Consider the following 109542-nt stretch of genomic DNA (forward strand, 5'->3'; position numbering starts at 1 on the left):
TTCTTATAAATGTAGGTTATATTTACCAAATATTGCTATTTCCAGTATTAATACACTGGTTCAGTTTTCCCTTCTATTTAACAAATAAAACTTTGTTTTTTGGAATTGTTTGAATCGTACCTTATTCATGTGTCATTGCTCTTCTCATGCTTGTGGGCCTGTAAACCACGACAGTCGTAACGGAGTCTGTCCCAGTTGCCTGGGGTGGGAGGCAGGAGGCACTCTGGACAGGTCATCCCAGGGCAGCTTCAGACAGACTACCACTCACTCACACACTCGTCTGGACAATTTTAAGCCATCAATGGACCACTGTTGGACTATGGGAGGAAACCTGAGTGTCTCAATGAAACCCAAACACCAAAAAATATATAACAATAAGCACATCTTCATTCTATGGACCAGGAACTGATTCCAGGTGAGGCGAGACTGCATGCAATTCAGGGACCATGTCAAGCGCTTGAACCCCTCAACAAGAGGAGCGCAGGGGAGAGGAGGCCTCAGTGTTATTTTATTTTTGGTTTGACTTAGTCTGAATAAACTCAGATGGAGACGCGCTGCAAGTGTGTCCCTGATTCTGTGTTTACATGGTGTTTTATTCTCTACAGCAAGGCACGTTGTTTTACTTGACATGAATAACTTGTGCGCTGGGAGAAGCCACAATGACTCGACGCTTGTGTAAAAGTGCTGAGTCATCCTGCAGCGCCAGGTCAACATAATTGAATCAGTTCTAAGAAGGTAGCGGAGAGGATGAAGCCATGGGGTCATTAGACACGGCGCTCGTTTCGGCCACCCTGGCGCTATCTATACCAGCTAAGACCCAGAGCTGATATAATCCCACGTTACACAAGAATAGATCTAATCTGGAGGAGTCATGACGGCGGACGCCGAAGCTGCTGCGAGTCGAGCGGCTGTCGAACGTTCAACCACGACTTTCTCGATGGGCGCCACCCACCCTTCCCCCACTTCCTCTTGTTCCGCTCGGTGTGACCCTGAGGTTTGGGTCGCCATGACAACAGAGGACACACGCTCGCCTCTTCGCGCTGTGCAAAGTTTCTGCTGTTGCAACGACGTTGCACACGAGCTGCAGGGATGGGGAAGCGCCTTGCACCACCCTCCCCCCACCCGCACCTACACACTTGACTTCAGCCACTTCTCAGAAACATCACGACCGACATGTCACTTCCTGTCATGAAACCTCAAAGACAGTCTGCTAATAACACGAGAGGAAAGCTTGTCGCTAGATTTTTACAATGAGGTTATGATTATACCTAAGTTCAATAGACTGGCTGCAGAACAAAACCTTTTCTTTAATTCAATAAATCTGCTGTTCTCTTTGGAAAATGGACTGGTTATGTATGTCACTATATACTGCAAAGCAAAGTACTTCAATGCATTCATTGACAGAAAAAAAAAATATCTATATACTCATGACATTAATAAAGCCCATAAAATATCCAAACCATAATACATTTGTAAATTTATATATTTATTTTGTATGAGAACAAGATTTTTGTTATGCTATTGTCTTCTTTATTATATGAATAGATTTTTTTTTATTTTAATTGTTATTTTTTGGCTTGGATTAATAAACCTGTGTCAGTAAGCTTGTGTGTATAACTGACAGAACTTTCTTCTATTTCTAATTTTTATTTTTTCTTACTATTTTTGTTTTATTTAGTCTACCGTGGGAACTTTTTTAGTTTTTGACAAACTTAATATTTTTCCTTTTCTCCATTTTTTACACAATAATTATGTATATTTGACGTTTTTATGTGAATTTTAATATTGGATTCATTTTTAATTTAATTTCATTTTGATTTATTTGCATTAATGTTACCTGATTGAAGACATTGGAAATTATTCATGCAAGAACAATCGTTTAAGGCATTTCAAAATGTGAAAAACTAGTAAGACTAGATAATAATGTGTTCAAAATTCGGAAGTACATTTTATTTTAATAAAATACGAAATATATATATTTTTTAACATTTATATTAGTTTTTTTTAAGTCAATTAATAATGTTATTCAAAAATAATAATAATAAAGAGGGTTGTTTTTCAAATGACAATTACGTTTATATAGTAATGGCCAATAAATAAATAAATACAAATAGAAAATAGAAGAGAAAAAGGAAAAAAATCATATAAAATATGCAAACTGGATGCTAGCATATCAGTGGTTTAGATTCATTCATCTCATACCATTCAGGGATTACATATGATTTTACTGGAGCACAATGTTCTTTTCCAGTAGGTTGTGTTCAGAAATGACTACACTGCTGCTATGAATTTTCTGTGCGTGTGTGTGTGTGTGTTTCCTGTGTGAACCACGTGGTCCTGGCAGGGTTAATAAAAAGATGACAGGCACTTCTCGGTTTCTTTCTTCTGCTGACTCCAAACGCTGGTAAGAACCAAATATGCCTTCACTCTTTTCAGATCCATTCTGTCTAATACTCTCTATGTTTCCACGACTGCTGCGACCAAGAGAAGGCCATTGCTCGTGTTTTTTTCGCAGAATGACTCTTCAACAGCAGACCCACCGCAGAGAGGCGACTGATGTACAGTGTTGTCACCCATAAAGTAGAAAGCACTACTAAACTTGACTACACTGTGTAGTGTTTCCTACTTTATGGATGAGTGTACTGTTGGCTGCAGAGACGTCACTGAAGAACCCACCAACGCGACAGCAATGTGTGCTTGACTTTATTCGTAAAAAAAATACTGCTGAGTAGGCAAGTACTTGTAGATAAGAAAGCTTGTACAATAAAACTATTGCTTTTCTCCTTTGCTTTGTCTTTTACTCTGTTAGAAACGGAGCTAGTGTATAAAATGTCATAAGGCAGTGCATTAAAGTCAAGGATCTAAGTGTGTATTGACTAGGTGATAAGTGAGGTGTTACTATTACGGTTACTGATATAAAAAAGAATGTATAAAATCAGTTCTAAACTTGGCATGCGTGAAGGTTTTGGTTCTAGTCCCACGGTAGCGGCTGCAGGAAGTTGGACGGAACCAAACCTCGCCGTCCTTTCAGATCCCCCTGAAATGAAACTGAGTGAACAGAATGTTCGTTTATTGTGAAAGTTTCAAAAGACACTCACATTGTAGAACCCGTCCTGGTCCATTTCACCCAGAACATAGATGATGTCCCCGGCACGGAAGCCCATCTCCGCCTGAAAGAGTTCAGTTATTACTGTGGTCTGATCAAAGATTGTGTATGTGAGAGGAGCTCTCACTTCACTGTCCACGTTGGGGGAGCTCTCCCAGGGATCGTAGTCGAATAAGGCCACCATTCTTCTGACCACCGTGTCCTCGGGAACGCTGGTGACATCGCTCACCTCTGGTGTCAGAGACATTCCTGCGCCAGATCATTGAACCTTTAACTATTGTCTCACCAGGAACTGTTCGCAGAAATTCACTAAATACTATACCATTGTTTTCATTATATTATCATTATTTCAATATGTATAATTATGCTGTAAATACCTGAAATACATGAAGTCTCTATTGAATATGCATTTCATATTTTTAGGTATTACTATTTTAGTTGTAATTATGACACAATATCCTTAATATTTCTAACATATCTTTCCTTACATCATACTCCAGTCAGTCGTCCAGATTTTGATGAGCATGTTTTCAGTGGAACTCAAGAGTTTATAATCATATACATAATAATTTAAACTTATAATAATTTAAGATTTTTAATAAAATAGTTGGCTCACAATGACATAACAGATCCTTAGATTTTTACTGACTTAGAAACAGCGCCCCTACCGTTGTAAGTCTGTATTGCGACACACAAGTCACAGATTCAAGACTCTCCACATATTTTTTTTTACATTTTAACGTATTTATGGAAAATTTATCTTTACGCCCAAATATTGTTTGATCTAAATTAATTAAAATATAGATATTTTCCCAGTGTGTCGCTCAAATTTTATTTCTTCTGTTAGTGAAGTCAAAAGTTGATGTTGCAACACTGACATTGTCAGCAGAGATAAACATCTAAGCGCCACCTGGTCTGAACTTGTTTAATTTCCTGATTAATGCTATTCTCTTCAGCTGCCTCTGGTTTCTCTACTGTTCCACTGCCTTCCACCCAATAACCCTCATCACAGCATCCCCAGCCCATCACCCCCTCCTGCCACTCCTCTCCCGACATGTTCGTATCGGTCCAAACACGCTTCGAATTCAGCAGCCAAACTGGTTTTATGCGACAGATTCTCACAACAGATCGAAAACCTTTGATCAAGAAATGTGTTTAATACCCAACAAATGACTACTTTGAAACATTTGAAGCAAAATATCATCTTGCATTATGCTGCATGAACTCATCTCATGACTGAGGATGCACAGCTACAGTGCAAAAGCCAAGGCCCAGGGGCCGAGTCAAGCCCACCATGGCATTTAATGTGGCCCACCAGAGCTCAAAAAGCAGACAACTGCCCTGAATATACTCATATTATACATACATGTTTTCCCAAAAACTCCAAATCTATTTGAACAATAAAGAACATGAAAGCACTTCTGTCAGCCAGCGACGCCCCGACAATGACTACCACGACGGGTAGTGTCAGGGGTCATACCTGTGCGGTCGACGGGGATGAAGCCCTGCTGCATGAGGATATGCTTCAGATAGTCGTCGTCCACTGGGACCTCAGCCACCATGTTGCTGGGCACATAACCGGTGAGGCCACCAGACTCTCCGTGGTAAAAACCGTCCGCATCTTTGTCTGCAAACACCTGCCAGGAATGTACAGCGGACAAACAAGTTGGCTTCTGCAGTGGAGACAGTGACTAGTGGGTGTAACATGCAATTTATTGTAATGCACATGTTCGGTCACACCAAATCCACCTTGGGGATACAAATCCTAACTGTCGGTTTCTGGCATAAAAAAAACAGCTTCTCTCTGCCGCTAATGTCGCCATATGTGACAGGTCAGTCTGCAGGGGGCGGGTGTACTGAATGTCAACACGGCACAATTGTGACCCTTAATCCTCTGTGGAACTGCATTAAACATAAAAAAAGGATGTGTATCGCTCAGGGAAGCTACCGGATTCTGAATGTAGCACTAATGTTGTCGAAGGCAGGACATCCAGGACGTCTGAAGCGACATGTAGCATGAGTTTGAGATGGGATAATGTGGACACTTCCCGTTGGCACTTCCAGTGAGACATTGGTGTCACTCACACAAATCTTTAAACACACTGCAGGATACAAATGGATGCAACGTAAATCTGCTTTGTGTTGGAGGCTAATTTAATCTCCAGCAACACTGACTGCCTCATAACACAAGGGACACCCATTTTTGTTGAATTCTATTCCATCTGAGCACACTTTTTGTTTGTTTCGTCACATAACTGGCATGGGTCGCAGTCAAATTGTTATTGAATTTACTTTTGAAGGTAATTAACACTCGACTGGGCCGCATAAATGCCTTGACTGGCCCGAAATGGGCCCCCGGCCTTGAGTTGGACACTTACTGTGGGTGTTTGGAAACACTGTGATGGAGCCTGTGCTTTGGTTTTGACGCTTGTCGAGCAAGTTTTTTCCACTGACGGTTCATCTACAGGTTCTAACATGCAATCTCGACCTACTCCACAAACCAGGCACCCATGAAGATCTGTTAATGCCAACTCAGCATTTTAAGTTTCCATTGGGTTCACGGCCATGTGAAGCTGAGAAAAGAGCCGACAATGTTAATCCAAACCGGAGATCTGAGGCCATGGTTCTGGGGAAGTTTGGGGTATTGAGGTTGTTCTTTTCCTGACGTTTGTTTTATCAGAGCAAATGTCACACACAAGTTTGTTGCCATAGTAAGGCATAGACTTTCATTTCAAGTGGGGCCAACAGAGCAGCTGGTGCCTTCTTACCTTGATAATCTGCCCTGGTACAAACGGCAGCTCCTCAGCAGCCGTGTCTCTGTTGGGCGACATGGCAGCAGGGTTGTACGGGTACAACGCCACGAAGAGTCTGACGGTGGGTATGGAGACCTGACTGGCCGTCTCCAGCTCCCATTCTCTGAGATCCTCCGGCGTGGCCAGCCGGACTTCGTCTGGGTAGATCAGCACGTCCAGCTCCAGCGCCTCAGCCTCCATTTACAGCAGCGTCCGGCTTCTCCACCGTCCACCTGGCAGACAGATGGAGACTGCAGACTTACCTCCTACCTAAGTTAAGGGAACTAAGCTAAGCAGCAGGCACACTAATCCTCTTTGGGACACTTCTGCAGCACACTGCACTGAATGACACTTTTCACACACGGTCAGTCGTGTTTTGGTTTTCACAAACACACACACTCACACAGGTTTGTCACACCATCTTTCTGGGGTCCACTCATGGCCATAACCCTTTCCCCAGCCTCTCTCCATAAACCTAAGTATCCAAAACACATGGCTAATCTTAAACAGGACGCTGAACCCAACTGAAACCCATTGACAATGACCCAGTTATTTTGAAGTCTTCATGCACAAACTGAGGCTTAACCTTGTGGGGTCCAGCAAAAGGGCCCCATGAACGCTTAAGGGCTCCACAAGGAGGTGTTTTCCCAGACCTTAACCAGGACTCTGAATCAAACCCAAAGTTATTTTTGACAATTTCTCCATCAAAACTCTATGTGGACCAACCAAAAAGTCCACACAAAGCAAAAGATCAGTGTCCAGTCAAAGATTGATCCATGCACAAATATTAATACATGTACACACTCTGCAAGAGAAGAGTGATTTCAGAACTCTAATTCTCATGTCAGAGTCAATGCTACATGTCACATGTCTGTTATTCACAGACCAACACGTCACCCTGTTCCCGGTCGATCAAGGCAGTGTCTATGTGGCGAAAAGTAGAAGGGAAGAGACTCTTCTTGAAGTGGGAGGACCAAAGCCACAGCACCTGTTGAAGCCTGAACAGGACAAAAATATGTGTCAGAGTGAGCTACACCCATTACATGACACTCAGGTAATTCATTAGAGCAGAGGCTTGTTTGGAACAAATCATTTCTTTTGTCTGTGGAGTGCATAAGAAACACAGTGGTCGCGGTGACTCCTCCTCCATCACGACTTGACCCAGATTACGTGTGGCTGCAAAGAGACACCTGCTCTTTAACCTATGTCAGGTCAGCGGGCGATTATCTCCCGTGGATGAGTCACCTGGGAGTACACGACACATACATTCACAAAATTACAATTATTATCCATATATTCACAACTTATTTTTTCTTTAGTGTTTCCTTCATGATGTTTCATCTTGATGTGGATTTTTCTTTTGTATATTTCAAACACTGCGGCCAGAAGACAGCGCTGCAGAGAGTGGATTTTGCTTATTTACATGTCTATTGTGGTTGGTGATTCTTCAGCGTGACAATGTTTACACCTCAGCTTGCTCACAGTCCCAGGCAGAGACATCAAGGAACGACTAGGGGAAGCATATGGAAGCGCATCAGACTTCTACAATGCCATGATGTGTGTGCTCTAAGTGCTTTAAGAGATTAAAAAAACTGTTGAGAAAACAAAAATAAAATATGTTTAGACGTCAATGAGCTTGTGATAGTTCTCCTGACTTCAGTACAGCTCTGCAGACACACTCACAACCATATTTAAATCCAGTCCCCCACTGGTCTGGTCTTCAATGCTGCTCCACAGGCTGCTCCAGGCACCACCCTGGAGTTTGACACCATTCAGGAGTTCTCCTCATCGACCTGACGCAGCAATTCCCGAAGCAATATTGGTTTCATCCCTGCTCCATTGTGAGTTAAGACATCAGTACAAGAGAAAAAAATGCCCTCCACTCGCTGTAAAACGTCTGACGTTAACGCTGAAGATTGGTCTAATAGCGCCCTCTGGTGTCGCATTCCTGAGCATTTTCTGCAACACTGGCCAGCAGTGTGTTTCTTCCAGAAATCCCTCTAGATCAGGGTGGTGGGTCCCATTAAGGTCCTGACCTCTCCCACCTAGTCAGTTGCTCTCACTGCACCAAAGCCTCTCAAGCAAGGCGTCACCTCCACCAAGAAGGCAGCATAAATGACCAACTTCTGCTGCTTCTGTAGGTTTTGCCCAGGCACTCTGGTTTCCTCCCACAGTCCGACAGCACTCAAAGGTTAATTGAGGAATCCACAGTGTCCCATACTTGACTGTGAATGGCCTGCCTTTATATGTGATAGAGACCTGCCATGGAGTCCAGGTCAGGAGGTCGCCACCCTGCGGCACAACAATATTCACAAATAATGAACAGATTATAATGGAATACATCTGCCTCTACAGCAGGGTGTTGAGAGGTACACAAACACTCATCTTTCACAGAATTCCCTTCTTGCAGCATCCGTTTTTGAGCCACAATATTAAGTTAGATCTAGTTTTTGTTCACGTTGAATGGAAAATGATTTTAGGGAAAACATGTTTATTAGTATATGAGGGTATGTGGGAGTTGATATTCAGGGAAGTCAATGAAAGATAAAGAACGTCTTTTTGATTTTACGATGGAGCATCAAACACCACGATGTGTAAATGCGGTTTTTTTGTGTTTGTTTTTTTAAATCAACTTATTAATCATCTATGGTTTTCATTATGGATCCACTGGATTTGTACGGGGTCAGATCCAGGCCGAAATGACTGGATCGGGTATAAGATTTTTTTCAAGAACGCGTCCAATCCGTGACACCTGATTGTGTTTTTGATTTTACAGTGGTGCGTCAAAGAAGGTGTATAAATATAATGATATAATTATTCTTGCCATGTTATACTTTTAATTCTGCCATTAAAGATGGGATAAAAAAAAACGTCCCAATAACTCGGGGGGCAACATTAAGCATTAAAACCTTTTGAGTGACAAGTCGAAGGTATCGGATCAAATCAGAACCGACCGATCCTCCTGGTTACGGTGTCGGATGTGAACATGTTGGATTCATGCAGACTACATTTCCCAGCGGACTGTGCGACACGCGGCTCCGCCGGCCGCCGTATAAGGGTGTTACATCATCGGCTGCGCCACCCACCTCTCGGAGCGGATGACGCAGCCGAGGGAGAGTGGGTGAGGAGTGGGTGAGGAGGAGGAGGAAGAGGAGGAGGGAGCGCGAGCGGAGAGGAGAGGGTGTCCCGTCTGCGCGGAGCACAGACAGACAGCAGGGAACAGCTGCAGCGTTCACTTCGGATTTCCACTGCATTGCGATTGTACCGAGATCGATCGTTTCCTCCGAATCTCCCAAGTCGAGGCGCTCCAACAGCGACCACTCATCACCTTCAGACATGGTTGATCGCGAGCAGCTGGTGCAGAAAGCCAGGCTGGCTGAGCAGGCAGAGCGATACGATGACATGGCTGCTGCTATGAAATCGGTGAGTCCATTCACAAATGTGTCCGTGATGGAGCTGGGAACGGAGCGACGCGCGTTTTTGAGGCGCGTCTCGGTGTCGGACGGGGCGAACGGTGGCGTAATACCGCCGAAGACCGACCGAACATGACAAATAATGACGCGTAGGCGTTCTGATTTCGTCGTTAATTCATCCGTGTGATCCGGTCTAACGAGTCCTTTCTAACTGCCTCCTCCTTGGGCGGTGCCTTTCTGCCGGAGGAGCCACTCAATAAAGGGCCATTCCACCCTCACACAGGCCTTTCACTACAGCAGGATCGTCTTTTCCATCCTCATTATTCCTACTTAGGACCAACAATTCCTATCTGAAGACTCACTTCAGGTACTCCTTCCTCCGTCTTCCGTCACCTCCGCTTAAAAAAAAAAAAATCCCATATCAGATCTAAATTGATGAAATCCTGTGGAATATATCGGGTAAAGATGATTTTTCCGAGTCATGTTTCTGTTTTAATCGAGTCTGACAAAGTGTAATTTACTCCCAACAAACATAGGAGGCAGTAGAATCTCTCTAGAATATTCTTTGTCATATTGCAGTGATCAGATTTGAGTCTACAGACAGTCTATTCTTCTTTTCCTTCTACAACCCTCCTATTGTCTAATGGATAAAATAGAGCTTCGGGGTCTATGGCCACTAACTGGTCACCTTGACTATTAAAAAAAAATATGCTGTGTCACACCTTGGCACTGATTTTATCAAGGTTCATGTTATAAACCGGTTCCTGCAAGGAGAAGGACAGAGCCCCTCTGGATCATTTGTCACCGGGGGTTTCTGGTTGCAGGAGGTGGGGATGATGTGCAGGGAGGGATTTCGTTCCCTTTAAACAATCTGCCGTGTCAGTGCAGTCCATACCGGGCCCCTCTTCTTTTTTTTTTTTTTTTTTTTTTTTTTGCAGGGGTGTGTACTCTCACTCCCTCATCGACAGGGAATCCCTGTCCCATTGTGGACAGGGAGGACAAAAGATGACCCGCCGCCTCTTTGGGCCTCCAAATCGATCATTGTGGTAGACTTTCCATTAAAATACCTTGAAATGATTTCAGTCTTCACATCTGTTCGGTGTTTAGCATTTGAATTGAGAGTGGATCAAAGCACGGCGTCTGGGTAGGTCGCTCCGCTCGCCGGCGTTCATGACGTCAGCCGTCAGCGCCATCTTTGTGCTCGGAGAAATTGCTCCTGAGGAACCTAAACTGGAGTCAACCTCCTCAGAAATGTGTGGAAAATGATAGTGTTGCTTCATGCGGTATTTCGACCTTTCCTCGCCGCCCCCGTGTCACCGGGACCTGTCAAAATCTAAATTTAACAACTGGAGTGATGTCACAGCACGGCGTTGCAGTCAGGTAAAAAGGTCATGTCGAGCCAGGGAGAAGGTCACTGGGACACCCCTCCCTCCTTGCAGTGATGGTTTTACTTACAGTGCAGCTGCCCCACAGAGCTGCTGAGAGCATGTCAGCCATCCACGGTCCTCTCCCCCCCCACCACCTCGCGTCCCCACCCCCACTGCTGCTTCTGAATATCGCTCCTCTCTAACTAGCATTAGCTGTGCACGTGGTGGTGGGAGATAATGGAAGCCAGGGTGAACAGATCGCCATGGAAACTGGGAATTGTACCGATGAAATGTAAAAGCCAAACACTTTTTTGGAGATGAGATTATATGGATAAGCGATGAAATGGTCTTCCGTTGAGCAAACAGCTTCAAATGAAGCTGGGGGGAGGAGAGACAGAGACGTCTCTGAATTTTCCCCATCTGGCCTTTGGTCGACAGGCAGTGGGAGCCGCTTGGAAAACCTCCCAAGGAGGGAAACCAGGTGGTTTTTACATAACTGGGCTCCTCACCCCGTCCTGGAGGGACACACCCACTCCCTCCTTTTGGGATGTCCCTGATTCTAGTGGAATAGTTCTATTCGTCTAGCTGTCCTTGTGAGACCTCAACGCCGACCGGCCGAGTTGATGGATGGATTGGTGACTCCACCTCCAGACTGCGCTGTGCAGAGTGGGAAGCCGTTGTAGGCAGTGGTTCAGGCGCTTGCCAAAGACGACAGAGACAGCTGCTCTTCTCTCCAGAGACTTGGCTTGAGTCCCACCTGCAGCCCCTGCACATAGTTTCCTGTCCGTTAGCGACTTTGTTGGCTATGCTGAACCAGTGGGAGACTTGTTTATGGGGTCACCAGAAGGGTATGGCCGAGTCATTGTAACTCCTGTGGCGCGTGTACCCAATGGGATGTCACCGAATAACACTTCATACTTCATAGTCCTGCTTGTTGGCCTGCGCCCGGTTTATTTTTTGAGCATCACCGTCCACTGTTCCCTCCCTGGCGGTGACGTCCGTCTCATGGGCTTTGACTGCTGTGTCTCCTCAGGTAACAGAGCTGAACGAGGCCCTGTCCAACGAGGAACGGAACCTCTTGTCCGTGGCTTACAAAAATGTGGTGGGCGCCCGCCGCTCGTCCTGGAGGGTCATCTCCAGTATCGAGCAGAAGACCTCCGCCGACGGCAATGAGAAGAAGATCGAGATGGTGCGAGCCTACAGGGAGAAGGTTGAGAAGGAGCTGGAGGCCGTGTGCCAGGATGTGCTCAACCTTCTGGATAACTTCTTGATCAAGAACTGCAGCGAGACACAACACGAGAGCAAAGTCTTCTACCTGAAGATGAAGGGCGACTACTATCGCTACCTGGCCGAGGTGGCCACCGGGGAGAAGAGGGCCACGGTGGTGGAGTCGTCGGAGAAGGCCTACAACGAGGCCCACGAGATCAGCAAGGAGCACATGCAGCCCACCCACCCCATCCGCCTGGGCTTAGCTCTCAACTACTCTGTCTTTTACTACGAGATCCAGAACGCCCCGGAGCAGGCCTGTCATCTGGCCAAGACCGCCTTCGACGACGCCATCGCCGAGCTCGACACCCTCAACGAGGACTCCTACAAAGACTCCACTCTCATCATGCAGCTGCTGCGAGACAACTTGACACTGTGGACAAGTGACCAGCAGGATGACGAGGGCGGTGAGGGCAACAATTAAACGGAAGCCACTCTTCGATTTAAAAAAAAAATTATGAAGGCGCTGGTGGACTTTGGCAGCCGCTTTTGCCGATGATACTACCGCAGCAGCAGTTCTTTATTTTTCCATGTGTTAAAAGAAAAGAATCAAAAGAGAGGTGAGAGTGGAGGTTAAATCTTAGTTTAAATATATATAGAAATATATATACAGTTGAAAGGGGCCTCCTTCTTCTTGATTTTCTCTTTGACATTTGCCAAAACCACTGATATGTCAGTCAATCAGCCTGCAGTGGTTGTTCTTGGATTGAAATGGCGGCCTCACACTGGCATCGGGACTGGTCTTGTTCTGTCAAGATAAGCTGCTTTGTTAGGTTTTTGCGAGATAGAGCTGCATTTGAGTCACTTGAGAGAGAAAATGCTTGAATGGGAATGCCTCACTAACAAGTCTGCATTGGTTCCAGTCGACACTGGCGGGACGGGCCTTTAAAGCCCCCGCCCTCCAATTCGTACCCAGATTCTAAAGCTCAGATCAGTCTGAATTGGCTTCTACCGAAACATAAATGTGTCACTGGAACCAATGATTCTTTTGGCAACTGAAAGCAGAGACTTAACAGTCATTTAAAAAAAAAAAGACAAAAAAAAGAATAAAAGCAGCTTCGGAGTTTGTGGTTTATTTCTGTGTTTGTTTTATTAAATGCACTTGCCTACTATACTGTTTCTTCAGTGTAAGATGATGACAACAATAATATTCAATATTGTGCATGCTGGTGATGTATTTATATACAGTAGCTTGACTTTATTAACTTATACTGTGGGTGTTAAGTATTCATATGATTGAGAAAAACAGGCTTTGTCTAATGTTGATTTCTTATTTATTTTGATATCTTTTTGATTTGCTTCTACCAAAATGGTGATCGTAAAAATTGACCTGTACTGGGCGTTGCTATAGTGACATGCAATATGTGTATTCAATTTGTTACTGAAAGAAAAAAAAAGAAGATTAAAACCTCACCAGTGATCACTTAATCTTACCTGCTGGTGTTCGTCACATATGTTTTTTCAATACTTTCTACTGTCATGCTTATCCAGTTGAACGATGGTGATGTTTTCAGGCTGTTATGATTCACCACATGGACCATGTTTCTTTCTGACAGTATTTTATTTTTTGTTTGTCTCTTTTTTTTCCTCTTTTTTTTTTTTTTTTTTACCTTTTAGCTGTTCCTGAGTGACAAAATATCTTGAATGTGAGTCATTATGTAGCAGTTGCACAAGAACCGAAATAATAGCTATGATAATAAAAAAGAATATGACTAAATTATTAACGCGCCATTTCGGTGGTGGTCCAGTGTATTGTTGTATCGTCGCCCACTCTGGTGCTTTCTTTTTCTTGTTAGCCGTTTTGGATTGTCGGATTCTTTTTATTTTTGGGTTCGCTACGGTTTGTGCCTGTATCATGATGAAGCATGTGTGCAAGATGTAATATCCAACCTGAAACGGTTTCTCACGTTGTGTTGCTTTGTGCAGCATGTCAACATGCATCTTAGACGACTAGCATATTCGCGCAGGGGATGGCTGGAGAGGGGCTGCACCATATCAATAAAAGGAATGCCTTGACCACCCCGGATTTAAAGACACACAACGTTCGTTTATTTAGCTTGGACGCGCCGCTTCATTCGCCTCCAAATATTCTCCCCACCCGGAAGGACAATGGTCCAGAGTTCGCCCTTTGGTCTCCTTCCAGCTACGTGCTTTGGAAAACTTCCAAAGGGCTGAAACAAGGTGACATCAGCTACATGGCACCTGCTTCCTACAGTAGGATCAGCAGCTCCACTCCAGTGATCGCTAATGCTCTTTCACAAACAGAGCTTCAGCTGAGAACCATGGCTTCAGACTTGGAGGTGCTGATCCGCTTCATATCAGACCAAACATATCGACACATTTCAGTCAAACAGCTGGACACCAAAACATCTGCTCTCATTGTGCCCCCCTCGCTGCTGAGTCACTCTGCCTTGCTGCTAACTCTATAGCTCTCAGCATAAAATGGTTGTCATCTCGCAGGAGACGGCTCACGGAAGAAACCAAAAGCCTTAAAAGTCAGTTACACGGGCTGATGACATCACCGTCCCGAGCCGGCCGCCATGAGCTCACGCTCCATGTCACAGCTGCTTTGGTTTATTTTTAACCTGCTATAAAGTTTGTGGTTTTCCGACGCTCGCCCGGCGAACGGCATGAAATCATGACGGCATTCTGCACAAATGTTCACATTGCTTCCCCTTGAATGCTACACTTTGAGTTCTTTGAGTTTTTTTTTTTTCGACTGGATTTTCTTTTTTTGGTTTAATTTTGTCTTCTGTTGATCTATTTATTTGAGAAGTGTTGCCAAGAATACATGCATTGTCTCCACAATGGATTCCTTTTTTGCTCTTTTTTTCTGTGTTTGTGTCGTTCGCACCTCAGTTTGTGAGTCAGAAGTCAGGATTCTGAAGATATTTAGGTCACTTCTGTTCCCCTGAATTTAGCTGGGAAGGTGAGGGCCTCTGCTTCAGAAGTCAACCTTTCAGTGGGGATCAGATAAGTTATGGGGACATCTCTGGACATTCTTGTCTGGTGCATCCTGAGACTTGAAGACCAAAGATAAAAAAGATTTAAGCTCCACTCTGACCTCAACGCATCATGGGGTCCCAGCCTGAGCTGAGGTGTCCAGGGTAAGGAAAGTCTGTGAAGACAGTCACACAGTCCTGCTACAAATCGCCATAAGACTACACCAATTTAACCGGCGTAAATCTCGTTTTTTTTAGTGTGATTTAAAGAATTATTCTCATATATTCTGCCGGCGCAGTTTAGATTCCAAACAGCGTGATGACAAACAGGCATCGGCAAGCCATCTGCTGCCTATTAAAACAATGGTTTATTCGGGTTAATCTATATTTCCCCTTCTCCCTGCAACAAGATCATTTAGCGTCACGGCTCATTTACTTCCATTCTGTTTGACTTATCGCTGAAGGAGTGGCGTTATTATTAGCAGATCTAAACTAATGTTTGGAGTTTGCAGAGCCACACCCATTAGAAGGTACTTATATTGAATCTTCACACGTAGCAAGGATTACTCAAAGAGGTAGCGCTGTGTATTTACTAGTGACAACAGGTATCTGTAGCTGCAAAGGCTCCATCACTTCATGAGAAAATTTGAAAGATAAACTTAATTTATTTCTGTTTTTTGAGTGTCAGATGAATAAAATAAATAAATACATGAGGACTAACATTCATTTTTAATGCTAAAAATGTAGCTGCGCTGTGTTAGCAATAATAAAAATATAAACAGCATATTACAGCCAAAAGGGCAGTTCATGACATAGACATGAATCCAGTCTAAGTCAACTTTTAAGTTTAAGTTGAATAATCTTGAGTAGAATCCTGATCAATAGAGCCTAGTTAACCCTTCTGTTTGGGATTTAAAATGCAGAACACTATAAAATAATCCAGTGAAGCAGCTACTGAGATAATTTCTCATGGCCTTTATAGTGATGAAAGATTCAATTTAATGGAGACTAATAATAGAAGTCCACCAAAATCATTTGGAGAAATGACTATAAAGCTGGAGTTGTGATGACAGCATAAGGACACTGCGTCAGGACGACCTCATTTAACCCTTTGTGAGGTGCAGCCCTGCTTCAGAGGAATTGGATTCTTGTTGTGAGAGTGAATGACGGTGTGTGTGAAGCTGCATTGCAACACAGGAAATAGGGTGATATGAAAATCCCCATGCGTCTCTCATAAAATAATCAATATTGCACGGAGGGGAAATATGGTGGAAGTGGCGGAACAGCGATGGCTCAAACCAACCGCTGCTCGCAGTGTATCTGACTAACTCCTCAGCAAGTGTGAGCGGGGCCCCCTCACTGACGGATGCTGAGCTGAAGTAGCAAACTGCTGGATCGCCCACCCTCCCACTGCAGCCTCCTGCTGCAGCTTGCTGCACTCAACCTTTCATGAGATGAAATTCTCTGCCTTGAACGCTCATCCTCGCCAGCCAATGGCGTCTGAGCTGCCGCTCTGCAGCCGCCAATCCCTGCCTTGTTGCTAGGGCTATAATAAGTCTCCCACCCTCAGCTCCTTGCTGCACTGCACTGACACCTATTGCATTGTGGAAAAAAAAAAGAAAGCACACATTAGGATTCAGTCCTGCTTTAATGCACCGCCACACTTTCAGGGACACAAGAGTCATCTTCATCAATAGGTGTTGGCAACATCTCAGGACACGCCGGGGCCCGGTGATGGCCCCCCGTAATTGAATCTACAGCCACGGCAAATCGAATTGCAGAAGAAAAACACACATTTAGCGCGGAATATTGGGTGGCACGCGTCCACATTCGAGCAGTCAGACCGATTCATTATTGCTGCATCCTCAGGACATCTGAAAATGGCTCACTCGCACGGTAACTGCTCCGTCTGAAGATTCTATCACGTCATATTCCCCGGGCGGCGCCTGTATTCTAGATAAGATCTGAGCCATCAGCAACAAAACTGTGTCACCCTCCGGCAAGCGTCTTGGTTGGATGGTGACACAATTAACCGCCGTCTTCTCGGCGGAAAAGGTCGGGAATCTCTCAAATAATTGATGCGTTTATGGACTGTCCTCAAGGTGAGTGTATCCTGTCCTCGAGTCACATGACAGTGTTTTCAATCAGGTGTGTGGAGAGGGACTCAAGGTGACCCGATCTGGTGACTCTGCATCAAAGACGGGTGATGTTTGTCGTGAAACCTACTGTCTTAAGTCAGCACTTACCGTCTTCCTTTTCGATCTGGAGATCACAGCTTCACCTGCTGCTCCGATCAGGTTCCATTGATCTGTTCACGAGCGACACCTTCAACACACTGGAGCGCCTCCAACAGACCGAAGGCCTCCTGCTTTTCACAGTGTGGAACCAACCAACCTTTACAGGAATTCATCAAATGTTATGCTGCATTTCTCAAGTTATTTTGCCACGAAAAACACCGGCCCTCGGCTGCTAGCAAATCTGAATGAACGCACTGTCAGAATACTCCCAGCGTTTGAGTCAATTTTGACTCAATGATTACGTTTAATTATTATAATGGCCTTGAAAATGTCACATAAATGTCAGCATACACAAATCCCACCTGCTGCCAGGCAGCTTGAATAATGTTAGCATGCTAGCACTTGCTATTATCAATGGTTCGATTCAATCACATTCCAGAGGGCACATTCCAATTGTGTTCGGAACTCGGAAATTCCCAGTTATGACTTTCAAGGCGGAGAAAGTTGGAGAATACCCACCACCACAAGTTCCACCACAATTCAAGATGGCTTCCCTCAATGTAAACAGGAAGTAGAAGGATTGAATCAATTAAATACAGCTAAGGAAACACATTCAAATTTTCATGTGGCGGGGTTTCTAGATATTCTAGATATTTATCAAGAAGTTGCTCATATCCGAACAAGGCAATAGCTTCCGTCGCTATCTTGTTTACTAACTTGAATAACACACTGAACTAGGTTGTGCACTTTCAAGCGTAGCAATAACCCCTGATAACGAATGCTAAGCATTAGCATGCTAGTGTCAGCAAGTATAGACCTTTTCAGAGTCCGTGAACAGTTTTGGGAAGTAGCACAGTTTGTCAAGCTACGTGAGAGAGCTACAGATATCGAAGACCAGACATTTTAACTGCAAAACGAACAGAGTGTTCTGCCAATCCTGACAGGTGCTCACGCAACGACCAAACATGTTCACAGTTGATTTATTTGATGATGTCAACATATCCAGACACTACGGCAGGCAGTTTTACGTGCACTAGACCCGATGTTTGTGGCTAGAAAGTCAGCCATGAGGCCCATATGCCATTAAGTAAGTGCGGTAAGATATGACGTCAGCGCTGGATGCTGTCATGTACTTCATGTACCAGCTGCTGCTGTGTGACCAACGGATGCTATTACGTAAACCCTGGATGCTGCTGAGCGAACGTCCCATTCTATCACGTCAAGTGATGCCGATATTTGTATGGTGAAATTTGGACGTTACCGTGATTCAAGATGCTAACATATGCTCACAAAAAACCCAACTGACAATGTCTATACTGATGATGTCACAAAGGAATTCAACATAATGCAAGATGCCGTAAAAATAAAAGAGAGATTATAGCTGCTCCCGAAATATCCAGCTGTTATGCTGAGGGCAGGAGGAAGAGAAGAGACGGAGCGAAGGAGGGGACCGATGAAGAAGCAAAGAACAGAGAGACGACTATAAATAGTCGTCCCTGCAGCCTGTGAGTAGACAGTGAGTGGACCAAAGACATCAATGTGACAGCGTCTCCAGCGTGGAGACTCAGGGTTCATATTCAAGAGAAAGTGTGAATCATCATTTTTACCCCAACGCGGCGTACACATGCAATTGCAGAGCTGCAACCGTTGAAACCGTCTCAGCGCAGCGCGGCGACGGGACCCACAGTCACAAAGACAGACACGACCACTGCAAAAATCAATTATTCAAAACTAACATTCTGACTGTGTATTATTTATCGAGAAGTGCTGTGCTCCAGGTTTTAAGAGACTATTTTGGGCGGCGGCCTGCTCCAAATCGTTCCAGTCGCTCGTCACATGATCTGACGTCCTGGATCATCTATTTGTTGATCAAAGAGTGAAAAGACTGCGTGCAGAAGTTTGCAAGAGGTGAGTCTCAAAATAAATTCCTCCCCGTCATTCTGCGTCAGATCGCTGGCCGTCTCTGCACTTACAGGGAGGAACTGCTCGGAAGTGGAAGAGAGACTACAACACTGTAATGAATGAGGACTGCACAATTACATTATGACCAATACATTAATTTCCTCAGCTTTTCCCAGGTCGCGGGGGCAGCAGTCTGAATTAGCCTGCCTGAGCCAGGCTTCCGCAGAAACCTCCTTCTCCACGGAGAGAGAATTTGTCCCAGGTCCACCCCATGTCACCCCCCTCGTTGACATGCACCTTCACTCCCTCTATTTTTGCAGAAGCTGTCCTGCTGTGAGGCTCTTCTTCTACACGGGAGAGTCCTACAACACTGTGGCAGAGACTCATTTTGCCAACATCAAATTGAAAGTGTTTCAACTCTCCAGGAAAGATGACTGAAGATAGTGCACCGATTTGTCAATATCACATGACATACTTCTCTCACTTGTGACCCAAAAATGTTTGGGAAAAGAGACATATTTTGGTTGAAAATCCCCACAAATAATTTCCCATCACAGCAAGTCAGGCTGCTCACTACACTCTTCATAGTAACAGTGACAATAGACCTTAAAGCTTCTCGACCTCTTCTTCATCCCTAATATTCTTGGTCCAACATTGTCTCTCCTCAGTCCAAACCTTCTCCCAAACGTGAGCTCTCCCTCTGATAGACTCATTTCTACTCTTATCCTCTCTAGTTCCTTCCGACAAGAACCTCAGTATCTTCATCTCTGACACCTCGCACTGTGCTTCTGGTAAATGAGAACCATGACTCAGGATTTTTTTTTCTGGTCACTCCCATTGACGCAGCTCTTCATCACTAGATAGACAGCCTATAAATGTGACTGATTTCTGCTCTTTTTAACATCATATTGGAGCTAAAAATACAAAACAAATCGCGTTGTATTGAATGACACACAAGAGCTTGACACACAAAGTCTGTGTGATTAAAGGGAAACAAAGATGAGGAAGTGTTCTGTGTCACAAACCTTCCTTCGCTTCATAAAACATGATGTTTTACAGCACATCCACTCTGCGGTTTTGTAGCAAAAACACTCCGTCTGTGTTTGGAAAAACACTGCGGTGGATTTAAAAATGTCTAAATCCTTATGGTCGGCGTTGTCACGGCGACGGCAGCAACAAGCAAGGAAATACTGAAGCTTGAAAACGAAGTGAGCAGGAAAAAATAAATTGCATTTAATTTCAGTGGAAAAAAGGAATCACACAATTGGAGAGGTTGAGTCACTTCAAGGTGCCTGTCGGATCAAGTGGAGGGAGAGGAGACGGGCAGCGTTTGTGTCAGGTGATGATGGGGGGAGAAACGCACAACACCCCGGGGGGAGGCGAAGATTCAGAGTGCCGGAGTGAGGTGTTATCATTCACGCAGTCTGGCGTCGATCCCAGCCAGGCAGGAAGTGGAGGCCATCATGGAGAGGGCAGAAGTAGACAACCACAACTCACAACTACAGACAGTTTAGACTTGTAACCTTAGCATGGGTTTAAACTAGGGATGCTCCCATCAGGGTTTCTGCTGCCGATCACATGGATCGACAATGAATTTGTAATCAAAATGATGCGACCTTGTGTGTACAAGATGTGAAAACATGAAATATGAAATCATTTTAATTCAGACACATTTCAATGTACCTCTTTAAGAAAAAAAAATAGGAAAAAACCTTGCAGAATGCAGCAACTATTATGTCAAAAGAACACCTGAAAAACATTTAATTTGATGTGAGGCGTCTCTGGAGACTTTGCTATGTCCGTGAAGTATTTACTGACAGTAGTTCCACGCCGGACATTTTCAAAAGTTTCAGATTCAGGTGGCTGAACGCTGAAATTAATGATTATTTCTCGGGCAATTAGCATAACATTCCGAAGGTCACGCTCAGACTGGCGAGTGTTGCTTTGTGTTAGCTGCGCTAACAGCCTGCTGCTAAAAAAACAGCGGTCTCACTTTCATGAGCCTGGAAAACTGTCCATGCTCCATCTAGTGCTGTCGATTTAAATGGCATATTTAATTTTAACGTGCTTCGCTGCACAGTATTGTCCTGTGCATGTGCTGCAGGATGCACACTTATTGAAAGAACCTTCACAGCAGACATGCTGCTGCTGAGTCAGCAGCAAGTAGGGAGGAGCGGACGCATCACAACCTTGGGCTTCATCAGAGTGTCGGCTGTGACACGTTAGAGATTGGCATTCACGTATCACCCTAGTTTAAACAGTTGGAGGAAACCGGAGTTTCTGGAGGCAACGCTGGGAAAATACATGTATTTCACCTGGCCACCCAAAGAAGGCATCAAATGTGTTCAATATAAAATACACCCAAAAATGAATCAGTGATAATACAAGAAAATAGCTATGTACTAAGTACTATATGTCATGTGATGTCATTGTTGTAAAAGCTCAGAAAGAAGGTAAAAGTCTGGCCACTGTTGGATCCACCCAATCTGTGAAAGAGCTATTGAGCTGATTCTCTGCTGTTTTCAGGCATGAAGTTCAGGAGACTTCAGATCAAACTGGGCAATGCCACGTGCTAATAGACAACAGCTTTGGACAGACAAAAACAAAGGTTTATCCACAGGTTGAGCTAAACAGCACAGCCAGTTCTTGGACCTGGAAGATTTACAAGTTGGATTTGATATCTAACATGTAATGATGAGGTCATTACATGTCGGCCCTGTGGAGGGCGCAGTGCTGTCGAATGGAAGAGTCAGCTCCACTGTGATGTACTTGGACAGGATTCATGAAACTAAAGCCACTTCAGGTTCACTATTCCCGGAGCCTGAGGCAACATAGACGTCCCTAAACTTGAATTTCTCATTCTGCTCACACTTAGGAACAGAGTTTATCTGAATTAAATGAATAATTCAGGACCATTCTGGAGCAAGCTAATGGTTATTAGCTTGTTGTGAACATCATACTGGAATGTTGCTCTCATTCGTCCTCCAGAAGCTCTTTGAATTAAAACGCCTTGCTCGGGTGAAGGACAGTGAGCATTTGTGGTATTTTGAGCCTTTCAGAAACATATAATGTTAAGACTCTAGATGAGACGTTCACGTGACACGCGCCCGCTGATGTTAGTCGGCCATAATGGTGAGTCACCTCACATGTGCTGGGTGGGGGATTCCCAAAAGTGCAGGAAACACACACCAGAAAAATGATGTTCTTCCAGCTGAGGGCAGGATGTACAGTTGAGTTGACAGCAGATGAGGTGAAGTCACACAACCGAGCAGACAAAGGGGTGGGAGGGGTGTCGGAGTGGGGAGCGAGGGGGTTGCATGGCAACAGTTTCCACAGAAATCTTTGCTCAGAAACACTCGTCATGTTACTACAGCAGCAGAAAGAAGCGAGTGCATACAAAGAATCTGATCTGTTGTGGTTTGTTATGTGCAGCAGGTTTTGAACGACTACATGACGTCCCTTCCTCACGCCGCCCTAAAGCGTCAGCTCAGATTACACACTGGAGCGTTTGGGAGGAGGCCATGGTCAGACGCAGACCTCAGAGATTCCGTCTCTCAGAGGACCTGTGTGTCTAGGTTTTCCTCCAGAAGAGTAGGAGGAGGAGGAGCCCTCTCTGTTTTGAGTGCTGCCCCCATGACCTCATTTTCTTATATATTTACATTTTTAAAGGTGTAAAATATAAAGAGCATGAAGAATAGGTGTGTGGAAGTGAAGCAGATCGGAGGAGAGTGTTTGTGAGGTTCAGTGATGGTTGGCAAACATCAAATCCAGCACCGATTAAATATTAATAACGATAAATAATTACAATTGATCGCAGGCTTTCCACTCTCCTCCATGGCAGGACAAACCCACGGCAGTGTTCCGTGCCGCCCACTCACACTCCTGCAGAGGAACCTGCAGAGCCTCCTCTCCTCAGAGCGAGTGTCTGATGCCTGTTTGTGCTGATGAGCCGGACACAGACGGTGACTGGCAGTCGATCGCTCTCCCAGGGATTGTGTTTTTCTGCAACATCACTGCTCCTCCTCGGATCTGCAACTCACAGATCTATTTTTGCTGCACAATCAAAGCGTGCGGAGATAAAAACCACGGCCCTGATAGCATCTGCTGGCTGTGAGCAAAACACTGCTTTCACACACCCAAACGTCAGCCTCTTAAATCTGGCCACTTTAGCTTTTGGAAGTCAATGTGAACATAACAATGCCTTATGGTGGACACCGAAGAGGTGCAAAAGAGCTTTCACTGAGATGATAAACCATCCTAGAAGAACCACTTCAAAAATAATAACAACAATAATAAACGACCTGAGAACCTTAAAATACTTTTGAAATCACAGTATAGCAAACCTATTATTCAAAGACTTAAATTCTATCAAATAGAACATTTTCTCTTGAGGACATGATGAAATCTATTTCCTGGCGTTTGAGAAAGCAAGCTCCTGTAATTCTCTCACAATGCTGCCATCTACAGGTGAGTCGGTAGAATTGCGTCTCACCGACGACCTGAAATCGATTTTCAGAATATGTAATTTTACTTATCATGTTTTTAGCGTCATTTATAACTAGTGAGAAACAACATAATAAACCATCTAAGATTAAAAACATTGTGAAATCGGGTTGTCGTTATGCGAGCGGTTCCTTGCGTGATCTGCGCATGCGCGATAGACGCTGACGGCGCCATTGCAGATTCTTTATTCTGTCTTTATAACGCAGCTTTTTAATAGTCAACTTAGCTCTTTCAGTGTTTTGTTTGCATGATACATGGATAGGTTACTGTCGAGAAAGCGTCATTAAGAAGTAATAAATTGCGGTGAGCAATTATAAAAATACATTTTAATTAAATTATATCCATTTCTGCATAATAAATGATACTTTCAATAGTAGTGTTTTTAAAGTGACTCAAACACGCATTTGATTTATTCCCTTTTACTGTAGAAAAATTATGTTTACCGTATATTTACATTTGAAACGACATTACAGCTAATGAAAGTTCTTCACTAGTGATCCACTATCTGCATGCAAAGCAAAGGGAGAGTCAAGAGTTCAGTCTGCGGACTCGGTGAAGGCGTCGTCTTCGTACAGATCCTCCAGCTCTCCTTCTCTGCTCCCCTCCCCACTGGCGCACCTGCCAGAACACGCGTTGTGACGCACAACCAGGACAGAAAGTGTTGATCATACTCACCTCAGGGACGGATGTATCGAGGACAAAGACCCCAATAAGCCACTGAAAGAAGCAGGATTGTGACAAAGCAAAGGTGAGCTCTCAAACATAAATACACCTTTTCTTTTAAAGAGTGATGCTGTCAAAAAAAAGTATCCTCTTAAGGGTTCATTGTTTTAAAAACTTTAAAAAACTATGAAATAGTTATTAGAACCAGAATATCTGTTTTTCAACGGAGCACCCAAATCAAATTTTATGGAAATGTTAAGTAATATCCATTTTAACTAAAAAAAACTATGTTTTTTAATTCATTTGAAATTTATTTCAAATTAATTTAAGTTGTAACCACAAAAAAATGCAGAGGATTTACCTTTAAATATACATTAACCTTCAAAATGAACAAAATAAATATGCATGTGATTCTACTCCTTATTTGATATACATTTATTTAAATAATTTAAATGTATCTAAAATTCCTTGTTATAATCCTGCTTAAAATTCATAGTTATTGTAGCTACAAAGTCAATTTTCTCAACAGTTTTACGGTGTCACACTTGAACACAAATGAAATCATCAAGCTTCATCAACAGTCCAAGCTAATATTGAAATTGGACACCCAGAATCAGGACACTGACGGAGCAGATTTCATCCTCTCCTGCTCAATATGAAAAACTTCCTGGGCGTATTTTTAACCGCTCCATTCTATTTTGGTCGAAGCATCTGCTGGTTGTTGAAGTTTGTTTGAGGGATGATCACAGAGCCGTGGTTTGGCAGGGTGTGCAGCGTGGTCCACTTACGTAAGAAGACCTCCGGGGGCTGACATGGAGCGCTCGGCTCGTCTGGCCTGACACTCAAAGGGATTACTGAAGGATCGCTTCCTCAGCATGGACTTGACCAGAATCTGCAGACGGTCACAGAACAAGAGATCTGCCCTGAGAAGCGTTCAACGGACAGTCGTTCATTTCATTCTGTGGCTTCACCGCGCCACTTTTCCTCACCAATAAAATAGCACTTCTTTTTCACTCTACCACCTGCCTCACATGAAACAGGTCTTTCTGTTCTGCAGGGGTTCAAGGAAGAACCACTTTTGGTCAAGGTAACTCACCTCACACAAGCTCTTGCTTGAGAAGCTGAGGTGAGACACAAAACTATTGTGGCTCGATGACTAAGGATATTAAATGCTGACCTTAATAATGATAAACAATTATAGTAATGGATAGAGATGAAGGGAGGTGAAGGAGAGAGTGCAGCCAGGGTGGAACGGGTGGAGACAGATGATTGTGACAAGATCAGAAATGAGTATATCAGAGGAAGAAGTTTAAGAGACAAATTTCAGGAGATGGTTTGGATACGTGGGGTGGAGGAACAGTGGTGGAAAACCAAAGTGAGCACAGAAGAAGGTGAATCTATCACAGAGGTGGAGCTTCAGACTCAGTGTTTATCGACCTCTTCACATCGACTCACCACGGCAGACAGACTGGGGATGAGTTTGATGCTGTTCTGCACCTCCTCCTCGGTCACCTCCACCGCCCAGCAGTGCTCCTCCTCCAGCGGGAGAGGATCCCTGCCGCTCTCTGTCACCCACGGATGCAGCTGAGGTGGGAAGAAAATCAGCACGGAAACGCATCTGAAATATAAAAGTATCGACTCTGAATTACCTTCATTTCTGGGACCGTGATTCTTGTTTCTGGGTTTTTATCCAGCATTGTCAGAATCAGCTTGTGGAGCTCCGCGCTTATGACCGGCCTGTGGAGTTAAAGTGGGAGCACATACAAAAATGAGGCACAGCCACTAGTTTGGGGGAAATTGTTCACCCCATAAATCAGCAAACACCAGACATGTTATAGAGCAAATATTTTAGTGTAAAATTCACCACTAAAATGACCATACTCCACCAATTATTGTGTATTTATGATTCACTTTTGAGGCCTATTTTTACTGTAAGTGGGTCTTTCCACAGGCTTATATAACACGGTCACAGCTATTGGAGGAGGCTTCCGTGTGACATTAAATGAGAGAGTTAAATGAAGCATCAGCGATGGAATATTTCCAACATCTGTTGGACTGAAAACATCCATGATGGAGACAATATTTTGTGTCATCATGAAACAATGAAAACATTGAGTCAATCTTAATGCAGAAAATGTAGTTTGTTGACAAGAATTCAGAGTTTTCACTGACAGAAATGTCAATTTAACCTTGTGTTTCTTACGTTTCAGGGAACTCCACAGGTTTGTTCTTGATCTTGTTGTGCAGAGAAACAATGTACTCATCATAAAAAGGACACTAAGAAAAAAGAAAACATCATTCAGTTGGTTTGTCTTCCAATCCAGCTGTGAATGTTTAAACACCTTCCCGAAGACAAAGCAGTACAGAGTGACTCCCATGGCCCACACGTCTAGCGCCTGCGAACAAGAAACACAGTTGGAGTATAGTGATGCAGTTCAAGGCGTCGGTGTTTGCCTCACCTTCCCACTGAAGCTCTCGTGTTCCGTCATGGTCTCTGGAGCCATGAAGGCCGGCGTCCCGGCCGTGCTGGACAGAAGAGCGTCCGTCCCCTCGAACTCGTTGCTGACGCCGAAGTCGGCGATCTTGACGTGTCCGTCGTCTCCCAGCAGCAGGTTGGAAGGTTTGATGTCTCGGTGGATGATCTTGTGGTAGTGCACTGGAGGGACAGCCATTAAAGCTTCACTTGTTTGAAAAGCCAAAGCTGAAACACAGAAACTGCAGTGCAGTAGTGTTTACATGTTCAAACCCAGGTGTGGAGGGCTGTTTCATGATCTAGAAAATATACATATGGTAGCAGCAAATAGAAGTAAATGAAAATAATATCAAAACAATGACATAGAGGAAGAGGGAAAATCAATTCGATTTCAGTGAACTTCAGTATTTACAACATGAAAACATGACTCCACTCACGGTATTCTATTCCCAGCAGCACGTCCCTGAAGTAAAAGCGAGCCTGCTCCTCGGTGAAAGGGCTGTCGGTGGGAACTTCCATCACTGGTCTGCTCCAAAAACAAGGGAAATAAAAGGCAGTGATATGAATGTATGAACAACAAACCAGAGGTCACACAGAGGTATGAAAACGCACCCTTTAGGCATCAGTTCGAAAGCTTGAGGGTAACAATGATGTTAAAAATGGCTCATATCTTGAACTAAATGTTTATAAAAGCAGATTGAGCTGTTACCCATGTGGAGTCCGTCTTCATCCGGATCATCAAGTACCTACAAAATCATCAACTTCACATCTTCTGTCTTTGATACAAGTCAGTTAAACTGGCTGCTGGTTCTTTAACTTGGAGCTCACCTCCACCAGCTTGACAACATTATGGTGACACAGCTTCTTCAGGATGGCAATCTCCTTGTAGACCTTCTCCAGAGGCATCATGGCTTTTGGGAACTGATCACCTCCTGAACTTGGCAAACGCCCTGAAGAAGCAGAAGATAAAAATGATCACAACATTCTGACTTTCTTTTGGCTGAGGTTGTTCTTCACCACTCACTCAGGAAGCCCCACTGCTTCAGCAGCCTCTTCTTTGACACCACTTTCATGGCCTGAAACAACATGGATATTCGTGAGTAACCTTAATTTCACGACAATAACATTAATAAAATGAGAAAATAAACATTCTATATTATTTTAATACTCATGTAAGTAATGTAAATATAGTTCAAATGACTCATGCAAAGCACATTTTTACTATCGCAGTTTAACCGTTGCAAATTCCAATTTCAAAATAAAGCTCATCTCTCACAGCTCAAAACTAAGAGGAAAACAATTCAGAATTTTACGAGGAATAATGTTTAAATATGAGAAAAGAATAATATGAAGCATACTTAAAAGAAGTATTTAAAACATAAGTCGTCAGAAATAGATTAATTGTAGCTAATGAATATTCATGGACATGACTCCAAGCACGGACGCTGTCATACTCACATAATACTGTTCAGAGTCCTCATCATAGGCTAACCTCACCACTCCGTATGAACCCTGGAGGGAGAAACATCAGCAGCATTGACAGAAGGAGTATTTGTGTTTCCATGGTAACCAACCCAAAAGAGGCCTTACCTTCCCAATCTCGTTCTTCAGTTTATACTGGTTGAGTTGGACGCAGTCCTGTGGAGAGGAGACAGGAAGTGGGTGGGTGTCAGCAGGTGGCAGGTGAATCTAAAGGGCTCCTCACCTGGGCGTCTGTGATGGACACACGCTTGGTCTCGATGGTGGGCTGCCGGGACATGCGGCTGCTCCGCTCCTGCAGGGACATTTTCCTGTCGGACAGCCTGGCTCTGCTGGCGCCGTTGGACCTCTGGGGTCCTGACCTGTAGCCATTGGGAGGGGTGAGGCGACTGGTGGCGACACTCATGGCGGCCACCATGTCGGCCAGCTCGGCGTGATGGTCGGAGTCTGCCTCAGCCCTGCAGCAGGCCGTGTCAGCGCTCATGGCGGAGGGTTCAGAGGTCAGCGACCAGCGGGAGCATCCTGGCGCTGCAGAGGAACACAACCAAGATCACTTCAGCGGAGCCCCACAGCGTAGTGAAGGACAGCGGCGGTGGCTCAGTCCGTCCTGGAGATCAGAACCGTGGAGCAAGAAAGCTGCTTATGTAACAAGGAGCAGAGCCAGTTCACAGCACTTGCTTCTTTGTAAACACATGAACGTCTGCCATTACTCGAACAGGACCCACCTCTGCTGCAACTGAAACCACAGTGCACAGTTCACTACACCATACACTTACACCCCATTCATTCAGCAGTTCAACTGAAGATGAGCGCCCCCCGTTAACTTGAGATTCTGGTTCACTCAACCGCACAACAAGAGCTGAGGTGAAATGCTGAACTTACAATTTAGTGCCGTGTCGCAGTTAATCCTGGTGTTTGTCTGCCGTCAGGTGGGAAACTGCTTTGTGTCTCGAAGCAAGACTTTCACTGGCTGAGGGGCGGATCCCCGACGATGCTCCAACGCAGGGATTAACCCAGGACACATATAGATGAGCATTAGAAGGAGGGAGCGAGGACACACACACTCTCACACACACACACGTATCAGCAAAACAACAACAGTAACAACACTCTGGAAATAGTGGGAAACACAAGGGGATTATTTCCTACCAAAAATTAAAAGTTAAAATCAAATTGGTATTCATTGATCTAAACATATGGACCAGAATATACTGCCTATTCAGTGTTACTCAATTCCAAAGTCACAATAAAAGGAGAATAAAAGCTACATTTGAATCAAAGTATAACGTCATTCCATTATTTTCTCATCATCTGACGGAGAGACTCATTTCAAATAAAACAGAAATATTTATATATTTCTGTTTGTGTTAAATATATATTTATATTATTTAATATTATTTATATTTTGGTTTATGTCCATATTCCGATTGAAATTCAACGTTATCATTCTCAGACTTTAGGATTAGATCTATTCGATTTAGACGAGAGACGTCAAAGGACTTGCAATATCCAGACACACCAGCAGATGTCAGCCATGTCAGTAAACAAAAAATATTCTGTTAAATAAAGAAGGTCGTTAGATGGACGCCCTACTTGAGTGACTCGCGAATAACAGTGACTTTAGCCAACGTTTATTCAAGTGAATGAGGAGGAAAACACAAGGGTGTGGGTGAAATGTGGAGGTTGAGGTTTTATGAAAACGACGCAAACTTTTCACCAGGTTACAATTGATTTTACTCATAGTTAATTAAAAAAAGTAAATAAAGTAATTACATTTAAATTGGTTTTTCTGACTATTTCACTAATTTGGTCCAATCTCAACGCTCTAAAATCCCTGGTTATATAATTGCAACTTCATTGAAAACATTCCGTAACGTCTTGAAATCAAATGTTGCAATGTTATCTCAGATTTATTGTGTAGCGAAGGTGTGTTTTGTGGGTCACAGGTGTCACATTTCTAGGCACAAACAAACGCACACTCCTCGGTTTCATCCCATTCATTTATTCTGAAAACATTCCATAATGAACCTGAAGTTAACCATTCACAGCATGAAGAACCGGGCATTTCTTGGAGAAACCATAAATGCACGGTGTGGAGAGTAGACAGTGGAAAACAGCAACGTAAGTGGTGGAGGTGGATGTCAAGTACAAGCAGTCTTAAATTAGATACTTTCCTATTTCTTTACATTCTACAGAGCGAGCAGTTTACTCCCGTCAAACCCCCCCCCAAAAAAGAAATAAAACATAAAAAAATTATTATGTATAATTACTATTGCATTTGTCAAATTTGTGATTTTATTTTTCTTTATGCACAACTCCCAGTTTTATCTATTAGTAACATTATTCTATTGTTCAAAAATAGTGTCAAAGGTAAACATAATACCTATTAATAATAACAATAATAACAGTAACCACAACACCATCATCAAACAAAGAACCTGAAAAGCTTCATTCTTAAGGTCGGCTTTTGTGACCTGGCAGCCAAAAATGTCTCCTTTACAATGGCAAAAGTTTGAAATTGTTTGCTGACATATCTGTTTCAAAGGAATGTGGAAGTGACTCATAACAAAAGGGGAAACGGTGCGACTGATCCATCCATTAATGGCCGCCTAGCTGTGCGCTTGTAGCTTGTGCATGAGTGACATTTGAGGAGGCGTGGACTTTCCTGAGAACACCATCGAGAACTTCCTGTCTGATGTTCCATCCGAAATCATTAAAACAACATTTAAACCTGAAGAATCATAGCTGAACTCAACATAAACGTGTGGCTGAAAGACCCCCCCCACCCGCCTCAGTCCAGTTCTGAGACCGTCCCTGATAAGAGTTCCAGACTGGAGGGTTGGTCCCTGCAGTCTGCGGCTGCAGCAGGTCCAGGTCACAGTTGCACCGCACTAAAGTGGAGACTCCAACGACCTTTTGACCTTGATCATTGCTCTTTTAATTTGCTCGAAGCTGACAAACATGACAATGTTCCAGGAGCCCAGACGCAGGAACGACGGAATGAATCTAGGGGGGAAAAAAAGCAAAATGAGAGCTTGACGTTCCAGGTGCGTCCCAGCAGAACTGTGCCGGTACTAACCCTTTGTAGAAAGCCATGGGTCCTTCTTTCACCAGCATGGTGAAGGCACAGTTGCTGGCGCTGGTGTACTGGCCCGGACTGGAGTTCATGTAGCGGGTTTTCACCACGTCCACCGGAGACGCCACGATGGTGGTGCAGAAGCCGGCGGCGAAGGCGGCGGTGAAGTGGCACGGCATGTTGTCTGCGCCGAGAAGTAGTGTTAAACCAGGGCTGAGACTTAGATGCTGCTTATGAGGACCGATTCAACATGTTTTCACCCTGTTCTCAGCTCAATAAAGGCGCTTTATGAAGCTGTTGCGACCACCAGATGTCGCTGGATGCTAATGTAATTTGAAAGATTGATCATGTGACACGAAAATCTAAGCCAGCTGCAGGAAATGTTCACTGCACTTTCACATCCTCTGGGTGAAACCAGCTCAACAATGAGGCGAGATCACACACATAGAAGAAAAAAACATTCGTGTGAGTCAGCAGTAACATTATGACCACCATGCTCTGAAGTATTTGAGGAAGACCAAACAAAATGTGATGATGTGACGAAATGCTCATGGCAAGGGTGTCTAACATCACATGCTTCCTGGTCATAATGTTAAGGCTGATCGCTGTCGCACAGACACTAGATGTCACTGTGTTCAGAAGTGTCTGGGGCTGAGGAAAAGAAGCAGCTTCCAACTCATACCAGTCATCAGGTCGTACTTCAGGATCAGCTCCTTGATGATGTCATAGGTCACCAGCTCAGCACAGTTCACGATGGCGTTACGGGTGATGTTTGGGAGGCAACCTGAGGACAAAGAAGGAGCTCAGTTGTAAAGGCTGACTGACTTAAAAAACAAAGGTCTGTTTCACCAGAGAAAAACTGTGGATGTAACTGCAGTTCTACGAGTCAGCGTGGAGCTCACAGACAGGCTTAGCAATTGGTTATTCCCTCCGCGGCTCCCAGGCACTAATCCAGTTAGCTCCGCTTGATAGGGAGCAACACAGCCTGTTAGAAGGCTGAGCACGAGTGACATGGAAGAGAGTTTGTTGTGAAGCAATGACCTGATTTTGATCCAGTAAATCTGGTGCCACAGTCAACACCCTCCAAATGTGATGCAAAGAAAAAGTTTACATCGGCATAACTACATTCACAGACACACACATACTGTGTTTTTATGTTTTGTGGGGACATTTCATTGACCTCATGGGGACCTGCACAAGTCCCCACAAGTATTGCTATACCAGTTCACTTCTTGTGAGGACCTCTCATTGCCATAACTCTTTCCCCAGCCTCTCCCCCAAAAGCTAACCATCCAAAACACTTGGTCAACCTTAGCCAGGGCTCTGGACCCAACAAACCCAAACAAATTGGTCCCCACAAGGTAGGATAAACAAGACCACACACACAGCCCAGGGAAAATGGAAGTCAGACAGCATGAGAACTAGAGTCTCATCACGTCCACAGCAGAAACACCAAAGTGGTTAGCAGCAACAAAGTCAGGAACTGGTCAGAAGATAAAGTCTAGAACGGCCCGCAGGCCACTTATGGCCGTCGAGCTTCTGATTCCGGGTCGCTGTCTTGACTTCTATAGCTCACTCTGACTCACGGCATGAATTCTGAGCTTATACATTTTAGGACAAGATATCAGCGACTCCATAATCCTTTGCTTCAGCTGTTGACTCAGAATATTCCACGCAGAATCATTGATCCTTCACTTTTCCCTGCGATATCCATGGTTCCTCTCTAGATGGCGCACTTTGGTTTTCATCAACAATAAGGTCATCATCCATCTCACCTTTCCACAGTCCTCTCACACCTTCGTCCCTGGCGATGGTCTTGTAGGCGTCCATGGTGCTGTTGTACCGCTTCACCGACTCGCTCTCGGGCAACCGGACCTGAGCCTGGAACCGGACCTTCACCACATCGGTGGGCTGGGCGAAGGAAACGGCCATGGCGCCGGTGGTGCAGCCGGCCAGCAGTCGGGCCCCGATCCCTGCATCTGGGGGGGGGAGAAGCGTTTTTAGAGCAAACCAGAGAGACCAAGACAAACCAAGAGACTCGCGGTTAATTTGACCATTTATGGTACTGTGGTGAGTTGAACTATTTTTTTTTTTATTCTTTTATTTTCAAACTGAGATAGAACAATTGGTGGTGGTGGGAAAATACTATAAAATAAACAGATATTGTTGTCATAATATAATATAATATAATATAAGTAACGTAACGTAACGTAACGTAACGTAACGTAACGTAACATAATATCATATCGCATGATATATCCAAAAACATATAAATGTAGGAAACCGCATGCAACTTTAAAAGGAATAAAATGTTTCTATTACAAATTAATTTTAAAATATGCTGTAAAATAATCAGTTTTAAACTCATAAAAAAACACAAAAATATATCACTGTATTAATTTTGAAAATAGACACAACAGAAAAAAAATTCCTTAGAAATGCTTAAAATACACTTCACTGCTATTTCATAAGGTTCTTTATAATAAAAATCAAAATAATAAAGCAATATTCTGTTACATAAGTGAGTCGACTCATTTCGGCAGAACTGAGTCAGTCTTTCCTTAAACAGTAAGGGGGCGCTGTAAAACAGTAGAAACCTCCCGATAAAAAGTGTGACATCTTGAGGGAGGAGACGCAGGAGAATGTGCAGCTATTTTAAGCTCATAATAAAGATATTAAATGCTCATCTTCCTCCGAGAGAGGGAACCCGTTTAACCAGTTATGAGCCGGGCAGGAGCAGAGAGGAGTGTTTGTCCCGCAGCAGGTCATTCATCAGTCAGGACCAGCCACGTGGACGTAGAACCTCCTCAGCGTTGACGTCGGAGCATGAGATGGATGGTTTGTTTATGGTATTAATGGGGGACTAACGTAAAAAAGGAGGCACCAATATAAAAATAAAAGACAGAAGGAAAGTGGAAGAGATCAAAGTTATGACATTATATCATTCAAAGAGAATAAAAACAGTAAAGAGAAGGAGCTCAAGCTGAAATACTGTCAGATCCTCGGGTGTAGAACTGCTTCATGGTGTCGTACAGGCCGATCCGGACCGAGGCGAAGCTCATCTGTCTCTGCAGACCCGCCACCAGCCCACTGTACAAGCTCCTCGGCCCCTCCGTCTTCCACATGGTGAAGATGGTCCCGAAAACTCCTCTGTACTTCATCCTGTGGCCGTCGCCCGTGGGCCGGGACTCCCCCTGGATCTGGGCAGGATTTGAACACATCTCATGAGTGAGCACAGTAAGGAGCTGGACTTCCTCTTCATGATCTCAGATGAGAGTCCAGCACTTCCTCCATCTGGCTCTCTGGGTCGCTTCATGGCCAGAGGTAGTGAGAGCTCCTGACTCAGCAGTCGACCCACTTCTCCTGCTCCGATTTGCTAATCGATCTCATGCCTCATCCTTCACTCACTGATGGAGGAATCTTGTGGTTTCAAGAGAATAAATATTCGTTCACGGCACGATGTTCCTTCAACAGTTTGTCCCTCTGACTCAGGGAAGCGCTTATAAAGAGTGAAAACAGATTATCAGGTCACAGTTTTCCTTTTTTCGGTCTCCTTTGTCCTCACATATCAGTCATCAATCTACCACTTAAACACTTAAAGCATCAGTCTGAGGGTCACTTGACATTTTATTTATGAATTATCAGACAAGAGTTGCCATCTATTTGTGTAGAATCAATGATTTTTACAAACACAGGATTATAATGATGTTTATAAAGGAGATATCTGCTGTCTAGAGGAGTCGGTCGCTAACAGATATTAGCGTAGCATTAGCATTATTAGCAGAGTTGTTAGCAATACCTTTAAAAAAATTAAGCATATAGAAAAAGCTAATAAAAGTAATATAAATTAGGTAATATAAATAAATCAATAAATTAAAGTTTATGGTTAATTCAACAGTTAAAGAAAACAACTGTAATGCTGAAATATAAAATCAATTAAATGCAACAAAAGTCAGCAAAATTTGCAGAAGTAGGAAAAACAACTTTTGGCACCATTAAAAAAGAAGTTAAAGAAATCAACAAAACTTTTAAGCCACTGAACAAATTGATATTAAAAACAACAACAAAGAAAATAATAACAAAAAGGAAAATAAAGAAAACAAACCATTAAAGAAGAAATAAACCAAAAAAAGAAAGAAATAATAAGAAGAAGAAATAATGAAATAAATTTTTTTCGTTCAAAACTTCATACTAAATAAATGCAGAGTAAAAAAAATTATTCAAGAGAATCGTTGGAAAAATATCGCAATAACAACGAATAATTTAACGACTATATATCTATGGAGCAGTAAATTGATCAGAAGGGAAGATAAGTGCAACAGAGTCAGTAAACTAATCAACCGTGAGCAGATAGAACCTCCAGGGTGGCGGTGGCCCACAGCCCCCCCTCCCCCTGAAGCGCCCCTGTTGGTGATCGAGTTCGGGAATCACAAGTTATTTTAGAGCAAAATAGAGCAAAACTGTGACTTCCAGAGTGACTTTAGGACAGTTGTGAGCCTTGAGTCGGATGAATGAGACCCACCTGCAGGCGGACTTTGGCGGTGTCCAGGGGGAAGGTGACCAGGTCCGCCACACATCCAGCGGTTCCAGCGGACACGATCTTGATCCCCACAGACGGGTTGAGATCGGATGCTCTCGGGTTAACCATGGTGACCGAAAACCAGTCCGCAAACCGGGTCAGGGCAGTTCACGCTGGCTGGCAAGAGACAAAGCGGCGTCTGGACTCCTAACACGGGATCATACATGCACCGGGACCAGAACCATTTGCTCTTCTCGGAGTCCGGAGCAGCGCCTGAAGACAAAGTTCAGGGCATCAAAAGTGTTGACAGTCCTGCGTTCGTGTTGCTCCATCAGCGATAAGTAAAGTCCAGAAAAGAAACTTCCGACTACTGCAAAATATGAACTCGAAGTTCCTTTTAGTGGTTGTTTACGTCGCAGACAGAGAGCGGATGAGCTCCTCCTCGCGGTCCACCCTCAAGTGACACAGAACCGCCCCGCGAGAAGGAAACCTCGAGGTCCACATGCGCGCGGCAGACAGGAGGAAGAATCTGCAAAATACACAGTTAAAACATTTGTTTGTGTCTCACACTTCAGTCAAGAGAAGCAAAGGACATTAATTTGCTCCATAGAAATGTTTATTTTTTTACAATACTTTTTGCCTCAAAAGAAGAGTCATAGTTAGCGTCTTTTAAATTTTCGAATACATAAATATTTTCAAGGTCTTTCAATGTCAATAAAAATGCATTAAGATTATTTATAATGAAATTATTTAAAAATGTAAAATACTTTATTTTAAAATAAAACATATCACGTTCAAGATTTAATATAATTCAAGAATTATAATTTCTAATTTAAAAAATGCTTGAATAAAAAAAAGAAATAAAATATACAAAAGTAAATACATATTTTAATGGGCAACATTATTATTATCATGCATAATTAATGGAACTGTAATTTTGGCTGTCATATCTGCCAAATAAAAATGGAATTTCTCCAAATATTACACTTTTTTTTCCCAAATAACTTTAACTAAACATCATTCTCCACAAAGCCAAAGAGTTCCCTGATGCTTAATTAAAAACAAGTCTTTATTAAAAATACCACATGACTTATTCACATCATTAATTCTGCTGCCACATCAAAAGATGAAAAATGTCTCTGATCAACATGAACATGGCAACAGAAAAAAATCATAATTGACAAATAAAAATAACCAAATACATTACAAAAACAAACAAATAAAACAGTCAAACGACAACACTTTTTACAATTATAAGACAATTTAAACTCATTGCTGCTGTGCATCTACGAGTGGTGCGGATCGAAATGAGCTTGGAAAATCTTGGCGATTCTCTCCAGCTCCTTCTTCCTGGACGTGGGTGACATGTCGGGACGCTGGCGCGGAGCCCTGCTCCGAGTGTTGGCACTTGAATGACGTTCCTAGGACATAAAACCCAGGCATTACACACACACACATGCTCTCAAGTAAAAAGCGCAACAAATTAAATGCAGATGCTTCTGGAATGTTGCTGTGAGTTTCGGCTTGTTGTTGAAGTCAGAGCTCTTGTTTAGTGACAGTTGCTTGGCACCACAACAACCGACTCCACGGATGAAAAAAAAAATGATGTGAAGATTGCACTTCTCACTCATGAACACTTCAATTATAGCCAATAAAGGGACTCAGGTGGAACTGGAAGAACCAGCTGTAAGGTGATCGAAGATAGGAGGTGATTCAGTACCCAATATGAAGAGGACAAGCTGTGACTCGGGAGGATGATCAGGTGCAGCAGGACTGGGTGAAGTCCACGTTAAAGGTAGTTGAGTCAGAGTTCCGGGGAAAGTTTTAATGCTCTGTGGAGCTTCTCACCCTCCCTGTCAAACACATCGTCCTATGTGAACTGCATGTACGGCACGAGTCCCTGGCCTGCCTGTCTTCACATGTGTGTCTGCACACGACCCAGTGTGTGTTGCCTCACACTCACAAGCTCAGATGTGACACTGAGAGCAATGTATAAAATGAAATTCCGACAGTCCCAGAACAGAAGGTCTACCTCAGTACCAAGACCTTAAGGTGCACAAGGACCGGCCGACGAAAACTAGACGGAAATAAACTGGTGGCAGAGCAACTTTTGTGACGCAGATTCCAGTTTAAGTGTTGACACCTCAACGGTCACAGATTCAAGTGCCAGACTGTAGTGTTTCCTGAATGGCCACCATCTCTGCTTTGGTTGAGGACGTGGCTCACCTGGATCACGCTCAGCTACAAACGTTCAGTATTCCCCACCAAAAAAAAACGTCTCTGACCTCTCACCTCTAACTGCAGGGCTTGTGTGCATGTTAGTTCTCTTCACCTCCCGTGAAACCGGATCCTCCAGCAGAGGTCCGACACGAAAAGATCTTCAGCTGCAGGAGACGTGTCGTGCTCCAGGCTGCACATTAAAATACCTCTACAGGCGTTTAACGTATATATTTTTGATAAACTTAATGATAGGGTCACTTTATTTAGAACAGACTTGGAAAGAGAATCTGAACTTCCACTCAACAGGCAACGTAACGCAGTAGACTGTAATTATTCTGGAATTTGCTGGAATGCAAATCAAAACTAGAACCGGTTTCCAGTTCTCACACATGTACCATCTGAAAGAAACATGTCTGCCTCATCCTACCAACAGATGAGAACGTCAACAGCTCCGATGACACCTCAGGCACCAAGTCAGCTTTTTTTTTTAACTGAGCACACTGAACCTAGAGGCGGATCAAAGCATCTACAGTTCAACGTCAACACCAGCAGGACGCATCTGAACCAACCAACCAGCTTGCTGCTGAAGATGGAGCCTCAACTTTTCTACTTCCTGAGCTCAGAGCCAAGGGCTGGATCCACCCGGCACATGTCTCCAAGAAATCACTCTCACACGGGAGAAGCACCAGGAGAACCAACACAGTCTACACAGTCAAATCCCTGAGTTGCCTCAAGCGGGATTTGAACCTGCGACTCTATCAGTGAGGCAGCAGCCGTAGCAACCACTGAAACTAGCATTAAAAATGCTTTTATCAAGATGAAATAGCAGGAAACATGAAACCAATAAAGGACATCTATGTATCCAAGGCTAGTTTTTCACAGCTTTCCGGCGACTTAACATTTACCACTTATTCGGATTATGCTGTGGACGCTTTGGATAAAAGCTCAGCCACATGTGATCTAATATCAAGGCTAATTCATCTGTGATGACTAGAAAAAGGGCGTCCAGGGAGCGTCTCGCCCTCGTGTCACTGGTGTTTCAGAAAGGCGTCTGCAGGAGGACAACATGGGCGTGTCGCTAAATAAAACTAGCTCCTCAGGTGACAGATGGAGAGCAAACATGTCCTTTGAGCAGCTCAGACTACAGAGGAGTTTCTGAGAGGCTGCAGGCACGAGAGGGAAGGTAAACTCCGTCTGAGGAGGAAGAAAGAACAGCTCGCTGTTTACAGGTTATTTGTCCTCGGCCAAAACAAAAGACTTCGCCTGGTGCCGTTCTGTGAAGAGGGACAGCTCACCCGAAATAGGTCTGAGTCAGATGACATAAGAGTAGGCGGAGCCAGTGCCAGTGAAATTACACAGACTTGTTGGCGGCGCTTTATTAGTCTTGCGTTCAGTCACAACACCAGCCACTCTGCTTCCAACATATTGCTGGTCTTACAATACCTCAATATATTGCAATATACTCCTGTATTGGGATATGTATCGTATCCCGCTACCAACAACAATGAAAGGGCCCACATTTTACAAGGAAGGTCAAGTGAATCTAGGCCTTTTGGAACCATTATTGCTGCATTTAAACAGGTCAGAGTTGAAGGTGCAGCTCCTGCAGGAAGCACAACATCAACTCCGCTCACCTCCAGGAAGGCTTCATCTTGGCTTGCTTTCTGGTCGTACTGGATCACGCAAGGGGCCAGCTTCTCAAACAAGTTGTGGGGCCAGCAAAATGATTTATTTAGCAGCCAGTAAACAGCATCCTCAGCTTGCTCTCAGAGTCCATGTTAGTTATTGGAAGCCAACTGTAACACAAGGCTCTGTTGAGAGCAAAACGCATCAATTCTCCACCTCCAAAACCAACTCAATCCACAGCAGAGTCTGGTTTTCTTCTTACAGTACAGACAGTCATACACTTTCCCATCTTTGAGCAATTTCCAGCATTTACCTGCATCCAATCTTGGGTTTTTTCCAGATAAATTCATTCATAATCTCCAGTGTCTTGAACACTAATCTTCATATGTCATGATATTCCTATTTATGCCCATAAACTCTTGCTCTAAAACTTGCTCTTCCTGGCTTGAAATTACTTTGCGGTGCCAGAGTTTGACACTGTGGTTCAAGCTTATCGAAAACCATTTTTTTTAATCGTCGTATCCTGTGTGAGGAGACCACAAATATATGCTGTGTGAACACATAAACAAATCTGAAGCAGAAACTGAAACTTTTCTTTTACTAGTCCTTACCAGTATCACTACTTAATGGCCACAAAATATTCTAAATAACATTCACCTCATGGGTTTAAAGAGTGATCACGGTCATGATTCTCTGTACACACCAGCAACATTCCACAAAAGCAATCTGTGTCTTAAACACAATGCATTGTGTTTGATGACCTACTGGGTGCAGGAACTGATTGACAGCAACACATCTGGCGATAGTTTGAATTAGGGCTGGGCAACTCAACGATCACAATTTTCCAATTGATCTCGTCGTTGGCCACCACAATATTCTCTCGCAGGCTACATGGATGGATTCTCCCTGACCACCACAGGTTGCGAAGACAGGAAAATGTCCATCATACAGTGGGTGCATTCTGAGCTCTCACTCAATGTCTGATACTTAACTGAAAACATTTGTATATTAGACTGGTCCAGTGTTGGTGTTGGTGGAAAGTTTCGCAGAGTCCATTGGTAACATTAGCGACTACAACAACCCATTCCATCACAGAGTTCAGTTCCGTCTCGTCGCTCAAGCCGTGGCGAGTGGAGGAGGTTCTGATGTTGGCATTATTTTCATTTTATTTGAATGTCTTTGTTGTTTGAAAGTGCACTGTTCTATTTTTCACATTTGTTGAGTGTGGATGCTTCTCATAATGTCACAGTGTTTTTTTACGTGTCTAAACTGTTTGAATAACTCTAGTTAGCTATCATTGTCATTGCTGATGCTTCAAAACCGGTATTAAAAAAAACAACACTAAGACGAGATCGAAGCGTGAGTTATTATTATTATGAGTTAGCGTGACTATTTTTTCTGCCATATCTCTCATCCCTCGCTTGAATGATATGCAGTAACAAATAGAGACTAGCAATTGGCCGCTTTAACCACATCATGATATGGATCATCAGTCGACGACAAGTACTCACTGTGTCACCAGATGACAGAGAGAAAGTGGGAGCCAATCGGACGGCCCTCAGAGACGCCTCCAGCTGGTGTGAAGGTAGGAAGAAATTAGGAATAGCTCTGAATACCAGGTTAAGGAAAGAAGGCACATGATATTGATCACTCCGAAGACGCTATAAAATCCAGTGCATTTATCAAACTCAGCAAGAAACATTTCATCTGTCTTGAATTATCTCACTTCGAAAGTTTTGGGAGATTAGTGGCACATGACGAAAACACACTGCCAGTGTATTAGTGAGACTTCAAATCAAATGTTGGATTTAAAGGTCAATACCAAGTTTCGAGGAGCAGGGCTGACACACCAACAGCGATGGCTTCATGGGCTGTGAGTTGAACATGTGAAGTACAGGACTGTATAAACAACACTTTCCTTCCTCTATGGCAGCCGGTTCTTCAGCCAGAAAGAGCTCCAATGCTCCTCAACACTAGAACATTTAAGACTCAACAGCAGCGCAACAACAAAGGATACAGCTCAGGATCTGTGTCTTCATTATTCAGCGATAGAGAAGCTTCCTGGGCAGATTCAGTGACTTTCTCTGGAGTTAATGGCAAATCTGTATCACTGTCTTCAGCTTCATCCACTGCCATTTCTGCTTCGTCACCAGCGACTCCAGCTGCTACTTCTGAGTCGACAGATTTGGGATCTTCGTTCTCGTCACATATAGAATGGTCTAGTTTCTCTCCGCGGTCGAGAGGAGTTTCGGTTTGAGGGATCTGCACTTCGTCCTCTGCATGATCCGAAGCCTCGTCACTCTCCACGGTGTCCAGGTCTGGATCCGACAGGACGCTGGTCCAAGGACTGGTTTTGTCCGTTAGAGAGGTCAACTCATTCAACTGCCGAGGCTTAACCACAACAGCTTCATAATCGCCATCCTCCTCCTCGTCCTCTACTCCACTGCACTCACTTCTTTCATCCTGCTCCTGCTCCTCATCATCTTCCTCCTGTTCTTCCACACTCCCATTTTGGAGCTCCTCATCTTCATCCTCAGAGTCAACACAGCCCGATAATTTGGGAGGTGGAGATAGCAACTCGGATACGAGTTCTTCAGCGGAAACGGAGCATCTGACTGGGCTGGAATGATTGATTTCAGGGATGTTGACTGGGTCGTCTCCCAGTGATGAAGGGGAGTGGCTCTCAGGGATCGATGGAATAGTTTCAAGGTTCTGACCTCGAAGACCTTGAAGCACAAATGACGAAATAAATTCTTTAATTCAACTTAGAGGGAAGAACAAAAAAAATTTTGACGCTTCACTTCAGACTCACCACAGACAATTTTGTTGACTTCACCAACCAACTGCTTGGATTTAAGAAGAAGCTCACTAGTGTTGGTCTCCTGCTCACAGTCTTGGGTCACATGACACTCTGCATCAGTGGTCGGTGGGAAGAGGCAAGGGGTAGCCACCTTATGGCTGAAGTACTTTTGGATGTTGTCGAGCTCACTGAGCTTCTTCCTGGTGAGACAAAGTCAACATCAGACGTCCTTTCACGATTAGCACTGTGACGAGTCCAGGTGTGATCTGACACCTGAGTGTTGAGAACAGGACAGAGCTGGAGGGATTGGAGTCACCGGCGCTGCTGCTGCAGACAGAGCGAGCAGCAGTTTGCTCTTGCAGACTCTGATGGTACATCCGCACGTTATCCATGTGCTCGGAATGACGATCGGAACCAGCAGACCTAAACAGAGTGAAACGTTAACACCAATGTGGATCAGAGGAAAGCCGCGGTCAGATCTGTCCGACTGAAACAAAAATGGAATTTTAGGACTTTTCTTCTCACTTTTCAGAGAAGAACGACTCCTCAGGAGAGCAGATCATCTGTTCCGGATATCGACTGATGTGAGATGGGAAGCTGCTGTAAGTGGCTGTGGTGTGGTAGTTCACAGGGAAGATCTGTAGAGGAGGCTGACCAAAAGCATTTTAAATGAACACTTCAGACTCATAAGACATTTCTTTGAGTGTAACTCATCTAACCGATGAGTGACTGTCAGATCCTTCCTCAACAGCTCTTCTCTCCCCTCGGAGATCTCGGACCCACTTCAGAGGGGTCACCGACACTTTGAGCTGACCGTGACAATGCCCGCCGAAGTCTGTGATGTTGTACCAGCCACACACTGACTGGAAGCCGCACAGCAGAGGGGAAAGATCTACTGACGCGAATCCAATCACTCTTTCAGTTTCTGCAAAAGGAAACAGTAACATCAACTCACTAGCTTCAAACAGCCTTCTGTTCAGCGACAACCTTACCTCCTTTGTGCCAGACCTTGAACACCAGCGACTGTTGAGGATCAATCAGAAGCTGTTTTGACAGCCTGAAATGAAAAATCTGATTGACTTGCGCTGAACACATATGGGTCACTGCGAGAAGGAGGAACAAACCTGCATTCACGTTGATGGTCCCACAGGGGGCAGTCAGTGTCGCTGACCACGGCTGTGGACACTGGTTCAGACGAGTCTGCAGTGACGTACGACACGCAGCAACACGGCGCCTTTTCGTTGCGCTCAGCTAGTGGACAACCTTTGTGATAAAAGTCATTACTTTTTAGGTTTGTGAATTATTTTTAAGGAAAACAACATTTCTGAATAGATATGAGAGTCTGATGATTGAACAATCAAGTTGAGTTTGAGCAACATAGCGTGAGGTGCTGACCTTTGGAGAACTCGGCTGGAGCAGACAAAAAACAGCTCACCTTTCAGATTCAGGTGCATTGCTCTGTCCACAGTGATGGTGACAGGAAAGGACTCAGAGTCATCCTTCGTTTGGTGAGTAGATGAAACATCAGGAGGACTTTCTGATGATGTTCTCTGGTGTCTGGTCAGTAAATATGACTGTGTCGGTGGAGATGATGAAGGAACTTGGTTTGCTCCCTCAGCATCTTTCGTGAACTCCTCTTCCTCGCAGTCAGACTGATCGTCTGGTACTGTTGTGTAACCACAGGAGGTCAGAGTGATGTGAACTCGCAGAGCAGCACCCTGCAGGTCAGGTGCTGAGCTTCTGAACAGTGGGTACACACCTTTTGAATTAAAAAAAAAAAAACATCCTCATGTTGTATGTATACTCAAAATAATAAAAATAATTGAAACCATGATCTTACCGCTAAGAGACAACTTCTGGTCTGATGTCCTGGCAAGAGAAGACAGATCCAAAAATGCAGATCCCACCAGTCGGTCAGTGTCACTGGGTCTTTGAGTCTTGTCTTTTTTAAAAGCCACCCAGACCTGGATCTCCAGCTTCTCCTCTTGAAGGTACCACATAAGAGGCGGGGTCCTCATGAGCTCTACAATCCTGCTTCCATCAAAACTCACTGTGGCTTGGTTCCCGTCTACAATAGTGGGGTGCTTCATCTGAGAGCAGACGGCGTCTTTGTCATAGAACTTGTACCTAAAGTAGCAGTAGGTGGAGCGCTGGACTTCAGTGTGTCCTGGCAGAAGCAGGCAGTGGACAGGTATCCAGACTCTAGGCATTGACAGCGCAAAGGAAGTCTTGATCCTGTTCCCCTCCCAGAATGTTTCATCATCCTGCCATTCTGGGTCGAGACGCGACATCTCCCATCCCAAACCATTGGCAGCTTTGAGAATCCTTTCCCGATCAAAGCGCTGAGCGAAGCAGACAGAGATCTCCAGAGCGCCAACCGAGACGTTCTGGTCCTGAGAGGAACTCTTTTCCTGTGGTAGAAAAACTCCAAACCAGCCAGAAATACCTGGATTTGGAAAGACACAGCCTTGCTTTAAAATGGATACCAAGAATGTGACAAAAAACATCAGCAAATGTTTTAAAAAGTCAGGGGACACTCATCATATTTAGCAAACTATCAGATTATTTGAACATTGTGTAATCACATGGGCAGTTTTGGGTGGAACCGTTAGGATGATCTTCACTTTTGTTTCTGTAAACCAAAGGAACTTCCCCTGCTTACTTCTCCCTTCGCTGAGATGCTATCTGGCCACATTCATGTCTCTCTGTATGTATTTACATGTGTCAAGACTCAATTCTTTGGATGTTGTTGGTTTAGTTCTGCTTTGTCTGCAAAGCACTCTGTCAACAGAGTTTTATTGGTATTATAATTCAATCTGAATTACATCCATACCAGTTCTTTTACGAAGCAGATCAGCCAGGGGTATTTTCACGAATCCCAACATCACATCTTGAAGCTTGTCAGTGTCTGCAGAGAGAAGAAACTAACTCAATACACTGCCCAATGTCTGTCACAGAAGATGAGTAGTCCTGGATCCATGTGTGTTCATCAATCAGCCAAAGTTCAGTTCCTCCAAAAGCAAACCTTTTTTGCGATTGTCTCTGTTCCAGACAGTGAAGACTGCAGACGCCTCCAAAAGCTGCTCAGCCAAACTGCAGGTTTCCCCGGTGCTTCTCTGATGCAGCAGGTCACATGACACCTCAGTGTGGTGGTCAAACTCCGGACAGAAGTTCCTGCCAGCCACACGTGTGCACCTCCGCTCATTGTCGGGTAAAAAGGAGAGCTGGACTGTGACATAAGCGTTGACGCCTACGCCAGCGAAGTAGTTGAACCTTCCGTCTCTCTGGGATACAACTCTGTCAGTATGGATGGATGACTACAGGTGAGGTTTTGAGTGGGCTAGCATGCCTCCAATATCAGCTTGTGAGCATAAGAAATACCTTGCTGCTGCTTGTAGTCCACATGCACGGTGAACCTCCACCACGAGTGTCACTAGACGAGACGCTGCTCCTCGGACAGACGACCCTGCAGCTCTCAGTGGCCTGTGCTTGTAATGAATGCAGACATCCAACACACCTGAGCAGAACCACCGTAATCAATTAGTTAAATGTGCATGAGGATTCCCAACAGCCCCTGTTGATATGAGTTTCTACCTGAGGGCTGTGGATCACGTCCTTTGGGGCTCTGGACCTGAGGAACCAGAGGTATGGAGAAAGTTTTCGGTTTGTCAGGTCTTTGCACTGTCAACATGGTATACAGGCTGGAGAGTGGGAGGATTGCTTTGGCCACCAGTTGATCACGAACATTTGGATAATAGTATCTGTCAAAGAAAACGGGCAAGCAGTTGTGTAACAGTATTATGAGAAAATATGTAAATAGAGGTTAAAAATGATCAAAAAGAGGACTTCATTTGATTGAATCCTGCTATCAATGTGACATTGAAAGGTTGAAAGGATAAAGTAGTGAAGACAACAAACCTGCACCAGACTTCAAACAGCACTCCTGCACTGCCTTTTCTCGGTAGAGATCGGAGCAACAGCTGCTGGACTGGAACATCATCAGGGGCCAGTAGAACATGCGTCTCTGTGTGACCGAACACTGGGTCTGGTATGCAGAGTGTGGTAGTTGTCCGAAAACACTTCAGAGTTATATCTGCTGGATTGAACGTACAGCAAAGACGAACATGTAGAAAATCTTATGTGGGGAGCTCGATCTTTAAATTGCTTTACCGCGTTCATCTGAGGTCTTGTTGTCTCGTCCGGTCTCCTGGCATGGGAAACTGTACTGCACAAAGCAATCAGCTTCACCCCAAACTGTTGACTGCAGAGGCATCAGTCCATTGATGCCTTCGACTCGAATGACGAATAGATGTTCTCTGACTGCGGCGTCTTCTGTTACGTTCACCTGAGGAGAAGTTCATTTCAAAAGGAACAGAATGGGGGACTGTTTAACTATTGTTTAAGCGCAGTACAGCAAAATGCGATGAACTGACCTCCGCCTGCTGCTGGTGATCAGGTATATGACGCTGCATCACCGGGGGACACGGAGAGACAGTCACCCCATCTCTTGCTTGTTGCAGAGCAAGTATCTGCTCTGAGCGGCCCATCACTAGAACGACCCTGAGGTGACCTTTAAGACTGAACAGCACGTCGACGACTGGCATGTAGCAGTCCACTCCTAACACCGGATACTGCGCCTGAAGAAGCAGCCTGGCTATCTTTTGCTCCCTGAAGAGAAAACTCAAATCATTAGTTTCATTTTGACACTGTGCTCATTTACGTGACACAGAGTATTAAAAACAATCAGTTCAGTTTCACTTTTTTGGTTACCAGGAAGTTTCGTACAACAGCGCCCTCTTGCGTATGAATTTACGAATTGCAGTTACAATCGAAAAGACGTCTGTTCCCTTAAATTTATATGGAAGGGGCCCAATTTTGTGATGCAAACAACTACGTTAGTGAAACATAATCTTTTTCTCACTACTTGCCTAAAAGACATGTAGAACTGGTGGAGGGGTAACTTGACGAGTCCAAAGAGCTGATCCTGTTCTGAACTTCCCATCTTCCTCCAAACTTCAATCACCATCACGTTATTCTTCATCCGTTCCAGCAGCTTTGAGGTCAGAGCCACCGGGGTGACCTGGGGCAGAGCAATAGAGAAGGACAGGATACAGACTAATGTTCCACCATTAACTTATTATTATTCAAACTCTGACCTGAACAAAATTGAAGCAGGGATTTGCCTGACCCCAGCTGACCACCGATCGCGCCATCTCGTCGCTCCAAAACTGTTTACAGTTTAAGTACAGATTGACAGAATTTGAAGGCCCATCGTTAAAGTCTTTTCCATCTGGAACCATCAACAGCGTGTGCAATAGAACCACAGGCTCTTCTTCCAAGGGAAGCAGTGACTCTCTGGGACTTGTGGCGTGGTCAGAATGAAAGCTGGACACTTTCAAATAGTTCTCTGGATTTCTGGTGTCTGCAAAAACCTGAGATGGCTCTTCTTCCTTGCTAATGTCGAGATGCTGCACTTTGGAAGGGGGCTTCCTTCGTGTGTTGCTCAGTTTGATATTTTCAGAATAAAAGTTGCCCACCACAAGTTCCAGTGACACCTAAAGAGTATAAAGACAGGCATCAGCCGCAAGGACAGAGCAGTAAAACAGAGAGGAAAAAACAATATTGCACCTTCAGAGGTCCGATTTCATGCGTCACCCCTTCAACATTCATTACTGGCAAACTGACAGTTTGGCAGAGCTGCGGGTTCTGTAGCAGACAGCCCAGTGAGTGGACGGCTTTACCAACCAGAACCGCCTGAAACAATTAAATGAAGTTTAATAGCTGCAAATAAACCTGAGTATCAAGTCACGTTGCAGTCCTTAGTTTTAATGGCTACAATTCAGAAGCAATGTCTAGAGACATGAGCAGCAAGTATGTGGTTGTCTGTCTACTGTAAACGTGTGAACGAATGTGTGTTTTGCATGGACATCAGGATGCACACATGCGGATGCGGTCATGTACATATTCATTTTTAGTCACCATCCCACATGGGGCAGTGCCTACCTTCTTTTGGTGACTCCTTCGTGAATATATACTGAATATGATGTCACTGCTCCACCACTCCTCTGCATTAGTGTGGTTGAACTGTACAGGAAACGAAGAACTCTGCTGAAATGTCACCACTGCAAACAGAAGAGTGAATCAAAAATACTGGTACCGGAAGGTTCTGTCAATGAAACAGATCCTACCTCCTCCTGTGACTTTGCTTGAAACCGCTCGAATCACCTTCTGCTCTGGAGCTTTGCCACGTCTGCTTGGGCTGGGAATCATTGGGAAAACAAACTCCACAAAATAGGTGCTGCAAAGGAGAGAAAGTGTGGTAAACCAAACTGTAGAAATGTTACTTTCGACCACATGCAAGACGGTTTACTTACCACTTGATCCCGGATATTGATGGCGACAGCTTCCCTTTATTACGAGACATTTTGGGACTTGATGTTACTGTCAGAGAAATGACGCTCACTTTTGCACTTTGGATCGAACACAGTTGAGACAGCTGTTCTGGGCTCAGAGGAATTTCCAACTGGGGAGCTGAAACACGACTGTACGGAGTGTTAAATATCCAACATTTGTCACATGAAAACTGTCTAAAAATGCCACTCACTTGTCACCATTGCAGTGTCCAGATGGACTCATTGTTTTTTTCTCTGGGCCGTTCCTCAACAACTTAGCTTCTTGGACATTAGGTTCTTCATCATCTGTTTTAGTATTCAACATCTGAAAGTACAACACTCTGCTATGACACAGTTTAACAGCTTCACTATATACGTAACTGATTCTGTCTCTTTCGTTTCCTTTTTAGATAAGAAAATAGCAGGTCTACTGCAAGACGCATTAGAACAGCAGGACCCAGGGGGATATCAATTCATTAAAAAAAAAAAGGGAGAGAAGACTCACAGGATCTTTATAAAACAAGTCGTCCAGTAAACTCTGATCAAACTGTGGGTCATTGAGTTCGCTGTCCGCACAAACACTGCTGTGCACTGAGGGCGATGCAGAGTACGGTTCATCACAATCCAGCTGAGGAACACCAGACTTATCCAACCTGTCCAAGGAGAAACTCATCTAAAAACATTGCCTTCATTTACCCTTTGGGTTCCTGTTAACAGCAAATACCTGCCAAAGAGAAGTTCAATCGTTCTGTAGTCGATGTCAGACACAGCCTCTGTGGCTCCATCTTGCTGTGGCGGAGGTGTCACCTCAGAATGCAATATATTTTGGAGTAATGTTCCAGAGGCTCTGGAAAGAGAGATATTATACTTAGACAAAGAAACTGGGCGGAAGAAAGTTTCAAAAAAAAAAAAAAAAACTCACAGCAGTGGTTGATTATTATCTCTCTGGAGAGGTAGAGGGGTGTTTTTCAGGATTTGGCCTGCACCAGTGTCTCCTGATTCTAAATCAGGAGTTTTTAGTTGGTCCCCACACTCAGGGACGACTACAATGAGAAAAGTTGACACACTTACCAAACAAAACACTGAAATAAATGTAACAAAGTGTCGTCACATACTTGGGATAATGTCATCAGTTGAGTGACCCTCTGTTTTTTTGACTGACTGATTCAAAGAGCTGGTAGACAAGGGCTTCAGATTTTCCGGCACTACATCATCTTCTTTCGTCTTTCTGAAATACAAGTGGTCTTTCCCTCTGAAAAAATAAAGGCAAGCTATATCAGTACTAGTACAAAACCATTAGAAAACTAGTTGCAAAAAACCTTAGTATGTCTCTTCCACGACTCCTAGCTGACTGTTTATGTGAAGACATTAGTGGTGGCCTGGGTTCAGCAGGGGCAGTTATCTTGATAGCAGGTGCTCCATTCATCTCAATGTCTCTGGAGGGGAGCGCTCTGCGGCTGTCCGACTGTGCTTCCAAACTAAGAGACACCTAAGGAATAAAAGATAGGATCATGTCTTCAATAGAGCCTTACTTATTCACACAAACTATTGGGGAAGAGAGAAAGCAATGGAAAAGAACAGATCAGAGATGACCAAAAACTGTACTGCAAAGTACCATCTCCATTATTTCGGTAATTAGAGGAATATTCAGTGGAACTGTTTCTCAGAATGCTTTGATGGTGCTAAACGTAGACAATATTCAATTGACAATATAGAAATCCAAAAAATACAGCATCAAAGATAAGTAATAAAATATTTCTTGTGGGTAACAACATTATAAAAGCATAATTTCACAAATGGTATACAAAAAATGTTCTGATTTTTATTATCATAGTTCTGATAACAAGGAAAACATTTATTCACCTGCAACTCTCCAAGTTTTTTAGATGTTGAAGATACAAGGGTGTAAAATCCACTGATGCTGCGAGTCATGGAGAGACTAGAGATGCCTGAAATCTGAGCTTTGGCACACGGCAGCGGTTCATGCTTTGTCAGGACCTCCAGATGCATCGTCCCCATATCTGCAAGCAATGAAACAATGAGTGTTGAGGAGAGGAACGTGAATTAGCAATATGTAGACATAAGTACCGGCCAGATATGAGGTGAACTGCTTCGAGCCACAACAAATTGGGAAGCAGGCCGTCGTCTTGATGGTTTTCTGGGACAATTGCGAGCCATCTCTCGGGAAGAAGTGTGTGCCGTCGGATGACTCTCCCCACCAACGAAGCCGCACAAATGTGGCAGGTGGTGGTTTGGGCACAGTCCACAGGACCCGACTTATTGTCACCTTCAGGAAGCATCTCACGTGACCCTCGACCAGAGGAGGCAGGCTGGTGGATGGGGTGACATCATTGAGAACTGCAAAAGTAATAGTAGACGTTTCTTTCAATCTCATATCAACTATACAAAGCTTTCACCTCAACTTTGTCTGGGGGATCAGAACGGAGCAGAGAGAAGAACATAGACATGATTGAAAATAAATAACTAAATTGGGAGAAATTATTTGAATACTCGCATTTGGAAGATATGTGAACTGTTTTGTTTTTCGTGCAATTACATTTTTATCTAATAAAATAAGTGACATTTAAAGCGGCTAATCACAGAATACAACTTTAAAGGAATGAAACATTAATTTACATTTACACAACATTTATAGCTAAAACCTTCACATAGTGTCACCACGGACTCACACAGTATTTTGTACCAAAGAAGGTGCAAACATTAGACTTTGAGCGGTACAAACCTAAGGTTAAGCAAAGATGACACTGAGCGCAGACGTTGAGAGCTACTTTAAACTTAGCTTTGTCGCGAACAGGAAGCTAAGCTAATAACAACTTACCTTTCTTTCTGCTGCTTCCCGCTTTAACAGACGTCTGGTTTCTGCTCTTCATTCCTTCGTGCACACTAGATACAGCTCATTGGTGATATCCAAAACCCAAATGTCGTCAGTACTTCGCGGTGCATTCTTACCAGTAATGTTATGAACTAGCGACAATCCATTGACGAGTACAAACATACACACACGCCACCGCGCGGCAAACCGTCGCCGAGCAACTGTCGCGCCTCCATTGCCGCTTCCTTCACAAAGGCATGACGGGAAGTCGAGTTCCATAACTGAATTTGAACAGACGGTTTCTAAAAACCTTCGCTCATTTAGTTTAAAAAAATCTACTTATCATAAATATCTTGTTTTGCAAGGATCATAGATTCTTTGAATTGAGTGAATTTAACTCATTTCGACAGTTTGACTTGAATTGTTAAGTCATTAATTTACACACAGGATTTGTTTTGGATCAGATATGAAGAAACAACTATGAATCATTATGTTGCATACTCCCAAAGGAAAATATAATACATACAAATATATATGAACTCCTTTTTATTCTGCACACAAACCACAAATTTAACACCACTATTCGAGTTGACCTTTGCAGATATTAGCCTTTGACACAGCAGCAGATACTGCTGGACACATGTTTGTTATGATTGTCATGGCAACACTTGGGCTCATTCACATGAAGTGGTTCATAAAGATTTTCGATTCTTTTTTAGACAAACTATGTATATTTGGCTCTCTGAGCATCATCTGTGAGCAATGAGGAACAAATGGAGCCAGGAGTTATTTAAAAACAAACTGAAGTGCAGCCAGCGAGTCAAGTCAACGGATTCACCTCTTGACCTTTTCCACTTCCTTCACAGATCTCTGCCAGTTAAATAAGAAAGAGCCTCCAACAGCTAAAGGGCCCCTGGGATCCAAAAGGTCAGTGTGATCCATGGAGAACGCCCCAGCTTCTTAAGGGAGGTGCAGTTGTGACCTATTTAGAGGTGGATGGATCAAATGGAATGTTGTGCGCTCCGACTTGAGTGGTGATGCTGCCTACAGTTCATAAACAAAGTAATGAATACAAGTCACTAAAGCTCAAGAGTGCTTTCTGTGTAGCTGAAAAAGATTTTGACTTCAGTGATTGGATTCTTTGAAACAGCTAGTTTGCGCCATTATACTTTTTCTATTCAGCTAATAACCGGATTTTTCATGGTTTTGCTCATGTTGAGCTCAAATCTTCAGCTGGCAGATATTGAGATTCAACAAATCAGAACAGTTTGGACACAAATTGTGCAAAAATGGTTTTAAAAATAAATTCAAAGCCCACATTTTATTCTCACAAGTCAACCGCTTTCTCTTCTCCTTTGGCCTGAAACATTCATTAATGTGTCGCAAAACAGTAGCATTTATTGTCACTTTAAATTAAGAAAATACAATTGAGTTAATTCATTTAAATACAGACTTAAATACACCCTTCAAGAGACACAATCATTAGTTCAGTAAACATGAGAAAATGCCGAACCCTTTAACGCCTGGACTGCATCTGGCTGCCTCTCGTGTCGAGTCTAGGACTCTTTTAACTAAAAGCAGCACAACGAGAACACATCATCATCCACTTCCACCGATCCAACTTTCATATCCGGGTGGGGCTGACATTCTGCTCTCAAGCATGGCTGTCTTTGACTACCACTCTGGATCATGGTTGGGGTTCTTGTTGGGACACAGCAGTGATCTCACTCTTCAGGATTCAGGCTGCAGCGGTGCTGGAACTCTTGGCCGTGCTCATGAATCCATTTGTTTGCCACTGAAACACACAGAAATCAATAAAAACCAGCGCAAAGGCCCATGTGTTACTTGATAATTCCTAATATCAACCACATGTTGGCTCCAGAGATTGAGACTGGAATGAAATATGGTCAGACACTCAACCTTTTTGAAGTTCAACCCCAGGGTTTTAGTTACTTTGTTCAGCTTTGTAATTTACTGAAGTATATATTTGGTTCAGCTATGCACCAGATTAACTCATAACTTTTATTTAAGAGAGGAAACTTAGAGTATAATACTGTATTATATTTTCAATTCATTAAAAAAAAGACAGAAAACAGATAATTATTTCTAAATTGAACTACTATTTTAATTGCATTTTAGAGGGTGATTTAAAATGAAGTCTAAATCATCAGTGGTGAGAAATATTTTGATCACTTCACCGAAGAGTTGTACAACAAATCTCTCTGAGATTCACGTCAGTATTTTTGCAGATGACCTCTGCAAATAAACCCCGACTTAAAGGTAGAATTTCTCAGTAATTCAGTCACAGGTTGCATTGACTCACCCCATTTATCCCCAAGCAGCACCGGACACCCAGCATGAAGCGTGTCGTCGTCTCCCTCCCCGTTTCTGCGAAGGTTCCACCAGAAGATGGCAGAGTTCTGCAGAGACGATTGTAGAAGTTCAACAGTCTTTGTATTTTTGCCAGTACTGAGGAAAAAATTCCATTTAAGTCTCTCCACACATGTCAGCAACATTTAACTGTAAGGTCAGGAAACATTTGTGTTCATTTGACTTTAAAAAAAGAGCATCACAGCACAACAGAGAACTTAATTTCCAGCCTATTTTATTAGATCTAGTAAGTCAAACACTGAACCCCAGGAGTGACCCAGTGACCCCATCGCAGCCCCTCAACACAATAGCAGCAGTGTGATAAGTGCGATCACCGGGTTGTTGTTACTGTCACCTAAACTCGCAGCATTTTGACAGCTGCAGCGGAGAATGTGAGCGAGGCGTGGAGTGAAATCGCTTCAGGCAGAACTCACTGACAGAAGAGGGGTTTGCTGACTTACTTCCACCACTGGAACGCTGAAGTTGGCATAGATGAAGGCCGTGGAACCACCTGCCTGGACAGAGCTGAGCTGTGGAAAAGAACATTCCTTCAGATACGTCTCTAATGTTCATGTTGAGAGGAGCCACAGCGTTTCCTAAACCTCTGCAAACATCTCAGCTGCAGTGGAAGAATACAGACCACCGGGGCAGTGCAGCCATTTCAGCGCTCACACAAATGATGAAGACAATGACACTTGCTTTTTAGATAAGAAGAAATGAAAGAAGAAACTCACTCCTTTAATTTAATTTACTTTTGTTTTTGTTTCTACACACAGGTCTGTCCTTGAGAGAGATGAACTCACAAAAGTTCAAGAAAAACTAAACAAGGACAAGTGTGTTCCACTTTTAACAGTACAATATAACAAAACTGTGAAACAGATTATACACAGTAAGGAAAAGACTGACAGGGACAATCTTGCATGTCATTTATGGATATTAAAGTAAAAAAAACAAAGAAGGAAGCAAAAAGAAAGAAGGGGCACAATTTATTGCAGAAAGTATAGCGGAGAGAAAATCTTTCAAAAATATTTTGATAAAAGAAAGAGCAAAAATTGATGTTGATGTTTATAAACTGCAAAATAGAAAACCCAACATTATCATTAAAAAAGGAAGTGCGTGCATCAAACATGTTCAGAAGAAGACAGAGATGGAGCATGTGAAGAGGGAGAATCTGAGATGTTCATAAGACAATCTAACATCTTAATAATAGACAAATGTGTTCAGAAGTAGAGACAGAACCTTATATGTCAAGAAGATGTGGAAGAAACAAATTGTTACATGTTAATAAAATTAATAAAAGAAAGCATCAAGCATGTTGAATATAACTTCTCTTCCTCTGAGGAGGAAGAGAGAATCTGACATAATCCGTCATAAGAGGGGGAAAAGAGGGACTCCAACAGATTTAGGAGAAAAAGAAAAAATAGCAGGAAATGGCAGAATACAAGAAAGAGAAGAGGAAAAGGAGAGAAAAGGAAAAGGCAGAAGAAAAGGGAGGAGTTGGAGAGACTGGATGTGACATGTTCCTAAAGAAGAGGGAGAGGAAGAAGGAGATTTTAACATTTTAACAACAATGATGTAGCATGTTAAAAATGTGACAGAAGGAGTGAAACATATCTATTCAACAGAATTCGATGATTGAGTAGAGAGAATGGAAAAGACTAGAGTGAGACATTAAACAAAGGAGTATTAAAATGAGACAGAGAGAATCTTACATTTCAAAATGTGCACGTCAGAAAGGTGATCTCAGAAAATTCAAATTCATTTGAACACGTGAGATACTCACATATATCATAAAAGTTGCCACTCGATTCCCTGTTTTCAGCTTGAACACTGGACTCGTGGGCGACTGAAGAAAAACACAGTCAATAAAAAGCAACTAAAGAAACAAAACAAGAAAGTCTAGTTCAGCATTTCACCGTGGCATGGTCGAAGTGCGGCTCATAATGCCCTCCTATCCCATAATTCACCACCTGCAGGTACTCGCCGTAGGGATGCTTCACATTGAGACCGGTCAGCGAGGAGATCCGGTGGTCCAGCTTCTCCACAATTGAACCAGCCGAATCCTTGAGCCAGGCACTGGAGAATAGAAAGTTATTTTAACAGGGTTTTTTTAAACAGCTAATAAGTCCCTTAAAGGGTCATAAAAAGGTGTGAAGTTTACCGTACCTCTTGCTGATGCGATAGTCAGCTGTCGCCTGTTTCTCTCCAGCCGCTACCACAGATCGTCTTAACTTGACAACACACACAGAGAATATAAAAGTCCTCTTCTGAACAGTTAAAATGGGAAGGAGGATTCTGTCTTTTCTTCAGTTGAATGTTAATAGTCTGAAGCGGAAGAGAAGCCTGGAGTTCCAGATGTTCCAGACTGAGCTGAAGAAGAGGCAACAGTTTGAAACCGCCTAACACCATCCTGGTCGTCACCACTGTCTGCTGCTCAAATTCTGAAAAATGCTCTGCAAAATTCTGTAGTGGAAATCAACAATTGAACAAGGTATCACAGAGAACCAACAACGCAATGAAACAATGGAATCCATTTATGTGGAGAAGCGGGTCATTATTAACACGACGAAAGTGAATGTGAGTCCTGCACTCTCACACATGCTGCGCCTGTTTCCAATCACCCGGCGTGCTCATATAATGATGAAACAAGTACGTGGCTTTCCATCTGAGAAAGGGCTGGGGAAATTATCGACGAGCGCCAAAACCTCTGAGAAGCTGTCGGGCACTGGTCACTGAGTTAGAACTTGGCTGAGGAAAAACGCAGCAACAGGATTAGACAAACAGTGAGGTAGCACTGAAGTTCGCCAACGGGCTCGCTAGGCTTGGGACGTCGTCAGAGTAATGCATCCTTCATTCCTCAGCGCCTCGCCAAGCACTTGGAGGGAGACCAAGTCGTGCTCTGCCGGGTCTTTCCAGGAGTTTTTCCAGCGGGGAAAGGTAGAGTGTTGGCTGCAGATACACAACCTCCCAGGAAGATCAGATTCCTGGATGAACCCTAGCATTAAATACTCAGAACCATCCTTCTTATTCAGCAGCCAGCCATTAAAAACGAATAAGGAGCCTCTTCATTTTCAAGGACTCCAAAATACCACACAGGAGCATCTAAAATATAGCTGTTGCTTCATGAGTGTGAGAGATTTTTGGGGGAGGTATTTTACTCAAACCATTATCTAGGGATTGTACCTCGGGATCACCCAAAGTGAAGACGCCCAGAGAGCCCTCATTGAACTTTGCTCTGTTTGGGGGGAAAACTAGTTGATCAACTCCCGGGTCAAAACATTCTCACTTCTTAAAGTGAAATTTGAAGTCACAGAATGACACCAAAGTCAGCTTTCTATGTTATGTGCCGACACATTGGCCATTCCATTGAAGAACTACAAGTCAACATGCAACACGGTCTTTGTTGTCAACACACCTGAAAAAAAGTGGTCATTTGACGTCTTGGGAGTCAGAATGTGCTGCCTGGATTTGTCCCATGGCCTCCTCCAAGTTGACCGTGGCACTCAGAGATTGCCTCACAAGAGCTTACCCTTTTCTCACATGTTTATTGGTCGCTACCCAGAATTCCTGACCGCATGTGGGAGTAGCTACGTAAGATTGACAGGTAAACTTTTTGGCTCATCTCTTTCCTCAGCACAAGAAACTGAGGTTGAATCTCATGCTCACTCATGTAAAACAAAACAGAATCAGAGATGTTTTTGCCAGTACTTCAGTAAATAGGCCCATCTGCTCCTTATTAACCTCATGACTCTGGACTCATTGAATGCTCTGCTACTTTCCACACAAACTGGCCTATTTTTTCACATCCTGCCTTGTCCGTCACTCTGCCCTTTAATTCAGCGAGATTTTTCTCTCTCATGTTTCCAGATGTTTATCTGGCAAAGTGTGTTAACTAAGGCTTTCCTGAACCGCTTGGATCAGAGCATAATCTCACGAACAGTCACTCACTCCATGCTGGGCGAGTCTCTTGATGTCGTCGCTCTCTGAGTCAGTGATGAAGTCGTGGTACAGAACCACGTACGGCTGCAGGCTCAGAACCTCCCTCTTCGCCGGCATCAGACGCAGAGCCGGGCTCTTGTTGGTGAAGTAGTCACAGAAGAGTTTGGGGTTTTTGTAATGTATCTGCTGCCACACACACAATCAGAAAGAAAAAGCTGTTTGACTCAGAGCTACTCCCAGCTACTAAACTCCAAAATGTATAATTACAAATGACTCACAGCAGTTCAATCCTGCACAGTAAAGACTAATTTCTCATTGAATCTTAAATTACCTGAGAGCCTTGACTCTGACAGAGTCTCTCGTAAGTGTCTCTCGTCCTTAAATAATCAGACGACGGTCTCTTCAAGCCTTCCCCGGGACTGGGAGGGTTCTTCCCCAACAACTTCTCGTACTTTTCCACGTTCTGCAAGACTCTTCTGTTCAGTGGATCTGGAAGACACAGCAAATATGTGACGGAATATTCGCTGCAGCAGCAGAGGAAATGTTCTATCTCAAAGTATGCACCGTGATGCAGTAACTCCTGGGAGAGACTGAGAGCATGTGAGACATTTCCTGTCTGCAACACAAGAGGAGATGTTAGTGATCACATGTGACACGTGTTTGTGTGTGCGACCTTGAAGTGAGAGAAGGCCAGATGGTCCAGAGCATCTTCCAGAGTTCCTGCATCTTCCGGGACCCAGTCTCGCTCAGAACCTCGGAACAGACGCACCGACTCCTCCAACCACTGCACAGAGTGGTAATAGTCTTCTTGCTCATAGGCAACCTGGAACACATCAATCACCTATTAGCATAAGCATAAGCATAAGCATTAGCATTAGCATTAGCAGAAGAGTGTCAAGGGAAATAATGTACTTGTATACACAAAACTGCTTGTAAATCTATAAGAAAATATAACAATACAACTTTAGTTTTAATACTAGACAACAAACAAGTCTTTGTTTATTTACAAACATATTTCTCCTTTGTTTGTATTTCTCTCTTCCTTCCAAAACCTTTTAATACACATTCAGTATTTGTAAGTAATATTTAATATTCAGAAAAAAAAATTCTAATTAGGCGGGTCATGTGCTGTACATCTTTGAACATTTTGGGGTCTGTCATTTGTGGCATATTAGTGAGCTACAGATATAATAAATATATTATGAAGAAGATTTTGAATGAATGTAAATATGGTTTACTATTATTACTCATACATGTCTGAACTGTCTATATCTATTCTAAACTTTCAATGTATGAGTATTTTATCTGTGTTAGTTTTTCAGCAACAATTGCCCTGAAAGATTGCAACTTTATTCATTCTTTAGGCACGACAAACCAACCGGAATCTATCTCTCAAAATCCTCAAAATAACTGTTCTGCCAAGTCTCATTGCTGACCACTGTAGTCAGAAAACCGCTTTTTTAATTCTACGAGGTCCATTTTTTCTTCTGGATTTTATCATCTCTACAGCCACCCGTCGACTTCAACTGCAGCTGTTGAGTATTTGTATGAAATGACGACAGACACAAACCCATATGACTGTTTTGGTGGGTGTTGTGAGAACAACATGTGGAGAAACTGGCCTCCTACTGTACCTTCACAGATAAATCCACCACAGCTCTGCGCAACACACATTCCAGTATGTTTACCCCAAAAACAAACAGCCAGCTTTACATTAGCCCAAATCGCCTCTAAATCTTAAGGATAATGATTATCAAACATCATGTAAGCTCTCTCGGCAGATAATGTCTGACTTCCACTCAGGAAATATTAGTCACATACACTCAGCTGCGGAGGCATAATATCTTTTCCATACGAAGAGGCCTCTGCTCCCACACACTGCCCCACCCTCACACATCAGCACGGGAGATGATCCGTGTGTGGGGGGAAAGTCGTTTTGGCCTCACTCCTCCAAAGGAAGAATCCCTTCCTTTGATATTCCGCGTGTTTAAACAACAGCTTTTTAAAATGTGACAGTAGAACACAGCAGTTTGATGTTTTCATCGCCTGCCTCCTCAACCTGTACTGATCATCCTGTCAAGTCATTCCTCTCTTCAAGTCCCTTTTCATCCAATAACGTCATTGGTTGTCTCCCTCTTCATCTATCTCCAACATTCTTGGTCTAGCTCTGTCTTTCCTCGACTCAGTCCAAACCACCTGGTCTCAAAACTTCTCTTCATGATCTATCCCTTGATATACCCCTGGTAATTCTATATAGTTTCTGGTCATTCTCAATTAGAACTGCAGTATCTTCATCTGGCTCTTCTTCCTGATTCTCCAAACTCTTCAAGTCACAATCACATTGTCTCCACCTGTTTCACTCTGCCTGCACTCTTCTCATCACCTCCTTGCTGTGTCCAAACTCTCATCACCTTCGTTCTTCGTTCTGCCTCAAATATCGTCTGTTCTGACTTCTCCACCTTTTCCAAATTCCTATATCATCCACAGACATCATCATCCATGGACGCGCCTTTTTGACCTGCAATGACTTTGAGTACCACAGTCTAACTGTATAAAGACACACCTCTTCCAACTGGAGAAGCTTTCCAAAGGTTCCAAACTGTTGGAAATATCATTGTTGGTTTTTAAATGGCAGTCAAAATTACAATAATTGTTTTTCCAAGTACTCAGGTTACGCTAATAGTCTCACATGGATTAGTAACAACAGAGTTTGGTGACAATCGTGCCTAAAATGTTGTAATGAAAGATTGGTTTTATCTGACACCATGGATGTCTTGTGCCAACACAGACACCCCAAAATTGTTGTATTGCTGGTTGTTTTACATAAAATACTGAGTCGGTGGTCATAATGTAAATACTAGGACACATTAAACTGGACCTTTCTTATCAGACACAAACCTTTCCAACCCAAAAGCAGTCGTCTCCTGTCAGTGGGATGGACACGGTCGGCATGTGGAGGTCAGTAAGTTTGCCATCGGAGACCCTCTGGAATCGACCCCTGGCAAGACCCGCTACATGCAGTGAGTACACATCCTGCAGCCTCATCAGGCCCCTCGCAGCGCCCTGGAGGTCTTCCAGCTCGGGCAGATCAGCCCCTTCCGCCTCGTAACTGGACCTAAGGGCTGCAGAGGGATAGATAAACTGGGGGGCTGGGTGCTGACAAGTGGGGCCGTTCAGTCATTACCACCAGATGTGTGTGTGTGAGTGAAGAAGACCTACCTTGTGTGTTCTCCTCCGCCTCATTGCTGTAAATCACATTGAGCCACTCGGACTGAAGTCGCTTGATCAGTGTGAAGGACACCAGGGGGTTCGACATGGAGGAGCTTTCTGATCCCTCATATATTTTACTGTGGAGGTCCAGAACTTTGGAGTGAAACCTGAGGAGGGAATCATTCTTATTTTTTCCGGTTCGAGGTCCATGCAAAGGAACAGGTTCTTTCCAAACCTATAGATGATTTCAAACTCAGGCCCTTCTTTGAGCACTGACTACCTGACCAAAGACAGTGAGAGGACAACCCCTGTGATGGGAGACACCCCGAAATACGACCCCTTTTCTCAAATAAACCTCCCACTTTAGAAAGTACTGACTACTAAGGGCCCGAAAGGGAGTTTGTTAGTCAGGGTTGGATGGTCATAATGTTACGGCTTTATACAAAAAAGGGTGACCAAAGCCAAAGAAAAACTTTCCGCAGCGTACATTATATTATGACCCCCCCAGTCGTCAAATGATGACGTCACCACTACAATGGTGAGTCACAGAGGGGGGTGCTCCCTCAACTCATCACTCAAGTCTCTTATAATACATATGAACTAATTATAAAAACATGAATCAATAGATTATAAAAGACTTTGTTCGAGTTTTGTTCTCACCGGCGAACGTCCTCCAGTCTCTCCACTTCACGGTCGATGTACGTCCTCAAGTAATCGATCAGCTTCCGTTCAACATTGATCGCTTGCTTCACGTTCAGCAGGGACGTGTACATTTCAGCCTCGCACGCGATCGTCAGGAGACCGACAAGCCAGCAAACGCATGCAACATGCTTCATCTCCAGCGCGGAAAGTAGCGAGCGCGACTCCAGCGGCTTCCAGTCGGAGACTCGTGTGAGCTGGGATCCACGCTGGGAACTCATCCCGGTCCGACCCTGGGAACCATGACCGGTGTCGTCCCTTCTCCTCTGATAGAGATAAATGCACGATAGTACGTAATAATAACGGAGGTAACAAACATTACATATCCCAGCATCACACGGTTTTCCTTTTTTTATTTTAAAAAAAACTTTATATAAAAATTATATATATATATTTTTTAAATAAATAAAGTTCAGAATCTGCATATCAAGAAAGATGCAGTTAAAATATATTGAATGAAAAAAATATTCCTGAATTTATAAAATAAAAATTTGTTTTAAAATGAACGCTCAATATTTGGAACAACAGTGACATCTGCAGGTAGCTCACAGAATTGCTGCATAAAAGATGCTATTCGTGAAGAAAGAAAATTAATAATTATTATTATCCTTGGATGGTTTTAAACTCAATATTCAGACGATGAGTACGAGCATAATCCGTCGCAAAATGAAGATTATAGGGGAGATTTTGTGGTTCTAGCCGAGGAAACTAATGTATTGGGAACTGATTTGAACTCCAGAGCCAACAATGGTGTAACGGACGCACTTTCATTTATGTAATAAGCCTTAACGATTAGTTCGTGGTTTATATTTAACCACTCACATAACTGCTACTCTTCATTTCGAATTAGGAAAATGGGTCAAACTCCATTAAACAGCGTCAGCAAAATGACAACACAGCGTAGAATCTTACGGATTTTAAGATATTAAATGAGTCCCATAATGAATCTTTTGAGTTACCTGGTTAAAATCTCACCCGAGGCACAAACAGAAGGGCTTTGGCTGCTTACAAATGAACAAACATAGCAAGCTATTATAGTACAACAGAGTAATAACTAAACACGACAGCGATGGTTTATGAGATTGAGTTTGACATTTAGTTTATTAATCTAAATTATTTCAACAAAATATACACTAAACTAAATAAAAGCAAGCAATTGTTTTGAGATAAACTACAGGAGGTAAATGGAATGGTATTTCAGTATGATCCACAGAGACTCTGCTCCATCCCTCAGCTGGTCTTCTTCAGCTGCATTGATCGTGGGCATTTGAGATTTCTGCTGAATTGGCACTTTCCCTGTCCTAAGTTGCTCCAGCTGCACACACTTTTTTGATTGCCAGAGGCGATAAGAAGCTGCCAGCACGTCTGCTGCTTCATCATGCTCTGTGATAAATCAGGATATCAATGAAAAGTCTGAACTCAAATGGGGATGATGGAACCTGCTCCATGACTGGACAGAAGACTGAGAAGTTCCAAGAGCAGGAAAACAGCTTGAGACAGAGCTCCCACTGCTTCCATGGGTCAAGAGTCAAGAAGATTTCGCTGATTTTTATGACATTGCAAACAGAATCCACCGAAACATGAGGATGATAGCTGTGCATTGTGTGTGTCCTCCAGAGCTCAGCAGTAATTTCCTGTTTAGCTAGGTGATTATTAACCTAAAGGCTCAGGGTCCCATTGCTCAACATGAAGTTCCTATTTGTTTGGCAAGCAGGTGGACTTGGTGGAGACTTCCTCATTGGGGCTCGCCTGCCTTTTACGTAAGCTCTGCGTCAGCCTGCCGAACAGGTTCAAACCAAATCTGATCCAACGCTCCAAAACCCCGCCCGCCGGTGAACGGCATCTGAGCAAATAACACAAGTGAAGGCTGTCGGGAGCTCTAGTCAAAGATTGAATGACCCAGATGGAGTAGTTTGGGTAAAAGATCGAAAAGAGAAGTTTAATTGTTACTAGAAATAAATGTCAGTAAGTAGGCGCCAATCATGATGCATGATCTCTGCCTCACCATCAGTGTCACCCACGCAGAGAGACACAGCTGCAGATTCCTTGAGCTCATCTGCAGCCTGGAGGTGGATTCTGGGACTGGAAGCAGGTGGAGGAAGCAGAGGACTGGAGAAACCATGGAGATGCAAGCCAGGAGAGAGTAGCACGAGTCAAAATGACAATTCCTTGATCTTTGCAATATCATGAGTGTGTGATATCGAGGTCTATGGATGGACCACCCTTTGTCTGGAAGGAAGCACAACTCTTGTCGAGGTCGAGCTCAAGATGGAGCGGGAAGCAGCCAGTCATGTCATGTCAGATGCACATCATGACTGAAGAGTCCGTTCTGTTGCTCATCCCTGTCACTTACTCTCCAGTCAAACTTCATGCCTTGAAAGAGACTTTATTCTGTTTTGCAATGCAGCATCACAGTGAAACGAACACATCACTGATTTAAGAAAAAAACGACTGAAAATGTGAACACAAAACCAAAATAAAATAATGTTTCACCGTGAAATATGAAACTCAAATGAGTCTTTAAGTCTTGAGCTATTAGCTGTTTTCCTTGGAGACTGAGTTATAAAAAGATATATTTACATCGGTACAAACAGGTGTGGTCAGCTACATCTGTAGCCACAGCTGGGATGACTGATGGCTGCCAATGTGAATACCACCTGAGCAGCCCAGGAAAAAGAAAAGGTTTCATTTGATAGCTACTGTGGAACGCTTTGGCTGGCATTCCTGCCCTCTTGTTTTCACGACAATGGGCTACACCACAAGTATCATGGTGCTCAAGGACAAGAACAAGTTCATATGAAAACATACATGAGGCCAGGCAGACTTGGACCTGTGATTGACAAAGTTTCATAAAATGCCTTTCATCAATTTGTCTGCATCCTTCCTCATTGTGTTTATCTTCTTTGACCTTTGACCTTTGGCATTGATGAACTGTTAGCAAGTCTTGAAATGGAGATAGTGCACAAAAATTGAATTGTACTTGCAGCCAACAATGTACACAAGAAGCCCCTTGACACGTGAGTTAGACATCTAATATGTGGACCTTCTTTCCATCAATTATCTGAGAGTGTTTTGTACCTCCTTTTATGTTGATGGATTAGCACAACAAAGCTAAAAGGGAGAATTATCTCTCAAATTAACAGCACACAGAGATACCTGGCTTTGGCTTGATGAAGTGACCAGAACCGCAGACATGTTCTTCTGCCAGGTTAAAATAAACATGACATTGGTACAGTAAGATATAACTGGAGGGGCTGATAGTCCATGAACAAGTCCATGTTCGTTCAGTCCATGCACAAAGCCAAAAAGAGCAGTGATCCTCAACCATTCTAGCTTACTGAACAATATACTGAAGAAAAATTGTGCAGTTTAAACCTCAGATACACAATACACAACAGTTTAACCCTTTTTATTTATTTATTCATTTTTTATTTTAGACTTTGTTAATGCTTCTTTTTTTAAAATAGCACAGGTATACTGTCAGCCTAATGTTCAAGATGGCTCAGTTTGGGTACAGTTCTGACCCCCAATCTTTGAGCCCAACTTTGTCTGGCAGTTAAACGGTCAATGATCATGATATCAATAATGGCAGATCATTCTTTTGCCGTGGAAACGCTCATGACCCACCTCTGGATCCCAAACCACTAGTGCAGAACAACTGCTCCTCAGACGTTAAAGGTCCTCCGCCTGTTATCTAATAAGCATCAGTACATTCCATCACCTTTTCTGCACGCAGTCGTAATGTGCACAAGCAGAACACACACCAGATTCACGTCGTTTGCTCTGCAGATAACACTAATACGCACATTTGCAGCAGCACAGAGTCAACAGATCAATAGCCTTTACGCAATCAGACGGGTCCGCAGCCGTACAAATACGAGCAGAGCCACGGTCGCTGTCAGTCAGTGATCCAGATCCAGAGATCTCAACAGCTGCTACACTTGCAGGCAGACATTTTAGGAACCTTTGTATCTGAGAGAAAGTCTTTCGCCTGAAAAATGCAAGCTGTTAGGCAGTGTTCAACCTGCGGTAGCCGGGCCGCCGGAGCGCTTCTGAAAACTGAACTGCGGCACTCCACCCAGACCAGAGGAGTCTGCTCACGGTTGCTGAGGTACAGTCATGTTGCTCAGCAACAAACCAAGAATTGGCGCTGTAACATCTCTGCGTTCCTCCACAGAAACCCAGAGAAAATCCTCTTCAGTAAATCCCACGCCCTGAAATTTGCAGGATGGAAAGATGCACACACCACTCCGGCGTCTTCCAATCTCCACCAGAACCTTTACGCCGTCCCGTTCACTCAGGTAGGTGACGGCAGGAGACTCATCTAATGCACCAAGGAGTTGTTGGTCTAACTCTAACATTTGAAGCAGGTGGAGAATCTGTCCCACGACTCATTGATCAAAAGAGCTGCGTCCGTCGTCACAGATAGCTCCAATACTTTCCTGTCTCAAGCCACCCTGGCGTTTATCGACGCGCTCACGGACCATTCAAAGGTGCGATGTCAGATAGCTGTCCGAGAGCGAGGGGGATTTCTGAGTCTGACCTGTTTGCGTGTCCGTCCAGATTGTCCACAGACTCATCGCTCTACAGAGAAGATATCTGTCTTCAGTGGGAAAGATGACCCCAGCTGAGGAGGACTCGCTGAAGCAGGTCGTGAACGGTCAGAGACAAGAGGTGAGTCTGGTCTTCAACTTTACTCAGGTTGACTCAAGTGAAAACTAAGTTTGGAAGAATGCAGATTCCTAAATATGTTTATAACTTTGATGCTCCCGCAGGTACGTGACTCTCGTGACGAATGCAAACGATACGAGAGCATGTATATTCACGCAGTCAACCTGTGCAAAATGAGCGCTGACTCAGCCTATATATCGGGTAAGTCATGACTTAACATGAAGTTTGGCTTTAAATATGCAAGTAGTTTTTCCTAAGAAATATGAGAGTAGCATTTTATCAATTTATAAAATGTTTTTATTATTCACAATTTTGATATATATTCATTTATTCTATTTTTAAAAACTAGTTGTAAATGTTCTTATGTAGTCTCTTATAGTTATTCTTGATAAATAAATTAATAAGAAAAAATGTAGCATAAAAAATCTAAAATACAACTGGATGAAATGGGCATTATCCAGCCAGTGTTCTCCCAGAACATTATAGGGATGTTAATATGTTAATTATTATGTTATTATGTTTTGAAGAGTGGAATCATTAGTTTGCCAGAGTGGTTTAAAAGCAGCATGTGTGATTTGTATGGTGTCCAGGAGCGGTGCAGGCCTGTCTGACAGTCAGGACAAACATCCAGATGGCCCAGTCTCAGGTTGAGGAGGCTCAGAAGACGTCGGCCAACGCAGACAAGAGGCTCGCTGAGATCAAAGTGGAGGAGATCCAACGGATGGCAGAATACGCTGCTTCATTTGACAGTGGTGAAGAGCTGGAGATACATGAAGCTTATCTACGAGAAGACTAGAGTTCAGTCATCGTCATCCACCTTTAATTCTCTTTGAACTCATATTATTCTAATGTAATATTTGTCAGAGATAAATGAGGTATTTCAGCAATGAGTGAAAATATTAATAATATTTATTTGATTGGTATTTGCTATTTGTATTCTGTGGAAATTATTTTTACAATCGGCAAAATATACTTTGACAGAGACGCTTTATCGATGCAAGAGCAAAATGTTCTTGCATTTTTTTTTAAACATTGTACTGGAATATATTTATATTGTTGTTATATTATATGCACAGCCGACGGCTGCAAATAAAAAGTCATGACTAAATCTTTTCCTGTCATTTGTTTGTTTATCATGGGCTGCAAAACATCACTGATAATAACTGAAAATCCTAAAATCATTAGCAGCGGATTCATTCCAAGGGAGCAAAACATTCCCAAAATGTTTCCAAGAGAGATGACCAGGCCTCTCGCGGTGCGCCAGTCATAACATGGCCTAGCTAATCAATTGATGTAATGTATTTCTGATCAGACTGACTTGGCAACAGGTTTGCAAGTGCAAGCGAAACACGAGGGAACATGCGACATCAGAAGGCAAGTAAACAGTGTAAAGGTCAGTGACAGGTGGCGTAGTCATACTTTGACCTCACATGCTGTTTTGCTGAGAAACTTGTAAACAATACAACCAAAGAAAAAAACGTTTTGAATACTCTCTCAATAAATGTCTGAGCATGTCAGTGAACACACACCATATATTGGCTCATAAACCATCCTTGTCTAAGTGGTAGTAATACTTTCATCTTTATGCATTTCAAAACTTGTAGCGCTGACCACATGTCCGTCTATTGTTGTGTCAGCTGTGTGAGATGACTGACTCAATTGTTTAGGGATTATCAAAGCCAATAAATGAAAAACAATTTAAAGAATTCATGCTTATCAGAAAATACAAGTTACAAGTTAAAAAGTTAAAAGTTAATAAGAAGAGAAGAAGAGTTCCTCTGACAACTAAACCAAATAAATACATTTTTCATTTCAAATTACCACTGCCGAACTACTGAAGAAGATAATTTGTATTTCAAATTGGGGATTTAATTGATTGTTGCTTATGATGTCCTCTTATGTACCTATTCACTATCTGTCCATTTCAGTCTGAAATTAAAGTTAAAGCAGAAGTTTTAACTGTGTTAACAACTAGAGGGAGACAATGTAGCGTCGAAAACAGCAGCGGAACCTTCTAACGCCGGGGGAAGGAAATCAGTGGTGCATCAACATGGCGGCGCTTCGGAGGGGAGCGGCCTGCCTTAGTTTCCTGATAAGGTAGGGCTTAAATTGTGTTCTATGAAACATTTCATTGCATAGTTTGCAATAACATATGAACCTCCAAAAGTATTTAATTTTAAGTTTTATGATTTAATGATTGACACCGCGTGCTTCTCATGTCCGTGCCCCAAGCAGAGACAGTTCCTTGTTTTGTTTTGAAAACCGTCTTTTAGATAGATATAGATTTATTGAACCCAATAAGCAATTTAATGTATAGAAGACTGACTTCCCTTGTGAAACGTGTTTTTATGCCGAGCCCTATTTTAGTTTTTGCATATTTTGAACCACCTTAAATTGACAAATGACTTTGTTTTCTGCAGTTCTGGGCGTGTTCTCTACTGCAGAAGTAGAAGAGAAGCAGTAACAAAGATCGGAAGATGGTCACACATTGTGGGGACAGGTGTTGCGGGTGGAACTTTGTGTGCAGTTCCATTCAAACTAGTAAGTCTGTCGATTCCCTGGTATATAATATTTATTACAAGTACTGAATGAGCAGACTATTGTGTACACTGCTTCAGACTGTGTGGCAAAGTTTAGCATAGATTTCAAACTTAACTGACATCACAGTGATTTCATAATAAATAATAATGAAATGTGGGTGTTTGGCCTTTGAAATTTGTCTTTTATTCTTGTATTTCTCCAGGTAAAATGTTGACTCTCCTAACCAGGACAATAATATTCTTCTCTCATTCCCTGACAGGATGAAAACCTGACACACGAGTTTTTGATCAGACAAGCAGCTTCAGTGGTGTCAGACAGTTCCAGCACTTTTCTCTCCCGCACGACATTTGCACTCATCCACGCTTTTAGCGAGTATTCAAAGGTCAGTGGTCATATTGTTAAGTTAGAACAGTTGTTTCTCTGTGTAGGCCTGCTCTCACTTTAGCCCCTGTAGAAGAGTTACTGGCAGTTTCACAGGTCGAGCCACATGTTCTTAGACTCGCATGACAACCACCCATTGTGTGACAAGATCTCAAATCTCACAAGATTTTTCATCATAATATCTTGTTAAAGTCAAACCCACCTCCGGGCTAGAATCTGTGACTGTATTTATTGATGCCGGTGGTTAAACTGTTTCAGCATTTAATGTTTCATGCTTGTGTCATTATTTGCCAATGAATGAATTGTTCTGCCATGAAGTCACACCCATCATTTGGCTTTGACTGTTGTTGAGCTCGAGAGATGTTGAAACTATAAAGCTTTTGAAGCGACATTCTCCTGCCCGTAGAGAGCAATTGAGTATCATTATCAAGACTGACTTGTCTATGCATAATGCAGTAATATATTCAAAATGAGGGAAATAGAAATATTTATCTTTATTCGCTAAAGGAACGTCATGCATGGAGGTGATGCATCAAATATGCTGCATCGTTTTGTGGTTCAGTTGAGCAAAAACACTGCTCATCATTTTTACTTTCTTCAAAGTGATTATATTGTCAGCTTGTTCTTGTGAACTGGTCAGTCTTTAGTCTCATATTGTAAGATTAGCATTGCTTCATCACTTCTAAATATGTTTAATTTGTGATAGTTTTTAAGGGATTAAGTGACATCCATTTTAAGGGCTTTCAACTACCTCTTCGGTCAGATGTTTTTCAGACTCAAAAACTGCATTTAATGATGATGATTATGTGTACCTTACTTGCATAGCTCACCTGCTTCCCTAGGTCAGTGTGGACAGTTTTTAATTCACTGACATCGTCTGTCCATCTCTTTCCCAACAGGCCGTGCACACACTCATTGCTCTGCAAAAACGTTATTTGGAATCCCTGGGAAAATTAAGTCAGTCGCAGGAAGACTCCATCTGGCAGCTGATCATTGGACAGCGAGCCGAGGTTGTCCCGTGAGAAGAAACAGTAAATATGACAACAGCCCAGCAGCTCTGTGTTTGATTGACTCCCTCTGTCCTCGCAGGTGAAGGACAAACAAGAGAGGTGTCAGCACTACGAGTCGACCTGGGCCCACGCCATTAAGACTTGTGAGATGGCAGCAGAGGCGGCTTTCATTTCAGGTGCAGCTGCTTGTGATGTCATTGTTTGCTCTCAAGCCATTGAAGTGAATCAACTTTCCGACGTTAAATCTTACAGTTTGTGTCAGAGACTATTCACCTGCTGTCAGGGTCTCTCTTGAGGGAGCGTCGGGTCGCCTGCCTTCACTCGCCATCTCTCTGGTGCAAATGACGGATACGAGTGCTTGTGTCGTGACTACAGCAGATATCCAAATACGAGCCGGTGTTGTGACGACCTCTGACCTCTGTCAGCAGCCTGACAGAATGTACCTCTGTGTTTACAGGAGCCGAGCAGTCGTCTGTCACCATGCAGACCAACATCGAGCTGGCCAAGTTCCAGGTGGAGGAAGTTCGGAAACTGTCGCAAGACGCAGACAAAAAGCTGGCCGAAGCTAAAGCGATGGAGGTGGAACGTTTGGCTAGCTACGCCGCCTCGCTTGAAAACACCAGCGATGAGGAAGAGATACCAGACGCTTATCTCAGAGAGGACTGATGGGAGGGACACAAGTATAGAATGCACTGGAATCAATTTAATTGTGCTGTGATCAGCCTTATTGGCAGTTTCAGTTCATGACTCTTCAGTTTGGAGGGTGGGGGGACGGTGAGTGGTCTCTGTTGTGAACAGGTTTCTGTCTTAAGCTTTTTAAATTTTTAATAAAAACGAAACACTTGTTCAGAATTACATTCACACGAAACATTTTTTTTTCATTTTAGTAAAATGTGTATTTATGCTGACCCAGCGGTTTTCAAAGACTGACTTGATTTTCATAGATGTTAGGCTGCATCACAGCAGATGAGCAGGATGTCTGGAGAAGAAAGTGAAGGAGAGTGTGCCATCTGAATCAGTGTCTTATCCAGGGACACAGAAGTCAGGGACCGGCAACCTCTCAATCATGGGCCGACCATTCACACCAGTTGTGTGTGACACTCTCCAAGAGTCATCTCAAGGATAGAGAAGTCACGACTTAAAAAGAGATTACATTAGTTGTCCATTGTATTTACAGCAAAAATCAAGAACAAAAAAAATTGACATTGGATATCAGATGGAGGAATGAAATAAAATATTGAATGACCAAATAGTAATAGTGTACCTGTTTATGTTCCTGTTGGATTTTTTTTGCATTAAAATCATATTTAGCAGTCACAATCGATTTGTTTTAAAATAAATAATCATCAGAGATTAGAAATAAATACAATATGTCTCTGGTAAAGAAGGATTTTTCTAAGAAAATTGCTTGAATTTGGTTATTTCGTGTGTTTGATGAAATGTTCGTGTTCGTATGCTTCGACACCGCACGCTAAATAATTGTTCCATTTTATTATCCTCCCTGACAGCCCTGAGGCAACGGTCACGTGACGTCTTTCAAGTCGGTGTCTCTTTACTGCATATTTGCGCCTCTCATTTTCACTCAGCAGCTCTACCTTCAGTGCAAATTAGCCATGTCACTGTCCTCTGCCGAGCTTTTAGGCCGTTCCTCACTTCCCCCTGTCATCACATCATCCACAGCCTTTCCCACCGGAGCTGACTGCCGCCACTCAAGCATAGAGACTCTGAAAGACACTGTCATGAAAGGAAAATGGTTTTCCAGTCAGCAGGTAGTCAAGACTTTGTGTGGACAGAAAAGGGCTGTGGTGAAAGTGATGAGTCAAAGAAGGTGTTATCATCCAGCAGGTGGCGACGTAAACAAACCCAAGCGCTCGTTTAGGTCTGTTATTTAAATAAAGCCGCGTTCCCTACCTCTCGAATAACTCCACTCAGCACAATTTAATCTCACTTCATTGGGGATATTTAATCCCCATGCTTCTATTTAGGCTTGTTCACTTTAATAATGACATACAGAGAATACATTTTCATGACTCAGCGTCGTCTTGAATGTTAAACTTATAAACTTTTTAAAGATCTGATCATGATTCCACCATAATTTCCAGCTATCATCAAAGGTTGGGTTGCGGGGGCAGCAGGTGCATTAAAGCAGGCCAGACTTTGCTCTTGTCAGTCGCCTCTTCCAGCTCTTTGAGGGAATACCGATGTGTGTCAGGGTCAGTAGAGAGACCGGGTCTGCCCTGGGGCCTCCTCTCAGTTAGACATGCCCAGACAGCTCACATCGAAGGTGTCCAGGTTGTTTTCACTTTGAGCCTCTCTGGTTAGCTGTGACCTAAGCACAGTCAAGATCAAAGGTATATGAGGGAAAAACTTTTTGTGAAGACAGAAATACAAACAATGATAAATTATTTAACCAAATATATGTGGAAATGCAATAATACTAAAATAAATGAAATACAGAAAATAAAAAAAACAAAAAAATGCATAAATAAGGAAATACATTCAAATTTAAATAAAAAGATATGCTCAAATATTCTGCATCTTTGCATCATTCAAGGATTTATTCTTTAATTCCATCATTCATCAAGATCATTTATTAAGTCATATTTTGTCACTCATCAAAGGTTGAATGTATGTAGAACTATCTAGAACTAGAGCTGCTATTTTCACACATTAATAAAGAATGTAACACGACTATGCTGCTTTAATTGTTTCACACCGGAGGTCAACACACACCGCAGAGGGAGCTCATTATGACCTACGTGCAGCTACAAACTCCAGTCTGTAGCGTCAGCAGAGAAGTGACCTCTCTGTGTACTGCATGGCCAAATTTTGGCAGGAGATCGGAGCGCGAGTGCGGCAGCGGCAGGAGGGGGAGACGTGTGATTGTTTGAGGTGTGCGAGCGCCGACTCACCAGTGCGACTAGTGAGGAATGTCGTGTTTCACAAAGGCTGTTTTCACAGACTGTAAAACCAAATGTCTCGGACCGTCTGTGTGGATGTGCACCCACTGGTCACAGGGGAGGTGGTGCCGGGAAGAAAACACAATAATGCTCACAGAGACATATTTTCGCTGCATAAATGAGTGAACCATAATTACAAAGGTCGCGGGCCGTAAACGCTCATAAACTATTCAGCACTCCAGACAGGCCTGCCAGCACTTATGCATTTCCATTGATGAAACGTTCCGGGGGCGATGTCACCTCCATTGTTCACAATACCACCATGTTAATTGAGTAAAAATATGTGATTTATTATCTAATAAAGGCACAAACCACCTCTTTACCCTGAGTTTACTGTTTGAACGCAAAGTTGCCCGGAAGGGGAGATTGATCGGTGGAAAGGGCAGCACTTTCACCTGTGGATTTATAGCTGCTTGAGGATATAAATAAACCACAGGAGGGTATGAAAGCAGGGGGTCGCGATGTGGTGCGGGAGGAAGAGGGGGGTACACATCATGGGTCAGGCTTTAATCACGATGAGGCTGCACCAGTGGTGATCATTCAGGATCACGTGCAAGAGGTGGCTGCCGAGTTTGTGTCTCCATGTGAACAACAGGCTTCCAGGCTTTCAACTGAAATGAGTGCTGCTCTGTGAGACCAGAACGGTGTTGTCCACCTGAGACATGGACAGCCCAGACATGTAGCTCACACAAAAGAAAAAACTTCAGGCAAAACCTAACCTTTAACAGAGGGAAGTTAATTTATTGTTCCATAGATTCCATAACATGTGTCTCCTCCAGAACCCTGTCTCTGAAGACACAGCTGGATGCTGTTCATTTGGCCAGCATGTGGGAACATCTCACAGAACCATTTATGGTCCTTCTGACACGGACTTGGTTGGTTTTCCATAAGAACAAGTTGAAGATCCAGGTGGTGATGGGCGTGACATTCAAGTCATGTCATAGCCACATGGAAACAACTGACATCTCCTCAAATCAGAACAGAATAAAGGTGTTTCTTTGCTGTTTCCAGATTTCAAATACGGTGGTCCATTCAGAGCTGGTGATGCTTTAATGCTACGTCATTCCACTGGCCAATTAGATAGTAGCTCCAGCCCACTGTGACGAACCTGTCGGAAGTAGGGACTAACTAAAGTCATCGCACTATACTTGAGTCAGCCTCAGAAAAATGGGCTAGAACCACAAGGAATGGTGACAGTGGAGGCGGGGCATAAGAGGCCACTGCACATCTTTCTCATGTACCGCCAACTCTTCCATTGATGTCAGGTCATCTAGCTCAGTCAGAGTTTGGAGGCTTGAGTAAATACTGATCCAAATCTTGAGTGGTTATGATGATGCCAGTGAAGGGCTGAACATACCATTTGACCATCACAAACTATAGAAGGGACCCGTTGGAAGGCTTCTGATACAAAGGACCTAACGCAGACTGGCAGGTAGAAAAGAAGACAGAGTGTGATTTTGTTTGGAAAAGGAAAGCAGGCAGGTGAATGACGAAGCATTTTGGAACCGGTAACATTTTAACAGAGAGTTTGCTATGGTTTCTTAAAGGTCTGGAGGAACTTGTGACCAAAACCTGAGAGTTAAACACATAAGACCCTGGACAGCCTGTTTGAGTCCTCACTTAGAACTATCCCCGGCTCTTATCAGGCTTTGAAGATCTCCCAAAGCTCTTGCATGACTCTTGGTTTTGCCTTGCATTGTTAACCTTTCACAAGTGGGCATTGGCTCCTCTGCTTTCTAGTGAAGGCAGAAACCCTCCTGAGTCAGTATCTGACATAAATAATAACCTAGTGGAGACCGAAGAAAGTCAAGCGGCCTAACCCTAGATCTATGCAGTATCATCTTGTGATCACGTGTCTGGAAACTCCTCACTTGGAGAGGAGAGTCACCTCATTATAGTTAACACAGCGGGTCAAACACTCCACAACACATAGTCCATTGAAGGGTTGTTTTCACAGACCTTCAATGGAATTACTATGCTAAATTGGTGGATAGTTTCCATAGTCACATGACATTGGCGTGTGCTGTTTCAGATGCTTGTCAATAGCTATTTAATAAGGCTAAATGAACGCAGCTGTGAGGAAGATTAAAGAGCATAAAACATTTTGGGGAAGATTAATGGATGTTGAGTTGTTCATCAATGAAAGTGAGTTCATCTGGAACGCCCCCTAGTGGAAAGCGACGGTAGTCAGTAGTTAGTTAGGTAAAAGCCTCAGCAGACATTGAGCACTTAAATTTCCTGAAAAAGAAAAAGTTTTTTTCATGTGAATTGTGGCTTAAATAAAAACAGGGTGCGAATAAAATTTCTCCCAACAAACGTGAATCCTCCTCAAACAAGCGTTTTTGCTTATCTTAAGTGAATAAATATGATGTCTGCAGTCTCTAACTGCTGAGGAAGCAGGATTATCAGTTGGAGCTGCCGGTAATGACACAGTGCCGCACAATGCAGAGCGTGTCGAGCTTTAAGCTGTAATTATCTCAAAGAAAAGGAACAATGCGAGAAAGTCTTTCACTGCATCATTGTTTTTGGGGAAGGAGGAGTGACAGTGTGGAGGCTGGAGAGAAAACCCCCTTTTTCAGAAGTGATGATGCGGTGAGGTCTGTCCTTGAGGAAACCATCAACAACAGAAACTGCAACTGGTTTTTTGGTTTTATGTTTAAGAAGACTTGTCCTAAAGTCGCCTTTCCACCACTGCACACGCACACACACAGACACACACAACCTAACCATCCAAAACAAATAGCTAACCTTAACCAGGAGAACTATATTGACCCAGTTATTTTGACATTTTGAGCCTAAAATTTAGGCTTCAACTTGTCGGGATAAGCAAAATGTGCCACCAATTCCATAAGGTCCTGACAGGTAGGTGTTTTTCTAGTGGTCCATGCAAGTTCACCTGTACAAGGACCCCACACACACACACACACACACACGAAGCCAATTAATGGAAGCACTGCACTGTCCTGAGGAAAGGTTGTGAACGACTGGAAGCAGAAACCGTGATTAATCTTTCTTTGTTTTATGCAAATATTGTGGTTAAATCAGACTTTTAAAAACTTTGTTTCTAGACACTCATAGCTTCCAATTTTCTGTTCTAATTATAAGCAGCATTTCTTCTGTCTGTCTCTCTCCAGCCAACTCTCGGAATTATGTCACTGAATCATGACCAAGTTAAACTGCATTACATGATAAAACAGTGTTGTAAAAATATTTCCCCCAGAAATATTTCCCACATTTTTCTGCTTTGTAAATGTAAATAGCATAATCTTTTAATTTATTTATTTTGTCATTTAAATGAATTTTGTATGTTATAAAATACAAGAATTTAAGCAATATTAAATGGAATTCAATGTCTAATTTCTTGTCTAACTATCAATGAATTAAATATAGTTATATTTTAAGAAAGAGTATTTGCAGATTAGGATGATGGGTAACAAACAGTATTATCATTTTATGAACTGGGTAAAATAGAGACCATCATAGTTTGTTTTTTTGTTGTTTTTTTTGCCGGAACTCAGATGGTGGTTGCTAGTTCAATTCCAGCTGTGTTGTTGCGTCCTGCAAGTAGATTGCTCTTGTTCAGATGATGTGCTATGTCGCAGAATGGGTTAGTCGTGACTGCTTTAAAGTGTGCTTTTTATTGATATGAGTGTAGCTATAAAAGTGTGTCACAAACATTAACAGCCATGTTAAATTCCAATGTTGGTTGCTTGTCTTGTCCTCTAAGAGCTTAGTGTGAAAAAAAATATATATTAAGCAACACAAACTTTGGTTTGCGTTGGCGGATTATTTTCAGTTATTACAATCCAACGCAGACAGTGGCAGGACCTCCCGTGTGTTCTCCTCATCTATCCTCGCTCCTGCTTTTTTGTGTGTCTAAGATGGATTCCATGGAATTTAAAAAGACAAGCAACGAGTTAATGATCAAACCACTTTTTTTTCTCTGGCTGCTCCCAGCTTCTGACCCCGAACAGTGAGAAGTCAGGGTTTCATTTCTGCTGCAGGGATCTTCCTGTATGAGCCAGACCTCGCAGCATGTGACGGGTTTTTACTGTGGATAAGGACAATGCCACTCACATACTAAAACAATTTAAAGTCTCTGACAGAGGTAAACACAAACTTAAGCCTTAAATAAATTCAAATTCAGAAAGGGCATATCAAGGGTTCAATAGACTGTAGGGAATTGAAAGTAAATGTCAACTAAATTAACATTTAGACAATATATATTTTTCCAAATCATGAGGAAATACAGTTCTGAAATTTATACTCATATTTTTTATTTTATTGGATAAATATTGGGAGCTACTGACCACTGCAGGATAGAAAATACAGTGGTGTTTGACTGGCTTTTAAAAAGTATTTTCCCTAATCTTCAACATGTAATTCCTATCAGGACTACGTGGACGAGCTGCGACTTCAAATGTAAAAAAACAAACAAAAAAAAAACAGGTGGTTGAACGTTTAAATCTGACAGGTATGAGCCAAGTGCGAGAGATTTTTCGTTGCTATTCAGCAACACTTGTCCCCACTTTCGATGCGGTCGTGTGTGGCGTGCGCGCGTGCGCGTTGGTCCAGCCCACGCGGGGCTGGTCGCTATGGAGAGCTGCTCTGGTGGCTCGCGCGCCGGTCAGTCGGCGCAGGCACGAGCCAGCAGCAGCAGGACGTAGTGCCGAGTGCAGAGTCGCTCCAACACCCGGGAGACATGGACAGCTGCGGGGGAAAGGCTCGGATTCTGCCACCGAACGGACTTTTAACCTCTCTTCTCGTCCTCCTCGGACTTGCCTGTGAGTTCGCCGCTCTCGTTCCTCACGTGAACACACTTGGCCAGCAAGGACCCCGTGAGGAGTCCCCCGTTTGTCCGCCACACAATGCGACTTGTTTTGGAGCGCAGCTAGCTTTATTTCGGCTAACATTTACAATCACTCCATCCCTAATTCTTAATCTGTTTCTCGCGTTCAGAAACGGCTAGTCACGCTGGCTTTCCCCCCATTTCAACTTTCTCCCTAAATGGACTCCATGTGGAGAGTTGTGTGACTTCCAGTACGCCTGACCACAACTCAAGCGTGTTTGGGGGGGAAACACTGGTGACTAGATGGTCAGCAATGTCCTGATGGAGAAATGCAGTTTTGGCCTCACTTGCGGTGGAAAGTTTGCCAAGTGGTCATGGAAGAAGTGCAGAGGGAGTGAAGTCGTTTCTGCATGGATGAGATCCATCTGCAGTGACTTGAAGTATTGACGGCTCCGTGGGCTTCCTGCCAGCGGGATCCCCCTTCTGTCCCGAAGCTGGAACCAGGGATGGAAGGTTGAGCCAGATCAGATTGACCGAGCAAAGATGACGATTAACAAAAGCCATTACACTGGTTAATCTTAATTCATCCCTCAGAAAATGCAGCAGTAAAAATGTAGTCTTTTCACAGTGGTATACTGAACCACCCATGATAAGCGAATATTGAAATGGAATTATGTATGTTGTGCATGAACTTGCATTCCCCCCCAGAATACAGTGACTAAGCAGATTTGTGGGTTCCAATCTTTACTTGAAGATCAGCCACTTGGGCAAATTCATAATAAAACTAAAGTGAGTGAAGTAGTTTGACCATTTAACTGATTCTAGATTTTAGTGTAAGTGTACATCACACAATAAGTAGTCGAATTGAAAACCAACTCAGTCCTGTTTTGAAACACAGCATATGTGAGCAACTGTTGTTTTATTAATATATAAAATATTCAATGTTTATTGTAACAGAAGATATATATTAATGTCTGAATACTAACATTCATTAATTTAATTTACACATCAATAAGGGTTATATACAGTATTTTAATATTTTATTAAGCGTCTCATATGAAGCCAGATATTGAAACGAATCTACTCTGTGTTAATAAAAAAAGGAACATGAAAGTCATCCAACAAAGCGGATTAAATGACTGACCTACAGGAACTCCTTAAGGGGGTTTATTTTAAGCTGATGTCGGGGAATTTAGGAAATTATTCGTCACATTTCCCTGCCCGTTATGATGGCCTCTTATTTTGTCTAGTCACAAGCTGTTGAGTACGTTGAAGACAACTCTCCTGATTTTTCTCTGATCTATGAGTTCAGCCATTTTTCTCTTCTTGTCAAATCAGTCATTAAGTTGGGTTTTAAGCTGCGGATATCACATCTGCCTTTTGATCTGGCAGCGTAAAAGCACAGATGAGCACATCTTTTCAAGTTGTCCTCTCTGTTGATGGGTTAGCTTGATTAGTAGTTGTGGGTGGCAGCAACAGGAACTATTTTAAGTCTTTGGGAAGAACACTAACGTGTCTTTTAGAGATCACATTACTCTCAAGACGGCCAGCTCTCATGCTCTTAAAATTAATTGCTTATTAGGTGGGACTCTAAATCTGGCCCCCAGTCCTCTACATTGTTCTGTTATACATTGTATACCGAATTCTTCTTGCTGACCATGTACTAAATGTTAATTATATGTGTTTATGTGAGCTGAGTCTTTGCTGGATTATTGAGACTCATCAATTAGTTTGTCAGGTTTTATTTTGAGTGTCTTAGATCATGTCATAGATGTCACTTTAGATAAGATAACAAAGCCCCAGCCCATAGAAGATATAGATAGAAAGAATATATAGTTCATTAAACCTCGTTTGCATTTCATTTTACAGACAAAGGAAACTTTCTTAACATGCCCACATAAAAATTGTTTCATTTGCAGAGTTAAAGCTTTTGTTGTAGATAAAAAAGTAACATTATTTGTGTTGTAGCATTTTGCCTGTTGGACCGCTCCACAGATAATTGCCAAGGTTTATTGTTTTGAATGGATTACACTCATGATTTTTCATCTGATTTCACTCAACTTTTTAAAGTGAAACTTCATGAGTCATCATTTTTCCAACCGAACATGTCATCATTCAAATAGTTTTGGAGAGTTTAACTGTTTTATTCATGCATTCTTTTATTACAATAATGCAGCAGAACCCCCCCAAAATAAAACACAGAGCTGGTCAATCGAAGGTCTTGAGCGCACTGCCTTTGTGCTCATGCAGTCTGTCAACAGATTAGAAGGGAACAGAACACCAAAGTAGTAGTGCAACTGATAAATGTGTTGGCAGCAGTAAGAAGCTAGTCAGTGTTATCATTACTATTCCCCACTAACATGAATTTTGAAAAGAGTATCCTGTCCTCTGTTCGACTAGTTCTGTCGTGCTGAAGGCTGAAACTTGGCTGTTTTATGACTTTCCATTGCACATCATAGGAGACCCTGTGGGAGCCCGATGATTTGAGGCCCTGGGGATCTGTTACACATTAAGCATGGCACAATGATACAGATGCACTTAGGGACGAAAACAGTCTGAACGTCAGTCTGCCTGACATTTTTAGGCGGCCTGTCGTGTAGACAGTGTAGCGAGGAGGGGATTCACTCAAGGCGTGACTGCAGGCTGTGAGGTCTATAATTGAGGACCATAGTTTTGTGGTTGCTTCTCTCGGGGCCCGCATGATTCACAATCTAAATAAATATTGTAGTAATGGAGCCACCTAAATTACAGGCTGCAAACAGAAATAGATTTGAAGAGCAGAACAGAGAACGGCAGGTTCGGTTGTGACTAATAATCAAGTATAGATGTCATGTTTTGTCAGAAATTAACCATGTTAGTGTCACTGCCCTTCAGTTGACAGACTGGTTAGTCAGTTAGCCTGGATTTATTTTACTTTTATATGATTTTACTGTCTGATATTTATTTCTTAGTATGACTAAAGAACTGAAGAGTACTTGTCAATTATCTGAGTGCTAATGTTGTTGAATCCTTCCAGTATATTGGTATTAATTTCTAAAGATTTTTATATATAATAATATAATTCAGACATTTGAAACCAGATTCCATGTGTTCATAAGTTCAGCTCTTACTGCCCTTGAAAATGAAATCTTTGGCGGCATTTGTACCTGAGGAAACCGAAAGCCAAAGTTGGGAAAACTCTCGAATCTGGTTTGGCTTTATGCTAAAGAAAACAAGCAATATGTCTGAATTAGTTATGACATTTTCTTATGAGTTGAACCGAATTCAAATGACGTTGAGACAAAACATGCACCTGTTATCGAGCATTTTGATTCACTGGATTACGGTTAGCCACCATTCCAGGCAATCCACCAATCAAATATTATATTCATTGGTGGAATGTTGGTGGATATTTGGAAAAACCAACGGAGCAAATCAGCAGGCAACAGTGTGAATCAGGACCTAAGAAAACTATACAATAAATTCCCTGACATTTATTTAAGGAAATGAAAGACCTTCTGATATGAAGACAGTGCAACTCTTATTGCACGTTTAATTCAGAGCAGGGATGTATAAATGCATCTGGTCAACCTGATATGTCTACCACATGGATCACAGAATGGAAATGTAACTTGAAAAAGATTGAAGAATGTGGTTTGACATCTGTTGGGTGCAGCTGTTTCATTCATCCAATCCTCTCCTTAATTCTCAGTCGTGAGGCAGCAGACTGAAAAACTGCTAATAGAACTGGAAACACCAAGTGTTTTCTTTTAGACGGGAAGCCATCAGCAGATGAGTGTGGTGCTTTGTTGTGGGGTGAGCTGGTCGTGGTGTGCGGGGCGCGGGGAGAAGCCTGTGGTCACCAGCTTCTGTCGACTCCACCCTTTGCTTCCCTTTTCTAACAGATGTAAGTGTCAGGCTCCGGAGGGCTAACTTCTCCCCGGTGGATCATTTAAGTAGCCTGAGGTGGGACATATTTAGCTTATATCTGGACATGGCTGCAACTATGATAAATGAGGAAATAAACTCTGTTTCTATGTAATTAGCCATCATCTCCACACAGTGGGGAAAGGGACCCACAAACACTCCTTTTGGTAATTTGTTTAAAGGGGAATAAACCGACTGTTAGGGTGATGTTCTGTGTCATTTGAACTTTTGTTTCGGGCTTCTGATGTTTTTCCGATCAGGATTATCTTAAGCTGTGGGGGGAATTTTATTATTTTGGATGCTGTGGTGCATTACTGTGATTGTTTTGACTTGCATCAGAACAATGAAGCCATAAAATGGAGCAGAACAGGGAGGCAGAGTTGTGCTTTGTTGGGCTACCAATCTGAACATGCTGTGTGCCAGGATTTATTGCATGGCATGATTGCATGACTTGCAAAACATGGCATTAGTCATCATTAGTACTTTGGTTTGTTGGCACATATGTAAGCAACTGTGCAGCTCTGAGTGAGTGTTGGGTGGGAATACTACTGTTGTTACATGTAACGTCATCCATCTCCAGGTTTGAGATCCCAAGTAGTCCCACAAAATGCTAAGTTTAAGGTGCTTAATGGTTTCCTTTTGGCAGTCCTTTATACAAGACTTGGTGGAACATTTGTGACATGTTTCTCAGTAACACATTAAAGCGGTCATAGTTCATGTTTTCATAGTGGCTTTAAGTGTAATGACAAATTACTTCTCCCGAGAAGGTCATGTTTCTACTGCCGTCTATTTGTCCCTTTATGTGGTTTTCCCTTAGAAAGATAAAGCCAGCGTGGAGAGGTAAGGCGTAAGGTAGGCCGAGTGAGAAACTAGCCTTTTTTAGGTGAATCGTTTTACCCGAAAAACGGTCATGACCTGCTCTCAAAGGAATGAAATATGATGTGAAACTACACTGTAATGCTGGATATTTCGGAAACTTAAGAACAGCGTATTATCACCATCAGGTTTATGTTGGTCATTTGCAGTTTTAGTATTGAACATAATTCAAAATACCTATCAAATAGTTGTGCAGTAGCTTGTGTTCTATGCTCTTGGACAAATCTCATCCAGACAGGAATCAGCTCTCTCGATCTCTGACTCAAAGGAAACTGTGCTGAATAAATGGCTCCCAGGTATTTCCTTGTTTAATTACCTGCTGTGAATGAACAGAGTGAAACATTTAAAAGCCTTTTTTGCCTGCTGCTTTAGGGAGTTGAGCCCCCCTTTACCAAACACCAGGGTCCCAGTATTTGCCTGAGTTTCAGGTCCGTTGGATACATCAATGCGTGTGTAGTAAAGAGGTAGACAATGGAGGATGTGCCGAGTCAGCAGTTGAATCCCCAGGGAGAGGTGTAGGGGGTTATGGGAAACAGGTGTGGTTGTTTTCTCTCCCCTCCGTTGTATTTGTTTTGCTCTTTCAGCTGTCATGTGCTTATGATGTTTGAGATGAGCACACTGCCAGTTGTCTGTGTGGACGGACCACTACCACCCAAGTGGGATGTGTTTAACACCTTTCAGTCCAATACTGACTTTCGCATGTGGCTATGATGCTAAACCGATGAGCTGTCACATCAGCAGATCAAGTGAGACTGAATTGTAGTGTATTGTATTTTGTCCTTCACAGCACTGTGGTTTGTTTTTTAGTGTTGGAGCGAGTAGTCCGGGGGATCGAATTCCTCTTTGGGTGGAACTGGGTCCGTTTTGTGCGGAGTTTCCCCCAGGGTAGCTATGTTTCCTCCCACTGTCCAAATACAAGCATTCATGACATCAATGTGAGGTCCCTTAGTTGCCTGTATATACGCCGCTCCAAGTAGCCACCCGGACATTGTAATTCACATTGTTGTTTTGTTAAGGTAGCACATTTGATAACCATTAAGCAGAAAAGGTTCAATTTCACACATCACATAATTGTATGTGTTTTGAACCTAAGTTCTTGGCCACTACCGTCTTGTGCGCATGTTTTGAATATTACCCACTCCTTTTCATGCATTTTTTTGATAGTGCCTAATAAATTGCGTAGTGTTTTGTGTCGTACTTTTGTATCAACATGTTACCTTTGTTACATGCTACCTTTGTTTAGTCTGCCCAGAGTAGCCCAGTGTCAGATTATTAATCGGGCCTTTAAATATCACACTGAAATGATCTAACCTTTATGTTCTCATGGTCACATTTGTTAGTAGGGCTCATTGTGTTACATCATATTATATAACTCAAAACGATTTCCTGAATCGGACAGCTGCACAACAGCCCCTCACTGTGATTTAGCATTTTTAACATACATCATCACCCTATGTTGAAATAGCCCACATCTCTGCCGTTGTATGTTTACTTTCAGAGTTCACAATGGTAGAAGCATGAGTACATTTCTGTTGCAGCTATTGTTTGTAGTTGTACATACAATGTATTGTTGTTGTACTGCAAAGCAGCCGAGAGCTTTGTGTTATGATGGAATAAGTTTGACGTTTGTTTTTGTCTTCGAGTTGTTTAGCAAGGAAGATAACATCAAAACTGAAGTGGCCAGGTTTATTTATGGCTTCAAAACAGTCGAGACGAAACGGTTTAAGTGTCAGTTATTGCAGGGACTGTTGCCCAGAATTGTACTCCTGACAAAAATACACAACCCTACTGGTTTTCTTAGTGAAAATATATGTCTTTCTTAGTCCGCTTCAGGTTAAAGCCCACATGTAATGTAAGTCATAGAAAAACAAACTTGGATGTTGTTCTTCTGGCTTTTTAGGGCTCCTCACAAATTAAATTTCTTCTGTTGTTGCAGTTTTAAGATGATTTCGACCTTGCTCTGTTTTCACATTAAAAGGTCCGGCCTTTATTTAATAGTTGCAAATTGTGCAAATTGTGGAAACTGAGGCTTTACATTTATGACTATCCAGTGGTTGATTGTGGTGCATTTCTGTTAGATTTATTTGCTAAATAAACGTAGTACTTAAATCAAATATGTAAATTCTGTCTTATACACAAGAGTAAGAGAAGGAATTGTGGGTGTGCCGGGAAAATGAACTCTTGACCGGGATAACACTGGACAAATACCACAGTGACCAAGCAAGTGTTTTCACTGACCACTGGATACACAATGTACAGATGCTTGTTGTTGTTTGGCCGTTTAACATCCTTTGTTGCAAGTGTTGTTTCCCGGATTGGGATGTTGATTGTAAAAGAAAGATTTAAAGACCTCCCACGAAGTACTTTTCTTTTCACATGCTAATATACTGGCGTTTCTTATATGTTTTACGTTGTAACAGATTGTCTATGTTTAAATACATGAAAAAAAACCCATGTGACTTTGGTCTCTAGTCCAACCAGAACAAAGTTCATTGTCAAACGCGCGATTATTAAATTTACTAACAGGGCATTTGACCTCCCTTGGGAGCCATTCGCACTACAGACCTCACCCTCTCCTTTGTTACGATGCAACAGATGGTCGGATAAAATAAACTCAATTTAAAAAGTTCAATAGCAGATTGACCTTCAGCATTGATCTTTAGTTTTGTCCTCCCGTGAAAATTATAGATGGTTTTCCATAATCTGCTTCATTTTCGATGTATAAGGGTGATTAGAATGAAGAAAACTAAGTTTGGATAAGCCTGAGAATCAGTTAAAGGAAAACAGCATTATTCCCTACTGGAGTCTCCAGCGCATGTGAAGAAATGTTTCCATTATGTTGGACAGGCCTAATGAAAGTACAGTAGCTCCTGTAAAACCAGTCAAGGGCAGTGGCGTCTATGATTAGAATACTCTCTTAGCACTTCAGCTCTTTCCAGACTTGAAACAGGGTGGCAAATATTTATATCACAATATCAATAATCTGGTTTTCAAGTTGGATTTACTATATGCTGATCTGAAGACACAAGTTTTCTGGCATCCATACATTTGAACTGATGACCCCATGTTAAAAATAAGTGCAATTTCCCGCAGCATTGTGGAATTAACAAATATTTACTTCACTTTGTTTGCACTTTACTGTTAAGCATGTGCAACACCAGGACTCTAATTGAGATCATCCATAGGTGCTGATCCCAAGTTCCCTTCCCCCTGCTTGCATCTCAGTAATATTATGAATGTCATGAAATGATTTAAGTCTCAGGGTTAAGTCTACAGCGTTAACAAGAAGCTGTATTTTCTGAAGGAAATAAACTGAATGGGGGCTGAAACTCTCCAGTTATAAAACTTTCAAGGTATTATGAAATATGTAGGCATTTTGAAATTGAAGGCCATTATTTATTTAGAATTAATTTTGAAATATTGAGCTATTTTTAGTCTTGAACTCTGAGGAAGGTCTAAAAGTGATTTAAAACTGAACTCACTCAAGCTAATGAGCAGATTCAAACCAACTCTTTGCAACATAAGTGTTTCGAAAGAGGATTTTCTGACAGAGTTCTCACCAATATTAATTTTGTAGCTATGTATGAAGCAACTCTTTATACATTGATGTAGCTTGATTCCACCGCAGCATCTGTTTTCACACCCCATTTCAAACCCTAATCATGATCTGAATCGTTTCCTTTTAACCTCCTTTAACACCTTAAAACATGATGTTTGTTAGGTTTGTTTGGTTTTTGAACATTGACAACATGATACATGAAAATACACTATTGAATGGTTGCATCTGTTGTAATAGGTTTTATAATGACTGAAACGTAAAAAGGTAAAATAAAGAAGTTATGAGTCAATGCATTTTTTCTTTGTATAATTTGTCAACTTTACGAAAAAAACCCCTGAAAGAACCAGATTGGTGCCATCTTTGTGTATTGTGTACATAGTAAAAATACCATATCCCCCGCACAACAAACAAGTCCCACACAATGCTCTCGGAATGTTTGTGTTTCTCTGCACTGGCACAGTCGTCCTTCACAAGCCCTCCACTAAAGCAGAATTCGACTCTGATGAGTGTTAGCAACCGATTCTGACGCCTTGTATGTCAACACTATTGATCCTTTTGTTTTTAGGCAGCGGTCTTTAATCAAATGTGACTCGGATGGGAAGGGCAGTGAGGTCCACTTGCTGTGGGGGGAGCACTGAGAAAAGGCAGTTGAAGAGGACAGTGACATGTGAAAGCGACTCCACATGGCTCTTTTTTAAAAGGCCTGTCAGCCGTTGTTTGTCTCCGCCATGAATTAAACTGCTGAAAAAACCTCACACCCTCACCGGACACAATGCTGGGAAGGAAGGGGGTAGATTAGAGCTGGTGTTAGGACTAATTTTTTTGTCACACTGCACAAATATTCTTTAAGATAAAGACATGCCATAAAACAAGCAATTCGCCTCTTATTAGTGTTTCCTGCCTGCTATCGACTCTGAATTATAGTTTTCAGCAGGCTGAAGAAGTGGGTTGATGGGGTGTGTCAGACTTCTATGCATTGTGTGACTGTGTTATTTCTGGTCTGGTCTATAGATGCCAACAATACCAAACAATTGGCTTTATCTTCCCCATTGACTCAAGTTTCCCCCAAGGACATGTGAAATGAGGATATAGTAAGAATGAGAATACGTGTCAGGAACCTTTTCTTTTGTTGTCGAGTTTGTGCTTGTATTTGAATGCACTTGATGATACTTAGCTTTTGTTAACTTAAAGAAAGAGATTGTTTCACTGTGAAATGTATGTTGTAAGACTTCTGTCTGAATGATATATCTTCAGTAAATCCTCCTGACAGCACTTCGACTGCTCACTGTTTGTCCTCTTGCACACAAACCTGTAAAAAAAGCAGAAAAAGTTTTCACGTAAAATTCTGTCCTCTAAAGCTGAATGTGGACTCGTCACCACTTATGGCTGTTACCGTTTGACCTTATCAATTACCTAAATCAAGCTCCTTAATAAATATTGATGCCATGTGCCACAACCGTTTATAGAATACCAACTCTGCATTCAAGTGCTTAAAGCAGATCAGTGGATTATATAAACCAATATATAAAGGCTTATTTATGCCCAACATTACGTACGGGTCCAGGTACAGAAGAGTCTTCTGTCTGTGCTCTGGGTTCATTCCGTCCGTATTTCTGCACGTTTCTACAAAACGTACGGCTATATAGACCCAACGGAGCAGTACCACAGGAAACGGCGGCGGCAGTGTTACTGTTACTATCCGGTACGTAGCTCTGGTGAGACGCAAAGAAGACCACGGTGGAAATTCTCTTCCTCCAGTTGCCATATATTTAACGGCCTCACCGACCACCGCCTCCTACAACACTGTCCATCTTTTGTTCAGAGTTACATTATCAATAATTCTTCCACAGTTGCCATGGTTGTTTTGGAGTTTGTTGTTGTCATAAACTTATGACTATAGGCTTACACCCCCTGTTGGATATGCTGGTCAACTGCAATAACAACTCAAAGAACTCATGGAGGTTTGCGGTCAGTGACGGGAACACCGTTTGAAATAGATGGGCACAATTCCATATCTAAAGGAAGCATAAATGGGTCTTTAACCTGTTTGGAATCAGACAGAATGACACTGAGACTTTGAAACTCTTACTCATTCATGGTTGTCTCTTTCTGTTTTCGAATTTAAAATTAAGATGCTGGTCTGCTACATTGACTGCTCTCAGGACTTTAGTTAACAATTGCATGCATTCCTTACTTTCGCCCCTATTTTATTGCATTTGGAGCAAAAGAAGAGGCGTTGCCCATCTTTCTTCAATCTTTGAGTTGACGCTGTTATTTCCTCTGTGCATCTCATTCCTGGACCCACTCTGAATAGATGTCTTCTTTCTGAGAGCCCTTATTCATTATTATTATTCTCCCTTTACTGTATCCACTTCTGACTGCTGAATGCTGCACTCAAAGATTCCATCCGCTGTAGTCTTTAACCACATTCCCTCCTGCACAGATCCCATGTCTGCATTCTTGTCTTGTGAGGTCTTTAGATCAGTTCCTCATGAGTGCTGTTGGACTTGATAATCTATGCAAGAACTGTGTCTGCACAAACTTGACAAATTGTCTATTTTCGAGCGGCATGAAAACATTTCAATCTCATATGGTCGTTGCATGCCGTTCACTTTGGTTCAAGTGGATGTTCGGCCTCCTCTTGGGGGGGTCAGGGCTATAGCTAGGTCAGCTCCATAAGTGGGGAGATTCTGGCACATTCAGCTGTAGATGTGGAATGTTTGGATCGGTTGCCAGGCAAAAAGGAAGGTTTTGATTTGCTGTTGCGTCTTCCAAGCAGCTTGTCGCAATTAATGATGTCATAAGAGAGAGAAACAAATATGCAAAAGCATTTTCATCAAAGAACAAGCATATCCTTCCCATGATTTCATTCTTTCCTGGGCTTTCTCAGGGAAAAGGATGCAAAAGTTCATCGCATTCAGATTGAAGTTTACTTTTACAGGCATGTGGACTTCCTGTCATTGAGGTCAAGGCTTCTCATTCTGTGAACACTAAATTGCTTGCAGAGTTTTGAACGTGAAAATGATGATAAGCAGTGTGTGGAATGTTTGTCGATATAGTTTCATGTTTGAATGACATTTACATGGATTTAAATGGATTAAACAATGTTGTGGTGATGTTGCTAGTTTTGGATTTTTGCAATCTGAAATTGAGGAAAGAGAAGTAACAAAATAGACGACTCGACATTTTTTAAAGAGAATAAAAGGTAGAGTTTTCCAACGATCTCACTCTTCACTTTCATTTCCTGGCAGCAAATGCTAAATTAATGATACATTTCATGATGAGTAAGAATTAACAGTCCCGTGATGTGAAGTGCCCCTGTACCTGTATTCTACGACAGTCATTCCTTCATATCAGTAGTTCTGATGATATAAAAATTGTCTTGAGAAAACACCAAGTAGATTACTGACTCGGATTATTTATTTTTGTTACACCGTGATGCTGAACAGTGGCAGCACCTCCAAATGTAAGACCAGTATATTCTGTTCATTTAGTGCTCCAATGGACTTGTATTGATGGCTCACTTGAATTCGATGGATAGTTTTAACTGAGAACTTGTGACAGTCCTGAGCTTAAGGAAGTGACACAAGAGCCTTAGAAGCACACTGCGGACATTATATTTGCCTGCAATATTTCAGATAATATTTCACGGTGCTCTAGTTTACAAGCTCTGGATGTGCTCGTCACGCTCCCTGTGAGCGGTGCCAAGTTTCCTCAGCCTGCTCCCGACTTAAGGTATCCCATGCCGAGGCCATCTGTCTCTCCTCCCCTAATGTTAAGGGTGGAGTTCGCTCCCCTTTTTTTCTCGGCTCTGCCTCCTCGCCCCCAAATGCTTACAGTAAAGCAAACACATGCATCAGAGTCTGGTTCCATTGAAGGCTGCCACTTGAAAGACGACCCACTGGGATAGACAAACTTTGTCCAGGAGCAGTTGAAGGGTCAGGTATCTGTGATATGTGTGGCATTTTCACCAGCTATAATACGCACGTGTCCACACACATCAACACAATGTCATGGGTGCCAAGCTTGGCGGCTTCATTCGCAGTCCTCGTGTGCGGAATGTGTGTCCTTGTACAAGAATGTAGATTAAGGATGTTGTATATTTAGTGGGGAACTTACTCCTCTACGCTGTCAAAAAGTAGCATCAATCTAATGACAGCCACAATATCAGTTATTTTTAAATCTTACAATGAAATCAATGGATCAGCAAAGCAGTTTAAGAAATTATTCGGCAGTGGATTGGAATAGCATAACTTTCATTTTCCTTTCTCTACCAGTTGAGTTACGTGTTTGATAAATCGATTGCGAAAGCGCTCCACTCTCACATTCCCATCTGTGGTGAATGAATCTGTTTTCCTATTATGCATCACTTGACTGAAAGGAAACTGGACGACGCTGAGAACACCCACACACAGCATGTAAAAAAACGAAATTGAAAAAAAATTCGTCATTCGAAACATCCCAAAACTAGTCAACTAATATTTTTATTGGAATTGTTAAATTAGTAAAGAATCGGCCATTGTGTGAGGATGAGGCAACAACTGAAGTCTGGTTCCTTTGGTAGTAGTCCTTTCCAACTCGAGAAACTGCTTGGGAAAGTTGGACTTAAATACTCAACAGACTTTTGTTGCATCAGTTTAAAGTCATTAGAGAGACGTGTTGCCAGGATTTTTAATGCCCATTATGAACATACTTGAGATATGTCTGAGCAGTGCAAGGTGTCGATTGGCTGAATTGCCATGCAAACAACATGTTTGAATCCTATACACATGGTCACACACTTAGTCCGTATTTAGGGAGGGAGAAACCTGTGTGTGTGTGTGTGCCCTGTGTGTGTGTGTAATCACTGAAATTACAGGGGACGTAATGGAGCACCGGGAGCCTCAGCCTCCCTGGCTATATTCCTCACAAACCAAGATAGCATTGCTGTGGTTTACCACTCAAGATCGTGCCAGAGACTCAAAATACCGGCCAGTGGACCACTTTCTTAAGTTTTACTCCATACACATCCGAGAAAACTTACCAAGTTGGAAATTTAAGGTTCCCAAATATAGCTGACGGCAACAGTGTCAAGAAAGCTGACATGTGCGCCTTGAATATTTACAGTCACATTAACTGTTTATATGCTCCATGTATAAAATAATGTTTTAACAGGCTTTCATGTGAAATTACTCCCCCATTCGCCCGTAGTGTCGTAAATCTTTGTAAAGCCTCTTATGAACTGCGAAGCCTATATGATGCTATGAATTTACAATGTGTGCTATTGTGCTGCCAAAAAAACAAAATAAGTGGATGAAGATTTTCCCACTCGCAGCTCTGGCCATTTCCTGTCTTAGGTATTAATTTCAACCTGGTTTTCCATGATATTGTATTTAGTCTCGCCGCTAAGGGTTTTCTTTTTGGGGAAAAAACTCAGCAGCCGGATATCCTTGCAATATTTACCACATGTGAGATCATCATGTGTTGTTTTTTCCCCAGGTTCAGATTGTTTTTGGTTTCCTGTGTGTACGTCTTTTTCCTCCATTCTACTGATCTTCAATATCCAAAATGTCAGTTTAAGTACAGGATAGCATAAAATAAGTCTGACCACTGCTACAAAGCGTCTGGTCTTGCTACAGGCAAGTGATGTGTAAGCAGATCTGGACATTTGTTGTTGTGGTGTCAAACAAAAGGAATCGTTTATGGTGTAATATTCAATGCCATACTTTCTTGTAATATATCCACGTGTGATATGTACAAATGCTCAACAACACACAGAGCATCACGGAACTGAATGTGTGTTGGTAACTATGTGGCCACTTGGCTCTTTACCTGCACTTGCACTTTCGCACCCTAACAATTGAGCCCCAAATGAATTGCCTCTCCCAGTCAAAAAATCTTAGTTGGACATGGATATTTTTTTTTCGGACCCTCAACTCTAATCCACACTTTTGTTCTCCGATGATTGCTCATCCGCCCTCTGCTAACAATGTCCTGCTAAAACCAACTTCACTTGCAGAATGCGACAGTAATGACAGACAACTTCCCTACCTGCCAATGCTTTGACATGTGTTAGTTCAACCACAATTTTACCGTCAGTCTACCATAATGATCCCTGCCAGGAAGGTTACTGGCTTGTATTTAATTCATCAAATACATGCCAGGCCATCAAAAAGTGGTGATTCATTAGGGATCTCATAAAAAAGGTTTGGGAAATAAAGACGAGACTTTTTGTTTTGTTTCAAGTTCGTCCAATTCTTCTGTGTAACATCTGAGGTGCAATTCGACTATCCGACGCCATGCATGTCATGCTGTGCGCGTCTGTTCTTTACTACCTTCAATTATGTATTTAAAGAATATGCTCTAACTACATCTGACTGAACCAATCGCTGACTTTAATGACTTTATTAACAGTAATTACATATATCGTCACCATCAATTAAGCAGTTTCTATGTTCCTCCAGAAGTAGTCAGTTGTCACTTTTTATCTATGCCATATGTGAACTTCATTTGCTGTAGCAGTAGTTCATGTCTGTAAACACATTCTTCTTTTCTCCCATTGTTTGTCACCAGGTGTGAGCAGCAACCAGGTGGTGGTTCAGGACAAAGTTAATGCGGTGCTGGGGAAGGATATTACACTTACCTGCAGAATAGACTTGGGCCCAAACCTCAACCTCACACAGAGCTCCTGGGAACGTCACCTCCCATCTGGAACCATCACTCTGGCTGTGTTCAACCCAGAATATGGAATTTCCATTTCTTCAGACTACGCAAAACGCATCTCCTTCGTATCGCCGTCCATACGCGATGCCACCATAACTCTCACAGGAGTCGGCTTCCAAGATATCGGCTCTTACACCTGCAAAGTAGCGACCTTTCCTCTTGGAAACACCCAAGAGTCCACCTACGTTAACGTGTTTGGTAAGACTGACTTTTGTTTTAGCACATCAATGGAGGCTGAGAGCATGTATGTCATCGCGCTGATGGACATTGAATTAAAGTACAGCGTGTTCAAATCTTATGTAATTCTGTGAGACAGCAGATGCTGTTGCACATGCTGATGTACCGAAAGTTACCTGCAAGTTCTTGAAGATTCAGTGGCAGTGTTTTGTCCATTTCCACAAGAAAATATTTTCCTTGTAATTATCTGATAATGAATTGATGTGTTGGGCAGTGGTGACTCAAATGAACAGAGCTATTTGTCAAGCACAGTTCACAGCAGATTTTTTTTCCACTTTTTCTGTAGTCTGGAGAGGTTTCTCACACACAATCCAGGTGGTTAGGCTGTGCTTAAGTGGAGCTGAAAGTTTTAAATTGCATTATAGACAGAGACATCATGTCTTCCTCCTCTGATCCTGAGAACACTCTGATGACTGAGTGCTTCATTGATGCTGCTCCAGTCCTTTTACCCCTCACCTCGTCCAATTACAGCTCACTCTACTCCAAGCTTCCTCTTATTTTCATACACAATGATCTATATGAACGCACTTCCACATGAACATGCTCTTTTTCCCACAATTCAGATGTAAATTGGGAACGATTATGGCAGAAATATGTGTGCTTAGCAATTTAATATGGGCCATGTGGGAATTAGGGTTCTACCGCAGAGCATTTCTGTGAGAAAAAGCGCATCACAAGGACAAGACCTTAACTCAGCAGTCTGGAGTTCCCAAGGCACCAATGAAAAGACGCTTTCTCATCTGTGTGTTTTTGGTTGCATCGGGCCATTCTTTTGGAGAATGTGCTGAGTTCTGTTTTTGTCACAGGGAAGAGGACAGCTTCAAGAAAATCACAGTTTGCTTTCCGCCATTGTTGATGTTGCTTTTGAGAGATTTAAATGTACCTAAACAAGCCTGTTCTCACGTCATGTAGCTCAACACCTCACCTGTTTTCATAATGACCAATAATCAGTTCTCAATTGTCTTGATCTCACCCATGTGAAAGAGCAACATTCGGGTACAGTCTGTCCGGGTACTCAAGGCAAATATCTGATGCCTGTTAGGCCAAAAACAAACATCCCTCATTTTTGTTTCTGTAACTAATGGTGAGCAAAACATAAGAACATCAGTATCAGTCCAAGAGGAAGTGCGCAGCTCAAGCCAAAGGTTCTGCCCTACGGCCAATAGGAAGGAAAATATAATACAGTTTGGCTCAACTTAATGCGCTTTGTTATTCTCTGCTGAAAACTGAATGAGAAATTGAGAATATGAAAGCACACAATTAATTGTTGATGGATGAATGAACCATGAAAAATTGTTTATTGTAGCATTGATCAAACACGTAAGTTGTTTGAAAGGCAGCAGATGTTTCGTCCTAGTGTGGCACAATGCAGTCATATTAACTGAGTACATGGACCTACAACTGAACGTTAGCTAATGCAAGCACATCTGTGTTATCATTTGAAGTTTAAATAATAGCTTAATTACCTTTTTAAGGGATTTACTATTACCAGAAGATGTCTTTTGAATATTTAATGGGAGTAAGTTTCAATAACATTTATTTTTTCTGAATGCATGATGTCAACTGGATCACTTGCGATGTTATATTTGCTTGCACACAGGGGTACTCAGAGTCAAATGAAATGAGCTTGTATAAAATTGAATACACGAACTCATTGCAGCAGGTGGAAAGCAAAAAGGTTTTCATGGCAAAGTATTGCAGGAAAGGTCCAGCCTGATCAGGCAAAAGGCAGGGGTGACTTTGGACTTTTACCAGTCCATCATATGACACCTGTTACGACGACGATCTATTACGCTTTGTAAATTTTCTCTGGTTGAACCAGTGGTGATACCATTTCATCATGACTCAAGTAAACCCCACCATTCATTTTGAATCTTCCACAAGAGACCCAATGAATGGTCCTGTATTATTGTCTCAGCAAACAAATTAAGATTCTGAATAAATTCCATGTAAACTGGAAACAATCGACGACACAATACAAAGAGCAAGTCATTCGATGTTCTTTCTCATGTAAACAACTCGCTGAAAACTTAGCGTCAATTGCAAGGTTGGATGAGTTTGAATATTCTAGTTCCCAAGTGAAATGTTTTCCCAGCTCCTTGCTCCACATGTTTACGTCTTATTTAGATTATTATCTTCTCCAGTAATGGAGTTTACAGACCCATGGGGCAGTTATTTAAGTTTGTGAGGAAAGTGGGGAACACCTACGCAAGGAAAGAGAGAACATGGAAAAGTTGAAACTATGCACTCCAAACCATTACAGGTTTACAGGTCGAATCTTGTCGAACATTTGATTCCTATTATTTTCCTCATGTAGAATTGGAGAGGCCTTTAATAAACGTGTGGGATCCTTTTTTTCCAGGGAAGTTTCGAGTGAAATATGAGTTCCATTGGTGGAGATTTTGTCCGAATGATTGAAAAAACAGAAGATGAAGGATTTTGTCTTACCATCTTAAGAAGAAAAACATGATAATCGGTCTAACAGATTGATCACTTGACATCATGAAGATGTGCTTGTTGATAAAGATGTCTGAACATGATGAAAGACCATCTCTTTAAGCTGGGGTCTCCCCCTCCCGCTGTGACGTCAGAGTGCATATGTTGCAGGGTGGGACAGCACAGCCAGTTTTCTGAAGGGAAATCGTTACCCTTTCCACTCTTCCAAACTATTCCCCTCCCTTCCTGACGGCGACTCCAAATGAACATGTCTAACTGATTTAGTCATTCTGAAGGTTCTGCCAGATCGCCTTCGAACATAGTGCAGCTACTGTTTATAGTCAGCAGCTTGTTAGGAGGGGCAAGAGCAGAAGGTGGCTGACTCAATAGAGTTCAGTAGGTAGAGGAGGCCGAGGCAGGTTATTTCAGAGAGAAGAGGTGCCTAAAGTTATTTGACGTTGCAGTGGGGGAAGATGGCAGGTGTCCCTAAAGTGATGGCCTTGTGTTGTGTGCCCACACGTGCTGGCTTTAAAGCTGTCACTGATGCACTGAGTTCAACAGCTGCTTGTGTGTTCTCTTAGAAGGCAGTGGCAGACAAGGCTAAACGGAAAAACTGAATGTGGATCATGGGAGAGGAAAAGATGGAACAAGTGCTGCAACTGATGATGGAGATGGAAAATAGCTTGCAATCAGAGCGCTGTGAACTATAGACCGTCTCTTGAAACTTTCCCATGGGTGATTTCAGGAAGGTTATGATTCTGGAACTCAGTTTTCATTTCCAGTTCACTTTTAAGATAGTGATCTCAATAAGATGCGTCTTTTGTGATCCTGTCGCTGTCAAATCTGTTGTCTTTCCAGCAAAACACAGCTGACCCTCAGGAACCTCTGACATATCAGAAGTGGACCAGAAGAGCTTGTTAATAGCTTCTCTTCTGTTGTATTAACCGCCATGAACCACTCAGTATGTTTGTTCCACAACAAAACAGTATCTGCTGAAACGCCTCCTTATGGTTGAAATATAATGTTTCATAAATTTTTAATGCATATATGTGAAATGGAAGAAGTCATTCTGCTCTCAAGTGTACAGAGGCCACTTCCTTTGGCCTGAATGCTGATGGACATTATTTATTTATGCACAAAGAAATCAATATTCATTTTGTAATGTTGAGTAATTCTGTCATTGCGTCCTTCTTTTTCCCATGTCTTTACGCAGTGGAGCCAAAGGTGTATGTATCCGCCGGCCCCTCGGCTCTGTTGGATGGAGGAAACGAGTCCCTTGTGGCCACATGCATAGCAGAGCGAGGGCGACCCGTCGCTGAGGTTTTCTGGGAGACTGAGCTGTATGGGAGAAGTGAGAAGCAAAGTCAGGACGAATCCAACGGCACCACCAGCGTTCAAGTCAGCTACATGTGGCAGCCACAGAGCTACGCCCAAGGGAAAACCCTCACCTGTGTGGTGCGCCATCCAGCCCTGCTGACGGAATTCCGTATCCCGTACACACTAAATATTCAATGTGAGTTTGTTTGTTCTTTCTTGTGCTTGCTGAGCCACTAAGTCCTATGCACACATTTATGAACTCTCATGAACTCCCCCACATGAGTCCCACTGCTCTGGTGTGTATTATTTGCCAAATTTGGCTGATTTGGTTTGAGAATTATCTCGCAAGTCTTCCATGTAAGGCCATGATAACCTGAAATCAGATTTAATTGTCCATGTAATTGACTTGGTTTATTGCTTATCTGTGTGTTTAAAGGTTTGTTTTATTAGTCATTAGAGAACAAAACTATTCTTAGGTCCAAACTGGCCCTTAGAAACCAGCCAGTCGGGATGACTTGAATAAACCAGGACTATACCGGGCTGATGAAAACTCATGATTTTAAACTGTGTCCTTTCTTTGATCATGTACTAATTTATGAAGCCGGTGATGTGAAGAAGATTTCAGAGGAGTGTCTGATATGTTTATGTACGCTATGGCTGGAGATTTATTATCGTTATTATTATAAGTAGTAGTATCAGGAATGGAATCTCAATGTTTGGTGCCAGTGTGGAGATATCTAGTCTTGGCCTCTGCAGTGTGAGAACATCATGAGCTTTGGTTTAATGCAGTTTACATGTTTAGTGTGAGTTGAAATGGATGTGATCATCTGAGCTGTCTGAAGGCCATGATCCAAAACAAGGAAAATCAGTCTGGTTCTGAGGTGATGCCTCATGAAAGGTTCCTGTGCAAACCACTTGGTCACGCTTGAAGTTACTGACCTGTTTCCTGCAGTCTCATGTCAATATGCAAACCAGTCCAATTACGGCTTGTGTTAAGCCAAAATGACATCACTAGTTGGGAACTTGCAATCTTCCAGATGCCAAACCGCCAAACCATCCTCTCATGACCACGCCTGGAAATCCTGCCCTTGAAAACCAGACACTGGATTTGGGACCAGGCACATTAGTACCCAATTCTGGAAACAAACTTACTGACAAGTTGCTGGAACAACCCCCACCCTGGATGTTCAGGCATCGCCACACACGCTGGCAGTGGTGCCCATTCCAATACTAGGTTTAAAAGATGACTTGAAAATAGGTAGGAAACAAATGTGTTATTCCAATATTTTTACTTTTTTAATTGCTCAGACACACCTCTAAAACTGAGGAGCTGTAGGTGGTTGTTTGAGCTTTAATGTCTGAGGAGTTTGGAACCTCTTCTGCTTATTGACCTTTGACGCACGTGTAAAAATGAGACGTTATAGTTTCTAGAACTGCGCCTTTGTCTGTGGTTTGTCATGCTTCTTCCAACCAAGTCAGAGGATGATTGCTTAATAACAACCACATCAACTCAATTGCGGATGTAACGGCCGTTCTTGCTTGATCCCAGTGATCTCTGCGTGCCGTCTGGTTGATTCATCAACGGTCAACTCACTTCCTTCAGCTATAAAAGAACCATTTAAGAGTCATCTTAACATTATATCCATCGATGCTTGCTTCCCTGGCGAGCCGGACTGAGGGCCAGTGTCTGTTTGGACTGTTTGAGCACAGGCTAATGAATGTATTTTATGAAATATTGATCAAGCCTCTGCAACACTCGTAGCAAGAGACTGCTGAGGGGCTGCGGACAGAAAGACCAAGGTTAATACAGGAAGAAAGAGTCTTTGCGGCTCAATAAATCACGTCAAATGCAGAGGCAGGGGATTTTACTGCGAAAGAAGCACAATTTCAACGATGTTTTGAAGTGTGTGGATAGGGTCAGCGGATAAGATGAGCACAGGCATCTACCCGCTGTAATGAGTTCCTCATTTGTCCTCCTGAGAAATCAAAACAAAAAATTGGACATTGAATTCTGTGTTTGCGATGTCTTATTACAGTGGCACGTGTCGGTTTCATTATGGCCTACTCCGGTATCCTATTGTTGTTTTGTCACACTGAGGCAGCAGATTATTATCAGCCGCACTGCATCTGCGCTCGCTGAGAGTTTGTCATTTTCTAACTTTCTACCTACTGGAGGTCGTTTATTTGCTCTTGGCTCAGGTTCACCAGAAATCCTGCATTGGAGCCGCAAAGCCTTTTGTTTAGTCCAGCCCTCGCAGTGCACACTTTGTTCTCCCCGACCATTTGTCACACTGTCAAATTAATGTCCGCAGTGTCTCACATTAGAAAAGAGTATAGCAAAAGTTCTAAAACTAGTTGTTGTTTCTCTTGTTTTTCAGTTGCACCTATCGTTTCGATAGCAGGAATCGAGGCCAACTGGTACGTGGGTCAAAGAAACGTGAAGTTCATCTGTGATGCCAGAGCAAATCCACCTGCACGACAGTTCTCATGGGTCAGGTCAGTAGCCACCTCTGTCTAAACCTTCTTTATGTGGTCGTCCTCATCTGCTGCTGCCACACAAAGCTTTTAACAACCGCACATTAAACCTTTCACAAACACTTGCAGCTGAAGACCATATTTCCTGTCCTGGTGTGCACTGCAATGATGGGCCGCAAATCATCGCAACTGCACAATAACATCCACTCTACACATTGTGGCTTTGTTGGGATTTATCAAGTAAATTGGTAAATGTAATATTTCCACCACTCCACAAATCCATCTTTAGAGACTTGGGGGGAAAATATATAGTTTCAGTTGTACACAACTTTGGGCTTTATCCTCACTGCAGGAAGTTTTTTTGCCCCGTGCTTGCGTGGTTTTTCCCTGGCCACTTTGGTTTCTTCCCACTGTCCAAGAACCAACTGAGATGACTCGAAATTGTTGATAGGTCTGAATGTGAATATGAGAATGTTTGCCTATATGTGCCAGGCGATATACTAGTGACATGCTGTCCCTGCTTCTCACCCTCCTTATGGCACTTGGGAATAACAGAAAATATGTCAATTTCGTTCACAATTTTTATTGGCATGCTACATTAGCATATTATGCAGGAGCTTTGTAAAGAGTTTGATAATGCTGGTTAAGGTCTTGGTTAGGAAAACTTCATCCAGGTTTGTTGACAACACCTTCCAATCTGTCGATGAGGTTATGTTTCCTCACAGTCGAATCAGACCGTCTGGTCGATCACTGATCATGGAAAAGTACACTGCTGCTGTCTCTGCTTTACTTTGACACAAATGCTTGCTGATCAGATGCAAGTGGACTCTTTGAATGAACTGGTCCTCACAAAAGTCTGGTTCTATATTCCCAACAATTTTAGGTTTGTAAACATTCCCAGCAAAATAACTTTGCCAATATTGATTTCAATCAGCAGTTGACATTAACTTTGTTGAACTTAAATTTAGAATCAGAGCTGTCTATAAATTACCTCACAGTAACCCTGTAGTCTCGACCCCCGTAGCTGTTGACGGCTCAGCCCCATCGGGAAGTCTCCCATCTATAAATAAAAGATTCCAAATGGTCCATGCTTCCGAGTAGCTGGCAGCTCTTTGTCATCATCCGGCTTTGAAAGCAAGAATATGAAGCTCATTTGAGCTGACAGCACCATTTAAGTCTAGACAGCCGAGCGCTTTATTTTCTTTTGTTTTTCTTTTCAGACTGTGAGACCTTATGTCCACGTAGAACACTTGCTCAGTGATGGATTTGCGCACAGCTCAAATTATCGTGGTCATGCGATCGTGTAATTGTTGCAGCAGGGCATCTGAACAAACAAGGCCAGTCATAGAATAGTTTTTCGCTGACGCCTCCACACTGTACAAGGGAGTATAAAAATAATGTTTTATTTCTGCTCAGGTTGGACGGGGTGATGCCCAAGGGGGTCGAGATCTCAAACAACAGCTTTGCTTTCACACGGCCGCTGGAGCGCAATGACTCTGGAGTGTACCGCTGTGAAGTGACAAATGACATCGGCCTCCGCACTCAAGACGTTAACCTCTGGGTACAAGGTACCGTTTCATTTTGTCTTCCTTTATTCTGTCAAGTCATTTAGCCCTGTTGTGGACATATGTTGTTGGATTACATTCTTGCTCACTCCAGCCATTCCCCGCAGACTTAAGCTGTCAGTTAAAAGTCTAGGTCCACTTTCACACATTCCTGGCAACAAAGAGGCACGGACTGCAGATAAAGAGTATCACTACCGAATGTCAGCAGTGTTTTTGTAAACATTAGATATGTCACTTAGGGAGTGTCTGGGCGGCAGCCGGGTCAGCCAAGGTTGAACCCAACCAGCCCCTTTTTTGTTTTGTTTGGGGTCAGGTTTCATGTTTTCTATTAGCAGATTGTTGAAGCTCTTTAAGATGTGTTGGACACAATGTGATGTCACCTCATAGATGAAAGCCAATGTAATTAAAGTTCTTTTGAGTTATCTGATTTACTGAATGGTGCTGAGTTACAGACAAAGATCCGCTCAGAAGGCATCGCACAGCATGCTAGACTCCTGCCAGCTTCCTCTGTCTGCTCACGCTTTGCTGCTCGAGTTCATGATTGTAAAGTCAGGGTGTGGATCCTGAGAACCCTGCATCTGTTTTTTTTTTCCCTTCATTTCTCCTCTGCTTCTTTTAATCGCTCTCCAAACAAAGCAAGTGCTGCTTTTGGAATCACACTCCACTAACACGCAGTCCTCTCGGCTTCGACGTGCTGGAGAAGACCCAAGAAAGCTGTCAGGCTCCATCTGTTCGGAGGTCTGGTTTGGAGTCCTGCTCCAAATGAAAGCACAGCTGACATCCTGTCCAGGAAGGACTTGCACTGAGCAATTATCTTGGCTCTCTTGTCTGATATTAAGAACCTGGCCATGCGGCCTCTCGCCTCCCTCCCCACTGTGGATAGATAACCAGGCCTGATTGCAGCCATACCACCCCCCCATCCCCTCCTAGCATGGCTGTTTCTCGTTCCCGGGTGTCTCTGAAGCCTTGTGGCTTTTGGCACTTGCGTGGCTGATGATCTGCAACAGGACTGCAGATGTTCATAACCTACATGATGTTTAAATGTGTCCTTCAGGCTAGTCAATGATGACAGACAATGATAGTTAGTGTGTACATCAGTGGTCTGTCCTTGCTTTGTGTCCATTATGCTTGATCCCCCAGGCTCACACACTCGACTGTAGGTAATTACATAGTAACTCACTTTCACAAATCATGGAAATTATGAAGGGATTTGTTTCTGTTAAATGGCACTCGCGGCTCTCTGCTTTTAAAAGGGTCACCTCCTCTGCGTTCAGTGTGCTTGTGTTCCCAACGAGCAGGTAAACAAACAAAGAAAAAAACAATTAATAGGTGTGCAGTATGAGGCAAATAAACAGTGGAACCCCAAGCTCTCCTGGAGACTGAGGGGAAAATGTAACCCCTCTGTCTGGTCCTTGGTGTACTCTACTTTCATACCAGTCACCAGTCCAAAGTATCCCGTGTTCAGACGCCCAGAAACCCACTGTACCTACCAGAGAACACAGAAATCAAGACTGGTCAAACCAGATTAAGCCGGTACTTTCATCCAAATGACTCTCTATGACAGAGGCATATAGAACTAAGGACCCACACTGCTTAATCCCTTATCCCAGTTGAACCTCATGACCCTAGTCTTCCCTCTTGTCTTTAGTTTAGTGTTAAAAGCAACTTCAGGCAGGTTTTATTAGAAATTCAATTGAATTTCTATCACTGCTGACCAAGGCTGTGCTAGGCATCTCCCCCTCCTCCCTCCCCTCTAAACAATCGAACAGCAGTATCAGACTGCTCTTAGCCATCAAGACTCCAGGTCAGAGTGGAGACACTTATCCTGACCTTGTGCTCTCTTCGTGGCTCTGGCTGCTCTCAGAAATGCCGGCCATCGGAGGACAGAATGAGATGCAGGATCCTCACATCGATCACTGTGTTTCATCTTCTCACATGACTTCCCCACGGCAGGGTTTGGAAGGAAACGGCGGAAGAGCTGATCACACACCCTTAGTGTAGATCTCATGTCCCCAGATCCCTCTTGAGGACTTAACCTTTTCCTGCTCCGTAGTAACCGGTGAAGTGCTCTTCTAACGAAAACAAATACGTCTACTTTCGTTGTTGACCTAACGCGTCTCATCATCACCTTACCCAGATGAAATATCATGGTTGTAAGAGCAGACAAAAACGTTATCATGTGGTATTCTTTGGCAGAAGTCGCACAGGGAATCTGCAACACCAGTGCTAGTAGAGAGGATTCAGCTTCAGCTCTTCAGGCCTTGCCAAGCTGCTGACCGCGCCAAAGTTTTGACTATATTATAAGCTGTCACAAAGTGCACCGTAATACTGTTATTCATCACTTGACATTTCTAAAAGACAAACAAAAATGTTCAATATCAATACATCACTCAGTAGCACTGCAATCTCTTTTCTTTAACCGCTGTGTACTCACTGAAACACTACCAAGATTGGAATGATCTGATAGTGGTCTGAAGCAACAGTGAAAGTGAAAAGTTTGAATAGATGTAATGTGAAAATGACTAAAGAGCGGGTCTGCAAGCTAAACACGCACTTAGTTTCTTTTTTTTAGCTGCCTGATGTTGTCAGCTAACCGCTAGCTGGACATTCTAGCTCTCTCTGTAACCCCGCCAGTGGCTAGTAGTTACTACTGTGGTGTTTCAACATTGTTTCCCTGCCAGTGACATGCAGAACAAGGATTCTGAAGAAGAAAAGCATAACGTGATGTCTGGTTCTCATGTGTATTTCTCATTTTCCGTCTTGGCTGTTTCCCAGATCCTCCCCCAACTACAACCTCCCCTAGCACCACTGCACCACCCCGCCATGGCACCGCAGGATCCGGCACCGCTGTGGACCAGCAGCAAGCCCTGTTCACTTCTCCAACCCTGGCCTCCCTGCCCGACAGCAGTCTGGCCACTATCATCGGCGGTGCCGTCGGCGGCGTGCTCATCTTGATCCTCCTGCTCATACTTGCTGGGTTCTGCTTCATGCGCCAGCGTAGAACCTTCCGGGGCGACTACTACACCAAGCAGTACCTGGGACCGTCTGACATGCAGAAGGAAGCTCAGTTGGACGTTCTGCAGCCGCACGAGCTGCAGGAGGTTTATGGTGACAAGATAAGCAAAGGGAGCCAAGAGCTGAAACCCAAGCTGGGCGGAGACATCATCTACCCGGACTACACCCCCGAAATCAAGGACAGAGACGAGTGGGCCGACGGGGGGGACAACCACAGGGGCATCAAGGAGGGAAACTACTACCCCGACCACTACAACAACCAAAACATGCACCCGTGTGGGCCCCCAGTGCACAGCACCATGGTTTCCAACGGCTCTCCGTACATGCCGGAGGACTGCTATGACAATGGCACTGACAGCGACTACGTGTCCCACATGGACGGGTCAGTGATCTCGCGCAGGGAGTGGTATGTTTGAGGAAGGAGGCTGAGACTAAACTTGCAACGTCGAGTCGTTTTCATTTCAAGGACAAAAGCTCAGCTCGGTTTCACAAAGAGCACTGTGAAGGAAACGACTCGGCCTTGACTGTAACCACTTCACCTTACGGACGCATTTGTGTATACTGTTACACTTTGTAGTCTCCTCGCAAGGCTGCAGGAACACTGGAGACCACACGGTTGGCGTGGGCTCCACCAGGCTTCAGTGGAGTTTAAGGTTTTATATTCCGCTTGTAAGTGTGTGCGCACCTGTCCCCAGTGCAGGTCACAGGTCACACGTTCAGACCCTTGTTAGTCGAGTATTTAAATCCTGGCCCCATAAAGCACCACATAGCTGTTTTAAAACCGTCTCCTGATTGTTTTTCTCCACATGGGCATCAGTCACTGTCGCAGTTCTCCAAACCAGTTTGCATGATCAATACACGTTAAAGGGAATGTGAGTTTAAAGGGAGCGTTACCGTGATGAAGCGTCCTTAACTTCCCTCTAGAGAGCTCTAACTTCAGTGTGGGCTTCTGTCATATATGTGTGGCTGGTGTTCTGACCTTGGGCTGCAGAGCATCACAACCAGGAAATGTAAGATCACTGTGTTGTTCAGTGTACAGATGACTCTCAGAGGAGCCACAGGCTCGAGGGGGGCATGAGGGCAAATGGGGCGCGGTGTGTCGATTAGGAGACCGGTTAAGCATGTTGTAGGCTTGCAACAGTCCTCCTGAAGCGGAGGAGTGGCGACTCCTGCGAGTGACAGCGAGGTAGCACTGTCATTGCTCTTGGAAGATCTCATTGTAGGGGTTCAAATCTCCAGCATCGGGGGACCCTGTGCTGCTGAATTGCCCGTGAAAACCTTCAACTGTGAGCTTGTCCGCTCATGCTTCTGCAACATGGCCGATCGTATTGAAACATTCTGAAATCGTCGGGTTCCCGAGAACATCCTGAAACTTAACTCATCTGCTATAACCTTTAGCAATTTTAGCATTGCGGCTAATGCTAAGGAATGTAAAAACAAATTTCAACATTTAATTGCAACCGTTACAATGTTAAATTGTATGTAAATCATTTCCAGTGAGAACATATTTCAGTCCTTTAGTGTATATTATTGTTGTCGTCCCACTTTCCAATATGTTGCTAGCACGGCTAATCATTAGCAAACAAATATTTGTATGACTTTTTAAATCCATATTGTGAAGGATGCTAGCCAACAGCAATCACTGATTTAAAAAATATTCTGTTTTCTGCCACCGAATGTCTTGTTTTCTTTTTCATCCTTTCTGTTTTCATTGCGTGCCTTGTCTTTTCTTTTCATTTTTAAATGCTACCTATTAGCATCCCCGCAACGTTGAATCCAGATTGCAGATTTTAGATTGCTCACTGCATTGTTAGTCCCAATTAGATGGTGCATCGTGAACAAGCTGGATGTTAGCGTTTGATTCCGACACAAAATCCAGATTCAGAAGTGCCAAATTTCGTCCAGATTTAACAATGTGTTAACGTTGATTCGTGACATTGCGCAGCCCTGGTTCTGAGCATTAATATCGCCCGCTTGTTGTGTCACAGTGTCGGATGAACAACTCTGTATTAACAGCTGTCTGGCACTTAAAAGCAGCCAAACTCCGCTTCACTCCTCACCGCCTTCCCCGTGATAACAGGCTGCGTCCAGCCCGCATTTTTCTGTCTGGAACCCCAATTCATCATTATCTTTTTTTTTTCTTTTATAATCCAAACGCACGATCAAAGCCTATGGTTATAAATACCAGATGTGGCGATCACAGCTGTCATCGTGTGAAGTTGTGCGGCTCCGTGACGCGCCAAGCAGTCATGACTCATACCGGTAAATAAAATAAGTGAAATATTTGTTGACGGAGTCGCACTGGGGCTCATGTGTTCCGTGATCGTTCGACAGGCTCACAACACGCTTGGAAACTCTGGAGCCCACGTCACCACTGATCTCAGAACGGTCTGGGTTCGACTCCTGGAGGATCAGCACCGATCATGGAAACTTGAAATTTAATCCACGGCTTAGAAAAAAAACGCTGTAACGGTTCCCGGAGGGATTTCTATATATTTCTCTCTGTTCCTACAAACAACAAACCCGAGCTTGACATCACCAGTGATCTCATCTTTCCCTGAGCTTTTCCACCGTGATACAGGATCAAAGTGGCCTCAGTAGGTTCACATAAAAATGTCCTTGTTTAGTGAAAGTAAAAGACCCTAATTGTGCGCGAGAGAGCGCTGGGTGGGGTGTGTTCTAGGCCTCTCTGTCTTGTTGGGGGTTTTATAGATGGTGGTTTTGCTCTCTTTATGTTCACCCTTCTCCACCCTCGCGCACGACCGTGCCAGGATTTGGTGTTTAGAAGTCTGAGAATAAACTACTTTAATCTCGCCAGCTCGCTCCCGCGGTCACACTTGTACATCTGTAGCTCGCAGCAAGACGCCAGTCCTCAGCTGGACTCCACTCCTTATTCATTTCCTTGCTATTCACTTTTGGAAACAAGCACTGATCTGTTGCTCGCCGATGACCACAGATGCATTTCATTCGAACATGATTCATCAGTTCATGTCCGAGCTTATTTACAACCTTGTCAGTATTCCTTGTTCGTTTAAATAATTATCTGGCTACCTGTTAGCACCCATGTTTTGTTTTGACCGTCCCTGGCTTGGTGTGTTCCTGACATCTTCCTCTGTCGATCTTCACTTTTATTTCACTTCGCCATCGTTAGTTGCTAACCGCTAGTGTCATTAGCATGAACTTCTATTACCTATGTTTTTGCCTCTTGATCTTGATTCTTTCGGTCGCAAAGAAACAAATCATTTTTCTGAAAGTTAAGTTTTATTTATTTATTTATTTTTTGTGTATGCAGTGTTGCTCATGATGCTAACCATTAGCAACTGCTAACTGTCTTTCTGATCGGTCCAGTTTTTATCACACATTTGGTTGGTCTGCTACGTTACCACAATCCTGAAAATCGTTTCTCAGTGGAATATACACATTCATTTAATATAATTTATATTCAGTAAGCTTGTACCGCATGTGAATGTGCCGTACAAACATTTAATGTTGATGAGTCAGCTAAAGTATTGAAGTTGAGCAGAAACGCAGAGCGACAGTTTTAGAAGCCACAGTGAGGTTTGTCTTTGGACTCGTGAACTACAAATAAGATTGTTGCTAAAGGTTAGCATCATGAGCAATACATTGGATCAAAGAAAAAATCTTGCCTGTTATTACAGTGACACTATGGAACGAAATCCTATTTGGTTTGAGCAACGCTAAAAGTGTAATGTCAGGGTGTTGTAAATACGTTTTACATAATTTCTGAGGCATCACAGTGCTTTATATTTCCCATCATTTTCTTGCCAATAGCTTTTTCACCTCAAATCATTTCTCATGAATAAATGATCAGACTGAGGTCAGGACTGTTTCCGGGGCACTGTATGAGCTTTACAGGGTGAATTGCTTCCTTTAAGTTGGGACTTGTGTTGCTGTGGGCGGATATCCAAATTTTAACCATTGACCTGTCCTGGAGATTGAAACTGTTGAAATGGTTCAACCAATGCTGGGCGCCCGACTCTCTTTGCTGAGCTAACAAAAAACAACTCATGAACTCAACTCGCTCATGGCTACAGTAGAGGTATTTGTCAATACGCTAAATATAAACTGAGATGTTCTGAAATCTGTGAGAAAGTGGCTGAAACTTGGTTCGTGTCCAATCAGGGTGCAGTATTTCGCAACAAACAGCAGTGTTATGAGTTTCACATAATGTTTGGGAGTCCCATTTAAATCCATTTATTCGTCACAAAACAAACTGCTGTGTCCTTTGCTAAAAAGTGATGAAAGTTCCCTCTGTCAAGATAAGTTATTTGCTGCCAACGTCACTCATGTTTATATACATGTACATAGTGCTAATAGGTTAGCATGGCTAGGCTGTCGTTTAATTCATGTACAGTTTTTTTTTTTCTTTCTTTTTTTTTTTTTTCCTTTTTTGAGTCCAATACTGGAGAGTCGGTGCCTTAGACGGGCTGCACAGGTGCGAGGTGTGTGACTAGAAATGGTGGACTGGCCCTTTAAATGAGTCTTCCATTGATATTTAAGATGACTGACTAAAGGTTGATGTCACGCCTTACACACTCTGACACATGTAACAAGTTAGTTACTGAGGAATTCCTTTGAGCCAGGCGGAAAGAAAATATTGTTTTCCTGTAAATACGCTGGCTTTTGTGTTTTTGTATTTCATTGAGATTTTCTACTGCGACATTTGTTTCACTGCATTTCAGTTCCTGACCAATGATTTTGTACGCTGTAATGAGTGATGTCCCGGAGACGGAGGTTTGCTCGATTGTAGTTTGTTTCTTTGCAATAAAGACATTGCACTCACCAACCTGGAATTCTGCTCTTATTGTTGGTCCAGCTTCTACATGGTCTGGACTCTGGAGAACCCTGGTTACTGGAGTGAGAGTTGGGGGAGACTCTGGACTGGTGTAGAACTGCGTTCATGCTCACACCTGGGGACCATTTAGCACTACAAACCGCTGTGTGTTTCTGGCCTGTTCTGTAATCTGCATTACTTCCAACCTTCATGACTCACCACATGCTGGCTGCTATCACAAGTCAATTCATTTTTAATCATCTTCATTCTAACATCCTGGTCCTCACTGATCCCCTCCTGTTTTGCGTTCGTGCTGTGTTTTCCAGACGTGGAAAGGTGGCAACGATTAATCCTCATCAGAGATTGAACATGCCACCTGTTGTCAATCCCAGAGCTCGTCCACATAAATGGCTCCCCAGCCATGTGCAGCACAGACTACGCTGTGGTCGTGAAAGTTTTGGCTTTTAGATGGTCAGGTCA

The 109542-nt window shown here is 42.9% G+C and overlaps 9 protein-coding genes across 16 annotated transcripts; 4 read left to right on the forward strand and 5 right to left on the reverse strand.

Annotated features, from left to right (window-relative positions):
* Nucleotides 1-2105: 2105 nt before the first annotated feature.
* On the reverse strand, nt 2106-6831 carry si:ch211-105f12.2 (RIMS-binding protein 2-like). Its single transcript, XM_053873246.1, has 6 exons — nt 6785-6831; nt 5875-6131; nt 4587-4743; nt 3234-3355; nt 3099-3170; nt 2106-3037 (listed from the first exon to the last, which is right to left on the reverse strand). Exons 2-6 carry the CDS (start codon nt 6097-6099, stop codon nt 2972-2974), a joined length of 642 nt encoding a protein of 213 aa, XP_053729221.1. The 5' UTR covers nt 6100-6131; nt 6785-6831; the 3' UTR covers nt 2106-2971.
* Nucleotides 6832-9053: 2222 nt separating this feature from the next.
* On the forward strand, nt 9054-14832 carry ywhag2 (3-monooxygenase/tryptophan 5-monooxygenase activation protein, gamma polypeptide 2). The gene is made up of 2 exons (XM_053873263.1): nt 9054-9321; nt 11712-14832. The coding sequence occupies exons 1-2, from the start codon at nt 9235-9237 to the stop codon at nt 12366-12368; spliced, it is 744 nt and encodes a 247-aa protein (XP_053729238.1). The 5' UTR covers nt 9054-9234; the 3' UTR covers nt 12369-14832.
* A 9083-nt stretch (nt 14833-23915) lies between these two features.
* camkk1b (calcium/calmodulin-dependent protein kinase kinase 1, alpha b) lies at nt 23916-29123 on the reverse strand. The gene is made up of 17 exons (XM_053872957.1): nt 29026-29123; nt 28370-28671; nt 28255-28302; nt 28123-28176; nt 27689-27740; nt 27493-27614; nt 27374-27410; nt 27277-27298; nt 27102-27190; nt 26651-26847; nt 26534-26587; nt 26395-26468; nt 25841-25928; nt 25647-25775; nt 24980-25083; nt 24204-24245; nt 23916-24146 (listed from the first exon to the last, which is right to left on the reverse strand). Exons 2-17 carry the CDS (start codon nt 28625-28627, stop codon nt 24065-24067), a joined length of 1452 nt encoding a protein of 483 aa, XP_053728932.1. The 5' UTR covers nt 28628-28671; nt 29026-29123; the 3' UTR covers nt 23916-24064.
* Nucleotides 29124-30141: 1018 nt separating this feature from the next.
* On the reverse strand, nt 30142-36161 carry LOC128763619 (mitochondrial uncoupling protein 2-like). The gene is made up of 6 exons (XM_053872608.1): nt 35742-36161; nt 34212-34419; nt 32995-33198; nt 31902-32003; nt 31223-31403; nt 30142-31149 (listed from the first exon to the last, which is right to left on the reverse strand). The coding sequence occupies exons 1-6, from the start codon at nt 35865-35867 to the stop codon at nt 31035-31037; spliced, it is 936 nt and encodes a 311-aa protein (XP_053728583.1). The 5' UTR covers nt 35868-36161; the 3' UTR covers nt 30142-31034.
* A 628-nt stretch (nt 36162-36789) lies between these two features.
* Nucleotides 36790-51801, reverse strand: c2cd3 (C2 domain containing 3 centriole elongation regulator). 5 transcript variants are annotated; one of them, XM_053873627.1, is made up of 34 exons: nt 51747-51801; nt 51616-51680; nt 50865-51134; nt 50640-50797; nt 50096-50265; nt 49892-50028; nt 49699-49819; nt 49501-49623; nt 49282-49429; nt 48989-49101; nt 48759-48926; nt 48573-48682; nt 48388-48506; nt 48013-48138; nt 47541-47939; nt 47309-47464; nt 46818-47048; nt 46555-46729; nt 46303-46480; nt 45979-46145; nt 45766-45901; nt 45410-45681; nt 45218-45292; nt 44225-44830; nt 43820-44143; nt 43509-43647; nt 43377-43441; nt 43104-43309; nt 42910-43034; nt 42658-42807; nt 42397-42584; nt 41602-42310; nt 41096-41192; nt 36790-37159 (listed from the first exon to the last, which is right to left on the reverse strand). In XM_053873627.1, the coding sequence occupies exons 2-34, from the start codon at nt 51665-51667 to the stop codon at nt 37025-37027; spliced, it is 6348 nt and encodes a 2115-aa protein (XP_053729602.1). In that variant the 5' UTR covers nt 51668-51680; nt 51747-51801; the 3' UTR covers nt 36790-37024. The 5 variants fall into 5 exon arrangements, 4 of the variants coding, with proteins under 4 accessions (XP_053729602.1, XP_053729601.1, XP_053729604.1 ...); XM_053873626.1 differs by having other exon boundaries at nt 46818-47052; nt 47313-47464; nt 51616-51795; XM_053873629.1 differs by having other exon boundaries at nt 46303-46477; nt 51616-51795.
* A 999-nt stretch (nt 51802-52800) lies between these two features.
* On the reverse strand, nt 52801-62001 carry p4ha3 (prolyl 4-hydroxylase, alpha polypeptide III). Of its 2 annotated transcripts, none has more exons than XM_053873172.1 (13): nt 61789-62001; nt 61138-61295; nt 60817-61040; nt 58592-58741; nt 58483-58534; nt 58250-58407; nt 57928-58101; nt 56146-56210; nt 55896-56055; nt 55763-55825; nt 54441-54509; nt 53933-54029; nt 52801-53404 (listed from the first exon to the last, which is right to left on the reverse strand). In XM_053873172.1, exons 1-13 carry the CDS (start codon nt 61962-61964, stop codon nt 53334-53336), a joined length of 1617 nt encoding a protein of 538 aa, XP_053729147.1. In that variant the 5' UTR covers nt 61965-62001; the 3' UTR covers nt 52801-53333. The 2 variants fall into 2 exon arrangements, with proteins under 2 accessions (XP_053729147.1, XP_053729145.1); XM_053873170.1 differs by having other exon boundaries at nt 57928-58104.
* Nucleotides 62002-65722: 3721 nt separating this feature from the next.
* On the forward strand, nt 65723-67600 carry LOC128763700 (diablo homolog, mitochondrial-like). Of its 2 annotated transcripts, none has more exons than XM_053872794.1 (6): nt 65723-65938; nt 66005-66128; nt 66195-66320; nt 66391-66501; nt 66603-66699; nt 67089-67600. In XM_053872794.1, the coding sequence occupies exons 1-6, from the start codon at nt 65826-65828 to the stop codon at nt 67292-67294; spliced, it is 777 nt and encodes a 258-aa protein (XP_053728769.1). In that variant the 5' UTR covers nt 65723-65825; the 3' UTR covers nt 67295-67600. The 2 variants fall into 2 exon arrangements, with proteins under 2 accessions (XP_053728769.1, XP_053728771.1); XM_053872796.1 differs by having other exon boundaries at nt 66198-66320.
* Nucleotides 67601-68531: 931 nt separating this feature from the next.
* LOC128763701 (diablo IAP-binding mitochondrial protein-like) lies at nt 68532-71751 on the forward strand. The gene is made up of 6 exons (XM_053872797.1): nt 68532-68595; nt 68919-69039; nt 69299-69421; nt 70320-70430; nt 70510-70606; nt 70888-71751. Exons 1-6 carry the CDS (start codon nt 68549-68551, stop codon nt 71094-71096), a joined length of 708 nt encoding a protein of 235 aa, XP_053728772.1. The 5' UTR covers nt 68532-68548; the 3' UTR covers nt 71097-71751.
* A 6284-nt stretch (nt 71752-78035) lies between these two features.
* On the forward strand, nt 78036-109083 carry nectin3a (nectin cell adhesion molecule 3a). 2 transcript variants are annotated; one of them, XM_053873259.1, is made up of 6 exons: nt 78036-78174; nt 93073-93420; nt 97109-97408; nt 99591-99708; nt 101104-101255; nt 104028-109083. In XM_053873259.1, exons 1-6 carry the CDS (start codon nt 78093-78095, stop codon nt 104681-104683), a joined length of 1656 nt encoding a protein of 551 aa, XP_053729234.1. In that variant the 5' UTR covers nt 78036-78092; the 3' UTR covers nt 104684-109083. The 2 variants fall into 2 exon arrangements, with proteins under 2 accessions (XP_053729234.1, XP_053729235.1); XM_053873260.1 differs by lacking the exon at nt 78036-78174 and adding an exon at nt 82852-82925.
* The last annotated feature ends 459 nt before the right edge of the window (nt 109084-109542 follow it).

Source organism: Synchiropus splendidus, chromosome 8 (genome assembly GCF_027744825.2).
Source record: "Synchiropus splendidus isolate RoL2022-P1 chromosome 8, RoL_Sspl_1.0, whole genome shotgun sequence".
Classification (NCBI taxonomy): Eukaryota; Metazoa; Chordata; class Actinopteri; order Syngnathiformes; family Callionymidae; genus Synchiropus; species Synchiropus splendidus.

What these genes read in the sequence shown, in the direction of transcription:
- p4ha3 (XM_053873170.1), bottom strand. Translation starts at nt 61,964, where the DNA reads ATGAAGCATGTTGCATGCGTTTGCTGGCTTGTCGGTCTCCTGACGATC. An exon ending in AGACTGGAGGACGTTCGCCG is followed by an intron (nt 61,296 to 61,788) that starts GTGAGAACAAAA and finishes TTCCCTCCTCAG; the next exon opens with GTTTCACTCCAAAGTTCTGG. An exon ending in CCAGGAGTTACTGCATCACG is followed by an intron (nt 58,408 to 58,482) that starts GTGCATACTTTG and finishes TGTGTCTTCCAG; the next exon opens with ATCCACTGAACAGAAGAGTC.
- c2cd3 (XM_053873627.1), bottom strand. Translation starts at nt 51,667, where the DNA reads ATGAAGAGCAGAAACCAGACGTCTGTTAAAGCGGGAAGCAGCAGAAAG. An exon ending in TCAATATCCGGGATCAAGTG is followed by an intron (nt 48,683 to 48,758) that starts GTAAGTAAACCG and finishes TCTCCTTTGCAG; the next exon opens with CACCTATTTTGTGGAGTTTG. An exon ending in AAGCAAAGTCACAGGAGGAG is followed by an intron (nt 48,507 to 48,572) that starts GTAGGATCTGTT and finishes TTCTGTTTGCAG; the next exon opens with TGGTGACATTTCAGCAGAGT.
- LOC128763619 (XM_053872608.1), bottom strand. Translation starts at nt 35,867, where the DNA reads ATGGTTAACCCGAGAGCATCCGATCTCAACCCGTCTGTGGGGATCAAG. An exon ending in CCGCCAAAGTCCGCCTGCAG is followed by an intron (nt 34,420 to 35,741) that starts GTGGGTCTCATT and finishes AATCCTGCCCAG; the next exon opens with ATCCAGGGGGAGTCCCGGCC. An exon ending in CCCATGGCTTTCTACAAAGG is followed by an intron (nt 31,150 to 31,222) that starts GTTAGTACCGGC and finishes TTTCCCCCCTAG; the next exon opens with ATTCATTCCGTCGTTCCTGC.
- nectin3a (XM_053873259.1), top strand. Translation starts at nt 78,093, where the DNA reads ATGGACAGCTGCGGGGGAAAGGCTCGGATTCTGCCACCGAACGGACTT. An exon ending in CGTCCTCCTCGGACTTGCCT is followed by an intron (nt 78,175 to 93,072) that starts GTGAGTTCGCCG and finishes GTTTGTCACCAG; the next exon opens with GTGTGAGCAGCAACCAGGTG. An exon ending in CACCTACGTTAACGTGTTTG is followed by an intron (nt 93,421 to 97,108) that starts GTAAGACTGACT and finishes GTCTTTACGCAG; the next exon opens with TGGAGCCAAAGGTGTATGTA.
- LOC128763700 (XM_053872794.1), top strand. Translation starts at nt 65,826, where the DNA reads ATGCAAGCTGTTAGGCAGTGTTCAACCTGCGGTAGCCGGGCCGCCGGA. An exon ending in ACGCCGTCCCGTTCACTCAG is followed by an intron (nt 66,129 to 66,194) that starts GTAGGTGACGGC and finishes TAACATTTGAAG; the next exon opens with CAGGTGGAGAATCTGTCCCA. An exon ending in TGAACGGTCAGAGACAAGAG is followed by an intron (nt 66,502 to 66,602) that starts GTGAGTCTGGTC and finishes ATGCTCCCGCAG; the next exon opens with GTACGTGACTCTCGTGACGA.
- si:ch211-105f12.2 (XM_053873246.1), bottom strand. Translation starts at nt 6,099, where the DNA reads ATGGAGGCTGAGGCGCTGGAGCTGGACGTGCTGATCTACCCAGACGAA. An exon ending in CCCCCAACGTGGACAGTGAA is followed by an intron (nt 3,171 to 3,233) that starts GTGAGAGCTCCT and finishes GAACTCTTTCAG; the next exon opens with GCGGAGATGGGCTTCCGTGC. An exon ending in ACCAGGACGGGTTCTACAAT is followed by an intron (nt 3,038 to 3,098) that starts GTGAGTGTCTTT and finishes GTTTCATTTCAG; the next exon opens with GGGGATCTGAAAGGACGGCG.
- LOC128763701 (XM_053872797.1), top strand. Translation starts at nt 68,549, where the DNA reads ATGGCGGCGCTTCGGAGGGGAGCGGCCTGCCTTAGTTTCCTGATAAG. An exon ending in GTGCAGTTCCATTCAAACTA is followed by an intron (nt 69,040 to 69,298) that starts GTAAGTCTGTCG and finishes ATTCCCTGACAG; the next exon opens with GATGAAAACCTGACACACGA. An exon ending in TCATTGGACAGCGAGCCGAG is followed by an intron (nt 70,431 to 70,509) that starts GTTGTCCCGTGA and finishes CTGTCCTCGCAG; the next exon opens with GTGAAGGACAAACAAGAGAG.
- ywhag2 (XM_053873263.1), top strand. Translation starts at nt 9,235, where the DNA reads ATGGTTGATCGCGAGCAGCTGGTGCAGAAAGCCAGGCTGGCTGAGCAG. An exon ending in TGGCTGCTGCTATGAAATCG is followed by an intron (nt 9,322 to 11,711) that starts GTGAGTCCATTC and finishes GTGTCTCCTCAG; the next exon opens with GTAACAGAGCTGAACGAGGC.
- camkk1b (XM_053872957.1), bottom strand. Translation starts at nt 28,627, where the DNA reads ATGAGCGCTGACACGGCCTGCTGCAGGGCTGAGGCAGACTCCGACCAT. An exon ending in ACTGCTTTGTCTTCGGGAAG is followed by an intron (nt 26,469 to 26,533) that starts GTGTTTAAACAT and finishes CTTTTTTCTTAG; the next exon opens with TGTCCTTTTTATGATGAGTA. An exon ending in TCGATACATCCGTCCCTGAG is followed by an intron (nt 24,147 to 24,203) that starts GTGAGTATGATC and finishes GTGTTCTGGCAG; the next exon opens with GTGCGCCAGTGGGGAGGGGA.